Genomic DNA, 144179 nt, shown 5'->3' with positions numbered 1-144179 from the left:
GGAATTACATTCAGATCTAAGCACATAGAATAAAGTTTCCTTACATGTTTTTATTTATTTTCTTGCAACGTAGCACATTACAACCAATCACAGGTATGTCTGTTGAGATTATGAACGCAATGTTCAGATTAGAGGTTAATTTCACAGCTTCTGATACAGATTATGGTTTATAAAGATATAAAACATGTATATCTTTCATACAAAAATGCATCGATTTTCAACAGGTGAGGCACTTTTTATGATGGATGGATGCACTTTATTGGACTTCTTTTGGACTTTTTACACCCATTCACTGCTATTAAAAGCTCGGAAGAGCCAGGACATTTTTTTTATATAACTCAGATCGTATTCGTCTAAAAGAGAGGATAAATTGAGGGTGAGTAAATCACGGGGTTATTTTCATTTTTGGGTGAACTATCCCTTTAATGGAAACATTTATTTCCGGCGATGTTATCTATGTTACTGAATGTCGTGTTGACATGTGGACAGGAAGTAGTACTCACTCTGTTCCTGTGGCAGGTGTGTGACACACTGACTGGCCTGTCTGGAGTTCACAGATGCATTTCCACTGAAGACACAGTACATGAGCAGATCATAGATTACTAAAACATTAGCAAGCTTTATTTTTTTCAGCATAAATGGCTCTTTCTTTTCCAGATTGACTCTGATTTGAACGACAAAGGTCTTTTGTTTCTGGACCATGTGAGAGTCAGTGTTGTAATTTGACGTTACGAGACTCACTTTTCAGAGAAGCGTGTGTCCATGTGTCTGTACTGCGTCAGGCCTGTGAAATAAATAAAAAATGCTGATTCAGAATATAAAATAAGCACATATAGGCCAGCAGTGATTCTGAGAGACTGTGGTTGAGTTTGAACTCTTACGAGTAGATTGTGTCTCACCTGCAGGCTGAGATCCAGGCTGTTTTTGTACATAAATATTTGTGCTTAAATCAGAATTAGTGTGTTTAGATGCCTTGCATCAGATCTGGTAATGTCAAGTGACCAAACGCAACAGGACAATTTGTCACGTGCAAATGCAAATTATAGTTATTTTGTGTTGGTTTTGTCCCTTTTTATGTACTTGGACAACTTGCACTTTCGGTTTAAGATCTTTTTTTGTTCGAAAAATACATTTTATGTTATTGAAGCATGTTTTTTTATTCTTTTTATTAAATTTTCTTTCATTTCAATTTTCTTTTTTTTTTCTTTTTTGTAAACCATCCAGAAATCGAAATGTTTATTTAAATATTAAATATTATATATTATTTAAATAATCTATAAACTTTTTTTTTTAATTAAATTATAATTTTTCGTCTATCTGAAGTACACTAGTGTTCAAAGGTTTGGGGTCAGTAATATTTGTCATGGTTTTTTTTTAAAAGTCTCTTTTACTCATCAAAGCTGGACTTATTTGATAATAAAACACAGCAAAAATGATAAAATATTATTATCATTTAAAACAGCTGTTTTCTATGTGAATCACTGTTAAAATATAATTTATTTCTGTGATGCTGTGCTGAATTTTCAGCATCTTCACTCCAGTCTTCAGTGTCACATGATCTTCAGAAATCATTAAAATATACTGATTTACTGCTCAAGAAACATTTCAGAATATTTTCAATGTTGAAAACAGTCGTGCTGCTTCATATTTCTGTGGAAACTGTGATACAATACATTTTTCAAGATTCACAGATGAATAGAAAGTTCAAAAGAACAGCATTTATACATGGTGAACGGAACATTTCAGTCGGAACATTGTTTAAACGTTGTTACTAATTTTAGAATGTTCAGAGAATGTAACATCGCCTAACTTTTCCAATGGAATGTTCCCTTAACACTCATATAACACACACACAAATGTTTTTTTTTTTTTTTATCAGAATGTTCTCTGAACATAACGTTTTCATGACGTTAGAATTAAAAAAAAAAAAAATGTAATCATCCCAATCCCAAATGTTTGATCGTGACACACCTGAGGGTCTGTAGGGCGGCTGATGTCCGGCTCTGGAGCTGCAGTGATGGAGGGGAATCATGTGAGGCGGCGGGGGGCACGGCGGCCGCAGGTAAGTCTCAGGGTACGAGGGGTGGTGGTACATGCTCGCTGATGGAGAAAACGAGCGCAGGGATCTAGGATACTCCAGACTCTCCAGACTCGGACTACAGCTGCCTGGAAGAGAGTGCGGCCTGCTGGACAAAAACGAGCCGTCCTCTGAAAGCACGTGGTACATGGCAGACGGGAGGAAGGAGGGCAGGCTGTGGGGTGAACCCGCCCTGACGGGACCGTCCCAGCTGGGGAAGGGTGTCTGATGGGTGTAGAACGCAGACAGAGAGGGCTGAGTGTAGCTCACGGTGTGATGCTGCTCCATCCGTGGAAGATGTTGGATGGTTGTGGAACAGTTGTGAAGGTCTGACTCAAACTCTTCACTCCTGGTTTCGTCATTCTCCTCGGGACAGTTTAGAGACGTGTACTGATCGCTGCCGTGGGCCATGTGGGTTGGATATCTAAACAAAAGAAGAAAAGCAGCACACTCGTTTCTTCAGATTGGTACAGAGACCCTACAGGGACATTGATGTCATATCGGGATCTTCTAAAAAACTTGGAAATCATACAGTGTGGGAGAAATACTACATCTGAGTGATTCACAGGGGAACATTATCCCAGCTAACACACAAAGTCCTGAACAAACAAACTCATCAGTCATCTTTAATGGAACGCCTGTCTAATGTTTTTTAAACGTTGTTACGTTGTTACAGAATACTAAAGTTTGCAAAACAGCATTACAGTGCTTACAGCATATTTTATTCACTAGAAAGTTTTGTTAGAGAACACACACATGCAATACTTTTAAGAGAGAATGCCAAAATGTAGAGTTCACCTGCAAAACTTTACACTCTTCTGAGAAACTAAGCGTTCGATTGATAAACTTAAGTGTTAGAGATTATATGAGATGGGAGGGAAGAATAATGCTTTTGTGAGCCAATGCAAACTTTCTCGGGTCTTTGCATGAGAATGCAAAGCTTTTCTTGGTAACTCGACAGTATTGCGAGTAAATGCAGCGTTTTTTTGTGATAACTCAATACTTTAGCCAGAGAAACTCAACCAAACATGCTCCACTTTCACTCGCAACAACAGTTCGGTGAGCACAATAACACACCCTATCATAGCAGCTCATATGACTCGTGCATTATATTAAAAATACATCTGTGGCCGGTTGCATAAACTCTTTTTTTTTTTTTTATCAGTTGCAAAAATAATCTAATCTGAATTGAAAAGTAAGACTGGTTAACACCTTGGATAACTGCTATGTTTATTCATCTGACCCCTAAAATAGTTTTGGGTGGAGAATTTTGTCCTAGTTGCAACATGACACTCACCTTCAATGCTTTTGTTGTAAATGACCTAAATGTGAACAAAATAACATTTCCTTTCCTTTTAGCTCCTTCAGTCTATAGACTACACCTGACATGTTTGTAGGCTATAACAGAGCATGTCTACAGTTGTCGTTACCTATAATGCTGCTCATAGTGCAATTATTTTATTGTTCAGTCTGAGAGCATGTTTGTACATGCCTTGTTTTCATCTTCACCGGCTGACAGAAACCAAGAAGACTTCTGAAATCTGTCAGTGACCAGATGACGGCGTAAGAAAGAGGTCAGCGCTGTTTTCTGCCGGGGAACATCCACCCATGCAGCGTCCTTAAATAGGACACAGTGCATTATGACTCTTTATCTCAGCGTGTCGAATTTATGCAGCCTGTGCAAAACTGCAGACCACAACTGAGACATCATGCCATGCAAGCAGTTACATAAAACACTTTACCTTTATGCATTTAAATACAGATATTGTGTTTGAGCATTTAAGAAATGTAATGAAGCAATGGCTCATCAGTTTTCAATGCAAATATAAGCCAACAAGTCAAGTGAAAAGAAAAGAGCAGTTAAACACTTGGCATCTGGTTAAGATGAAAGATACGCTTTATATCTGATAACCTGATTAAAACGTTTCCTGACTTGCTTGAGAAAGAAACCAAGCATATACATATATAATAATAATAATAATAATAATATATATATATATATATATATATATATATATATATATAGGATTGAATTAATGTATTCAGGAATTAAATATACATTTGCAATGACAAAATATTTAAGCAATTTTTATAATCAAAATTAAGTTAAAAAGTGGACATTCAGGTAAATTGAGACACTTTTTACCATTGACACGACTAAGAAAAATATCATTATTTAACCTGAATTTATCTAATCTAATGCATTTATATATTTCATAAATATTCATATATATATATATATATATATATATATATATATATATATATATATATATATATATATATATATATATATGTATATATATATATATATATATATATATATATATATATATATATAATTCAAAAAATATATATTTTTTTTTAAAGTATAAGAAGTGCAAAATTTAAATACTTCAAACACACACATTTAAACCTGTTTACATATTTGAACTAATTTAAAAATAAAATAAAATCCTATTTCCCGCTGACTGAAGACAGAGCCTCACCTGATCTCTGAGTCAGTCACTTCAGGAAGTCAAAAGGACATCTCGATTCTTCTTTTCTCACTTTCTCACAGCGATTTCTATAGTTTAGACTGCTATAAGGCGTACTTCAGTAATAGTTTAATGCGTGTCCGTTCGGTGTCCAGCGTCATGTTGTCCAGTGCGTCTCGGTTCGTGTGTCGCAGGAGGAACCTGATGATTATATGATGAGAGGAGGAGGAGTAACACTCAACACACGAACACAGGGTGAACTGGTTCAGGGCTAAAAAACATCACATGCCAGATAACAACAGTGTTTTGCTTTCGATGCCATTAAGCTCTAAACGTCCAGTTTCTAATTGTTTTAAAACTCGAACGTTCGCATTTTTGTGTACATAGTAAGGGAATGTTACTTTTGAATGTTCTCTGAACGTTCTAAAACAAATAGCATAGTAACATTTCAAACTAAACTAAATGTACATCTGCGAGACGTATTTAAGAGCATTTGCTCATCTGCAATACGTCTGTAGCCTACATCCAGATGTCAAAGAGATGTTCAGAAGATGTCTGTGATTAAAAATGCATGTAAAACTGACATCTTACAGACGTTTGTACTACACAGCAGATCTTTAATAGACATCTTGCAGACGTTTTCATTCTGAATAAAGACCAGACAAATTTGAACGAAATCTTGTAAAGTTACTGCAATAACATTTATTCATAACTTTTGAACCTTGCCAGAACGTAAGTGGTTTCATTCTTTTTGGTTGACTTATAAATTATTTTTTAATTTCCCTGATAGCACACATTAATAATAATAATTCCTTACATTTATTATAGCGTTTTTCTAAGCAAAACGCTTTTAGTGCTTAGAAAAGCGCAACATAAATAGCTTATATATATATCTCTTTGAGTTGAGTTGAGTTGATCAGACAGGCGCTTCCGTCGTGCGCATGCGCAGTGTCACTTTCATGTTTTGAGCCGCACAATGTGCGGAGATCTCTGCCGTTTCCTTCCAAAAATGAACTGACGATCAACCCACAAGAAACGGTTTCCATGTAGCGAGTTTAGAGAGACATGCCAGGTACGTTAGTTCTCGAAAGAGCATTTCCTCGAGCTTATCACTAGTTGTGTTCTGACTCAGCTTGTTGTGGCTGGGCTTTGCGTGCGCTGTCAATGAAAATAGTTTGCGCATGCAGTAAAACTCAACGGAATACATTCTTACAGTCATGCATGCAACTAAGCAAACATTAAATCAGCTGCATCATTAACAATATCCATATCGATCATTGTTTATTGAGTTGCATGGATTTTATTCATTGTAATGCCTTCATTTTTGCTTACTGATGTGAAACGAAAGTTAGACGTAGTCAGTCTAGATTGGGATGGTAGATTTGGTTTACCAGTTGATATAAGTGTGTGCAATGCACAAGCAACTAGAAAGAGATGAGAAAATATGATTTCAAATAATTAAATGCTGTACTGATTGAAATACCATACTATAATTATGTCATGGTAGGGTTTCTATGCATGCATGGAAAAACCAAGGTACTTTTTTAGTGATGTAGAGATATGCAAATTTAATATTCAAATAGTGAAAAATAGCTAATCAGTATTAAAACAAAACCGACACGTTTTCACTGGCAGATTTCCACACTTTTAAAATCGCAAACAAGTAAAATAAAAATAAGAAAAAATACACTTGTATACTTGTATTATAATAGCAGTTTGAGTCGCAGGAAAATTTATATTGCTTTAACAATGTTTTCAGATATCTAAATGCAGTGTGCAAATGTTTTGCAGTGTTATTTTGGGCTGTAAATAAATGCATATAAAGCTTTTATATTTTAACATTTTATATTTTTAAACAAAGTGATCATTCAGTTTTTGTAAGAGACTTATAAAAGTTGATCTGTGAAAGATGCAACACATATTAATACTTTAATTTGCATTGCAGGACTTAAAGTGATGGACTGAAAGAGTTTCCTTGCAGAAGGATGCTCTGTTGATTACAATATCGTTCGATTAACATCCATTCAGGATTTCTGTTTTTGGATTAACGAGGATTGGAGAAATGTAGCATTGCATCACTTGCTCAGCAGTGAATGGGTGCCGTCAGAATGAGAGTCAAAACAGCTGATAAAAACATCACAATAATCCATAAATCATCCACATCACTCCAGTCCAACAGTTAATGTCTTGAGAAGACAAAAACTGAAACATATCCAGCATTAAGAGTCTATAATCCATAATAACACTTTCTCCAGTGAAAAAGTGTTCTGGTCTGAATCAGGAGAGAAATCTGCACAGATCAAGCAGCGTTTAAACAGCTCTATACAAATCTGTGACTGGATCTTAAGCACTTTTTCAATGGATTTCAGACTCTTAATGTTGGACGTGTTTTATCTTTTGTCTTCTCCAGATGTTCACTGATGGGCTGGAGTGATGTGGATTATTGTGATGTTTTTATCCGACTCTCATTCTGACGGCACCCATTCACTGCTGGGCATCCGTTGATGAGACACTGATGCAATGCTACATTTCTCCAAACCTGATGAAGAAACAAACTCATCCTGATCTTGGATGACCTGGGGGTGAGTAATTTTGAAATGTTCATGTGTGGGGGAGCTATTCCTTTAAATAGAAGCTGAGGAGAGATTGTGTAAAAAACTGCCCATTCTTTCTGTTTCTTAAGTCATTTTGTTCATTCATGATTCAGATCTCATGGCGCAAACTCTAAAGATTTTTAGGCCTTTTCTATAAGTGTGCGACTAGTTCCAGGTTTGTTGAATATCATCACCACAGATCTTTTAGTTATCACTGAAATGCTTTATGTTGTCGCAGTGGAAACAGTTGTTATCATTTCAGGAAGAGACACTCTTGGTTTTTACCAAAGCTTGCGTTTTAAGTGGAAACGGATTTATAATTTCACAGAACTGCATTTTCGGTTGACATTAAATTGGTTTGAGAAGTCACTCAATATCAATCTAATTTTCTTCTCATCAGTTTTACTGTGATTTACCTTCGGCTTTATTTAAGTTCTAGATCAGTTTGACTACAGTGTTTTTCATCGATCTGTCAGATAATTGTCAATTTTCTACAAGGTTAATTTAGAGTTATTTAAATGCAATTCTATAGTAGTATAAAAATAATACTAAATACAAGTATTATTAATAATAGATTAACCGAAATATTTATTATTATTTTGAGCAAGTTTTATATTTTCATTTTAGTTTTTGGAATTTTGTTATCTGCCTTTGTTATTTTTTATTATATTTTTTTATATATATATTTCAGTTTAGCTTTCATTTTTATTTCGGTTTTCATCTAATATTTGTTTTATTTTACTGCAGCTTTATTTCAATTACTGAAAATGCGTTTGCATTTTTTTTTAATTAGGCTATTGTTTATATATTATTATTATTTAAAAAAATTATTTAGCTTTCATTTCAGTTTCAGTTTTAATTTTAGTTCCTCAAATTAAACTATTTTCAGCTTTAAGTTTCAGTATTTGTTTTACTTTATTGCAGCTATATTTCAATTACTGAAAATTATTTTTTATCAGTTTTCTGAGATTTTGAAGGCGATTCATGAAGCTTAATATTGCAATGTCTTTCATTTTTAACACATGGACCTGTCTGTCTCATCATAGAGCATTTGAGGGAGATTTTTGTAGCTTAAATCATATTTAAATCTGTAAATGAATCTTTATCCATTCAAGAACAGATTCAGATTTTACTGGCCCAACACAGTAAGAACCAACTGCTTTAATCAAACTATTTTAATAGATTATGCTTAAAACAACAATTGGATCTTAAAACTAACAAAGAAAAGAAAAATGTTTTTAAGAAAAAATATTAAGAAGACTGTCATCGCAACTGTAAAATAACAATTACATGATTTGGGAAAAATTTTAATTGCAATAAAAAAATAGGTTAATAATAAAATAAATATGTTTATAGGGCTGCACAATTTGGATATGTCTATAAAGTAATAATAATAATTATTATTTTATTTACTAAATTAGTGTATAAAAAATTATAAAAAAATAAAGATAGAAACTTCTATACTTCACTGTGAAATAAAAAATAAAAAATAAAGTAATAAAATTATGCTGTTAGAAGTGTAAAGTTACAATACACGAAGCTTACAAATGATTTGTGTTGCTTGTTTTGATGAAATCAATTTTGTTTCATTTAAAAAATTAAAGACATAAATGTATGAACAGAAATAGAATAAGTTATGGCTGCACAGTTATATTGCACAAAATAAAATGTTGAGATTAAAATAATTACAATTAAAGCAATACAATTGTTGATTATATTTTGTATTTTTAAAAACACATTTTAAATTAATTAAATAATCAACTAAAGTAAAATCGATGGATCTTTTAAGTGAAGTGAAGAATTTGTGCTCTGCATTTAACCCATCCGGAGTGCACACACACAGAGCAGTGATAACACACACACACACACACTGTGAACACACACCCGGAGCTGTGCCATTAGGCCACGACTTCCCCATGTATACAATATATACAACATTCACATCGGTGGAGATTTTTCATACAATAACTGCGTCTTGAGGATAGTGCCATTGAATTATTTGATAATAAAATTATATCATTTTTTGTAATATACAGCTTTCAATTGATGATAATTTGCGCAAACTGTAAGAACCAACAGTTATGCATTATCATATTTATGTTAATACGTTATCCAATTCCTGAATTTTCATAATGATATTAAATATTTAATAATATTATAGTGCCAAATTACATATTAGACGACTCACTTTATAGACGACTACATGTACTACTCGTTGTTGACGAATCTCTACAAATGCGAAGCACCTCTCAATACATACCTTTTGAAATTCTATTTATCTTTCAGTAACAAAGTTGCAGGTTCCAAAAATTGCACCATAGCCTAAACCTAAAGTTCAGGTGATGCGGATTGTGTTGGTTAGGTGTCAGCAGGGCTGTTCTCACTATACGTTCATTGAACCGCCCATTCCACCCCCAGACAAGGAAGGTTAGCATGTAGCAATCTTCCTAATGGTTTCATAGAGCGCTGCTGCTCTTCACCACGACGGTGACTGTGAAGAAACACAAACACTGCCTTTCAGCTCAAATATTGTGATTTTCTGATTCAACACCTTTCTGTGCCACATAATATGTGACCATTTTCAACAAACTGACCCCATTTTTCTGGATATTTGACGATAAACACAGTTTAGTGGATAATACCCACAATCCTTTGCAGCTTGGATTTGCGTACACAGTCGGACATGAAGAAAAAATGCTTTCAGTGCCGTTTTGAGTTGTAAATGTAACTGTATATCATTTGTAATGCAAGTTATCGATATTAAAATTGAAATATCCTACTTTAAACATATTTTTATTAATGATGTAGATTTTTTTAAGGTGGCGCTGTTGGGATATATCATTACAAATGAACACTTTGTGAGTTAATATTGTAAAGTGGTTCGATCACTGACATGATGTTAAACTCACGCAGCACGCGCTCAGTCCACAGGTGAGACTCTTTACAGGCATAATTAATCAATTGTGCTTAAATCTAAAGAAAGTATGTTTATTTGCTTTATATTTGGGACCAGAGAAGCTGTTTGCTTTTGCCTTATTTCCACTCTTAATGTTTATGAACCAATATTTGACCAGGGTTATTTTACTATCTTTGATAGTTTATTTATTTATTAATATTTTCAATTGATTTAAATGCTAATATGATCTTATTTTATACATTTCTACATATATTATAAAAAAATAAAAAGCGAAAATAAAACATAAAAATACGAAAATGACAAAAGCACATAACAAAACGACTATAATGTATATATGTCGTTTTTTTCTTCATTTTATTTTGAATTATTTAAGTACATCAAGTTAAATTAAAATAAAAAATGTTTCATTGGCAGTTAGTTGAAACGAACAAAAATAAATGAAAATAAATGAAAAAAAAAAAAAAATAAATACATTAAAAAGTATTTTTAGTTTTTAGTATGTTATTTGGTTTCAGGCAACAGAAATGTATTTTATGCTTTTGGTTTCAGTTTTAATTTACTATAAAAACCGTGACTCGCCAAATTAGTTTTCATGTAAAAATGCTATTTTTTATTTTTTATTTATTTAATTGTTTTTTGCAGAGACGGAGAACACGGTTTAAACCTTAGCAAGACTGTTCCTCACATCTGTCATCTGTGAGGAGATCCGAGCGCTCAGGTGAGAGGCTTTTGTTCTGGTCTGCTTCAGCGCAATGAGTTTGTGTTAGTGTGGTCTGTGGAGCCCTCTGCTGGTCATCTGAGTGAACTGCTGCTGCAGCGCTTCTTTACTTCAATATACATCTATATATATATATATATATTGTTACATTGCCACCCACATTTTGCAAAACATTTAATTTATTTAGAATGCATTTAGAAATTTTGAAAACATTTTTAATTTTAACTTTTAAAATTGAATGTGATTTTAATTTAATTCTTATAATTATATTTTTTAAATTCATATTTTTTATATTTTCTTTATATTTATAATTTACTGTGCACAAACCGCAACTTTACGGTTTTAATATCGTATACTTTTATACTTTATATAATTTTTTTTCTACAGTGTCATCCACATATATGTTTTTATGTAATTTATTAAGTCTTTTTTTTCAGTTGTTTTGATGTTAATAAAGAAAATAACTGTAACCTTTTAAATTAGTGAATTTAGTGAATATTTAAGTAGCTAGTTATAAAAATCAAATAATTCATTAATTAATCCTATTTTCTTTGGTAGTGCACCAAACCATATAATAGTTTTAATATTTTATATAACGTATCAATTAAAAGAAATTGCAACAGCGCCATCTACAGTTTACAAAAAAAGTTAGAATTAAGAATTGAAAATGTAATGGTAACTTAATTTTAACTTTTTCTATTATGATAATATAACATTAATCAATTAATTAATTTATTTCTATTTTCTTACTGTTTACTTTTACTAGTTTTATACTCTATTTTTTACTTTATTCCTTTATTTAGTTAAAGCTCTTATTAAACTTTCTTCAAGATGTTGGTGCATTGTGGGATTCCTTTCACTGCAAAAGATAATCTACTATTGCAAAGTTTGGAATAATTCTGATTTTTTTTAATATTTCTGAAATAAGTCTCCCTTCCTTGCTTAGCAAAGCTGCATTTATTTGATCAAAAAAACAATAAAAATTGTGAAATATTATTACAATAAAGAAAATGTGTTTTCTGTGTGAATCTGTGTTAAAGTGTAATGTATTTCTGTGATGCTCCGCTGTATTTTCAGCATCATTCTTCCAGTCTTCAGTGTCACATGATCTTCAGAAATCAGAATAATATGATGATTTACTGCTCAAGAAACACTTCTGATTATCATCAATGTTGAAAACAGTCGTGCTGATGAATATTTTTGTGTAAACTGATACATTTTATTTTTCAGGATTCACAGATCAGTTCAAAAGAACAGCATTTATCTAAAATACAAATCTTTTGTGACATTATAAATGTCTTTACTGTCACTTGTGATCAATGTTATGCATACTTGATGAATAAAAGTATTCATTTCTTTCAAAATAGAAACATTTCTTACTGATGTGGTCGTGTATGTGCGATGTTGCCTTTTCTAACCTAAACATACGGTCTTTTAGAGGGCAGTAGAATGTTTTAGTGTTATTTTAGTATTATTAATATACTATAAAAGCTTTGTGATTATTTTAAATGGATTTTTCTTGCTTTTATTTTAGTATTTTCAGTATTTCTGGTGAAGCCAACACGGAAGAGACTAAAGCTGCAATTCATCGACTGGCCGCTAGAGGCTGGTTCCAAAAGAGACTCGATCTCATAGACTCCCCATGTTAAAATGCCCAACTTTACAGCACAATTTTTTTTTTTTACAGCCTGGTACAAAAAGGGGTTTTAGTCAGTTTACTCTCACCTTCATGACAGCTGTGAGGTGTGGGAATTTTTTACAAGTCATCCGTTTAAATGATATTAAGACTTAAAGTTCTGCATAATTAAGGGCGTGGTCACTTGAGTGACAGGTGGATCGCTGTTGCACTAGGTGGGCGTGGTTTGTTCGACTAGCTCCCGCAATTCAGGGTCTGCATCCTCCTTAGGATCCTTCCTACCCGGTTGAAGGAGGATGGGTCCTCCGACGACCGCAAAAACCGGAAGTCGGTGTTTGTGAATTTGGACAGCCTACCCTTCTTTCAGTTCCCTCCCTTAACCGTTGCTCATATCCTGTCGCCTAGCAACCGTGACAGCCGCCAAGCAAGACGCCTGTGAAGAGTTCATCGTTCTCTCCCCGGAGCTTTATAAACACTTCTGTCTGCTCTTTCGTCCTTAGAAGCGTTAAAACAGCTTCAATCACTAACAAATAAGCTGTGTGTAAGGGGATATTCACACAGGCAGTAAGGAAGAAGCTAGTTTACAAAAGTAAACGTTTTTTTTTTTTTTTTTTTTTTTTTTACATATACACGTACACATGTAAAAAAATGCTTAACGCTAAAACAAAATGCCTAACTAGAAAACCACTGAAAATATATATTTTTGAAAAGCCAGTTTTTAAAAAACATCGAAAATAATACTCCTCCCCCACTCCGCTACCACTCGCTTCGTCCTGCCGAGAAGAATTATGGGATAGGTAGGACGCGAAAGGATCCACCACACCCATCCTTCGAATTCGGGGAAAAGGAGGACGCATTTGTGGGCCGCATTTGAAGGATCCTACGAATTTGGACAGCCTTCGTCGCGGCGCTGTGACGTAACATCCTTCAAATGCGTCCTCCGAAGGATGTAGACCCTGAATTTGGACACAGGTGATGCACTGCAAAGATGGCGGCGGCCGGCTCCGCCCACTTTAGGCTTCATACACGCTCTTCAGAAAGGTGACGTCACGGACACTATGTTCAGGGCTTTACACAGTCTATGGTTGAGACAGATCTCTGTAGCGCCTCTGCACCGATCATCTCTTCCTCTTTATTAGTTATAGCATGAAATAAATATAAGTGAACATCCGGGGCCGTTTCAAAAAGGAGGTTCTGCCAACTCTGAGTTGAAACTTGACCTATGAGTTGACTTACCCTGAGATGGGAAACTCTGAGCAGGGCTGCGCAATTAATCAAATGTGATTGTCATATGCGTCTCGTCAGTAGCCAGTTCTGTAATCAGTACTAAACATCCATCAGGTGCCTTCAGATGGAGCAGCATTACTGAGCTGTAGTTCACTGACAAGCTACACACAATCATGTTCATAATTGCAGATATAATCGCGCAATAATGAAATTGTTCAGCGATTATGAAAGCTGTTTGTGTAGCAAATGCTGATCCATCTAAAAGCATGTGAAAATACCAAATTTAATAGTGTTTTTACTCCAAACTTGATTCATTATGTCCGTCGAATGTTTGACATAAATCCTTCTGTGAGATGATGTGGCTTCTTACACAAAATAAGGCACACAATATATTTCATAGTATTGTAAGCTGCGATAAATTGTCATAGTTGTGTGTTTATTAGTCACGTTTAATCACTGAAAGCAGTTAAATCTTCTGTTTACTCAGCAAGGCATTCTCTAGGGATTTCCTGTGTTTCTTCTGCAAGGCATATTTGGAGTGTCAGCTCGAGAGCGCCCTCTGGCTTTCAGATGGAGAATTACTGCTGGTTACAGAACCGTGCTTCACTGAAAGACACGCATGACAATCGCAACTTCTGCCTAATCGCGATTTATCACATTTGCGAATTAATTTCGATTAATCGTGCTGCATCCCTAACTCTTGAATTGGTTCAATCAACTCTGAGTAGGTTGTCTCTGTGTTTAGCGTGCGCACCATCTAAGAAAAGCCATGATCAATGGAGCTCCGACACTGGGATTCAACATGCGTCTGCATACTTCCAAATCCAAATCAATTTGTCATTTTAATTCTCATTCACTGTTTTACTATCAGAGGTGAAAGCTGCAGAGCGGTAAGTTGTTGAACTAATATTCATTTTTGCATGGTATCCCACAGGCAAAAACTAAACAAACCAACATTTTCTTATTTTGCAAATGACCTACCAATGGAGTTAGCATTAATATAGCTTATTATTTTTCTTACCCCACTGGAAGATAATTTTACTTGTTTAAAGAAGAATGCACTTATTCCAAAATACCTTTTTGCAGCGTAAATGAATGAAGTAGCCTACTTAAGAATCGCTTGCCTTGAAAAGGAGGAGGAGACCAAAAGAAACTCTGGGTTTAACCCTTTAACTGCCTGCTCAACCAAATGGTTGATTTGTCACTTTATGGTAAACGTAGAAAAGCTAAGCTAATGTTTTCAGATAATCCTTTCTGGTGTCAGAATGTACTATTTGCTGAGAAATATAACTTTCTGATCATTCATTATAGTTCATATTTTCTGATTTCCATAGTATGTGTATGAATTCCGGTACTTTTGCCATAAAGTGACATATCAACCATTTGGTAGAGGCCGATATTTTAAAAATTATGGGACGTGTTGAAGAAAAATACAATGAGTGTGGTAACTAATGACATAAGGAGATAAGAAATGCAAACAAAAAAATTTTCAAATGCTTTTTTCTTGGTGGGGCAGTTAAAGGGTTAACAAAGAAAACCTGCTTCAGACTAGGTCAGGATCACAGAGTAAATTACCATGCACTGAGTATAAGTTAGGCTTTATACCGCTCTTTCAGAACTTAGCTTGACTTAGGCTAGCCCATTTTCTCTTGTTTAAAAAAAACTGAAAACCCAGAGTTCCCTATCATAGGTCACTTCGATGCTGCGGTGACGTCACCACGTATGGGAACACCTCTGGTGTGACGAATGTCTGAAGCCCTATACCATCCCGCCAATCCTATTGGCCAAATGGCGCATAGCACCACCCTGCGCATGCGCGAGCATGATATACCTGGGTGCAGCGCGCCATTTCGCTCAGATTTCATTCCTTCAGGAATAGCGAATCATCTGTGCCCTATCGTCTCGCGTTCTCCAGCGATCTCTTCGAGCAGTGTTAACTCCTCTTCGCGGACGCGATGAGCTTTCGAAAATGTAAGGAGCCATGTACCAGGTACATCACGGCGGGGGACACTCATGACAGGTGCGTAGTATGTCTTGGTTTACATCACGCACAGGCGGCGCTTAGCGGCCTTTCTTCCTGTCCCCATTGTGATGGCCTGCGGCTCAGAGTGCTGCGCTCCAGGGTGGAAGTTTTCTCTAATGTCGCCCTCGAGTCTAACCCCCGTCAGGTCACCTCTGCGACTGCCGAGGCACCGCACGAGGCGAGGGCCTGGGGTGACACGTGCGACATGGATTTTGTGGACAGCGCAGCGCTGGAATATTCTCCACATCGCTCGCTCTCCCCTACCCTGCTGCAGAATAAAACTTATACTGAGCCCGTCGTCTTCTCTAATGAGGATTTACTTCCCACACCGGAGGCATGCACCGCCATCTCCTTCGGTTGTGGACGCTATGACGACGATGTTTTATCCACCGCGGCCTCGGGGTCTGAGGACTTCGCGACCGACACTAGCCCTCTTCCTCCTAGCGGACAGGAGAGGCGTGTTTCCCCCTCCTACAGTGAGCTGTTGGATGTGGTTTCTCGTGCGGTGGGTAAATTGGGGCTAGACTGGGAGGTTGACAAGGCCGAGGCCCAACCTTCTTCCAAGCTGGACGACCGTTTTTTAACCAGTCGGACACCTACACAGCCCCGGAGGCCTTTGCCTTTTTTCCCGGACCTCCACCAGGAGGTTTCGAGGTCCTGGAAACAGCCATTTTCGGCGCGGATTACTAACGCCGCGGCCGCGGATTTCGCCACCGTTTCTGATATGGCGAACCATGGCTATACTATGATGCCCCCGGTGGAAGAGACTCTCGCCGAACACCTTGCGCCTAGTTCGGCCGCGGCTTGGAAGTCTCGCCCCCTTCTTCCTTCGAAGGCGTGTCGAGTCACGTCTAGTTTGGTGGGTAAATCCTACATGGCGGCTGGTCAGGCGGCTGCGTCGCTCCACTCTATGGCGGTCCTTCAGGCCTACCAGGCGGAGTTATTGAAGGAATTGGATGAAGGTGAGGGCATCACACCGGAGGCAGTTAAAGAACTGCGTAGAGCTACGGATTTGGCGCTACGCGCTACCAAACATACCGCTCGTGCAGTGGGCCGTACTATGGCCGGTTTGATTTCGGTTGAGCGCCACCTCTGGCTTAATCTCACCGATATTAAGGAGAAGGATAAATCTTTCCTTATGGATGCCCCTGTCTCCAGGGATGGATTGTTCGGTGAGGCTGTCACGTCAGTAGTGGAGAAGTTCAGGGCAGCGAAACAGCAATCAGCCGCTTTCCGCCAGCTGATTCCCCGCAGACCCAGGGAGGTCGAACGCCGGCAAGCGCCCGCGCGTTCTCGCTCAACCTCCTCTCACCGCCAGCGAGCAGCCTCTCGAGAGGAACCTACACCCATGGCGCCTCCTCGTAAGGACTGGGGCCCTAGGGTTTTTCCTCCGGCGCACCAGCGTCAACGTAAGCGTTTGAACCTGACCTCGACGGCTAAAGCCTCTCGTTCTCGGGTGCCGAATAGCAGCTCCTGATCTTTCTGCTGCTTGCCAGGGACTGTGCCCTCCGCTAGAGAGCGCTGTCGGACCGCTTTCGCGCATCCCACACTCTCATTGCAGTCCCCATGCTCAAACATTGATTGTCTCGCCGCTAACAGCGCCTCGAGCAACATTGGATCGAGCTGTAATGACAGACGCTCCCTCAGACACTCTGCGCAATCCTGCTTTCGGAGTTCGAGGGACGACTCAAGGACCCTACACAAACGGCCCGTTTATGACGGCTCACACAGCCGCCGCTTTTTCGCTAGCGGCAGAGCCCGATGTTCCATCTGTTGGCCTAATTCCTGCCGTGGACACGCTTCAGGATTATACTCAACGGAACGCAACGACTCCGGCGCATGCGCTTCCCCGGTGCACGAACACCACGGGTTTTTCGTGTCCGGTCGTTTTAACGCGTATGACGGCGTTGCTGGGAGCGGAAGCTTTGAAACCGTTAATATTGTTTCGGGCCGCGTGGGAACGCTTGCCCGGCATTCCTCAATGGGTGTTACGCACGGTTTGTCACGGATACACCATTCAGTTTCGGAAAGGCCCGCCTCCTTTCCGCGGAATTCTTCCCACTACGGTGAAGTCTACGGAAATGGCGGTGCTGCGACAAGAAATGTCAGCTCTGCTGAGCAAAGGGGCTATAGAAGAAGTACACCCCTCTCAGATGGAGACAGGTTTTTACAGCCGTTATTTCGTGGTACCGAAAAAAGACGGCGGGTTACGACCCATTCTGGATTTACGCCGTCTGAATCTTGCACTCAGACCGAGCAAATTCAAGATGTTGACGGTGAAAAATATTCTGTCTCAGATCCGACCAAGCGATTGGTTTATTACGATCGATCTGAAGGATGCGTATTTCCATATTCAGATCGTCAAGAGACACAGGAAGTTCCTCAGATTCGCTTTAGAGGGCAAAGCGTATCAGTACCGCGTTCTTCCCTTTGGCTTGGCTTTAGCGCCCCGTACGTTCTCAAAGTGCATGGACGCAGCTCTGGCCCCGTTGCGGCTCCAGGGCGTTCGTGTGTTGAACTATTTGGACGATTGGCTGGTGATAGCGCAATCGCGGACTCAAGCACACTCTCACCGAGATCTTGTGCTGAATCATTTAAACAGCCTGGGCTTACGAACAAATTTCAAGAAGAGTGTTTTAACTCCCTCTCAACGGATAACTTTTCTTGGAATAGATCTGGACTCTCGCGCGATGACAGCGAAGCTTTCTCTCCCGCGCGCTCAGTCGATTGCGTCATGCGTGCGGCACTTCAAAGCGGGTCGCACGGTGACGGTGAGATTGTGCCTCAGGCTCTTGGGTCTAATGGCAGCAGCATCCCCCGTGATTCGTCTGGGATTGCTTCAAATGCGCCCTTTTCAGTGGTGGACGAAAAGGCGGAATATTTCACCCCGTTGTCTCCCGCATCGCACGATTTCGGTGACACGGCGGTGTGTGATGTCGCTGAAAATTTGGATGTCAACCGAATTTCTCCTGTCAGGAGTTCGATTGGGAATTTATGCTTTCCGAGAGACTGTCACGACGGACGCGTCTTTGACTGGTTGGGGAGCTGTGTGTCGAGGGCGACCAGCCCACGGAGTGTGGACAGCGGCTCAGCGCGGCTGGCATATAAACAGACTGGAATTACTGGCAGTTTTTCTGGCTCTCCAGTATTTCTCGGATCTGCTGATCGGCCGTCATGTGCTACTCAGATCAGACAACACAGCGGTTGTGTCTTATCTGAACCATCAAGGAGGATTGCGCTCTCGCCCCCTGTGCAGGCTGGCGAGGCGTGTTCTTCTGTGGTCTCGGGACAAGTTTCTCTCGATCCGGGCCATTCATGTCCCCGGACGATTGAATTTCGGAGCGGATCTGCTATCCAGACAGGCTCTGGAACAGGGAGAATGGCGATTACACCCCCAGACGGTGGATCTTTTATGGCGGATATTCGGCAAAGCGAAAGTGGATTTATTCGCATCGAGCATGACTACGCATTGCCCGCTATGGTTCTCCCTACGCTCCCCATCGCCCCTGGGCGTGGATGCGTTAGCTCACAGCTGGCCCAAGACCAGTCTGTATGCTTTTCCTCCGATTCGTTTGATCCCAGCGGTATTATGCAGATTACGCCGGGACAGAGTGGAACAGCTGCTGCTGGTGGCTCCGCGATGGCACACGCAGCCGTGGTTTGCGGATCTGATCAGTCTGCTAGCGGGCTCTCCGTGGGAGATTCCCATCAGACAGGATTTATTATCACAAGCACAGGGGCTGATTTGGCACCCGAGGCCAGATCTGTGGAAACTGTGGGCGTGGCCACTGAGCGGAGTGCGTTAGTATGTCCCGGTCTTTCTGCTGAAACTACTGAGACTATATTGAGTTCTAGAGCAGCTTCTACGAGACGCTTATATGCTTTCAAGTGGAGACTGTTTACAGCCTGGTGTGGTAATCATAATGTGGATCCAGTTTACTGCCCAGTGGCTTCAGTGCTGGAGTTCCTCCAGGAGCGTTTCTCGGATGGCGTTACACCAGCCACTTTAAAGGTTTACGTGGCAGCCATTTCAGCTTACCACGAATGCATAGGCGGTGCCTCTGTGGGGCGTCATCCATTAGTTTCTCGTTTCATACAGGGTGCGCGACGGCTGAGGCCTTTCCGCCCTGTGCGAGTTCCTTCATGGGATTTATCCATTGTGTTGTTAGGTTTATCAGGGCATCCGTTTGAGCCCTTGGAGACCGTATCGGATAAAATCCTGACATTGAAGACACTTCTTCTCATGGCTTTATCCTCCCTCAAGAGAGTTGGGGATTTACAGGCTCTTTCTGTTTCACCCTCATGCATGGAATTTGCACCAGGCTCTGTGAAGGTGCTGCTGCGGCCCAGGCCTAACTATGTTCCTAAGGTCGCATCTAACCCTTTTCGCTTTCAGCAAGTGGTTCTGGAAGCTTTTTCGCCTGCCGAGGCCGGGTCAGGAGATCTAAGTCTTTGCCCTGTGAGAGCTTTAAAGACTTATGTGGATCGCACAGCTCCTTGGCGTGGTTCTGACCAGCTGTTTGTCTGCTTTGGACATAAAAGTAAGGGCCATGCAGTTACAAAACAGCGCATGTCCCATTGGCTGGTGGAGGCGATTTCTTTGGCCTATGAGGCGCGCGGACTCGCTTCACCCTTAGGGGTTAAGGCTCATTCCACTCGAGCTGTAGCTTCTTCTCAAGCTTTTCTCAGTGGCTCTTCTATGGATGATATCTGTGCTGCGGCAGGATGGTCCTCACCGAGCACTTTTATCAAATCCTACAGTCTGGATGTGAGGATGGCCCCTGGCTCCCGGGTTCTCTCCGCTTGAGCAGTTGCTTCCTCGGATCTCAGTTATCAGGTACGTCAGGCGTTTTGGTATATCGTTCCCATACGTGGTGACGTCACCGCAGCATCGAAGTGACCTATGATAGGGAACATCTCGGTTACGTATGTAACCTTGGTTCCCTGAATAGGGAACGAGATGCTGCGGTTCTGGCCGTTCCATACCTTGATAACTCTTCATCTTCAGTCATGAAATCTGAGCGAAATGGCGCGCTGCACCCAGGTATATCATGCTCGCGCATGCGCAGGGTGGTGCTATGCGCCATTTGGCCAATAGGATTGGCGGGATGGTATAGGGCTTCAGACATTCGTCACACCAGAGGTGTTCCCATACGTGGTGACGTCACCGCAGCATCTCGTTCCCTATTCAGGGAACCAAGGTTACATACGTAACCGAGATGTTTCTCTCATTTCAGTCCAAGTCCACTGATAAAAACAGCAGATTCGGCGTTATGATTGGTCAGATCGCCTGTCAATCAAACTCCCTGCGAATATTCGATTCCTTTACTTAATATTGCAAAGTCTGTTTTGTGCACTGTGCAGATAATATAACGTAAAGAGGCTCGATCGTGTCTAAAAGTCTCAGAAATAAAAGTAGATTGGTCAAAGCGTCCATTCGTCCTCTGAGATCGTCGTGAAATGACAGAACGCTGTCTGAATCATGAATGACACGATGATAATTATTGATGTCTGGAGAGGTACATGTGTCCTGACACACCATCACTGTCCTGCAGTCAGAAGATCATCCTCGATGGAGGACGCAGTGAAGCTGAACACAGCCTGATGATCTGTGATTGTATTAGACAGAGTCCTTAACACGGAGGAATTGATATACTGTAGACTTCAGTCAGTGTGATTAATCAGCGACGAGCGGCGGAATATCACGAGGAGGATTTATTAATGGAGCCAGACGATTCCTGTTTCACTGCTCAGTGACACTCATTTATTCTCTCTTTTAACTACCAACAACAGCCAGTACTAAATTACACACGATCTCACGAGAAAACAAGATCGCGATTTCGTATGAGTTCGTAAGTTGTGAAAAATCGTACGGAAACTTACTACGCACAAAGGCCCCGCCCCTAATTTCAAAACGTAAAATAGTAATGAACTGACATGAGATTGTGTTGATTTACCAGTGCGCGAAATTATTCAGGCTAGGTAGAGAAATGCATCAGAGATACTGCTCTATTATATTAAATATCAGATCACGATGATCCGAAACAAGTTTACAGATGACGTCATCAAAACCGCTTGTTTTTCAGCCACGCCCTTCATCCAATCTTAAGTTCCTCCTTCATTTTCTCAGAAATACATAAGGTTATCGAAGTAAATGGGTGTTTGTTTGAAGTTACTAAACACACACACACGCACACCTGTGACTGTGGATTTGTTGGAAATGATTTTGTCTCATCCCCCAGTTTGTAAACAAAACATATATTTATCTATGAAGCTGAAATATGAAGTCTGTATTTGGTTAAAATGCTTGGGCAGCTTGTCTAGTTAAATGAATTCCGTTTTATAACTTTGCAAATATAGGAAGGCTACATTAAAATGTTCTCCAAATGTTCAAAACTTCATATATAGGCTATAAAAACGTTATTTTTTCTATTTGTGAAAATGTTGGGAATGTTTAGGTTTATAATTTTTAAAAACATTACAGCAATAACATTATAAACATTGAAACAAATAACATTTGATAAACGTCCAACTAAAAAGTTCTGGGTGAAAAATAAATAAATAAATAACGTCTATGCAACGTTAATGTTAATCTTAAAGTTATGAGCAAGTATTCATCCAGTAACATTAACAGAAAGTTCTTTCAAATGTGTCCGTTTTTTAATAATGTTATCAAAACGACAGCACAGGATTGAACTTTGTTCTGAAAAGTTTTGGTTGGAACGTGTTTTAAATGTTACCTTTTTTTAAATGTTAGCTACTCCTTTAAGAGCATTCAGAGAAAATTCAAAAGTAACATTCGCATGATATTTGCAAAAAAAAAAAAAAAAAAAAAGGAATATTGCCTAAACGTTCTAATAACCGACAAAAACGTTTTTTTTTTAGCCTATATAAAAAAAAAAAAAAAAAAAAATTAAAGCTCAGATAGAAAAATAACGTTTTCAGCTGCGATGACGAAAGATTAGGTCCTAAATGATTGCTTTAATGCTCATTTGAGATTTCATCTTTTCAGGCTGCGTCCTAAACCCGTTTGATGTTCCCGGTTCTCCTGTAATTGTTTACTCGGAGTCTCGCGCAGGTGAGTTATAAACCCGAGCGGCGCGCGCTCATTAGTGTCCGCGCTTATTCCTCGTCAACATTCACCCAGCCGGAGAAAATTAATTCTATTAACGGGCTCAATTCCCTCCGCCAGACCTCACTGTTTAAACATCTTTTTAGTGTATGATTAGAGCATATTTCCCAAAGCTGGCCGGGAGTGGCGGCTGGGTCGGGGAGGTCGCGCGAATGAAAGAGGACGACTTCATTGTGCGATGACTGGACCATAAATCATCCGCCGTTTTCTATAAATCACGGCAGATGGCAGGGAGCGAGCGCGGGCTCGTGGGAGTCCTCCGGCCCCGGTGCACGCAGGGAAGCGCGGACTGCGGCAGCCGTGCGGGTCACCGAGAGCGCGCGCGCGCGGAAGGAACGCGCTGATGAGATGCAGACCTGGAGGTCCGAGAGACCCACCTCTCCACACTGGCCTGCGTTTAACACGTCTAATCGGCCTGATTAATATGTATGCGCGCTTCAGCCCACGTGAGGCCTGTCACACTGACACTCGGTGTCTCGTGTTCCGGGATCCCGGGAGGTGAAGTGGCCCTTCTGTCATCCATTCTGATTATGAAGATGTAATTGAGCAGACTATGATAATGAATGCAGTGCTGGAGAAAGACGGACTCCAATCAGCGCGATGTCATCATCTCAACTCGAGCAGACTTTCTCAGCACAGTAATAACGTCATTATTATACTGCGGTCTGACACATTATGCATTTTTTCAAAATTGCATTGGTACAACTATTGATATTTAGGCTACATTTGCATTTTGCAATCACTGACGTTTTTTAAAAGTTGTGTAAATGTTATGCCAAAACATTCTTAAAGTAGGCGTTTGTTTATAGAACTTTCTCACCACTTTATTAATATTTGATATGTACTTTCTCATAAAGCATCATAGGATTCAAAAGAGCTCAGATATAGTGTGCACGTGGTGCTCTTACATTTGCATGTATGCATTTTGCAGATGCTTTTATACAAAGTGACTTGCATTCCCTGGGAATTGAACCCATGACCTTGAGTCACTGTTTGATCTTAAGGAATACAAAGATATATAAAAAAACCCGAATCTAAACTAAACCAGTATTAAATTGCAGTAGATCTACAGTTAGTCTGTTTGTCCCTCGTAGATTTAAGAAGTAGGCCCAGGCCTGAAAGTTTAAAATAAGGAATGTCTGACAGGGTCAGGAGTCAGCGGTGTCAGAGGTCAAAGGTCATGCTTTGAAGAATCTAGTTTGAAACAAAACTGGCTTTATTTGGAATAGCATGCATTAAAGAAATAGCAGGAGCAGTATGCCGTTTTGTGCTAAGTTATAACAAGTGGACATAAATGCAGGATTATTTAGTCAGTTAAGTCAGTTTTATCATAAAAAGTGAATTTTGATGCAATGAATTTAGCAACGCCACAAGTACAAATAGTTAAAGACTTGGGCATTTGTTCTGTCAGGATCATATTTGGTAAAAATTGATAGCATGAATGCACTTTAAGTCGCTTTGGATAAAAGCGTCTGCTAAATGCATAAGTTTAATTTTATTTAATTTATAACGTGGTACAAATTTAATATGCTTATACAATAGAGACTATTAAACACTCATGTGCATGTTATTCTAAAAAGACTTTAAAAAAATCTGATAAATACATGAATTATATATGTATATTTTTTTTTCTGTTTTATGTCGAAACATCTAAAATGGAATCAGTTTAATAAAATGAGACCCTGAAACTTTTGCTTTTGTGATTTGTCACTGGAGAATGTATCTGATTTCTAATGCATTGATTGGATTTGTCCTTTCCTAAACAAGACTCTTGTATCGTCTGCTCTTTGAAGCGTAACTCTTTGACCTTGATTTCCCAGTGATCTCACTAAATAAAGCGTCTCTTTCTCACACATGCAGACACCTTTATGGTTCTGCTGTTTACTGCGCGTCTGGATTATTTAAATCTCCACTGAAGTACACCTGAGGCCTGCGTTCATATCTGTTTATTTACTGACACTGTCAGCTTATGAACATGCATTCAAAACTGATACTAAATCTCAGTTATTAATAGAATAATTTATACATGATGCATTTTTACCTGTGCATTTTTGTTTAACATTGCCGTGTATGCATTTAACAGATGCTCTTATCCAAAGTGGCTTCCCTGGCAAAACAAATGCAGAGGGAAAGACTTGACAAATGCAAAAAGGGTGAGTTTCAGTCATCAGTTCAATGCATCTGAGGTATTTACTTATGCATCTATGTTTCAGTGTGTATTTGCACAGACAATCAAACAGCGCATTTGGTTTTGTCCTCCACAAGGGGGCGTGTTATTCTGATAATTCACATGCTTTTATGCGTTTATGACTCAGACTTGTTGCATTCTTGCATTATTCCTCATGTAAATAGGTTTACCATAGTAAACTGGGCCACTGCAGCATATTACAGACTCACCTGGGGACTTTTTTATCATCCTAAAAATCTGCATTTATGTCAAGTTCATTTGACTGATTTATGATATAATTCAACATGATAAATTGCATAAATTGCAAAGTTTTATCAATTCAAACTCAACTTTAGTTCATGGGAATGCAAAATAATAATATAAATGAAGTGAAATAACATATATTTGCTATTGTATTTCAAAATATATTTGCATCAATATATTTTCTATCAATATATTTTTTGGCATTTTTTTTATGTTTTTGAAAATGCATTTAAAAAATATAAATATATTTTTAAAAGAGCATATATTAAATACATATAAGTACATTGGCATTTGAAGAAAACTTTATTTGGTGTCTATAACATGTGATCATATAACACATATGAATAAATTAAAGCGAGGTACACAATTTTACAGTGTTTTTTTAAGTACATTGTTACAAAAGTCATTGTAAAATCTAGTTTTGATTTCTATTCTATCCACATTTGCATTAGCATACATGTAGAATATTGTAAGAATGAACACGTGTTTACCAACAACATATATATATATTATATGTTTTGCAGTGTGGATTGTTTAAGTGCATATTGTTTTTGCATAACTTAATCCACAGGTCGTGAAAACATAATTTAGAGAACTGTTGGTATTAATGCATAAACAGCGAGAATATAATGTGTGTGTAATGTAGAAGATGGGATCTAGCTTGAGACGCGTGAGATTGTTGGTGAAGGATGGCTTCCTCTGAGCCGCTGGATTTATGATGGTGTCCGGGCTCCAGGCCCTCGGCCCCTCTGATCTGCTTTAGCTCTGGTGACCTCTGACCCCGGGCTCTCTGGGGACACGTGCTCCGCCCTGATTGGCCGAGAGTGAGTTTTGGAGCGTTTGCCATCAGTCGCTCTCTCTCTCTCTCTCTCTGTTTAACCACGACTGGGCTTCAGCCAGAGCTCACATCTGGTTGAAATTGCCACCTCTGCTAATTACACACCATTTCTTTTGTTTGTTATTGTTTGTTTTGTGATCCATAAACAGGGTTTAATGGTCAGAGCCTGTATGGTATCACCGGGGGGCTGCTTCTGCTCCCTTTCATGTCTCACAGTAAATGATCTGTGTTTTGGGTTATGAAAAGACAGAAATAAACAATGTTCAGATTAGCATGCATTAACTCCTTCAGTGCAGACGCAGAACACATTTCATATCAGCTTTGAGGACATTTAGTCACTTTAATCCACGAGTGTACGTTTAGTTTGGTTTGTCACTACTGATATCTCTAGAGATTTAAAAAAAAAATCTTATTATGAATATAATATTACAGTATTATGTTTCTGTCATGTTTTAATTGTAAAAATGAATGTATTTAATTTAAAAATAACTGTTGTTTTAGTGTCATTGAGATTATTATATTTTTAATTAATATTTTGAATAAGATTTTATTTATACATTTTAATTAAATTAAAAAAAAATATTTTGGGTATTTTTATCTCTCTCTCTCTCTCTCTCTCTCTCTCTCTCTTTATTTATATATATAATATACACACACGTTTATATACATTTTTATTTCAGTTTTTGTTATTTTAGTTTCTAATTTAGTATTTTTTTTTTTTTATTTAACATTTTATTTGTTTCTTCAATTAATATAAAAAAAAGTTTTCAGTTTTTTACTTTTTATTTTTATTTTCAGTTTAAGGTAACTATAATTAACCGGCTTATGAATTAAATAAATCAATATATATTTTTTTTAAAAAATAAATAAATAAATATAGTATTTAATATGCGTTTAAATTGAAATAAAAAAAAATCAAAATCAAATATACATATTAGATTTGAAATATATCGTCCTGCTCTTTATATAAATACACATTAAATCAAATATTTATTTTTTTGTTTTTATTTATTATGAGTTTTTCACCATTATACAAATACATTTGATTTAATACACAACAGCATTCACACATATATAATCTCACATGAAAACAAACATTTATTTTTGGTTTTTATTGTTATATTTTTTACAACATTAATATATTAAGATATTATTAACATTAATATCATGAATTTCTGTAAAGCTGCTTTGAAACAATAAGTATTGTAAAATTAGATTTTTTTTAAGCATATTTAAAAAAAAATATTGATTAGTGTCAGTAAATATTTCTACTGAGCTTTGCGACTGCTAAATATGACAATAGTGCGTGAAGATAATCCGATATAATAAACATTAACATCATATTTACCGCACATTTGATTCTTTTAATGCGCTATAAACCTGTCCGATTCCTCTCAGATAAAGAGTGGCTCTGTTTCAGTGTCTTTAAGAAGGTTTCTCTCGTTCTCAAGTCAAACAGAAGAGCAGAAGTGTAAAAGCAGCGCTCTCACATGCATCAATTCCTCTGGTAGATCACACTTTAAAGAGGAGCAGCCCCATTAGCCTCTTCTTCTCTCTTCAGTTCTCCTCTCGTTCCTCGGTCTTGTCCAGCTGGGCTTCTCCTTCCCCGGCGAGACCCTTCAAACACTCGCTTAAAAGAGGACAACCGAGGCAAGTGTTTCAGCGTGAGTCCTCGGCTGAATATTAAACTCCGTTCTGCTCGTGAGACTGGATCTGTGTAGAACTGCATCTGAACTCCACACCTGTAGATGTGATCGTGTTCGAACACTACTAGTGTACAGTTTTAAGTTCTTGAGTGATTTCGATCAAGTAAAGGTCAGAGTGAGGTCAGGAATATCTCCAGATGAACTCTTCCTGGACTGAAGCAGCTCAGCTTTACTTGATTCTCCATCAATCATGTTTTAGAGTCTCAAATCTGATCTTTTGAGAAGAGCGTTTGTTTCCAGAAGCTTTACGTTCACTGTTCCTCAGCGGAGGAAAGATCTTTATATTCAAACGTTCTCAAAAAGTCCTTTTGATGTCGTCTGCGCTTGATTAAAGTTGAGAGGAAACGTTCTTTTGGGGAAAAATGTAACGTTCTTAGAATATAAAAGAAAAGGCTTTCAAATAACATTGTGTTTTGGGTGAGCATAAAATTAGTAGAATGTTGTGAGGAATGTTTTTGTAACCTTTAAATAACGTTATAATCACAGCATTCAAACAGCATTTTTATAACCTAAATTTGTTACCTGGGAAATTATATTTATATAGTTTTATGTAAGTATCTCTGTTTCTGTCATAAAGATCTCACTGATTTAGAATGTCATCATATCAAACAGTAGTGTAGCCAGAATAGAGACTCTGGGTGTGCATATGAAAATCTGGGTGTGCCACATTTATTGTCAGATTACTGTGCAAAATTATGGGATAGTATTTTTGTCACACTGCTTCAGTCCAACCATACTCCTAGTGGTAATTTGCAGGTCGTGTCAAAATGTACTTAATTGTTAAATTTAATAATTTTCTTCCAAATACGATAATTTTGAACTTTATTCATTTTGTTTATTTTTCATGACAATTTATTCACTTTAAATAAATTATAATATATAATTTTAGGATTAAAATGAATTGTAGTTGCTCAATATAGATCATGTTTTTGTGATGTCTGGGAAGCCAGAATGCGCATGCATCAACAGAAACATTTATTAGCTGAACCCTGTTTTTTTTACGTGCCATTTATAGCAAGCCATATTAATAGATGATATTACAGATGCTTTGTCAGATTTAAGTTGAAGCGCGTGCCGAACCGTGTGTGGTGAACCGAACGGTTTGGTTTTTTATTTCAGAGAACCGTGCCATCCCTATTACCTCAATAATCAATCAATTACAGGCCTAAAACAATCATGCCCGAGCAGACGGATATTAGTACATCTCATCACACCGGCACCCGCGTCTAAATCAGTTGTATGGTCTGGTTTTCAGTCTAAAACAGTTGTGTCAAGTATAAATGTCTCGTCTTGTTTCGGGAGGTGCGCGCGCAGTCAGCGGAGGCTCGCACCTTTTTTTTCTCAGATTTTGAAAAATCTTCGCGATCGACTTAAAATGCTTCCAAGATCGACTTGTCGACCGCGATCGATGGGTTGTTGACTCCAGATATAGCGACCGACTTTTTTTGAGCAAGCATTGATTATGCGTGACACAGTCTCAATTTGTGGGAGGCATGTATTGGGCTCAAACGCTGTGCGCGCACGCGCTACGCGGGACGGGTGGTCACCCTACCTGGCACACCCGTGTAGAGTGTGTCCACCTTTGTGTGTGGGTCCATGTACATGCTGAATCGATTGGTAAAAAAAAAAAATTCATTTATCACCAATTAACTGTTTGACAAACACTTCCTGCTTCGATGTCCAGATCTGAATTTTAAAAAATCTCAAACATGCTCCGAAGTGCCGATCTGAATCAACCGAGTCGCGAACAGGCTCCGAAGTGCCGATCTGAATCAACCGAGTCGCGAACATGCTCCGAAGCGCCGATCTGAATCAACCGAGTCGCGAACAGGCTCCGAAGCGCCGATCTGAATCAACCGAGTCGCGAACAGGCTCCGAAGTGCCGATCTGAATCAACCGAGTCGCGAACAGGCTCCGAAGCGCCGATCTGAATCAACCGAGTCGCGAACAGGCTCCGAAGTGCCGATCTGAATCAACCGAGTCGCGAACATGCTCCGAAGCGCCGATCTGAATCAACCGAGTCGCGAACAGGCTCCGAAGCGCCGATCTGAATCAACCGAGTCGCGAACAGGCTCCGAAGTGCCGATCTGAATCAACCGAGTCGCGAACAGGCTCCGAAGTGCCGATCTGAATCAACCGAGTCGCGAACAGGCTCCGAAGTGCCGATCTGAATCAACCGAGTCGCGAACAGGCTCCGAAGCGCCGATCTGAATCAACCGAGTCGCGAACAGGCTCCGAAGCGCCGATCTGTATCAACCGAGTCGCGAAAATATATATATATATATTCTAAGTAAACAACAATAGCCCAAGTTTAGTAAACATTTTTATTGAGACTATAAAAAATAATTCTGCATCTATTTTTAGGTGTGCCAGCTGCCAACTGTGGGTGGCACAGGCACACCCGTGGCTAAGCCACTGATATCAAAATATCAAAACTGTGAGAAAATGTTATTATCTGAATAAAATGTATTAGCTTTATTAAAGAAAAGCCTGTTAGATCAAAAACACATATGCAAACTTTTACAAAATATATTATATTTAAATATAATTATTGTTTAATATGCCAGGCTTTACAGGGTTAAATTGTGTTATGAAACTATTTAAAATCTATAATGTGATTTCCAAGCACAAATAAGAAGCAGGGCTTGATTTTATTCATAAATGAATTGATTCGGTGTTGAAAGTGTGTGTATTTGAATGTATTATTAGCTCAGGAAGATGAATTGGGATTGTAAATCAAGTGATGTTGATTTCACGCTGACTGTAAGATCACACAATGATTCTGAACAGGTTTGTTTGTGCTGTTCTGTGTTTTCTCTTTCATCGCGCTCTGAGGAGTGACCGATGCTTGGGTTATCTGTGTGGGATCCTGTGAGGAGGGAAATGAGGAAGAGGAAGGTGTTAGGGAACAAGGTCAGCAGCTTTCTCTCTTATCCTCGTGCTGTCAGGAAGCCCCCGAAACACTGACATTAATGCAAATTATAGTTTGATAATTTAATAACTCGGCCGGCCCCTGATCCGTCCGTTTTATTGTAATTATCATCAGCCCGGGGGTTGCGTTCCATCATGGGAAAATAAACATCATCTATCATCCTCGCTGATGATTAGCCTGTGACAGGCCGGGGAAGCTGGTTTGCATAAATCAGGCCTGATGCCGTCTGCACGAGTCCGGCTCTATTTTTCACAGGCCCAGATTAGATGGCGTCCGCTGGACTTGAAATAAGGTCATTGCCTTGGAAATAATCAGAGCTGGATCAGCAGTGTGTTAGCGTCATACATCCAACTCGTCACTTAATGGAGTCTAAAGCACAGACTGCAGGCTGGATGTGTTTCAATGCTGCAGGATGATAGTGAATATCTGTTTAAAGCTTTGGAAAACAACCTTCTGTTTTTTGACGGAAGATAATTTAAAGGAACAGTTCACCCTAAAGTTAAGAGTAGCTGAAAATGAGTTTGTTTCTTCATCAGATTTGGAGAAATGTAGCATTGCATTACTTGCTTTGCAGTGAATGGGTGCCGTCAGAACGAGAGTCTGATAAAAACATCACAATAATCCACAGCACTCCAGTTCATCAGTGAACATCTGGAGAAGACAAAAACTGTGTGTTTGGATTATTGTGATGTTTTTATCAGCTGTTTGAAATCTCATTCTGACGGCACCCATTCACTGCAGAGCATCCGTCGCTGAGCTTAGTTTTGGATTGTAATTGAAATTTACGAACTTCGATAAAATGCAAAATTAAAATAAGTTTGAATGAACCCTTCAGAATAAAAAGAGGAATAAAACTGCTAAGTTTGGTGTTTTAAAGTGCCGCCGAAGTGCGGGAGAAAACTTTTAAAGATTTTGATTAACATCTACAGACGTAAATAGATAAAGTGCAATAAAATAAACACTTAAATGCATATTTTTTATATTTTTATTTCCAATAATGGGAATGAATATACAGTATGTTACCGAAGCAAGATAGGCCAAAATAATAGAAACTGATTAGTGCATGAAAATAAATATATAAATAAAAGCCACTCTTGCTAACTTTGAGGAAACCATTATAATATATTATACACGTGTTGGTTTTAGTCTAAATTGTTGCATTATTTGTCTCAAAGCGAAGTGTTTTTGGTGCAGTCAAACATTCACTGAATGACAGAGACATCATGCGTCTTCAGTGTCTGAACTCTTCACGAGGGAAGATCTCTGAACCTGAAGCTTTCTCTCTGTTTCCACAACACAAGACGCTCACACGTCGCTCTCTGTGAAGATGAACGCTGCATTATTTATGTGCAAACCACCGTTACGCGTCTGACCCGTGTGGCTTTGAGATGAAAGCGCAGTGGCCGCTGTGTTTTGGGTTTGGAGGGGTGAGCTTGGGCTCTGTTTGTCTTGAAACGGGTGTTTTTTCCTTTAGTTTAACTCAAGCTCTTTTAGTGCAAAACTCTTTTATTTCTTTGTATTGTTTCTAATAGGACAGCTCTCGCAGGAGGTTGCGTCTTTTAGGGTATATTAACACTTTTAGAGTGACATAGTGCCTAATTTTAAATAAATATTATGAAGTGTGTACACTGTGCACAGCATGTGAATGCATTATTTAACAGAAGACACTTTATAACGTATCCCACAATGCAATGCATTTGACTTTGTGTTTTTCATGTTAAACCAGCGTGTTCGTTTCTGTTGCTGTAATAATGTAAATAAGTAATATAAATTATTAAAAAATATGTTTACTCAACTTTTTAATTATTAAAATATTATTTTAAAATTAATATTGTTCATTTAAATATTATTATTATTATTATTATTATTATTATTATTATTTATTATTCACTTATATTAATACTTAATCTAAAATTAAACAGAATTTAGAAAATTTTCATTGGCAACTACCTGAAATAAAATAAGTAAATCTTTAATGTTTTATTTTATTTCTGTTAATGTTTATTTTATTTTCAGTATTTTTTTTATGATTTACTTTTTATTTATTATTATAAATATTTTTCTTTAAATAGGCAGCAGTTATTTTAATATTTTGAATTTGTTTTTTTTATATATTTTTTCCTATTTTCATTAAATTTAAAATAAAATTAAGCAGTTTTGTTGTGCTTATGTAATTTTTTTTATATGTAATTGTTTTTAATTAATTCTATTTCATTACATTTTATTTTATTCCAGTTTTAGTTATTTTAGTACATCAAGTTAAAATAAACAAAAATGTGAAATTTTCCTTGGCAATTAGCTGAAAAAAATGTAATGTATTTATATTTTATTTTATATATATATATATAATTTATTTATTTTTTTTTTCATGGTTTTAAGTTTAGTTTAAGTTAATGATCATGACGCTTAGGCAATATAAGTTTGTTATTTGTAATTGTATTATTAATATTTTTTTATCCGCACATATAGTGTTTGACAGTAGTGTGGTGGTCTTTATCGGCTCATCTGCGCTGCTCATGATGTCCAGCTCAAGCTCTAGACTTGATCTCTGACCTCCTTGCGTCTTTTCTTTGCGTTGACGCTGACCTACATGCCAAGGGGATGCTGGGAATGTTTTCCCACCTATAATGTGTGTGTTCAGCACCTCGGGTGCTAAAAGCCACCAGCGTTTCGTGAAGTGGAAATCTGCTCCAAATTTATCTGGAGGACACGCTCTGTTCCCTCTATCACAGACAGATAGAGAGAGAGATGAAGAGATGGATAGATGATAGATGAGAGTCTGTCCATTTAACATAAAGAAATAGTCCAGAAGGAAATGACAAAAAACAACAATAACAAACACACACATTAGAACAAACACTCACACACACACACACACACAAACACACACAAACACACACACACACACACACACACACACACACACACACACACACACACAAACATTATATTTAAAGGAATTTGTGTGAGTGAGTGTGTGCGTGCGTGTATGTATGTGTGTGTGTGTGAGTGTTTGTGTGTGTTTGTGTCTGTGTGTCTGTGTGCGCGCGTGAGTGAGTCTGTCTGTGTGAGTGTGTGTTTGTGTGTGTGTGTGTGTGTGAGTGTGTTTGTGTTTGTAAGTGAGTGTGTAAGAGTTTGTGTGTGTGTGTGAGTGTGTCTGTGTTTGTGTGTGTGTGTGTGTGTGTGTTTGTAAGTGAGTGTGTAAGAGTTTGTGTGTGTGTGTATTTAAACCACAGAGTTAGTTAGTTTTGTTCTGCAGTGTTGAAATAGTAAAAGAAGGCAGAAATGAAGAAGAGCCTCGGACAGTGAACATCTCCACTTGTTTGATGATGACTTCATGAAGTGATGAGGACGATCTGTTACTGATGTCCAGCAGCACGACCAAAACACCGTCTCTTCAGATCAAAATGGATAGTGCGTATCACAAGGGCTCTTTATCACAATTGTCCCTAAAAGTCCCCAAAACAGATGGTATGTTATTTCAAAAACAGATGCTATTTTGCATAGAAACATGGCATGAATATTTATGTGTAATTATTTCATGACACTGACAGACCTGGAGTCCAGAAATCGTCTCGCGGGCCGCGGCAGAAATCTCAGACAGAATAAGAAATATAGTTTTAGGGACACAAAAACTGTCCCACTTACAGATGATGAGAACAAACTCATTTTTCCTTTCTAGCTCTGTTTAAAGTCTAATTGACTTTATCAGAATAAATATACACATTAGAAATGATCCTTAATTATTTCTGTTTTCCGTCATCCTCTTCATTTGGGTCTTTACTATTGTAGTTTTTATAATGGTGTGATTTGGTTTTATTTTTATATTATAATATTATATTTTAGTTAAAGTTTGAGTCATTTTTATTGTGTATTTGTCATTTTTATTAATTAAAAAAACGATTTAGGTTTTATTATTTTTATTTTAGTTAATTTATATATATATATATATATATATATATATATATATATATATATATATATATATATATTAATGACTTAAAACATAAAAATAATACAAACTATATAGATTTTTTAAATTATTAAAAATGACAAATACACAACAAAAATGACTAAAACTTTAACAAAAATTACAATGAAAACTGAAAATATAAAAGTGTTTTTTTTTTACAATAGTATCTAAATTATAATATACATATATTAATTTAACTAAATTTTTTTTAGTTTTGTTAACTGTAGTAACCCTGTTTCTTAGCGATATTTTCAGTTTGAATTAAATATATTTATAATATATTTAATAAATAAAACTAATTATATACTGAGTGCTTTACAAGAGGTAAAATTTTAAAAGCAATCATTTTGTAGAGGTTAGCATCTAAAACATGTTCTAAGAACGTTTAGCAAACATTCTCTTTAAGTTATAAATATAATTTGTTTTTGTCTTTTAAAGACATTATGCAATTTTTCTTTTGAAAGTTCTCTAAACTATCTGAAACTAGTTGGTATTAATATTTAAAAAAAGTTAGAAAAAAGCCCAGCTACCAGGCAACTTTCTCCTAATGTTTTTTAAAACGTTGCAACAAAACGTTCTTTTGTAAAGTAATATTTATGGAACGTTCTTATTATTATTTGATATACGTTCTCATAACGTTGAGAGAAAACGTTCTTAGAACATGACGTTATTTGAACTATTTGAACGAATGTTCTTAATGTTCACATAACGTTTTATTTCGAGTGGAAAGAATGTTAGTACAACGTTGGAAGAAACGTTATGGTAACCTTTAAATAACGTTATAATCGTGACGCGAAAATTTCAACATTTCAACAATTTCGAAACATTCCGCAACAATGTTCCCACAACCTTTTTAGAACCTAAATTTGTTACCGGGGGTATTTTAAATAAAACAGTCCTTGACTGATACATTGTTGCGTTAATGTTTCGAGAACGTTGTCAGAACGTTTCCTGTCTTTTAGCTGATGTTTTGAGCTGCGAGTGTGTTCGTGATCATGTTCATGTTCATGCAGGTCTACACTCATCTAAAGGACTTTCTCTCCACCTCCAGTGTGATTTATCTGCGTCCCGCAGCACTCAAACGAAGCCCTTCTCGTCTTTCTTCCGGCTCCAGAGCAGATCTGTGTGGCGCTGCATGAGGGCTGTCAGCGCCGCGGGGTTGAGACGGGGTTACAGCGTCCAGATGGAGCTTGTTTGTGGTAAATCTAAACCAGCGTATAACACTTAAGTTAGCATTCCTGTTAAAGCTGTACCATATGCAGAGAGATGAGTGTGAGTTTGCAAGGACTAATACATACAATCACATTCATGATGCTCCGGAAGTCTCTAGTTATTAGTTCAACACAATACTCGTGAACTGTGCACACTGCACACTACAGTATGTTATCAGTTTCAAATTAGATTTAATTTTTATATTTATAAAAATAATATAATATATTTTCATTCATAATATATTGAAATTTGTTTATAATTGTATTTATATTTATTTTTGTTTTCACTTTAATTTTAGTAAAAATTTATTGGCTTTTTATTAGTTATAATGTGTCTAATATGTTGATATGTTTCATAGATGTGTAGTTTATACATATATATATCTATATTAGCTTTAAGTATTTTAGTACTTCATGTTAAGCGCAACAAAAAATTAACATTGACAACTAGTTGAGATAAAATAAGTTTAAAATTATTTCAAGTTTAAAGTTTTAAGTATATATGTTATAAATCGCAATGTATTTTTTTTTTTTTTGCAATTCTGAGTTTCTCACAATTCTGAATTTTTATATTATTTGATTTCGAGATTTGAACTGAAAATGGCAAGAAATCAAATCACTTAAATATATATTTTTCATAAATATTTTTGTATTTATACTGAGAACTGTGCAATGCATTCTTTATTCTTTATGGATTTACTTTTTTCAACATTTAAAAAAATATTTATTACATTTTTATATTGTATATTTTTGTTAATTATATTTCTAAATATTTTATATATATATATATATATAGTTTTTTTTACCTATTTGAAAAATATTTATTGGCTTGTCAGTGAACATTTTTACTGAGGTTTGTGCAATGCATTCTGGGATTTTTGTTGAAGGATACATGATACACGGATACACCTTAGAAAGAAAGTCTTGATACTTAAGTTTTTATGTCAGGCTTATAATGCCTTAACATGCTGTCTATGTAGTGAGCTCATGAGTGTTTGTAGCAGAACATAATGAAAGCACACTCAGCTTCTGTAGTTCTCTTTCACTGTAGTTCTCAGTGTGTTGGTGTTCGTCTCTGAAGTGGGTTAGACGATCCGCCGCAGGGTCCGTCCCCCCCGTCGCTGACCTCTGGGCACTACAGAATTATGCAGTTAGAAATATTAATATTCACCAGACCCGCCCTCCTGACCCCCGGCATCAGCCGCGCGCTCTGATTGGCTGGCTGCTGTCGTATTATAATGAGGAGGGCAGAAGTCAGTGGGACAGAGCCATGAGATATTAATAAGTCTTAAAATCGGCCCCTGAGGGCCACCGCTTCGCTCATAGCACCTTTAAATTTGCAGGATCTCTGTCATTCTGCTGAGCCTTTGCCACCGACTCTCTTTTGCCTCTGGCTCATGTTTCAGAGAAACTCAACAGAGAACCAGAAATCACTAATCAGCTCTTTAATATCTCTGTTGCGTCTCATACACTGAAAACTCATTTAAATCTGTAATTGCTAGTAAATCTTACTAATATTTAGAGAGAGAGAGAGAGAGAGAGAGAGAGAGAGAGAGAGAGAGAGAAAAGAACACATTGCATTTTTTGTAAGTAAATACACTGAAATATTCCTTTTTAAAAAACTTTGAAAAATGTTTTATTGCAACATAGAAATGAAGAGAACACACAACGTGAAACACTAAAATATCTATATTTTTCATTTTCAATTATATGTATTTAAAAACAATTATACATATATATATATATATATATATATATATATATATATATAGATATATAGATAGATAGATAGATTTATTTACTTTAATAAATGTTTTTTTTATATATTTAAAGTATATATTTACATATATTTATTCACCTGTCAGTGGGATTTTTGGTGAAGGATAAGTGTGATGCCAAACTTAAAATAATAATAATTATATAAATATATATATACATATATATATATATATATATAATTTATTTATCATTATAATTTTTTTAACAATATATTTTAGGAATATGAATGGACTTGTCAGTGAATATTTTTTTTACTGAGCTTTGTGCAATGCATTCTGGGATGTTGGGTGAAGGATACATGTGATGCTTGACTTTTCAAATTAATATTTTGTAAATTGCACATATTTTGTTTATAATATTTGATATAAATGATATCTTTAATATCTCAGTTATGTCTTCTACACTGAAAAGTACTCTTAACTTAAAAAAAAAATCTGCATAAAAGTAAAAATGAAGAGAACACACAACATTAATCACACATCCAGAACAAATATATATTTTTCATTTTTATTTACATATTTTTAAATGTTTATTCATTTGTGAATTTTTTTTTTTTAAATTTGTCAGTGAATATTTAAGCTGCTCCATATTCAGTTTATATCTCTGTACTTTAACCGTACTCTTACTCCATTTTTATTTTATATGTGCGGACCTTTAGTAGAAATATTTGTGATTTAACTGCAGTGTCACGAGTTGAACTCCTCTTGTGATATTAAAGCCCTGTTTAAAGTGTTTCGTCAGTGTCAGGACAGGGTTAGACATGATTCTGTGAGACGTCTTGTTTTGGCCGCCCCTCTGTCCTGGTGTTTCTCTGTCTGCTGTCTGACGTGTCTTTACTGGTCTTGTCAGGGTTTGAGTTTCATGTTTCTGTTCATGACAGGAAGGAAGATGTCTGAAGACAAACACAACTATCACAACACCTGAAAAATCATCACCTGCTTAAACCTAAAAACTTGCCTTCAGTTGTTAAGTGTAATCAAACTGGCTCTACATTTAATCTTAAATTATATTAAATGGGCTTTATAAAATGAGTTGAATCTGTTGCAGGTATAACTTAAAAATGTTGAAAATGCTTAAATTTATTTGGTGCATAATGAAAAAAAAAACATGTTGCCATATTATTCTTTTAAACAGTGAAAAGATGCAAATATTAAGGAGAAAATGTAAATTTTAAAATTAAGAGCCAAAATAAATTTAAATAAATAAGATATTTTGCATTGTGATTAATGCAAAACAAATAAATAAATATTCTCATTACTTTTTTCCAATGCCCAAAAATGTAAATAAAAGAAACATAATTAATGGTTAATTTAGAGCTATGAGGATATTATTCTTAGTGATTAATTCAAAACTAAATAAATAAACAAATAAATAAAATTAGCACATCCCTCAACAATTGTCATTACTCTATTGCAAATAAATAAATATATATATATATATATATATATATATATATATATTTTTTTTTTTTTATTTATTATTTTTTTTTTTATTTTTTTTTTATAATACACATTTTTTCCAGCCTATTCAGGTAATCTGCACTGTGATTATCGAAAAAAAAAAAAAACAAATAAATTAATAAATACGCAAATACTTCCACAATTAAGGTAAACTCTCTTTAGTTTCTAATTGCTTTGTTAGAACAGCTATGAATGTGGCTCGTCCAATTAGATTTTGTGCATATCTAATACATTAAAGGATCCGGAATATCATAATAGTTTTATGTGCTACATGCAGAAAGTGTTTTCATCTACACAAGAAGTGAGCGTTAAGGGTTTTTTCCTTTCCTAATAATGTGCAAGTTTGCAAGTTTCAAGGCTGAAGTTTACAGAAGTTGCTCCATGGAAGAGAGGGGGCGGGGTCAGCAGAGCTCATTAGCATTTAAAGCAACATGGACTAAAAAACAGCTTAGTTAAAACAGCTGATTTTGACAGGGTAAAAAGGGTGTTTTTTACACTACCATTGAGAAATTTTAACCAAAGTATGTAGTAGACTTTTCATTGAGAGTTTAAAGAATCATATCAGCTTGTGGAAAATGGCCATCTGGTAAAACAAGTTAAGGAGACATCAGTTTTGTGAAGGTGTGATAGTGTCATCATGCCACCGGCGCGGACCGAACACCCAGAATCTGTCAGGAGTGAGTGTGTCCGACACCTCGGAGGAGGATCTGTCACGCAGCCCCCCGTTTCAGAGATTAAAGAGTCCACGAGGCTCACCGTCTCAATTCAGATCATCAACCTGAGTCTGATGAGGAACCTCTGAGGCTTTCAGCTGCTTTAAAGGCGTCTTTCCCTTTCATCAACAGTCTTTCAGTCAACACGTCACGGTTAATGCGGATCAGACGCCGTGGTTCTCCGGGGCTTTGCCCGCAGGCGGCTCTCTGAGACCGAGAGAGAGATCTGAGAGCTGCCCTTCTTTCTTCCTCACTCTCTCACTCTCTCACTCACTCACTCACTTACTCAGTGTTAAAGAAGCTAGAGAGTGCTTGAGGAGTCTCTCTCTCTCTCTCTCGTTATTAATTAGCTCACACTGAGACTGCATTTGCAAGCGTTGCATTTAAACACATCGCTCTGTGGATTATAAGGAAACATTATCTAGATGAACATGAGCATCTTGCTTCAGTGAGTGGAACCGTTTCAGTTTTTCTTGCTGGTTGAACACTTCCAGCTCGTATTTCAATCCAAAATTTAAATAAATAGATAAGCAAACAAGCAGTTTTTAACCCTTTAATGCCTAATAACTTTTTTTTTCAATCTATTCTAGTTAGGAGTTACATATCTGTGCACCGTACCCAATGATTTAGACGTGCACAAAATAAGCTTTTGATAACACTATTTGAGCAAATGGAACAACATTTATGACACAGCTGTCGTCAGATTTCTTTGGTGATTTCAAATATGAAATTTAATCGTAAGCTTAGTGACCAGTTTTGGAGAACTTGATGTTGCCCCATTCAAAGATGGCCGCCGAGTCACATGACTTGTCTTGAAATAACATTGACTCAAAACCATTATCTTGTTTTTGACAGATGTGGCTTTCAGAGGCTTTTGTATTGGAAGTCTTAGAACGTCAAATACCAACATCAATAGAGAGGACATTTGGAAAACATTACATTCTATGTCCCAAACCTCATTTTATTAATAAAAAATAGGCAACTTTTATTTAAAACAATTAGATCCAGTATCATATGCGAGCACAAATACACACGCACAAATGTATTCATGCACACTTCACTCGTACTTTACACGCCTACACATTTATATGACCTAATAAATAAATATAGACTGTAAGCATTGACATAAATTATACAATCTGAAGACTTATAATTTTGTGTAAATTATATCACAATTTTTAAGTCAAACATACAGATACGTTTTATATTTGCCCATCAGGCATAATATACCCTTTGGTGCATGACGTCAGATATATTTCCAGATTTCTGACATCTTATTTATTTTTGTACCTATATAAAATTATTTAACACTTATGAGATAAATGGTGCATCTTCTCTTTCCTACGCCTTATTGAATAGATGATACGATATCTCAAAACAAAAATAAATACAAGACTAATTCAATGTAATCATCTACAGCACTTTAGGAGTTCACCAGTTCATGGTTGGGAGAAGGTACACGGTTAAAAATGGCTTAATATATATTTTTGAAATAATTCAGAATATGTAGAGAAAAAAGAGTTTAATCTCTAGGGTTTTGTAGCCTAACGACATCAGTGGTAACCTGGACATGTCGTCAGATGAAAGGGGAATCTGATCTGTCTTTGATGTTTTCTGAGTTTCCGGAGACTGCAGAAGCTTCAAGTCTCTCGTCATCTCGCCTGATTTCCCCGGTCAGTGTTTGTGTGCGAGTGTGACCCAAACGGCTCGGTTTCCAAGGGTCTGGAAGAAGAGATGAACCTGTGTTTGATTACTAATCCAGGAAGGGATAAAGCTACGGCTGGAAAATAACTATAATTAAAGGGATAGTTCACCTAAAAAAATGAAAATTACCCCATGATTCACTCACCCTCAAGCCATCCTCAGTGTGTATGACTTTCTTCTTTCAGACGAATACAATCGGAGTTATATAAAAAAATATCCGGGCTCTTCCAAGTTTTATAATGGCTATTTTTTTCATTAGTCCAAAATAAGTCCAATAAAGTGCATCCATCCATCATAAAAAGTGCCTCAAATGGGTCCAGAGTTGAATAAAGGACTCCTGTAATGAATAAATACGTTGTTGGAAGAAAAATACGGCCTGTTGTAAGGGGAGAGAGCAAAACAAAAGACCGGTCACAAATTAGATGTATTTGTAAAGAAGAATGTCAGAGGGTTTCGAAAGAAGCCAAGAGAAGAGACTGGTTTTCCTTTGCTAAAGTTAGGAAACTTTGCTTCCTTTGCTCCTGTAAACAAACATTGGTTCTTGCGAGACTAGCATAGTCGTAAAGTTTAAAACCCATACCAGGCCTTAAAGTTTGAAGTATCTTGCACAAAATATTTAACATTTTCCCTTTATTTACCCCTCGGAGTCATGAGGGGCACTTTTTATGATGGATGGATGCACTTTATCGCACTACTGAAAAATAACACCCATTCACTGCTATCAAAAAGCTTGGAAGAGCCAGGACATTTTTAAATATAACTCTGATTGGATTCATCTGAAAGAAGAGAGTCATATACACCCTAGGATGGCTAGAGGGTGAGTTAATTCTGAAAAAAAATCATTTTTGGGTGAACTATCCCTTTAAATTTGCCACCTGTATTATAAACGTCTACCCCAACCCTAAACTTAATCTTACAACAATGCAGATACAGTACTTAATTGTTGTTCAGCATGACACAAATGACACAGTATTGATGTGTGCATGCACAGGACAATCTGCTCTAGCATTGACTAGCAGCGGCCCTTGCGCATATATGTGTGTGTGTGTGTGTGTGTGTGTGAGAGTCTCGCCCTGCAGTGTGTTAATTAGCATCTCTTCCTGCCATGGCTGCCCGCATCTTTAATTGATTGATCGGCCGGTGTGTGTGTGTAGTTCTCCGGTCTGCTCTCGCTGCTCACCCAATCTGTCACGCTGCTACTCATGTGGACAGCAGCACTACATTACAGCATCGTTAGCTCAGCGATCTCCTGAGCCCCGCTCTCAACACACACCATTACCAAATCCCACAAGCCCTCGCTCTGCTTCTCCTATTATATCTGTCTGCCTCGTTGGACTCTGAGGGAAACCTAATGGATGCTTGTTTCCTGTCCCATATAAAGTTTGAGATGACACTGGTATGGGATACTATCAAGAGAGACGGACAATGTTTACATTCACGTCACCTAATCATAAACATTAACCAGGTTAGATGCATTTTGAATTTAACAAGACTTGTTAGGGATCTTTACAATGGCACATTTTCCAGGTCCAAACAGTCAGCACAAGTGAGAAAAAAGTTATTATTATGTTTGAATTATGGATATTTATCTTATAAAAACGCATGGATTAGCTACAGGGGGCCTTTATTCACCCCTGAGCCAAGTGAGGGATGTTTTATTACAGATGCGCGCACTTTATTTCACGTTTTCTGAACTGTTGATAACAAACACCTGTTTTAACTCCCAGAAGAAGGCATGTAGCCGAAACGCGTTGGAGTTTTTTTAGAAGGTTAATGTGACCGAGCCATAATAATAAAGGCTTTTTTACTTTTGTAATTGAGAGTGGAAATCCTTTTTCATTTTTGATTTTTGGCATCTAGTTTCCCATCCAAAGAGCATCTCTATTTTAACCAATTTTGGAGTCCAGGAAGCGCTCGTTTACCATTCCTTTTTTTCACCTGCTTACCCCCATTGAAAGGCTTGGAAGAGCAAGTACAATTTTTAATATAACTATGATTGGATTATTCTGAAAGAGGAAATAACATACACCTAGGATGCTTCGAGACTAATTAGAAGATGGACACATTTCCATTCTTGGGTGAAATAACTCATTAAGGGTTTTTAAATGTAAGGATACAAAAATGATGTGACGTAACACAACACTTAAAGACAATCCTTCTTTGGGAATAACGTCAGAAACACATAACCAAAAGTTCATCTATACAGAAAAATGCTTTCAATTGCTTAAAAATCTATTATTCTTGCCCCATAGACCTTTACTGCAAAAGTGTTTTGAAGTCCAAAGCAGTCAATAGCATGTCAGAAAATTTTGTAAAAAAATAAAAAACCATGCAAAATTAAATTTTTTATTAAAATTAGTCTCATTTTTCTAAACAAATTGCTCTAGATAGCATGCACACTTTAACTGTCTTATATCATTTAAGGCAAATGCAGATCTCTCAGAAGGTCACTGGGGTCGCGTCTTTACAATGCCTTTCAACCCTCTGTATGCGCTCTGGCAATTTCCCTTTTGTCCGCTCTCAGACTTCAACGCTTTTTCCCCCCATTTTTTCTTTTTCTTTCTCATCCTCTGGCTATTCCTCCTAAGGCTATTTTCCCGGCTCTTTCATTTCTCAGAGAGAATACGAAATTTCAGCTATCAGAAACAGGAGATCAAACGAGGCCTCGGCTGAATTCACTGTCAGAATAAAACCATTTGTTCCTGAGGCTTTTCCTCCGAAGACCTCGTCCCAGGACCGTTTCCTTCTTCAAGTGTGTGTTTTATGTGGTTTAGGCAGTCGCTCCTCTGAGGTCAGTCTGCCACTGTTCATTTGAGAAAACATGGTGGTTTACTCCAGAACCTACTCAGTATGCATACGACGTACATTCAGTGTTCTTAAAGCAGCCCACTCTCAAACAAAAACTAAAAAAACTATTTCTAAAGTCACATGACTGTTGCCCAACTTGTTTTTGCCCAACTTGGCCGACATGTAAGAGAAATGCATTACCAGCACATGATAAGAGCAGATTGCATTTACGTTCTACATCCATCAATACTCAAACACTGTCATCCACAAGAACTAGGAAGGTCCAAAAACTCAATTCCTGTAGCTCATGCATGGTGCTAACAAAGGCAATGATTCCCAGGGAAAGTACACCGAATGCAATGCATCTAAACTTAAGGCATTAAACTCTTCACAAATGCCCTGCATCTAGAATGAAGAAGCAAACAACACTGTAGTAGAAAAACAACAATATTGTATTTCATAAAAAAATGTACAAAAGATATCTACATGATCCAGCCTTGTTAAATGAATCTGTGTACAACAGGACAGTTTCTGTATATTGAGTTCAACAGTTCAATATAATCAGTTTGTGTTGAGTTCGGTTCAGACTTGAGGGATGCAATCTCTTTAAAGCGTGGTTATGTTCCTGTGAGTCCATTCAGGTCGTCAGTAAATCAAAACAAAAATTTGTGATTTCTGAATCTGAACCACACTTTCATAATGTTTCATAATATTTGATCTGCATGTTCACTTGGGACCTCTCTCCTGTCTAGTAAAAACAAGGATAGGAAGCATAATATTACATTTAATTTACAGAATATACAAAACCTCTCGATAAGACACAGTCCCGTTCTGCTAGAGTAATGTAATTCCTGCATATGCTCGTGCACAGCGAGGCACTTGTTCCTGTGTTCAATGTCGTCAATTCAGAAGTCGTATAAAAATACAGGACTGTCGCTTATCAAATTCTCTGTCTTTTCATATGTGCTGTACATACACTGGTCTAAGGCAAAGTATGGCTTCTTGAACAAAACAAAAGGACAAAAACTAATACTATACATAACAATACACTTTTAAAAAGCATGTAAAATGTTTACGCAATATTACGTCCTTGTTCAAAGTCATACACTTTAAAAACCTTCTCTTTAAATCGTGTGCTTGCTGTTTTTCCTATGACATCATATTGAGGAACTTGTTCTCCTCTGCGAGGGCAGTCAGCATGGAGCCCATGTCTCCGATGGCCATGTTGCCGATTGCTGAAGGGACCGGAGGCAACGTCACTGAGTTCCTGGGCGTGGTGAGACGAGAGGAATTCTGGGATAGGCTGCGGAGGAGGGTGGGGCTTAAAGTTCCGGAAATGAGGCTGGAGTGGTCGCCATCATCCAGCATAGCATCAAAGTCGATCTGTTGATGCTCTTCTCCGTTTGAATCCACTGTGCTGGAGACCTGATTTGTTTCAGGGGAGCCTATTGCGACCATAGCTGCACACTCTGCATCCGCCATTCCCAGACTGCTGGAATGGAACATGTGAATCTGCCCAGTGTAGAACATGTTGTTGGTATTTGTGCTGTTTACACCCACGTCAGCTGATTTTTTGGAACTGGCCTCGGAGGTGTCATACGTAGGGCTAAAGTTGGATTGTGGGTAACCAAGTTGCTGCGCTGCAGTTGTTGTTGGCGCTGAGAGCTGCCCACTGTAGGGTTTAGGTTCTGTGGGCGGCCTTGGCTGTAGCAGTCCGTGGTTTCCGTTCAGCATTGGATTCTGGGCCGGAATGCCATAGCCTTGTTGGTTGATGCTCATCTGGGAATAATTTCCCTGATTATTTGGAAAAGTGGCATTGCTTTGACTAGCTCGTACCCTGTTATTCTGGATGCTGCCAGGCTGTGCCGTCAGCGTTTTACCAGACGGACTCAACAAACCTACACTGATGTCATTCAAAGCAGAGCCCTGATGGTAACCATACAGAAAGTTCACCTGCTCTGTGTTAGCTGGGCGTAGTGGTTGCTTCTGGTTGATCCTCTGGGAATTAAACTCGTTATTCCGTTGCACGTGATTCTGCTGGGCAGCGTTAGCGAGGTTGTGACTCATCAGCCCAACTTGTTGGTTGGAGCTGACGCTCAGAAAAAGGCTGAGGTTTTGTTTTTGTTGGAGTGCGGTGAGGTTTCCCCGCCCTGATCCCTGCTTGGTTTGGCTGTGAGATGAATCGACTGTCCCTGAACTGACCTCATTCCACTGCACCGGCATCTGCCTCTTAGTGTCACTGGGGGAACCTGGAAACGTCTGCTGGGAACTCGGAGCTGCAGTTTGACGTGTTACGGCATTCAAGTTGCCCTCCACCAAGGCTAGGCGTCTCTGGTAATGGGACTCCTGCGGGGAGCCAAAGCTGTGGATGCTCTGTCCAGGGTGGTGGCGGTACGCTGTCGCAGCATGTTGGACAGAATCTTTATTTTGAGATGTAAGGTACTGAGTGACATCATCAGGCAACATCACTGCATCATCAAGACCATTGTCTATTTCACTCGCCACGGTTTCTAGCGCCACATTTTCAGAAATGCTTGGAGGTCGGGGTGGATACATGTGGTGGTTTACATTACCCTCAGACAGAGTATTGATTTGCGAAAAGTGTCGACTGGATGCAAGAGGGTGTAACGACTGATAGGACGAGCTGTTGTAACGTTGCTGGAGGGAATGCTGCTCTGCGCCTACTCTTCTAACTGGGTCGCTCGCTCTTCGAGTGATGTTTCCTGTCACCTCATGGGGCAAGATGCTACGGTTAGCATAGCCGGTGTCACTACACCTTCTGGGAACTGAAGGGGGATGCATAGGGAGAGTGGCCGTTTCATGGGAATCCCCTAACAGGGCCATCCGAGTCCTTAGACTCATGCAGTCCATATTAGGAAGAGGGGTGGGTGGAGCGCCTCCTGTTGCAGCAGCATACTTGGCTTTGAGTCTGTAGTGTTGGGCAGGAGTCAGACTGAGTAGACTGGGGAGTCCTCCACATTGGCTGGCCTCGCTGGACCTTCTAGACAAATCGGTGGAAATGGGGTCGTAGGAGCCAGTAGAGCTGATGTTGTTAAGACGGCCACCAGGTTGCGAGGTCTGGCTGGACCGACGACTGGAATAGCATGGCGAGATTCCCGATGAACGACGGCTGAGGAGGTAAGCCGAGCTCGTGGTGCTGGCGAGGCTGTCACGGCGCTCCACCAGCTGACTCAGAACTGTCGTCTCCCCGGGACAAAGGTCACCCAGGTGTGGGCTGGAGATGGAAAGCCCTGGATCAATCAGACCGCCAGAACCTTCCAATAAAGAACCTGCAACAGAGAGCAGCTGAATTTGGAGAAATAAGAACTGGATTTGGGGAATGCATCAGCGGTGGACATGTCATCAAGTCACGGTTTCATTTCCGTTTGTTTACTCACCGGTATTGATGGGTGGCAGCTTGGTGCAGGGGGCAGGAGGAGTTGGGTTTACCCAGGAGCACGAGTCCCTCACCAGCTTCAGCTTTTCCTGCTTCAGGTGCATGAGTCTGTAAGCAGGGCTAGCGTTCTTCCTAAGATGAAGGCCTAACATTCCTGTGGAGACGGTTGAATCCACAAGGGGCACGTCATCCAGAGCGCTCAGATCTCCCATGCTGCCCCCGCTGAGTCCCGTCAGCTCTACTCCACCGTCATGGTGGGAGGCACTGCCAAGTGGTGACGGCTCGCTGCTACATGATGACTGACCACCAGGGCTGGACTGATACATCTGAGGGTGACAGATGGAAAGTGTGATTACCCAAGAAGCTCAACGGAGAGAATGACCCGAAAGGAACAGAACGCAGACACAGCAACATGCAATGCACCCACGACCCATACAATTACTTTCCCAAGTGTAAATTGCAAATAATGAGCATACTGAGTCGAGGTTTGGGAAAACACCCTTCTTCAAGACACATCCCACGTCTTTTTTATCCCCCTCAAGATTTTTCAAAGCTAGGTTAAGTGCATGACAAATCGTTATTTCCTATGGCAACCTCTTTGTGCATTATGCATGCGGCCTGGCATTAAATACACAAAGGGGAAAGCTCTCGACATAAATAAGGTAGGCACGTCTTTGTATTCACGTCATTTGACAGCGGATCTCTTGAATGAAGAAAATGTATTCTGTCCCCACGTGAACAGGGGAGCCGTTCTTGATCACAGCTTGATCACTGACACTATTTGTTCAGGACACAAAAACAGTCCCACTGATATAATATTAATCCACTAATGGCTTTTATCCTTGAGTGGCGGGCGGGAGCGTTAGATCTTTGGATGGTGGGAGGATAGGGCTGGATTGTTGGGGTGGAAGCCCATGGGAAATTAGAAGCCCTCAGTGCACCAACAGATCTCAGGCAATTACACAATGAAGGGGTCCAATTTTTTTTGACACAGTGATGAATTCAACAGCCAAATGTCTTAGAATGGAGGAGGTGTACTATCATTCCTAAATTTGATTACAACAGCTCTGTGAGTGAGGTTTTTATGATATAACCCAATGGAAAAAAAAGAAAAGATAGAGAATCATGTACGAAACATTTACCATGCATTCTGTAAATGGGCAGCTGACATATACACAATCATCAAAACTAAAAAATGTAGGTAGAAATCCAATTCAAATATACTGGCAAATTGGGGACTATTTAAAAAAAATTGACTGGTCATGAATTACCCTCGAAAAACCAATTAGCATCTTTTTGTCTCGTGTCTACACAGTTTTTAAACTTGATAGTTTGAAAAAAGGGAAGATACATTTGCAACTTATGTGCAATTACTTTTGAAAGTTTACACAAATATATTTTGATGTTGGTCAAAATCCTGTCATTTGCCAACTGCCCAAACAACATTGGAAACCGACTGATATTAAGACATTACAACAGGATCCGTGCTCACCTCAATAGCGTCTGTCCTTACGGAAAGTGTATGGTAGAGAAACAGGAAAGAGATAACAGGAAGCACATGTAGAGAGAGCGGTTAAAGATAGATATCTGCGGCATGCTTTGTTAGTATGTCTGGATTAGCATAACCTCTAATAGACTAAAATATTTTAATGCATATTTAATCAGCAATGAATAATATATTTGAGAGTACAGATTACAGGCATGCAAAAAAACAACTCTTGTTATTCAAATTACATACATTTTGTTACGCGTCCATAAAGATCAAACACAATCGTCAGTAGAGTTGGTTTTAGGCCTTGTTCACACTAGATCTTACCATAGAGTTCTCCGTTTTTATGGACTTGACCTGTAGATAGTCCTCGACTCCTCTAGTCGTGCTGTTGGCTTCGAGTTTCTCCTCCGCCGTCCGGCCTAAAAGTTTGGCTCCCGCTTCGTTCTCTCCATTTTCCTTGGGCGGATGAGGTCGGGATGGCAGGTCGCCGCGTTGTTTCTTGGTGACGTGAGCTTCGGGGCCGTGGACGGTTTTGACGTGTTTCCGGAGCGAGCTAGGATCGGTGTAGCGCTTCGTGCAGCCCGGGATCTTACACACGTAGGGTTTCTGCGGAGATAAATATAACTCGGTTTCACACAGTCAAATGTACGACTTTGAATTAGAGTTTTATCTCTTCCTGTTAAGTCAGATTATCTTCAAATGGATCGGTAGATGAATACACAATTAGAGGAATAAATTACAGCGCGTGCGCTGACATACTGATTGTGTGAATGCTAAGCGTTCGTGATGCATGGCTGTTTACTAATAAAGTTGAGACGAAATGATCTTTCTCCCTCCTTAAGCTCGTGATGGATCAACCAACAACAGAAATGGCGCCAGGTTTCATTTTCTATGCGCGGTCTGCAGGTGGTCTGTTTCTCCGTTGGGGACGTACTTGATTCTCACTAATGTTTTGTGGGTTGCCGTACTCATTAGCTTCGCAGCTCATTATTCACTTGCACACGTTGCCGGTTAATGGGACAGCGTTGGGCGTCCAGGAGCAATCACTACACACGATGAGGGAATGTGTAAACAAATCTAAATTAAGCCTAAATTTGTTAGCATATGCTGAAAATGGCACATTTACATAGCATTAGGCAGTTAGCAGATCCTTAATGCCACAGTGAAGTAGATTATCTGATCCGTCCTCTGAAGAACGACTAGTGGGGCGACATACGCCCGAAACTCCCTCCTGGATGACGTTAACCGATCTAATGGAGTCGACCTACGTCTTCGCTCTAAGTTTATAGGAATAGTTCACCAGAAATTAATATTTTGTCATAAGCTGTTCACCCTCATTGATTGATAGCTCTTTTTTTGAAGTTTTTTTGAGGTTACGCTCATGGTCACCATCCACTTTCATTGCACGTAAAAGAGCGTTTACTTTCACTATTAAAAAATAAGTTATAATATATATAGGACTATTACAAACCATTTTAATAGGACTATTAAAATGGTTTGCATTTAAATATTATTTTAATGATTTACCTACCTAATTATAATTAGCACAATAAAATAAATACATACATGAATAAATAAATAACATACTAAAATAAATCCCATTCTCATTACTGTAATACAAAACTATTAAAATATGATTTATTAATTTGCTTTATTAAATATTTATACATCATGATAGCATTTGTTGTACTGCTGTTTTATTTATTTCAATTAATTATTTAAATAAGAACAACGTATTACAGAATTCTGATTGGTTGTTCCACAGTAAACTATGAAAAATCTGAAGTAAAAAACTAAATGTAAATTATTTTCTATATTTATATTACTTTTTACTTCACAAAATTTAATATTTACTCATCATGGTAGCATTTGTTGTATTATTGCTTTATTTATTTTTTTATTTAACAATTTATGCTTAAATAAAAAAATGTACTACAGTATATTGATTAGCTGTTATACAGTAAATTGAAAAAATCTGAAGAATAAAACAACAATGCACAAGTATTAAAATAATATTTTCTATATTTCTATGACTTACTACATTACTAAACTAAATATTTACACATCATGGAAGCATTTGTTTACTGCTGTTTTACTAATTTTCAATTAAAGAGGTATGCTTACTTAAAAAAATAATTACAGTATAATATGATTTGGTAAATTATATACAAAAAATATCAATGCAAAATTAAAATATTATTTTCTTTATTGACATTATTTATTCTTTTACTATTTATTATTTGGTTTGAAATGACCCGAATGTGTTCATCTTTGAGTCATGTTTGTATGACAGTAATGTAAGTAGATGAATTGTGTGGATGTTCGTGTAAACAGAGATGTTAACGGATGGAGGTGTGTGTGTTTACCTCGTTGGAGTGTGTGCGGTTCTGGTGTTTGGCTCGGTCCGAGGCGTTGGAGAAGGCCTTGTTGCAGCCCTCGTGCTCACACACATAGGGTTTCTCTCCGGTGTGTGAGCGCAGGTGTGTTTTCAGATTCTCCAGACGAGAATACGCCTTAGAGCAGCCCTCGAACTGAAACACACACACACACACACACACACATAAGGCTCACTCCAGGGGTGTGTGTGAATAGACTACAACTGTGACAGTTCAATTAATCTCCAGTGTTATTCATTTTTGTGCACAAACACAGTTGCTTATTCAATGCTGAACATCACATTTACATGAATGCATTTGACAGATGCTTTTATCCAAAGTGACTTGCATTGCATTCAAGGTATTTTTCTTGCATTGCATTCAAGTTCATGCATTGCATTCTCTGGAAAACAAACCCATGACCTTAGAGTTGCTAGCTTCATGATGTATTGTTTGGAATTCACTCTGAATTATGCTTGATATAGGACACTTTAACACGTTTAATGTATATGTGAGGATATGTGTTTAGTGTGGGTTCATGTAGCCATAGTTTGAGGACTTTTTTTTTTTTACGCTTTTTAAAGTATAAAACAAAATTTTCCTTAGCTGTAGTTTTTGGACATTTTTAAATTATTAGAATTATTATTATTAATTTCTAAAGTATAGTTTGTGAACATCTGCATTATTATTTTGTATTTAAAATAGATAAAAATGCAAGTTTTCATTAATTTTCTTTTTTTTTTGCTGTAGTTTGAAGATATTGCATTGTAATTAATATTTATTTATTTTTAGCTGTATATTTGGGACTTTCTTTTTATTTAATTGTATTTTTGCACACATAAAAAAATTAAAAAGAAAAAGAAAAAAGAAGTTTCCACCTCTTCAGTTTGTGGACATTATCATCATAATTATCTTTATGACTTGTTTACATTTTTTAAAGAATAAAAATGCTAATTTTCTTAGCTGTATATATGTATATATATATATATATATATATAGAATAAATATAAGCTGAATTATATTATGAATAATGAATAATATTTTGCATACATTTTTAACAACAAATAGTTTTATTATCTTTAGTTTGGGAACTTTATTATTATTGTTATTATTATTATTATTATTATTTGTTAGCATTTTTTTTTTCTTTTTAAATTAGTTTTTTTTTAAGTATAAAAATGCTAGTTTTCTTATCCATAGTTGTGGGCCTTTTTCCGCTTCAAAAATACATATTTTTAAAATACTTTTTTTACATCTAAAATTGCAAGTTGTCTAAGCTGTAAATTTGGGTCATTTGCATTATATATATATTTTTTTTATTATTATTTTGCATACATTTTTAAAGTACAAAAATATTCTGATGTATCTGTAGTTGATGGACAAATGCATTTTACATTTTTGAAAAAAAAATTTAAAGGTAAGAAGAATGCAATGTTGTTTGGGACATTTACTTTTTTGAAATGTAATTTTGAATGTTTTCTTTAATGGTTAGGTCTCTGATGCAGACGGCTAGTTTTCTGCAGGTGTGTGTGTGTGTGTGACGGACTCACAGTGCACTTGTGTGGTTTCTCTCCAGTGTGTCTGCGCATATGAACCACCAGCATGTACTGCGCTTTAAAGGGCTTCTGCTCGCGCGAACACTCGTCCCAGCGGCACACGAACTCCTTCTTCTCTCCGTGGATGTGTTCGTTATTGATGTGCTGCGAACACACAAACACAACAGCTCACTTTCACTCTGTCTCAGACGTCTTTTCTCCCTTTGTAATGTCAGGATTGTGTTTAAAGTCTAATTGGCCGAGCCGTTTTCACGAGTCGTGCTAAAAAACTGCACAATTGGCGTCATTTGGATGCAAGACTTGAGAAAATAAAGCAATTTGAGCTTCTTAGGAGTCCATTTGCCCATTGGCCAGTTGAAGAAACAATGCTATCCATCACGAGCGTCTGGTTTCTGAAAGACGGGATTAAGAAAATGTGATGGTGTGTGATCGTGTTTTATAAAGTGTCTCTGGTGACGGATGAGAAACCTCAGATCTAGGAGAGACGCAAGTTTGCAATTTCCAACAAACACAAACAGATTTTAAGGGATTTCTGGAAATGTGCACAAAGCGGCTTCAGAAAGAATCTGTTCGCTTGAGAAAGTCTGGATGTGATTTATCAGATCAAGTCTCTGTATCTGTGCATCTCAAAGGCTGCACGGTATATATATATATATATATATATATATATATATATATATATATATATATATCAAATAAATATCTTTATATTTATTTACATATCTATTTTTTAAAGAATAATTTTTACTTTTTGTACAATAATCATTTTATTATTATTATTTACATTTTTTATTTTTTATTCTGTACTGTGTTCAGTAGTTTTTGAATCAGAGTCACTAAAAATAAATAGTTCTAAAAAAAAATATTTTTTATTATATTTATAATATTATTTTGTATACTGTATAAATTATATTTTTTATATATAATATTAATTATAATATTAGAATTATCCAAATAATAACTTATATAACTTTAATAATATTTTAATTACTTTTTTTTTCTCTCTCTCTGTATGTATATATATTCTAATAATAATAATTAAATTTAATATAATAATTAATATTATGTGTGTGTACACACTACATATATAAACACACTAATGTTGTTGCATTAGATTAAATTTTTACATCTATGTGTTTCAAATGCTGCAGGATATTTTATAAATATGCAATAATATTATATATTATATTATGTAATATATATTATTTTATACATATCATATATTTTTTATATATTATGAGTTATATTATTATTTTATGTACTATAATAGCTATATATTATACAATAATATTATAATATGGTTTATATATATATATATATATATATATATATATATTTAAATATTATGCTATACTATTCAACTATTATGCTATAAATTGTATTAAATTATATGTTTAACAAACATAACAATTATTTATATGCTTGCTAATGAAGTTTTAATTTGTCGAGAGGAGTTTGTCTGGAGTGTGTTCACGACTGACTGCTCTCTCTGAGGGTCTGATGTGCTTTCCTGAGACAGGCTTGATCTATCCCAGCATGCACTTGTTCCTGTGGTGCTTCTGTTGCATTCCAGCCGATCAGTGAAGCAGAAAGAGAGACGGAGAGAAAGAGGCGTCCGTTCCACTGAAACATTCACTCTTTCTGTCTGTTCAGTCACTAGATCACACACTCGTCATCGTCTGTTTACACAACTGATACACACTGATAACGGCTGTTACAAATGTGTGTGTGTGTGTGTGTGTGTTATCAGTGATCCTGAGCAGTGCAGTGTTATATGACATGATGGAAAGTTGTGGCCATGATGATGCTCTTTGTGGAGGGTGTGTGTGTGTGTGTGTGTGTGTGGATTGTTTCCAGTTCCTGAATGATTCTGAATATTGAACATACAGAAAAAAAATATATATCAAAAATATATTATTATATATAAACTTCAGATTTGTTATTATAAGTCATATTATATATTATAGAAACTATATATAATTCTTAAAAATCCCAATTCTGGCTTTACATCATTTACTAACATAGAAATTTTGGTTGGATATGAAAATCCAGCATTAACTTTTAGTATTTAAAAAAAAAAAAAAATGTATTTTAATTATTATATATAAAATTTGGATTTTTATCAGTATTTAAAAAAATCTAAATATTATATAATAATTATATATATATATATATATATATATATATATATATATATATATATATATATATATATATATATATAATTTTATAAATTATGTGTAATATAAAACACACACATACAATAATTTCTTAATGAAAATCAGGCTGAAATTAACCTCAAGTAATTATTATAATTATGGTAATATAATATTAATATAATATTAATACTATATATATATATATAACATTGTAAATTGTTTTAGTGTTGACTGACTGTCGAACTGATTGTTTTTAATGAACATACAGTAATTTAACTCTTTATTTCCCATATTTTCCCAGATTTATTTTCTTCTAAAGCTGCTCAGTTCCACATGGACAATTCAGATCATCTGTTGAGACAGATTTACGCTGTGCCCTTTGGGTCACAGGTCAAGAGGTCAGAGGTCAGTGACACCTTGTGCCACTCAGCTGCCACGGCCAAAACTGACTCGGTAAACTTAGGTAAAAAGACAGGACCACATGGTACACAAAAACAATGAGAATTTTCTCATAATGCCAAGCTCTAATCTGATTGGTCGGTTCCTCATTATAAATGCAGGAGAGGCGGGCTCTTCTTGTCTAAGTGGGCGGTCCTTAGACTGAATAAGTTGGAAAAAATGTTGATGTGTTTAGAGCCATAAATCTTGATTCTGAAGGTATTCAGTGCTGACTTGACTCTGTTCCAACTGAGCACAGCTCTGAAACGTTCACCTGTGTCTGCTGTGTGTCACAATATCCCATAACCTCTCACACACACACACACACACACACACACACACACACTTACATGCACCAGCTGTTCCTGCGTGTCGTACTCTTTGCTGCAGCCCTCCCAGTGGCAGTTGGTCTCGTACACCACCTCAGCCTCCTGTTTGCAGTCGTCCAAGTCTTCCTTCAGGTCCACTGCGCCGCCCGGATGGTCCTGAGGGGGAACCGCAGAGTTACAGCGTAAACGCTCTTTAGCGGACCGCTTTGTTAGCAAGAGGAAATGGGTCTCACGTGGTATTAATTGCGTAAATTATTTGTAACTGGACTATTACACAAGAGCTCTTCCAATGACAAATTTCCACCTATTGTTAATGAATTTGGAGTATTCTAAATAAGTTAGTTAATTTGCATAAAACACTCGCTAACCATCTACGTATAAAGACTATCCTATCAGCCTTTCTTTTCTTACTCTTTAAATATATTCAACATTCAGTGTCTATGAATAAAATGTAATCTTAACTAATTTACAATAAAACAGAGTATGTGATAATTATTATTTTTTTGTATGTGTGGTTTCAGTTTTCCTATGTTTTTGTACATTTATAATAATTTTTAGTAGAAAATTATTAGTGAATCGTATGTTTGTGAAAACAGACTTCACGACCCAGTGTTTGGGAAGTACAGCAGACGAGAATGTTTTGATTCGTCAATGCCTGTGTGATATTTTTTTGAACAGTTTACATAATATTTAAAGCCAAATTTATGCAAATCAAGTCCCAAATAAGAAGCCAATGCATCTAGTATTATATATTGGCAAACCACCCACAGACTAAATCGCTGGCACTGGACATTAATATAACATCATACAGAAGTTCAACACCAACAATGGATAGATGTTAAACTTTGGATGAAAAGTGTTGGTTTGTTGGTTTGAAGTTTCCGCCAACATTGGATAGATTTTGAATTTTGGTTGTAAAATCGTTCTGATGTTAAAACCCAGAGCTGACATGACGTCGACCTACAATATCGGAAAGACATTGAATTTTGGTTAGCAACGAAAATCGTTTTAATGTCAAAACCCTTGACTTGACTCAATCTCAACTCCCAAAATATCAGAGACGTTGAATTTTTGTTGGAAAAGAAAATAAGATTGACGTTAAAAATAAACACTGGTTTGATGTCAACCACCAACATTGGCTTTATGTTAACATTGAACACAAGTTACATTTTGGGTGGAAATGAAAATCAGATGGACGTCAAAATTTTGTATTGGTTTGACGTCAAAACCTAGTGTTGGCCAAACCCTGGCTTTAAACCCTAACCCAACTTCCACCATTAAACAGATGTAGAATTTTGTTTGTAAAAAATCGAATTGATGTTAAAACCCAGAGCTGAACACTGTTGTGAAATGAAAATTAAAGTTACAGATTGGTTGGAATTGGAGATCGGCACCTCCAACAGCAGACAGACGTCACATTTAAGATTGAAAGGTTGGTTTGTTGGATTGAAGTTTCCTCCAACATTGGATAAATGTTGAATTTTGTTTGGAAAAAAAATCGTTTTGATGTCAAAACTCACAGCTGACTTGACGTCAGTTTTAAACATAGGACAGACAATTTTGGATGGAAATAAAAACCTCCAACTTTGGGTTGACATCAAAACCCAGTGTTGGCCAAACCCTAACCCAACTTCCAACATTAAACATATTTTGAATTTTGGTTGTAAAAATCAGATTGGTGTCAAAACCAAAAGCTGAACGTTGAACAATGTTGTGAAATGAAAATTAAAGTTACATTTTAATACAGTTCTAGGGAAGTCATGGCCTAGTGGTTAGAGAGTTTGACTCCTACCCCTAATGTTGTGGGTTCGAGTCTCGGGCCGGCAATATCATGATTTAGGTGCCTTGAGCAAGGCACCAAACCCCAACTGCTCCCCGTGCGCCACACCATAAATGGCTGCCCACTGCTCTAAGTGTGTGTTCATGGTGTGTGTGTGTGCACTTTGGATGGATTAAATGCAGAGCACGAATTCTGAGTATGTTTGTCACGTCACTTTCACTTTAATTGGAAATGAAAATCGGGTTGACATCAAAATGTAGTATTGGTTGGATGTTACCTCAAACAGCAGACAGATGTTAAATTTAAGATTGAAAGGTTGGTTTGTTGGATTGAAGTTTCCTCCAACATTGGACATATGTTGAATTTTGTTTGGAAACAAAAATCAGTTTGATGTCAAAACCCACAACTGGCTTGACGTCAAGACAGATAATTTTGGTTGGAAATAAAAACCTCCAACTTTGGGTTGATGCCAAAACCTAGTGTTGAATTGACATCAATCTCCAACACTTGCTTTACGTTAATTTCTAACATTGAACACGTTCAATTTTGGTTGGAAATTAAAATCAGTTTGATGTCAAAATCCAATGTTGACGTCGACCTCCAAAATGGGACAGATGTAATATTTTGGTTGGAAGTGAAAATTAGGTTGACATCCTAACCCTTACTCAACTTCCAACATTGAGCAGATGTTGAATTTTGATTGTTGGTTGGACGTCAAAATGTAGTATTTGTTTCATGATAAGTCAAAAAATGGACTGACGTTTAATTTTGGATGGAATGTGTTGGTTTGAAGTTTCCAACAACACTGAACACAAGTAAAATTTTGGTTTGGAAATGAAAATCGTGTTGATGTCAAAATGCAGCATTGGTTTAACATTACATCCAACAGTGGACAGACGTTGAATTCTGATTAGAAATTAAAATAGTTTTGACGTCGAAAGGCAACATTGGCTTGCCGCCAAGCTCCGACAGTGGACAGATGTAAAATTTTGTTTGCCATTGAAAATCGTGAACCCAACGTTGACTTGACGTCAAAAAATGTTGAATTTTGCTTACAAAATACCATGACTTAACCCAACAATATATCAATGTCAGCTGTCGTCACTCTTAAAGTGAAACTATTTTCAACCTATTTTCAATCAATGTCCTTAGATGTTAGCTGCCAATGGACAGACAATCGGCGTGGGAAACGTGCCGTTGTGCTCTATATCAGCACTCCCTGAACACTATTATATTATTTACTTAGCCAGAATCGTAGTAGGAAGACGAAACATTAATTGTGCGCTTGTAGGGACACGTGCGTGGTGTTAAGAGTGATCGGACCGCTGCACTGCTGTGGGTACAGTGCAACACACACACACGGTATGCTGACTACAGCATGTTTATCTCTGCCCCGTGAGCTATCTTCATCAATTCTGTTGGCCCCCAGACGACGCCATCCGCCTTATTCCCCATGCATCAAGCACAAACCAGCCTCACCGGCAAGAGCAGCCACAGATTTGTCAAAAGATGAGCCGCGCGAGAGAAGGAGAAAGAGAGGGGGGAAAAAACTCTCAGGTGACAATAACGGCCAGCCAATATTTCATTAAAATGAAGTGCTCTGGCACAGTTTACACGGCCGCGAGAGAAACGCGGTGAGCGAGGGAGTCAGCACGTGTAAAGCTCTTATCAGCTGGAGTTTTTCTTGCGCTGTGCGTGTGAAGAAGGGGGTCAGGGGACGCCGGCGGCTCCCGGGGGCCTCCTGGCCCGTCATTGATCAGTACAGAGTGTTTCAAAGAGTTGTTTTCTGGAATAACAGGACACTTGGGCCATTCGCCGCCTGTTGTTTATTTAAGCTTATCTAGTGAGCTGCCTACTAAGACAGCATTTTAAGGGATCATGGATGATTTCAAGCCAGATTCATCGTCAAGTGTATCTCACAGAGAAAGCATTCCCAGAATGCACTGCTACAACCTCAGAAAAAAAGTATAATATGTAGTCAGTAGATGCTGATTGCCAATAAAAAAAATGCAAATAATAGTTCAATAAATCAAATTAAAATGTAAATTAACATTAATAACAATATTTAAATATACAATACACAAACATTAATGGCTTTATATTTTTATATTAATATAAAAAATATTAAATTATTTTAAAATACACTGCACACACAAACATCCATGTTTCAATATTTTCGCATTAATATAAAATACATTTAATTATTTTAACTTTACATATTAATCTAATAAAGTATATTTAATTTGAATATTCACTGTATAATTATAAATATTATTATATTAATATACTAATTCAATACATTACACTTTAATATTAACATTACAGTGAAATAAACTATTTAATCTGCAGTGAATATTAATATAAAATTAATTAATATTTATAATAAAATTGTTAAATCTAATTAAAACTGATTTTATTATAATTTATGTGAAAATTATTTTTAAATACTACATCAGTGCGCACACAAACATAAATATAGACATAATTTATAATTACATTAACTTATTTATTAATATAATATATATGATAATCCATTCTAATTTATATTAATAATATTTGTGTGTGGATCTTGAGTCTCCTTTTTTTTTGGTTTATTGACTTCTATGATATGATGGAGAAGTCAGCTCACTAGGTTTTGAACTAGTTTCTTACCGGAGAGCAAGGCGACACAGGTCGCGGCCCTTCCGACTCGGTCTTGACCTTTGACCTCTTGTTGTTCTGTGGGTTTACCGTGCTGCTGACTGCAGAGTCGCCATTTGTGTTCTAAAGAAGGAGGGAAGGAGAGAAAAAAAGCATAATAATTTATGGTAAAATAATAATTACTATAAATAATAACTGTATAATACCTTTCATAGCTAAATTACTTTTTATTTACAAAAGGTGCTTGTACTACTAATCAATTATTATTATTAGCACTATAAATATAATATTATAATAACGTATAATAACTATTTATTGTAAAATATTTTATTAGAAAAATTATAACTATAAATATATAATATTGAAATATACAAAAATAAATGTTATAAATAATATGCATTATATAATATTGATCTATTAGTCTTATTATTTGCATAGCACCTTTTATACACAAACAAATTATTAATGCATGCTAAAAAATTATATTACTATTAATATTTTAAGTATTGTCATTATTATTATTATTTATTTGTATATCACCTTTCATACATAATAAATATTATAATATTATAATAAAACAAATATGTACTTATTTATTGCTACTACTTCAACTAATATTATTTGCACAGCACCTTTTATTAAATAAAATTAATGCATTTAGCAGAAGCTTTTATCCAAAGCGACTTATTCATGCTAACATTTTTTACCTAACATGTGTTCCCTGGGAATCGAACCCACAACCTTGCGCCGCTATCGCAAATGCTCTACCACTTGAACCATGCAAATCGTATTATTATCATTATTTATTTATTTAGCACAGCACATTTTATGCATAAAATAATAAGGCATTCTGAGAAACTAAAAGGCGGCTGATTGTTGTGTGAATGTGGCGGTGGTTAGTTGTGTGTGGTACCCTGGTCTCGGGGTCGCTGGAGGCGGGCGTCTGCAGCGAGGAGAGGCTCAGCGGGGGTCTGCTGGAGAACATGGGAGACGGCTGGAGGATCGGAGGCGTGTGTCCGAACGCACTGAGCCCTCTCTGATGGGACAACAGCTGCTGATACGCCACCGGATTAATGGAGTGTGGGAACGGGAACGACGGACTGCAACACAACAGCAGAGATGGAAACGTGCTGCACGTGACGAAACAAACACATGATGGACACTAGCATTCAAAGCCAGTCGGTACCTGATGCCTCCGACGGACAGGTGTCCATAAGAGCTGCTGGCGGCCGAGCTGGAGCGAGAGTTGTTGATGTAGGCCACCAGAGAGTTGGGCGAGGTGCGGATCATGGTCTGCAGGTCGATGCTGGCGTCTGAGAGCGGAGAGATGGACAGAGCTCGCTTCCGACTCAAGCGCGGCGTCACACGAGGACTGGGAAACCGTGACACTGTCGGGACATCAAATCAAAATCGATTTTACTTGCTTAATACAGCTTTATCAAGCAATTCATCATTGACAGTTGCCAGGGATTAATAATCAAAATCTAGTCAATATCAATTAATCAATAAAAAAACGATCAAAATATTACCTTGAATAAAAAGTTATAATATTATTAAAATTGTACAATACAATTATTATACAAATTAAAATGCCCCTACAGTTTTGTACTACTGGGTTAATATTGTATATCTAATCAGTATAGCCTAATATTATTTAAAAATAAAAACATTGAAACATATTCATTTAAAATATTAGTTTAAAAATAAAATAATATTTGCAAATAAAAAAGGGTACTGAATTATAAAAAAAATATATATATATATTTGGGAATATTGTGTGTAAAAAGATTTACTTCCTTAATAAATCCTAATTGTACAATTCATCAATGCAAATTATACTGGATATAAAAAAAATCCAGAAAATATCAACCTATCAATAAAAAAAAAATATATAGTATTACTTAATATAAAACACAATTTTATGATATTATAATATATATAATAAAATGTTTATAAAGATAATATAATATATAATAATATTTAATAATTTGACAATAAAAGTGCCCAACACATACTCAAGCTTTGGTGATAATGTGTGTAAAAAATATATACATAATATATAAAAAAAAAAAATATATATATGTATATATATGTATATATATGTATTAAGTAATATATATATATATATATATATATTACTTAATACATATTTATTCTGCAATTCATTGTTGCAAATTTTTCCAAATATGTTTATCCCAAATCTATCAGGATTTTAAACTTAATCAATAATTCTGCTCCATTGATAATGTATTCAATCTGCCAAACGCTAACATGAACACCAGTTTAGCATCCGATCAGGTGATCAATACTTCTGTTGGATTCTCTTTTTCTCACTCAGGAGAATCTCAGCGTGTCATTTCCAGTTTCACCCAACGCTAAGCTATTTTAGGAACCGTGTGTGTGTGTGTGTGTGTGTGTGTGTGTGGAGCACGACTGCATGATCGATGTTCTCACACACCCTCTGTGACTCACGGCTCCGCAGGAAAGAGCCGGACCTCATCAATAAGAGCTCAAGACTGATTCCTGGCCACGGAAAACAAAATCTACTGTACACAGATAGTGAAGATGTCATAACAAACGTTGTGAAAAAAAAAGCATCAATCTTTGGATGAAATCTTTTTCCTCATGTATCATTGCATTTTCTTGTGTCTGTACAATATCTATACAATAAAATATATTAATGTTTAAATAATATTTTACAACATTTGAAATATAAAATATATTTTAAATAAAAGATTGTTTAAATATTTTAAATAAAATATTTGTAAATATATTTAAAAAGAATACAAATATTATATATGTTTTTAAATAAAATAGTATTTTTCCATGAACAACTTACAACTAAAAATGTTTATAAATAAAATGTTTTACATTAAAAAAGTCTCTTTAGTTGGATATTGTGCATAAAAAATAAAGTCAAGATGAATTAATTTGAAACTGAGTTTAAAGTGACTCGCTGTGTTCGAGGCTGAATGGGATTGGTGAAAAAATAAACCGGTTAGATGTGTCTTAATCGTCTCCATCTCGAACTCAGCATGACCTTATTTTGATTTGATTTGGGACAATTAATCCTTCCCAATAAATTACTGTAATTACCCAGATAACAATCAAACTATTGCAGACTTGACTTTGTTTAATGAGGGTAATTTAAAGAACCGATTCGGGCACAAAAAGGAATGTGTGTGAATAATAAGTGCGTGTTTGCTTGTCTACGAATCACGATTGTCTTGGTAACATCAACTGGGATTCGAAACGCTTCTGAAAGATACAGTTTTCATCAAATGTCGGCACGGTTTAACCAGACGTCTGATTATTCAGGTAGCCAGCTTGAAAGCTTGTGTACAGGATGTTTCAGATTCATCTGTTTGCTATTTCAGTGGAGAATTACTGAGACAACTGCAGTGAACTCAACAGGTGCAAAGCATTACACTCGGGGAGTGTGTGTGCGTGTGTGTGTGTGTGATTTGAGGTCATACACAGAGACTCTGGCAACCGGACATCCATAATGATTTCATCACGTGCTGTGCCAACACAAGCAGGATTACACAAATCATTTCTTTGTGTGTGCGTGGACTGGTTCCCCACAGACCGCAGCGCTAATAAATAATCCCTCAGCTTTGTTGCCGTGAGGGTCATTACTCTTAGCATGAGCTAATGGTTTGCTGTCATGTTCAGGCAATGGTCGGAGCTCCTAACACATCTTTAGCGCTAAGAGCCGCCTCAGGACCCAAATCCAGAGAGAACGGATGCTAAAAATACAAAAGACCAAGAAAAGCAAACAGAAAACTCACAACGTCAATGTCTTATTGGAGTCTTTTGGAGCTACTGATCTGTGACTGAATGGGAATTTGTCTTAATGGCCGAACGTATCGAGAGCGCTCGGCGATGGCAGTGACATTTGTCTCCGTTACACCTTTACCTCAGCGGAAATGAATTTATTAACATGATCTCGCCACCCCATAGAGGACAGATCTGCTTTCAGATACATACTACACACATTTGAGAATGTAGGAACCCAAAGAATTTCGTTTCGATGCCATGCACCTGACGTTCACATTTAGCTACATTCATGTGAACAAATGCGAGTTTTTGGAGGTGACATTGTCCAAACTTCACTAAATTTGGCACACATGCAAACTATGACAATGTGAGACCGCACACCAAATTTGAGGAATTTCCACCAATAGATGGCGCTATAACTGAAAAAAATACAAAATAGTAACTGGGATCTTTATAATTGTCAATTGTGGTAATGCCCTTCATTTTCTTTGGACCAAATGGTTGCTGCTAGCTGCAATGTTTTTGATGCTTACAGTAACTTTGGTTGATTTAGTATTTATACAGTTAATGCACCTTTGGGTGTTTTGAGTTAATCATGACTAAATGGCATACAACCATGGAAAATGGGTGCTTTTAAATTTAGAAGTAGCTTGTACAAACTTCTAACTAGCCATGCTTAACTTAAATTTCTCCTTTTTCTCTTTCCCAGAAGATAGAACTGCTTTCAGATACATATTGCACACATCTGAGTTTGTTGTAAGCCATATAATTGAGTTTCAATTCCACGCACCAAGCGTTTGCATGTAGCTAAATTCTTATGAACAAATTCAAGTTTTAGGAAGAGATTATGTCCAAATTTCTCAAAATTTGGCACACATGCACACCAGGACAATCTGAGATTGCACACCAAATTTGAGCAATTTCCACCAATGGGTGGCGCTATAACTGAAAAAAAAATAGAATCCTCAATACTGTAGCTGTAATCAAGTTTAACCCAAAATATAGCACAAAAACAACTGCATCCGTAACATCCACAGCACTTCAAGCTGAATTTTGCCAACTGTGCTATTGTTCTTCACTTTCCTAATCTGTGGATCTAATGATTACTAATAATTGCAATATTTTTTTGATGGTTACACCAACTCTGGCTGCTCCATTGTTTATACAGTTAGTGTACCTTTGGGTAGTTTGGGATTATCGTGACTAAATGTCATATAACCATGGAAAATGAGCTGTTTTAAACTCCAAAGTTACCTTCACAACCTTCTAAATGGCTTTGCTTGACTTTCATATTTCTCATTCTGTTTCTGTCTGTCTTAGTTTCTGACTCACACTGTTTCCCAACACACTCAACCATCAGCATTCAAACACATGTGTGTAAAAGCTGTCGGGAAGCATCAGCGGCTCCGGACAGGACGCAGATCAAAGCCAGACGCAGTTAGCTCAACTAAATGAGCTATTCATTCATGTTGCTTCAGCAAAGCCCGAGATCTGCGCGCACACACGCCTGGACGTCACGCTGAAGAGCGAGAGCAGGCCGAGAGTGTTTGTTTTTCAGCTCTGATTGTTTGAATGAGACGAATGTTTGTTCTATAGAGAGCAGAAGACATACTCTGTATCACCATGTGTTTGTTTGAAATAACACCTCTGTCTCTCTGTGGAATATTACTCACGGCAGCTCGTCATGGTATTTTTACTCTGACTGATTCGTAGAACAGCAAAGAACGGTGATAAACACAGAAGAGACCATTAAATAAACACAACATAATCCACCTGGTAATACTGTGATGCTTCAGTAACTCTGATTCAGATGCGGAGGAATTCCAAAAGCAATAAATCAATGATTGTGATAGCTTGACATGTTCTTTTGAATACCTCTGACTTACCAGGCGTGAAGTGATGAGTAATCTGTCCGTTCACACTGAACATGACACGGCATAATTACAGCCAGTCAGGACAGATTTGATGATTAATGTTTAATAAGGAGCCAGATTTTGGACCATTGAGATGTCGCAGGGTGGAGCTATCCAGGGAAATGTGCATAAATAGAAATCAAGCAATCAACTAAATGCCCCGTCACTTATTACTTGATTGGTTAAGGCAAAATACTCCATTTATTTTGATGAAATTTTATTCCCAGTTTCATCATCTTGAACTCTACGCCTTGTTTTACTAAACGTACAGTTGTGAATAATGAGGAGCTAATCTGTTTGTCCTAACCAGGGTTTTTATAGTTAACTAAAACCATAAAAAATATCACTTGAAACTAACTAAAATCCAAAAACAATATTTCAGCTAGTTGTCAAAGCAATATTTTTTATTCTCCTTTAGTTTAACTTAATGGAACTAAAATAACAAAAACCTAAACTGAAATAAAAACTATAGACATATATTGTTCATAGTAAAATAAAAAATCATAAACATGTCGAAAAACACAATAAAAATTATCCAGAATATTAATAATGAAATAAAATTAATAAAAACTATATAGATATATTTAAAAAAATGACAAGACATAACAAAATTATTATAACTAACTCAAATTAAAATGAAAACAGAAAATAAAAAAATTTAAACTAATCCAGAATATTATTATAAACTGTAAATGTACTATTACTAGAAGTAATTATATTCAAGCTTAAGAAATAAAAACTAATACTGAAATATAATGAATAAAAACTAAATAGATATATTTAAAAAACTTATAAAATTACAAAAACACAAAAAACCGTTATAACTTTAACAAAAACTAAAATGAAAATAGAAAATATAAAAATAAAAACAAATTCTAAATATGAATAAAAATGCTAACAGTGCTAGTACTATTTTTACTTTTATTTAAGCTTACAAATAAAATAACTAAAACTAATATTGATATAAAAATGAATAAAGAATATGAACTAAAAAAACACAAAATCTAATAAAAAACACAAAAATTTAACTAAAGTTAAAATGAAAACAGAAAATATACAAATAAACCTAATTCAAAATATGAATAAAAAACGCTACCAGAACTAGTACTAATTTTTATTTAAGCTTAAAAATAAAATAACTAAAACTAAAATTGATATAAAAATGAATAAAACTATTAAAATTTTTTAAAAAATCTCAACAAAATTACTAAAACTTAACCTAAATTAAGATGAAAACTGAAAATTTCAAAACGAATTCTGAATATTACAAATATCTCAATGATATTAAAACGACACTGGTCCTAACAACAAACTTCCTCTTTTAAGGTGATTCAGGAACCACTAAATGACTTCAAGAGGAGAAATCACACATGTGGAGCGTCCCGGTCAACATTTCTTTATTTTACTGTCAGCTGGTGTAAGAATCTGAGACAAATCTGTGTTTAAAAAGCCCCCTGAACCAGACAGTAACACAACAAACATCATGCATTTCAGCAGTTGTGCAGACAAACTCCTGTGTGTGTGTCTCTGGGACTCACCGTCCACCGGAGTGAAGTATTCGGGCAGGTGAGCGGCTCCGGCCCCCTGCATCAGCAGCTCTCCGTACGGGGTCCGGTGGCCCGTCATCAGGTGATAATAGTCTGCAGGGGTCGCACCGGGGGGCGGAGGGGGCAAACCGAACAAACCTCGCTCCTTCAGGTGCTCGTGAGCCACTGAGAGAGAGAAGAGAGAGTCAACGAGACATATTCACCACAACACGACTAAATCTTCAGGATAATCATAAACTATGAGCTCATTAACATAGGACCCGCCCACATTTGCATTTAGAAACTGAAGAAAACAGTGTATGTAGAGCAGTATTATTTTAATATTATTTATAAACCATTATAATATTATATTCTATTATATAGCATTTTTTTAAGTTTAAATTTTATTATGTGTTTTTGTTATTTTTATTTTTGTTTACCTTTTTAAAATAATTAATATTAATATTAGTTAATTAATACTAATTAATATTAGCTTTAATTTTTAAGTTTTAGTAATTTTAGTACTATTTTTAGCATTTCATATTTTTTGTAGTTAGTATTTTAGTATTTTCTTATATATTTATTTAGTTATTTTAGTCTAAAACTGAATAACCTAAGTTAATGTACTAAAATAACTCAAACTAAAATAAAAATAAAAATAATAGAAATATTTTTTTAAAACGAAATTAAAAGTAAAAAAAAATTCTTAAACTTACTAAAACATAAATAGAAAATATATAAATAAAAATGAATTTAAAATATTTATAAAAAATATATAATAATAAAAAACTAATTAATAAAAAAATAAAATTTCCAGCACCTCTTAGTAAGTTTGTTGCGTGCTTTTATTTAAGTTTTAGTTGTAATTTTTTGTACAAAAAAAATATACAAATAAAAATAGCAACGTTGTACTACCCAAAAAAACAAAACAAAAAAAAAACATTTAATTACCAAAAACAATTTTTAACAGTTTTAGTTGAGAACACTGATGCAGGGTCAGCGAATCAGAGCAGACATCATTTGCATATAATAACATAGTCTTAAAGGTGCAGTAAAAAAATATCCTTCTATATATATATATAGTGGAAAATGATCATTAAAAAGTAAATTATGACTGTTTTTGGAACAAGAAACAATAACTAGCATTATAAGTGAAGTTTTACAGACGAGTGGTCAAGGGACCTCCAGTAAAAACATGTTGACATCTGCATCTACTAAACATCTTATAAAAGTGTCAGCAGCAATTTAAGTTTAATGCTGAAGAACAGATTACAAGCATTACGACAGAAATACGTTCCATGTAAGCATGCAATGCACTGTTAGTGTGCAATATAACGCCTTATGAGCATTACCCAGAATGCACTGGGCACAAAACCATCTCTTATTAAAAAGACATGTATCCGTCTCTCCTTCAGAAATAACTCTGCGTGCCAAAGAACACAACCAAAGAGTGTCTCGGATTCTCTTCCAAAGCCTTTCATTTCTATGCATTCGGTCTTAAGAAACAAATACGCTTTTAGCGCAGGAGCCAGTGCTGAATCGGGTCTGAATCGGGTCTGAAAGCGGGTCAGATGCGTCTGGAAAGTGTTCAAGGTCTACCCACAGGAACTCAAATAGCCCCATTTCTCTTTCTGGTGGCTGTTTTACGTCTTTATCGCTGTCGGGATCTCCTGCGCGCTGCTTATTTGAGTTTAAAGGTGCAAACACATTACGGCTGACAGACTGTGAAGCGTGATTTATACGCGACTCCGTCCGCTCGCCAGACGCCTGTAATTGTGTTTCAGCTCTGAGGAGAGGCCTGGGATGGATTTCGGGAATTCTGCGCAGTATTTGTTTCCAGAGCGTCCCTCGAAGGGCAGATCGCAGGACGGGGGAGTTTCACATGTTTGACAGTTCACGGCGATGTGGCCGAACCCGAATATACACACGTCACACATACTCCAAACTAAACAATCATTAAAAGTGAAGTCTTGAGATGTGCAAACCCTCGGCTGTCTGTTTCTGACCAACTGCAGGAGACACTACCAGTTTGTTTTCAGAAGATTTCATGTCTTTTATGCTCTCAAAGGTTGCATTTATTTTACAGAAATCCTGTAAAATTGTGAAAAAATATTATAATTTAAAACAGCAGTTTTCTGTGTGAATCTGTGTTAAACTATAATTTATTTCCGTGATGCTCCACTGTATTTTCAGCATCATTCCTCCAGTCTTCAGTGTCACATGATCTTCAGAAATCATGAAAATATCCTGATTATTAGAAACATTTCTGATTATTATCAATGTTGAACACAGTTGTGCTGCACAATATTTTTGTATGCATTTAGTTTTTTTTATTATTTTGTGATGAATAAAAAATGTATAACTTTAATAGTAAAGTTAGTAATAATTAGCAAATAAATAAATACAAATTTGAAAAAAATATATAAAAAGGTTAAATCCACTGCAGACACTTATTAACAATAAATAATAATATTAATAAAGTTAGAAGTTAGAAATAATTGCAAATTAATAAATAATAGTACGTTTACTGTAGTTGTTTAAATATATAATAACTAAAACATTGCAACAAAAATGAATGTTACACGTTTTAGAGATATTTTAGTACTTATGTTTTATTTTATATTAATTGAAACACTTAAACACTCTTTTTCAGAGGATCAGATTTATTTTTCTCCTAAAATGTTAATTTGCAATCACAATTTTTAATCAGAAAAATTGCACTTACATAAACATATATATTCAAAATAAAATTGTAATTATTCTTATTTTTTTTTATAATTTATTAATATGTATTAATTGTTATTATTACTAAAATAAATATACATTTTCTTAAAAAAAAAAAACGAAACAAATATTACTAGTAAAGTATAATTTAGTAATATTTCTCCTGAAAAAGCTGTGATTTTTAAAGACAGAGGCTGAGGTCTGGAGTGTGACTGACCGTCGGCTGGACTCAGTCCTCGTGCGGCTGAGATCATGGAGAGCGTTGGGCTGCTGTGAGCCGAGCGAAGGTAATGCTCCACGTGTGGAGAGATGTAGGTGTGCGGCGGGAGGAAGCTGGACTCGCTCGCTCCCGGAGACAGACGGATCAGAGAGATGTCGGAGATCAGCGGACTGCTTCCCAAACCTGCAGCGCTGGACACAAACACAACACTGACACCATCACAAACCCTGCTTCTGCTTGTGTTTATATATACATATACAGTATATGCACTATTCAGGAAAAACCCTTCTAATAACAATTGTGATTACGATGCTAAACATTGTATCAATTCATATTTTAGAGCCAGATTGATATATAATCATAAACTTTTGGCCAAATCGTGCAGCCTTGTAAAAAAAAAAAAAAAAAAAAAAGTGTAAATTACATTTTAAATTGTAATAATTAATTTTATCTGAAAAAAATGCAATTAGATTTTAATTTGCAACTAATAAAAAGTAAATTATTAATTTTATAATTTATAATTATAAATGTATTATATATATATATATATATATATATATATATATATATATATATATACAAAATTATTTATAAATTGCAATGTAAATCAATTTTACACATTTTAGAAATGTTTTAATTCTTATTTTAATAAAAAAATGTGCATTTCCTTCAGATTTTTCTTCTAAAAAGTTGAATTGTAATCACAATCTTTGTCAGAAAAATGCAATTAGATTTCAATCGCATTTATAAATTGTGTTAGAAAAAAAAAACAATTAAACAATAATAATATAATTATTGTTACTGCTAAATAAAAATTTAAAAAATTCTAAATAAAAGCAAAATTAAATATAACTAAATATTATTACATATATATATTTCACTGTAACATCAAATTAAAACATTAAAAAAATTGTTTATACTGATATGACAACTGTACAATTATAATACAAATATATATGGTTCATTTTTAAAAGTTAAACCTCACAAAGCCTTTAAAGCTTTGGGAAAGATGGTTGTTGCATGTTACGTCCCAAAAGCACCCTGAAAGCTGCAATGCATATCTTAATGTAATTACATCTTATAAACGGAGCAGCTGTAGTGAGCGAGATATTATCTGGAGGAACATGAAGCTGTGAGATGATGATGTGCTGGACTGGGTTCACTCAGCAGATCTGAAACATCTCTCACACAGAGCGGCTCGGTTCGGAGAGTGTGTCATAACTAATATTCCTGAGCTCTGATGGGAAAAGGCCGAACTCTCGAACACAATCCAGAGCAGCCTTTCTTTCCATCCCTCCTTCAGGGAAACCTCTGCGCTGGAGCTGAGGATCATTTTTCTTGTTTTATTCGTCGGATGCATTTCGTTTTAAGCTCTTGATGATTTCGAATGATTCCCAGACGGGACAATAAAGCCGTGGGATATTCGTTCGGCTGAAGAGTCTCCCTCAGTTTCAAGCTCTTGACACACAATCTACAGGATGTTGATGACATTTAAAACCATTAAAATTTTTTAAAAAAAATAAATAATAATAATAATAATATATATATATATATTTAATAATTTTTTTAATCATTATAAAATAATTTAATATATAATAAAACATATTATATAATAAAAAGTGTATTTTACCTTATATTATAGCTTTCAACAAAAAACAAATATAAGCATTTTTTTACAATAATAAAAAATTAAATATATAACTGAATATATCATAAAAAGTTTATTTAATAAAAACTTTACACAAAAACAAACAAATATAAAGCATGCCTTGTTTTTCGCTCTTAACAATATTATTTTAGTAATAAATTGATAAAAATAAAATACTTAATAAATAAAAATGAAAATAAATGTTACACATTTTAGAAATATTTTAAACCAATTTGTATTGTATTTAAATCGAAACTTAAAAAAAATGTAATTCAGACAAAAAATGTTATTTTTTTGATGATCAAATTTTGTCCTAAAATTCACATTTTAGAAATAGTATAATAACTATTATTTTATTTAAATTTAACACTTGAAAAAATCATTTGAAAATTAACAAAAATATATTAAAAAATAATAATAATAATTTACTTGAAAGATTTTTTCCCCCTCTAAAATTCACATTATATTAAATATTTTAACAGTTACTTTTTTTATTTAAATTAAAACTGAAAAAAAAAAAATTTACATTCGGACAAGATTAGATATTTTAAGAAGATCAGATTTTTTCTTAAAATTTCTTCGAAGAAATAAATAAACACAAATGAATCAATAGATGTCACCTGACCAAATCTGTTCCCAGTTTAATCTCACCGGTGTCTTTCCAGTGCATTTAATTCCATCGGTCCATTGCCAATATCTGTTTAGCAAGTTATTGAAGTTTTTCCACTCACTTTAATGACAAGAACATCAAAACAACTACAGTGTGGTTCAACTACAGTGATGTCATCAGATTCAAAAACTTCTCGTTCTTCTCAAATAAACCTCACAAACTGAAAACAGTGAGCATGTATGTATATCAGACATATGCATATTAATAACGGCCCGTCTCACATGCACACTGCACATAAAACATCTCAGTTTCAAACAAAAGACACACAGCCCGGGCGGTGCTTAAATAAGTAATGCAATATTCAGATTTAACACGCTTAGCCTGTGGAGTGATTCTCATTTTCATAGCAAGAACAACAAAGAGCGTTCTGCACCAGGGGATTATGGGACCGCGCAAGCTGCCCCTTTCACACCTCCACCCTCCTACAGAGAGCAGGGGCTTAAGGCTCCCAGAATGCAGTGGGGTAACGGCGCTGATGGACAGTCGGAGCCAGGATCCTGAGGCTCCAAACACTCCTCTCAGAGAGAGATGTTCACTGTATAACCGTCATTCATGTACACACTGGGACAGGAACAAACAGAAATTACATTAAAAATATATATATATATTATTGTGTTATAATTTTTTACATTAAATAATTTATATAATGAAAAATTTCAACCATGTTTTGTTTAAAAAAAAATTGTTTTAATACATTTAAAATGTTATATTTATTAAGTAAAGTTTCTTATTTAATAAAAGCTTTATTTCTAGCTTTATATACAGACACACATGCTAAATGTTATTTTTATGATTATAAACTATATTATTATCGTAATTTAACTTTTATATTTTCTTATTTTTTTAGAACAATCATTATATAAATATAAATATTAATAATTAAAAATGTAAAAAAAAATTATATTACTTTAATTAATACATTTTAAATTTTCTCATTACATTTTTTTAATATCTAATTCATTTTCTTTTTCTTAATAAAACTATTTTTGAAATCATTATATGTTATGATATGAAATATATATAGTTTCTACACATATTAAATTATAAAATATTTTAAAAAGAGAATAAATATAATTTCATGTTCTGTTTTGAAATATTGTTTAAATATTACAATTATTTAAATGTCATTTTAAGATTTTTTATATTACTTTTAATACATTTAAACTGTTCTACTGTAATACATTATATTTTTATTATCTTAATAATAGTTTAATTTAATAATTATATATATATATATATATATATATATACACACCCACACACATTTTTATTTTTCTATTTTAAATAGTTTACATTTTAACATGTGTAAAATAATTAAAAATGGAGAATAAAAATAATAATCAAAACACTTCTGTTCTGAAATATTGCTTTAATGCTTTAATTGTTAAAATATTGTTTTAATTTATTTTGTTTTTTAAACGAATCAATTAAAAAAATTATATATATATATATATATATATATATATATATATATATATATATATATATATATATATATATATTTTATAAATTGCTATAAGAAACTGTTACAAATTTTAGAATTATATTTTATTTTAATTAAAGTGATCAGAATTTGGGTAACACTACAAAATGAGCACTGAATCAGCTAAAGAGAGTGTTTCTGGACACAGGACTGCACTGCCACCCTAATATTTTGGATTGACACATTCACTTTTTTGTGCATGGATTTGATTAGCACCTTTGGATAAAGACGTTAGCAAATACCTGTTATCTTCCCGTCATAACGGAGAGAAAGCACAATCACAGCACATAAATACACACTCATTTCCTCTATTAATCTGCCACAGTATTGTCCCGGGTAATAAAAGCATCAGATGAGTGCAGCGTTTCTATTGTTCAGCAGCGAGACAGTGTTTGACTCCCGTCACGAGGCTGTTGTTTCTGTGGAGGAGCAGATGGGCAGAGCACCTGTTTCCAGGTCGTGCCAGGCTGTCAGGTGCCCACGTGTTGGCATTATCTGAGCTCTTTTGGTGATAGAGACACGCGCGTTCGCTTTAACACCCATTCACACACACCACAGGAGTCCAGAGCATCTCAAACAGAGGCACTCTACAGCAATCCTGAGGAAAAGAGCACAGAGATCTCAGAGGTTCAAGACACCGAAGATACTGTACGATGATCTGAGCTGCTAGACGTGCGTCTGAAAGCATTTTACTCTTACTGCATGAATGAATATTGATTCATTTCGTTCTGTTTTTCTGCTCAACATATGCTGCTACAAATAAAGTACATAAAAGCAATAAAACATTTAAGTAATATGTAATATTTTTCATTTATACATTTATACATAGCAAATGCAATACATAATTAAAAGAAATTGTAAATTTCATTATATATTATATATGTGTGTGTGTGTGTGTAAAGTTAAAAATGATTTTTTTAAATATATGTATACATGCAAAAATATGCATTCAGTGTGAAATACATGATATTAAAATGTGTCAAAATAATAAGAAAAATATGCATAAACTATTTAAATAACTTAATGAATGATTCTTAAAGTTATAGATAAATAAATAAATACATGCCATTTAGAGATGAGAAAATCTGTATAAATAATAATTTACGTAGAAAACGGAAAAATGTGTAAATAGAAAATGTCTACATTTCAGTATAAGCGTGAGAACAGATAAACATTTATTCATAACAATTAACAGCTGAATGACTTAAATATTATTTCATAAAAAATAACCATATTTCCTATATATATATATATATATATATATATATATATATATAGGAAATATGGTTATTTTTTATGAAATTATATATATATATATATATATATATATATATATATATATATATATATATATATATATATATATATATATATATATATATATATATATATATTGATTATGTCTGTTACGTTCATGGACTTTCTGTTCCCTTATTTGGTCATCTTCCCTTTCTTGTTTTGTTAATTGATTGATCCCCACCTGTCTCCAGTTCCCTGATTACCTCCTGTGTGTTTAAATACCCTGTCTGTTCAGTTCTTCCTCGTCTGTGATTAAGTTAAGGTTATGATGTTAATGTTTTGTATATTGTCTGTTAGCTCCTTCGATGTTCAGTAAACTCCTCATTTGATCAAGATCCTCCTTGAGCGCTTTATTTCTAGGCTAGCAAACACCAAACTGTAACAAAGTATATGTTCACAGTATGTGTAAGCATCTGAAATCTACTGTACACTGATGTACTAGTGGCAGTATCTCTGTGTGTGTGTGTGTGTGTGTGCGGTGATGAATAGTTCTATGACAGGAACTCGTCTCTACCTGGGGGCTGATACTCTGATTTAGATAAATCACATTTCTGCCAGAGAGCCATATCACACACACACACACACACACACACACACACACAGTCTCCAAACTCTCACAGAGCAAACAACACTTCCATACTTCCTCGCAAACAATCACAAGCACAAGACAGCGACCTCCACACCGACACTGCTCTAGATGACTGATGACGCATGATTTCAGTCTCACACCTGAACCAGTTCAACCAACATTTGTGATGAGAAAATCACAAATCAGACATAATCACAGCTGTGCTGAAGAATACCTTGTTTATTTGCAACTACATGTCTTAAAACTTTGAATCTTGTTTAAAGGATCAGTCTCTCTCTCTCTCTATATATAGATATATATATTTTTTTAAATAACATGCATTATATTTACCACATTATTAATATATAAATCATAGTCCAACTTTGTCTACAAGCTTTCAGTCGATCACCACAGAACTTAGCTTAAACGTGTTCCTCAGTTTGTAAAAAACTGAATAAACTCAGCATTTAAAAGCATGTTGGCGGAGCTGCACACTTCCCAGCTGGACTTCCACTGTAAGTGCATTACTGTTAACATGTTTCTTGTTTTTACAAACTCAAGAACTACTGGAAAAAACCACAAATGCAAAGAATTCCCTTGAACCAAAGACACTCTTTGTCCCGCGTGCAGCATCGGAGCAGAGGAAGTGTCCTGTCGTCTCGCCGGAAGCTTTCTGAGACGCTCTTGGACGAGAAGCGACGCTGACAAGTGGGAGGTTTGTTGGGAAGAGTCTTGGGAGAATTCCCACGGCGCTCCAGATGAATCGCACCGTCCGTTGTCACTTCGGCCAATTCTGGAAAAAAAAGCTATCTTTTCTCCTGCTCACTTTGTCAAACGAAGGAAGAAAAAAAATGAAGAACGAAAACAAGATATCCATTGGGAAGCTTCCTACGGCTGCTCTGCTGACAGCTCTGACAAAATAACCAGCGCCCTCATTATTTTATATGCAAACAATGATAAAACGAACTGTATGGAGATGTCATGTTAGACTATCAGCTCGGAGACCCTTGACATGCCTCCCTGCGACTGTAACAAAGTGTCCCGGCTTGCCACGGGCGACACCGCGCTTAATTTGCTGCACAATGTCCCTGTAATTAGATGAATTTGGCTCAGGCAGAGGAAAAGACAGCCAGATCAAGGTCTTGATGAATTAGGGGTCCACTGTCAAGATCAAATCACATTAATCAAGGCGAGCGAGTGTTGAGACAGCTAGTCTCCCCCCAACAAGGCTCTATGTGTGATGAATAGGCTAGCTGCTAGCGGGCCGACCGAATGTATCACCATCAAAATCTGTGAATTTAAATGTAACAACGCTACTTCCAGAATTCTATTGATTTATTCTGCTCTTTTAAGATAAACCATCCTTCGAGCCTCCAGACCCCGTTTCAAAAAAGACAAGGAGGAGGAAAAACTCTGTGGTGTTGTATTTAAGGAAAAACAAACAAAGTGCAACTTCAGAAACTAGCGCGGCCCACTTTATGTTCTGTTTCTACAATACCGCCGCTGCTGTTGATCTGCTGGAGAATTCATGCGGGACGCGTGAAGCTCTGAAGGTCTGAAGGTTAACCTACATTACTGCCACGGCTCTACACACCTGAACTAGACGATGCTGGGAGAACCGAAGACCGTCGTTGTTTGGGGAGACACGACTAAACCCTCAGGAAAGCATATTGATGTTAGATGCTGACGTCGCCTTATTCTCAAATCTCTCCTCTATGGAGTTTCAGAACAGATCTCAACGAGGTACTCAGCTTTTTTCCATCAAAGTCTGCTATCAAAAGTCAGAGATCTCAGTATGAACTCAATTATTTCTCATCAAATTCTCCAATGCTCTCAACTTTTTCTACCAAAGTCTTGTTATTAGTCAGAAATCTCAAACCTGATGCTGAAATGAAACAGAACTAAAAAAAACGCCATAAAACGTTATGAACTCACTATGAAGGATTTCTCATCATGTTCTCATCAAGATCAAATGATCTGAGCTGTTTTGAATGTGATTTATATCAAGAGTTGTTTTATTAAGGAAGTTAAGGAGAAACATATGGGACACAAATGAAACAAATATGAAAACCCAATGAAGTATTCTAATTCTCACATTGCTCTCACGTTTCAAGATGCCAAATCAAGAGTCAGACATCTTAGTATAAACTCAATAATTTCTCATCAAATTCTCGAATTAGCACATCGTTCTGTACCGATAATTCAGAGATCTTAATTTCAGTTCAATCGTTTCTCATCAAATTCTCAAATCAACACATTGTTTTGTACCGATAATTCAGAGATCTCAATTCCAGCTCAATTGTTTCTCATCAAATTCTCAAATTAACACATCGTTTTGTACCGATAATTTAGAGACCTCAATTTCAGCTAAATCGTTTCTCATCAAATTATAAAATCAACACAGCATTTTGTACCAATAATTCAGAGATCTCAATTTCAGCTCAATCGTTTCTCATCAAATTTTCAAATTAGCACATCGTTTGGTACGGATAATTCAGAGATCTCAATTTCAGCTCAATCGTTTCTCATCAAATTCTCAAATTAACACTTCGTTTTGTACCGATAATTTAGAGATCTCAATTTCAGCTCAATCGTTTCTCATCAAATTCTCAAATTAACACATCGTTTTGTACCGATAATTTAGAGACCTCAATTTCAGCTAAATCGTTTCTCATCAAATTCTCAAATTAACACTTCGTTTTGTACCGATAATTTAGAGACCTCAATTTCAGCTCAATCGTTTCTCATCAAATTCTCAAATTAACACATCGTTTTGTACCGATAATTTAGAGACCTCAATTTCAGCTAAATCGTTTCTCATCAAATTATAAAATCAACACAGCGTTTTGTACCAATAATTCAGAGATCTCAATTTCAGCTCAATCGTTTCTCATCAAATTTTCAAATTAGCACATCGTTTTGTACGGATAATTCAGAGATCTCAATTTCAGCTCAATTGTTTCTCATCAAATTCTCAAATTAACACTTCGTTTTGTACCGATAATTCAGAGATCTCAATTTCAGCTCAATCGTTTCTCATCAAATTCTCAAATTAACACATCGTTTTGTACCGATAATTTAGAGATCTCAATTTCAGCTCAATCGTTTCTCATCAAATTCTCAAATTAACACTTCGTTTTGTACCGATAATTCAGATATCTCAATTTCAGCTCAATTGTTTCTCATCAAATTATCAAATCAAAACATTGTTTTGTACCGATAATTCAGAGATCTCAATTTCAGCTCCATCTGAGAGAATTTGAGTAGAAATATAAGAGACCAAATTGATACCTAAATTAAACAAAGCCAAAAAGAAATTAAGCTTTCAGAATCTCACATTTCTCCTGTTATCTCAAATGTGTCTCATCTTTTTCATCAAAGATCTCAGCAATGTGCTCAGCTTTTTTAAAAAACAACAAAGTCTCAATACGAACAGAATAATTTCTCATGAAGATCAAATAATATAATGGACTACTGTCCACATACTAATTTTGTAGATTCATGCACAATTTATGTAAACGGTTGTCTCAGTAAGGAATTTAAAGAGAAACATCTAAGTCCAAAATGATACTTAAATCTGAAAACTTAAAAAAAATCCTGAGATATCAAAGAGCAATCTGTGAGCAATAAAATGACATAATCATAGCATACTGCTTTCTTTTAAGAAAACTTTCTCAAGTAATTTAGGAGCCAAGTAAGTTGTTCTGGAAAAGGTATCAGCTCAATGATTTAAAGGTAAATTGTTAAATAAAAGAGACGAAGATGAGAGAAGAAAAGTTTATATTCTCCTCTCCAGATGTTTGATCTAGTGAACCGCACTAATCTCCTTCCTGGGTTTGAGATTAACCCGGCCTTCAGTTTTGTGTCTGGCATGAAAACAAGGCCAGGGTTTATAAATTTATTTTAAACGGTTAAACCACGAACAGAATGACGTGGCTCAGTTTTATGTTTTGAATCTGAATGTCCATTGCATTCATCTGCTTTTTATGAAGCATCAAAGGCATGCGCCGGTCGTTTTGGGGTCCACCCGATTACTCTGCATTTGAATGTTGCATGTCTGCATGCATTCTAACCGCGGGGATAAACAAAGCAGACGGTTTATTTGCGAGCGCAGAGATTATTTATATTCACAAACGCTGAGAACAAGAGATGGATAGGGCTGGAGGCTCACCCGTGCAGAGCGTGGAGCGCATGGGGCTCGTAGTGGTATCTCCCCTCGTGATGACGCACGTCGATGGGGATCGGAGAATGGAAAGTCGGGAAGATGTGATGAGGGCCTGCAAGAGAGAGAGAGAGAGAGAGTTGAGAAAAAGCCAAGACTTTCAAAAAATAAATTTCAAAGGCAACAGCGCTACAATAAAGTAACATGAATTTCAGAGCGCGCTGAGCAGTATCGTGTAAAATATTGGCACTATCACACAAGAGTGGAGGAATAAATAAATAATCAAAGTATCCTAAGAAATCCTACATCCCCAACATAAAAGATATCCAACTGGGCTTTTGACAAAGACCTGCAGCTAGACGCTCTTTGAACTCATACAGATGATGGACGTTGTGAAGGAAAAAACCATCCGGGACGTAAACTAGGGCTGACAGCGCAGGGAGAGAATATTCCTCGGCCAGGCATCGTTGCCTCATGCTGGGCCGTGCCAATCGGAGCATCTCCCAAACCAACCACGTCCCTGACACATTACTGGCTCCGAAACGAGTCCGAAACGAAGGTGCCAGGGCGACGTGAAATCAGAGGAGGTCAGGCCTTTGAAATCAAACCTTTCTCTAATGAGAGACTAAAAGCTGTTGCCTCAGTGTTTTACAGTCTGTCGTATATGTTGGCTGGGGTTTCTTTTCATCATAACTCCTTTGGCTGGATCGTTTTACTTGAGCCTGAAGAGAATCAGAATCAGCACTTTCCTGCAATAAAACCTCTGTTGGCTTGGGACGTCCCGTTTAAGGCCAACAGGGCTTCATTAGCGGTTATGATAACGGGAAACCACAGCTGACGGTTTTTTCGCCATGGTGAAGTCTTAACTAGCTTTCCCTTCTAATTAGTCTTTCGCTCCTGGAGCTCCTCCTAATCTTTTAATGTCCTGTGAAAATAAACGGATAAATATCCAACTGGTCAAAATCAAAGCATATTTTAAGAGTGTTCCGGTTCTCTAGGTTTTCGCATTTTCTATTTTTATTTAAATAAAATTATTTTTTTCAGATTCCACAACTTAAGTACTAGTAATCATAATCAGATCACAGTAACTTCTAATGGATTACATCATTACATATAATTCACACAATGGCCATTAATCATCCATAATTGATTGGATTTCTCTACTTTCTTGCAAACCATGCTTCTAAATTTGGGTGAAAAAAACACCTCTCAAGCAATTAGACCATGTAAGAAACCAATAATTATGCAACATACTTAACACAGGTATGATTTAATGTATCTAATGATGCTGATATAAAAAATGGACCTGGATTACATTACTAAATACAGTTTTCATCAGGTAATCTGTAATCAGTAACGACTACAATTTGACTTCTATGTGCAAACCAGCACTAACTTCGAGCACTATTCTAGTAAAGCTTGACTAGGCAGGAATGAGAGGAGGGTAAGTGAATCAGCTGATCTCTGGACTGTATTAACATTCTTTAGGGCGGCAGCAGTGGGGGGGTGAGGGGTGACCCGGGGAGGTCAGGGGTCACAGGTCATTATCCACACCTGGGGTTCTCCGCAGCTCCTCCAGAGGATTCATACACTCAACAGAAGCAGTGTGAGTCAGCAGTCTCTCACACTCTCTGCTTCTCTGTCAATTTGTTCATACCCTTCAAAAATGGCAGACAAGACCGTCCCAAAGGACAGGAAGTGACCCGCTTCTGTCTCTCTTTTTCACCTCACATTTACATAATGTAAAACTTTAAGGGAAAGTGCATAGAAAAAAAAAACAAATTGAGGTAATTTATTCACCTTGATGTCATTCCAAACCTTCAACAGAACACAACGGAGTAGTTTTGCAGAATCTCATTGGGAACGATTTTTCAAAACTAAATCCTCATTTAAAAAATTCCAATTTTATTTTGTTTTTCATCCGTTTTTGGCACTTAAGTGGGTAGTTTACCCAAAAATGTAATTTAGCTTACCCTTATTGCCCCAAACCTGTATGAATCTCTCTCTTCTGTTGAACATAAAATATATTTTGAGGAATGTTTGTAATAAAAGATAGTTGATGGTAGCCATTGACATCCATAGTAGGGAAAAGAATACTATGGATGTCAATGGCTACCAGCAACTTCCTTCAAAATATCTTCTTTTGGGTTTGGAACAATACAAGGGTGAGTAAATGATGACAAAGGTTTTTTTTTTTTTTTTTTTTTTGTTTTTACCAGCGTGAGCATTCTGCTAAACGTCTCATTTTGTGTTCTACCAAAGAAAAAATGACATGAAGGTGATTACGTGACAGTTTTATTAATTTTTTCGTCAGGTGATCTACCACTGAACATTGCCCTGAGGATTAGTCTGCTTGATTAAACTAACCCCATTTTGTTCTCTTTATCTTAAAATTTTCCTGCAAAATCTTACCAAAGGAGACACTGAAACTCTGAGAAGTGCTTGTACTTAAATTCAGTCGTCAAACGTGACAATAAGCGATCTTTACTTTTACAGTCTGCATTTTTGGCATGTTTTTAGCGCAATCAAATAAGCTGCGTGACTAGCCGGACTTAAGTGCTCTCTTTATACTATTTGTCATGGAAAATCCCTCTGGTTGCCTTTAATTAATAAAAAACACCATAAAATACACCTGACATGCACTATAGTAATGCCACACAGCTGTTGAAATCACACCAGCAGTCTAAAACACGCAACTGGAGCACGAGGCTCCACCCTGACCTTTAGATAGTAGAGAAACGGAGAAACTCAAGAGATGGCCTGTAAACGGTGCAAGGAGGTTGCATTCAGCGCCCGGCCGCAGTTAATGCGCCATTACTAATGCAGCAAGTGAATCAGTGCAGGGGCCGATGGGAAGAGAGGTCGAGGACAAAAGAAGGAGTGAAGTGGGTCAGCAGAACATGACAGAGCCTCTGCAGGAATTCTCCCGAGCTGAAGTCACGGAGCAATGCATGAATCCTAATCACGCGGGTCCGGTTAAGAACGATTTTGTGCTTTAATCACAACTTCGGCGGAGGAGGAGATGCAAAAATAAAACAGAGGAACAAGACAAAAACTAGGGCAATTGGAAGCATGAAAAATACACAACTTAAACCCAAACGTTTGTGCCTCCGTAAACACTCCCGACCGAAATAAGACGGTGGCAAACGCGAACCCACCCCGGTCTCTGTCATTAAAACGACACGTTACCCCGCAGCCTCATTCATCTGTGCCCGCCCTCAATTATCCACATTACCACTGTTATTTCCAGCCGTCGCATTTTTCATGTCAGCACAAACACCCACCCCATCGGCGACCTGTTCTCCCCCCCGTAGAGGCTCGGGGGCCGCTGACGTCCGGGGCCCCCATCACCGGAGGAGCGGGCAGGATTATTCGATCATGCAGACAGCTCCATTGTTCCTCCACAACGGGAAGAACAAAAGAGGATCGCTCTGGAGAGTTCAAGAGGCACGTTTACCAGCTTCTCCGAGCCCTATCCCCCAGGGCTGCGGCGCGGCTGCAGAGTTTCGGTGAAGCCCCTCGCATCTATTAGTCTTTAGGTGATAACATTTGTTTTCACATCTGGGGGAACGGCGCAGAGGTGTGCCGCACTTTTTCAGTGTCGTGCCGCGTGCCGCTCCAGAGCGGATGACTTTTTCATGCACTTGTTAACCTGGCCACTTCTCACTGGGATCTTTATGGAGCTTCTAAAAACCAATAAAAAACTGGGGTTCCTCAAAGAAGCCTTTAAGTGAATAGTTTTTAAAAGATACATTATTTGTCTCAGCGTGAAGGTGAATTTCTCTCTTCTGCTGTTTTGTTGAACACTGGAAAATAGAGATGGTAGCCACTGACTTCCATAATAGGAAAAAAAAAAATACTATGGAAGTCAATGGCTACCAACATCTGTGTGGCTTCCAACATTCTTCAGTATATCTTCTTTTGTGTTTAACAGAAGACGGAAACTAATGGAGGTTTGAAATAGCTTGAGGGTGAGTAAATGACAACTATTTTTATTTCTAGGTGAACTGTAGTTTTTTTTTTCTTTTTAGTTTTTCCACTTTTGTGGGATGGGAATGTTTCATGGATATTAAAGGTTCTTGATGCAACTATAAAGCCCAACAAAGAACCTTCTTTCTTAAGAGTGCAGAAGAACCATTTTTGGTTTTCCAGTAAGCAGTTCTCAAAAGAACCATTATTTTTATTATTGTGAAGATGAATTTCTCTCTTCTGTTGTTTTGTAGAACATTGGAAAAGAGAGATAGCTGATGGTAGCCACTGACTTCCATAGTAGGAAAAAGAAAATAATATGGAAGTCAATGACTATCGTCAACTGGTTGGTTACTAACATTCTTCAAAATATCTTCTTTTGAGTTTAACAGATGGAAACTCGGCTTTGCACAACATTAACTATCCTTTTTCTCTGTAAAGAGCCCTTTGTGGAAAAGTTTCATGGATGGTGAAACCATAAATTCCAGTAAAGAACCTTAAGAGTGTAGAACAACTGTTTTTTTTTTTTTGGCTTCCCAAAGAACCTTCCAATAAACAGTTCTTAGAAGAACCATGAAGAACATTTTAGCTCTCGATCAGATAAACATGGTCCCCCTTAACCTTAAACGGCTTTGAATATTCGGGCCAAGCAAGCACAACCCCTCTCATCTTTGTCGGACCCTAATCCCAGGATCTAAAGGAGTAAATGGTTTCATTTTACAGGAAGTACTCGGCAACAATAATGGCTCTTTGAGTGGCCGGGGTCTTTGCAGCGCAATTAAAAAAGCTTTGGGCATTACTCACAGAATCAGGAGGGGAAATTAGACAGGAAATTCTTGAAGAAAAAGCTGGCCTCAGGCCTAACTAAACATCGCTATGCCAACCACTATACACTAGCAGACCCAGTGCATTCTGGGATGTGACCTGCTAACACTGGGTATCTAAAATACAGGGTTGTGAAAAAGAATTCAGAATTTAAGAATTAGGTTCCTTTTTAATTCATGAGTTAATTCATCCATCCATCCCTCATTATATTTATCCATCCATCCATCCATCGTTCTCTCTATCATTCCATCCATCCATCGTTCTCTCTATCATTCCATCCATCCATCGTTTTTATTTATACATCCATCCATCTGTCTTCTATTCATTCATTCATCCATCCATCCATCCATCCATCCATCCATTATTATATTTATTAATTCATCCATCCATCCATCCATCCATTATTATATTTATTAATTCATCCATCCATCCATCTATCCATCCATTATTATATTTATTAATTCATTCATCCATCCATCCATCTATCCATCCATTATTATATTTATTAATTCATCCATCTATCCATCCATTATTATATTTATTAATTCATTCATCCATCCATCCATCTATTATTATATTTATTAATTCATCCATCCATCCATTATTATATTTATTGTTCCATACATCCATCCGTATACATCCCTCCATCATTCTATCTCATTTCACCCATATATCATCCATCCATCCATCCATTCTTCTATCACCCATCATTCTATCTGTCATTCCATCCATCCATCCATCCATCCATCGTTCTATTTATATGTTATTCTATGCATCTATTGTTCTATCATTCTATCCATCATCCATCCATCCATCATTCTGTCATTTTATTTATCCAATGTTTCATCCATCCATCCATCCATCCATCCATCATTCCATCTGTCATTCTTTCCATCTATCCATCCATCATTCTATCTATCTGTCATTTTATCCATCCATCCATCCATCGTTCTCTCTGTCATTCCATCCATCCATTGTTCTATCTGTCATTTTATCCATCCAGAGTTTCGTCCTTCCATCGTTCTATCTATCATTCTATCCATCCATCCATCACTCTATCTATCTGTCATTTTATCCATCCAACGTTTCATCCATCCATCCATCGTTCTATCTGTCTGTCATTTTATTCATCCATTCATCCATCCCTCCATCGTTCTATCTGTCTGTCATTTTATTCATCCATTCATCCATCCCTCCATCGTTCTATCTGTCATTCTATCCATCGATCCATCCATCGTTATATCTATCTGTCATTTTATTCATCTATCCCTCCATCATTCTATCTGTCGTTCTATCCATCTATCCATCCTTCATTCTGTAATTTTATCCATCCAACGTTTCATCCATCTATCCATCCCTCCATCGTTCTATCTGTCATTTTATCCATCTATCCATCCATCGTTCTATCTGTCTTTCATTTTATTCATCCATTCATCCATCCATCCATCGTTCTATCTGTCATTCTATCCATCTATCCATCCACGTTATATCTATTTGTCATTTTATTCATCCATTCATCCATCCCTCCATCATTCTATCTGTCATTTTATCCATCTATCCATCCTTTGTTCTGTCATTTTATCCATCCAACGTTTCATCCATCTATCCATCCCTCCATTGTTCTATCTGTCATTCCATCCATCCATCCTCCCTCATCCCTATCCCTACATATTCTTAGACTATCACTTCATGTTAATTCTTAACTTCTAGTAAGCCCAGTTTGCTGGAGGTAAAGCAGAAGGACAAACAGAGCGCTAGGTGTGTGTTGTTAGCATGCTGTTTGTGTAATCTAGCTACTTAAGACCACAAGAGTCTGTAAGAGTGATTACAGGCCGTGGTGATCGGCCCGCCACCTCCAGCCCCTGATTTATCACCTCTGCTCGTAATAGTGCTGCTTAACACACAGGTTTGTCCAGATTAAGTAATTACCCTAAAGCTGAAGTTTATTATCTTTAAGACCAGTGCTGTGATAAAAAGAGCCCTGTCGGAGAGACGGAGCCAGCAGAAGCGCTGATGCTGAATGAATAAGGGTGATAATTAAGATGCGATGCATTAAAGTGGCGTTTCTGCGGGCGCCGTCAGCGTGCGTGGTTCCCTACATTCATATTAGCCCGGCGAAACCCCTCCAAGGGGGCGAGGGGGATAACAGCTGGCCCAGAGCTGCAGCTGAAGGCACGAATTACTCCTCCAGCGCATCTGTAAATTAAACAAGGACGCGGCTCATTTAGAAGAAGAGCACAGTCGCACCTGAAACCATCCATTGTGTTCTGCGGGGTCACCGGTAACTAGACTCTCAAACAGTGCTTTACTTCACCTGAACTCAATGTGAAACTCCATTCCTTTCCTCCATACCTTTTATTTGCCTCATTTAATAAAAATTTTTTGTTTTATTTAATGCCGACTTTAAAGCAGGATGTTTGGTGTCATAAAACATGTAATATTATTTATAATATAAAATTAATTAAAGAACAACAACAACAAAAAAATTATCTTATTATCAAAGAATGGATTTCCTTGACAATTATTCTAGAAAAATACAATAAAAAATAAAATAATAATTTGACCAAAAGATGTGTCATTATATATGAATATCATATTAAAATACTACTACTAATAATAATATAGTTCTACTACTACTACCACTAATAAAGTTATTATTATTATAAAACATGAAACAAAATATTACTATCCATATACTACTATTTGTATTCAAAATATAATATTAGTATTGCAATATTTTGTAATATCATATAAAATTAATAACAATATTTTATTATTATTATTTATAGTGCAACTTTAAAATTACGATTTTTCTTATTATATATATATATATATATATATATATATATATATATATATATATATATATATATATATATATATATAATTTCTTTTTAAGTGTCTGAAACATGCAGCACATATATTTCATTTAATCACAGTCATATCGGAATTTCAATTTGATTTTGATTAATATGCAGCCCTAATATGCTTATTGTCAACCAGTAATTATAGTTTACGAAAAATAAAGCCATAAAAATTGGTCATAAATAAATTCAACTGAAATAAGATAAAATGTAAAAAAAAACATTTTAGTAAACTGCCGAGGCCACATTTCTTATTTCGTATTACTTAAACCTAAACAAAAATGTAAATAGAATAGAAACTATTGTATTATCTCATTTATTGTAAATTAACACTGTATAAATCATAATTTTGTCATAAAAGTCATCATGAAACAGCATTAAAAGCAGCTTTTAAGTTTTCCTTCATGTTTTAGCAGGATGTTTGGTGTGGTGTAAGAGCGAGAGGTCAAGCCGAGCATCAGCGTCCGTGTCCTTGTGTCTCTGATCGATGGCTTCACAAGCGCAGAATAACCTCCGTCACGTCCTGCTTCACACTCTCTGACACTCGCCTCAGGCTCTTGAGGATAAAACTAAAATAGAGCCTCTGCGAAGCCCTCAGAAGAGACCGAGCGGGACGCTATCTGCTATCACAGGAACAACGGACTGTGTGACTGAAAGACTTAAAAAAATGATTAAAATTGGGTTTGCTATTTACAAAATAAATAAAAAAGTTTGTAGCATTGCACATTTTGGGCAAATATTTTTTGTAATTATATATCAATACATCTAAAAATTAATAACAATAATGATAATAAACAAAGTAAAAACAAATATTACTATATATAATTACATATTAGGTGAATATAAATATTATACATTTATAAACAATATTGTTGTTATATTTCATCACTGAAATACAAATCAAATCGAAGATAATTGTGGGCGGAGCTACACACTAACGTAACATCGCTGAAATACAAATCAAATCGAAGATAATTGTGGGCGGAGCTACACACTAACGTAACATCGCTGAAATACAAATCATATCGAAGATAATTGTGGGTGGAGCTACACACTAACGTAACCTCACTGAAATACAAATCAAATCGAAGATAATTGTGGGCGGAGCTACACACTAACGTAACCTCACTGAAATACAAATCAAATCGAAAGATAATTGTGGGCGGAGCTACACACTAACGTAACCTCACTGAAATGCAAATCAAATTGAAGATAATTGTGGGCGGAGCTACACACTAACGTAACCTCACTGAAATGCAAATCAAATCGAAGATAATTGTGGGCGGAGCTACACACTAACGTAACATCACTGAAATGCAAATCATATCGAAGATAATTGTGGGTGGAGCTACACACTAACGTGACCTCACTGAAATGCAAATCAAATCGAAGATAATTGTGGGCGGAGCTACACACTAACGTAACATCACTAAAATGCAAATCATATCGAAGATAATTGTGGGCGGAGCTACACACTAACGTAACATCACTGAAATACAAATCAAATCGAAGATAATTGTGGGCGGAGCTACACACTAACGTAACATCACTGAAATGCAAATCATATCGAAGATAATTGTGGGCGGAGCTACACACTAACGTAACATCACTGAAATACAAATCAAATCGAAGATAATTGTGGGCGGAGCTACACACTAACGTAACATCACTGAAATGCAAATCAAATCGAAGATAATTGTGGGTGGAGCTACACACTAACGTAACATCACTGAAATGCAAATCATATCGAAGATAATTGTGGGCGGAGCTACACACTAACGTAACATCACTGAAATACAAATCAAATCGAAGATAATTGTGGGCGGAGCTACACACTAACGTAACATCACTGAAATACAAATCAAATCGAAGATAATTGTGGGCGGAGCTACACACTAACGTAACATCACAGAAATACAAATCAAATCGAAGATAATTGTGGGCGGAGCTACACACTAACGTAACATCACTGAAATACAAATCAAATCGAAGATAATTGTGGGCGGAGCTACACACTAACGTAACATCACTGAAATACAAATCAAATCGAAGATAATTGTGGGCGGAGCTACACACTAACGTAACATCACTGAAATACAAATCAAATCGAAGATCATTGTGGGCGGAGCTACACACTAACGTAACATCACTGAAATACAAATCAAATCGAAGATAATTGTGGGCGGAGTTACACACTAACGTAACATCCCAGAAATACAAATCAAATCGAAGATCATTGTGGGCGGAGCTACACACTATTGTAATATAAAAACATTACAGAAATCAAATCAAAGCCACAGAAATTCTTTACAGATGCTAATATTAGAGGGAAAAACTCATTTCTTCTCGATCCGAGTGTTTATATTATGGAAAACGGTTACATCTTTTAACTGTAAGCAGACAAATGTGCTTTTTCCACAAGATGAATTCATTTCAAAACATCAGTCCTGCAGAGTTCAGACAGATTTGACTCCATCTCGGGCTTTATTTGATATAAAGTGACGTACAGCACATCTTCTCCGTCCCGTCTGGTCTCACAGCAGAAGGGTTTTCTCTCAGAATGAGAAACATCTGTCGGTGCAGTCAGTCTCGCTCTTAGCAGGGGATCGTGGGTAATCAGCACACATTGCAGGAGGGCCGCAAGTTTACAGTGGAGTTTTTCAAAAGATTGTCCTGTTTCTCAGAAAGCCAGGCTTGATTTTCCAGCTTTCTTTTACGTTTGCATCATATTTCTGAAGCTGAGAGCTGTAAAATTAATGTCTGCATGATGCAAATCGAGGTCAGAGGTGAAATACCGTCTCAGGAAACTGTAATGTTGATCTAAGTCTTTCTGTATTGCTCATAAAGATCTCAAACATCTGCTAACATGCTTGAGATGCACCAGTAAGCAGCATTTTATCTGGATAAATAACAAACATATCAAATAAAGAAAACTGAGAACTGACAATCATATTCTCTTCATTTGTAAGGCTCAAAATGTGGCCCAAAATGTTACAATTATACATCAATATGACTTTAAAAAAATGTAATAACATTTTTAAATTATGATTTTTATTATTAAAAAATAAAAATAATACTATTGTAATATACTATACTATAATATAATATAATATAATATAATATAATATAATATAATATAATATAATATAATATAATATAATATAATACTCATCTGTAGTAAATAAATAAATATAAATTGTGAAATTGCCTGGTCAAATAAAAATTTTAATGGAGCATAATTATTATTTAATAATAATAATAATAATATATGTGAATAATAATGTCTGATTGTGATTCTTATTATTACTAAATAAAAAAAAATACTTGTAAAATACACGTATTACAATATAATATAATATAATATAATATAATACTCATCTGTAGTAAATAAATAAATATAAATTGTGAAATTGCCTGGTCAAATTACATTTTTAATGAAGCATAATTATTATTTAATAATAATAATAATAATAATAATAATAATAATAATAATAATAATGTCTGATTGTGATTCTTATTATTACTAAATAAAATAAAAAATACTTGTAAAATATACGTATTACAATGTTTTTTATATAATATAATATAATATAATATAATATAATATAATATAATATAATATAATATAATAATTATATTTTTACAACTTTAAAATGACAAAACCAAAATTCTTGTCAATTCGAGCCATGTCACATTGGCAATTTTATCTAAAATTATTTGTGCAAGTATTGTCCGAATAAACTCAAATACTGGCAAAATCTGTTTCCTGGTCAGTTTGTTTTTAACGACGCTGACAACTGAGAGTCTTTTTCTCCTAATCGTGTTACACTCATGCTAAAAAAGAGAAAACGAGAGCACAAAAAGTCTAATTTCCAGAGCTAAATCAATTAAACGCACACTGAAGTGCAGTCTGGTTTGATCTTCAGGTGCACAGGTCAAAATGTTTCATAAGATAATTAGATTAAGAGATCTCCCCGGAGAGAAACAAAGACAGAGAAATAAAAGGTATTAAAGATTTCGGATGACTCTCTGGCAGTCTGTCTGGAGCATCGCGAGGCGTTAACTGAAGCTGTTTAATTGAGTAATTAACTCTGCAGACGGTTGGCATTGCTTAAGGCAGAACGCGTCGATTGATGAGAGACGAGGCTGTTGACCCTGTTCCGTCGTGGCCTGGTTCGGGACGCGCTGTAATTAGCTTCCACGCTCCGGTGTGTCGAGCTGAAGCACACAGCGATGTTATTAGCCTCAGAGTGTTAAAACTAAACTAACAAGACTTTAGCTGCGAAACTACTGAAGAGCGTTTGTTTCCAGAAGCTTTACTTTCACTGTTCCTCAGCGGAGGAATGACCTTCCTCGTTTAATATTCTAACTGTATCAGACGTTATGATGCATGATGCATCAAATATGATACTTAACAAAAAACACATATGCATTTTCTTTTTGTCTAAAGGTTTAATAAACTGTTCTATTTTTAAAGGATTTTTCTGGCTGTTATTGCATATGTCAGGCTTTGCAGGGTTAAACATGCAATAAAATGCAAAGTTGTGATCTGTGTGTAAGAACAACTGCGCTTCATAAAACCATCAGAGAATAATCAAAGACAAAAGCAAGTTTTCCTTCTCGGTTTCGTGTAATTCTAGCCTCTCGCTGGGTCCTGTGATTATGGGGGTTTGGGGGCGTTACGAAGCGTCTGATTATGAAACGAGAGCACAACAACAGGGTCTAGAGGTGACCCCCCACATCTCATCCCGACTGGAGCGACTCGGGACGGACGGCGTATGGCGAGAGTGGGGCTTCATTGGGTTTCCCTCTACAGCAGGCGGAGGGTTTGTAATGGATCCACACTAATAACAGAGGTTCATCACAAACACTGTAATCACATTCGGTGAGATGGAGGAGCCGAGACGACAAACCTGTGGACAGCTTTCAGAAGATTTCTCGTGAATATGAACATGACGCACGACTGCAAACCTGTAGACGTTCTATATTTGAAGTGTTATTGATTCGGGAACCATTCATTATTCATGACTCTTTGAATCACGCCAGGCAGAAGCGGAAGAGAAAAAAAAGTTCCTCAAATGTACTTTCTTTTCTTGTAGACTAAACCCTGTAATGAGAGAACGTCAGAAGGGACGGGTGTAGAAAGAGCACCAAAAGAGAGAGAGTAAGAGAATAACACGACAGAATGAGAGAACAAACTGAAATACAGAACATGAGAGGCAGAGAGGACAGAACGGATAGATAGACTGAACAACAGAATGGACGGAGTGAAAGAACGGATAGATAGAACAACAGAATGGATGGAGTGAAAGAACGGATAGAGAGAAAGAACAACAGAATGGACGGAGATAAAAGAACGGATAGATAGACTGAACAACAGAATGGACGGAGTGAAAGAACGGATAGATAGACTGAACAACAGAATGGACGGAGTGAAAGAACGGATAGAGAGAACAACAGAATGGACGGAGTGAAAGAACGGATAGAGAGAAAGAACAACAGAATGGACGGAGTGAAAGAACGGATAGACAGAACAACAGAATGGACGGAGTGAAAGAACGGATAGATAGACAGAACAACAGAATGGACGGAGTGAAAGAACGGATAGATAGACAGAACAACAGAATGGACGGATAGAAAGAACGGATAGATAGAACAACAGAATGGACGGAGTGAAAGAACGGATAGATAGACTGAACAACAGAATGGACGGAGTGAAAGAACGGATAGATAGACAGAACAACAGAATGGATGGATAGAAAGAACGGATAGAGAGAAAGAATAACAGAATGGACGGAGTGAAAGAACGGATAGATAGACTGAACAACAGAATGGATGGAGTGAAAGAACGGATAGATAGACTGAACAACAGAATGGACGGAGTGAAAGAACGGATAGATAGAACAACAGAATGGACGGAGTGAAAGAACGGATAGATAGACAGAATAACAGAATGGACGGAGTGAAAGAACGGATAGATAGAAAGAATAACAGAATGGACGGAGTGAAAGAATGGATAGATAGACAGAACAACAGAATGGATGGATAGAAAGAACGGATAGAGAGAAAGAATAACAGAATGGACGGAGTGAAAGAACGGATAGATAGACAGAACAACAGAATGGACGGATAGAAAGAACGGATAGATAGAACAACAGAATGGACGGAGTGAAAGAACGGATAGATAGAACAACAGAATGGACGGAGTGAAAGAACGGATAGATAGAAAGAATAACAGAATGGACGGAGTGAAAGAATGGATAGATAGACAGAACAACAGAATGGATGGATAGAAAGAACGGATAGAGAGAAAGAATAACAGAATGGACGGAGTGAAAGAACGGATAGATAGACAGAACAACAGAATGGACGGAGTGAAAGAACGGATAGATAGAACAACAGAATGGACGGAGTGAAAGAACGGATAGATAGACAGAACAACAGAATGGACGGAGTGAAAGAACGGATAGATAGAACAACAGAATGGACGGAGTGAAAGAACGGATAGATAGACAGAACAACAGAATGGACGGATAGAAAGAACGGATAGATAGAACAACAGAATGGACGGAGTGAAAGAACGGATAGATAGACAGAACAACAGAATGGACGGAGTGAAAGAACGGATAGATAGACAGAACAACAGAATGGATGGAGTGAAATAACGGATAGATAGACTGAACAACAGAATGGATGGAGTGAAAGAACGGATAGATAGACAGATAGACAGAATGAACAGATCCAGACAGATGGAGAGACAGACGAGTGTCTCAGGTGCTGCTCGTCGGTGTCTCTCACTGTAGTCTCTCTCTCTCTCTCTCTCTCTCTCTCAACAGAGACCCCCAGCATCCTTCGAGAGTGACATCATCACACTGATTCCTCCATGGGCTCGTGCCACGGGACGTCCTGCACTTCACTGGAGAGCAGCCACTCGAAGAACCGGCCCCAATGAGCACAAAGAACTTCATTCAAGAGCAGATCTTATGTCAGGCCCAGCGGAGCTCGGGAGGTTTTCAACACAACCCTGGAACTGATGATCTGCATAACGGATCAACACCACACTGACCCAACGTCTGGTTCTATCACTCCGCTGTCCGGATCTATCTATCTTCACGTCTGGTCCACAAACCCTTAAAGTCTCTGAACTCTGTGGTAACACTAACCAAAGCGCTGGGTTAACTAATAGATGGTCATTAGCATCTCAGTGTTTACGAGGGAAAAACCCCACTATGAGTTTCATGTTGAATCAGAAGCACTGGAAGGAAGCTGCTGCCTCTGGTTAATAGTCTCTCTACGGTTGGGTCAGATCAAGAAAAAGTTAAATATGGAGAACCACTCTTAAACACCAGATTTCTGAGGAGTATATGGGTGCATGTCAATGCAAAACAATCATGATTTCAGCACAGATGCACTGCAAAAAAAAATATATATGTTTTTTAAATTACGATGCATTACGAGTTTGCATTAAAATGCATTAAAAGTTTATTTTCTGACCCCACTGGAAGATGTTTTTGCTTATTTTATGCAAAAAACTTAATTTAGATATTTAAAGAAAACAATCTTGTGTTTTGCCTAATTTGGTGTCCCTGGTCAAAAATGACCTGCTGGTTTAAAATCGCTTGTATATCTCTTTTAATGTGACACCATCATCAAATCTCGGATTCAATCTCATTTTCTTTCAATCGGGGTTTTATATTTCTTTTTGGAAGCGTTTGATCGGAGTTCATCCAGCAGTTTTTGAGTCAAAACACTATTTGTGGATCATTTTGCCAATATTTACTTTAAAACTGAGGTGCAAACAGAAACACAATCAGTGCTAATAAAAAAATTTTTGATCACAAACGAGGATGTTTTGGGAAGCTGTTATACACTTTGTAAGCAAAATCAGTGAGTTTTACTCCAATGCAATGACTTTAAATATGAACTCAGTGGTAAGTTAATGTCTTTTTTATAGATTATAGTATATATACAGTTTATATATAATCAAAAACAATTACTTGAAATCGTTTGGAAGTGCATCATCAATGCACCTTCCTCTAAAGCAACAGAAATGTTTATGCAATCATAATGTCACTGCATCATTTCTGATTCATAATTTAATTTCTTCACTTTCGTTTTGAGCTGCTTACTCAAAGCTCGTGAACAAACTAGCATAGAAATAGTTTGAATGCTCAGTTCAAGAAGACCCCAGAGATCCCAGAAGACACACGATTCAATAGTCATCATACAGAAATAAATGAATGTTCGAGGTCATATTGTGATCTTTGAATGCAGACTCGGGATCTTGGCAAACCTGAGATGTTGTTGAGATCACTTCTGAAACTCTAGAGACACGTGTGAGATTATTAGGCTCTTTTTTTCCCTGTTTCTCTCAAAGCTGACTAGTGAGAAACACATGAGAGATTAAATTTAATAGCACACCCTATCCTAAATAAATACATTAAAAATGCATGTGCACACACACGCACACAGTATATAAATATAATTTATGTTCGTTTTTATAATACAGTATAATATAATGTAATAAAACAAAAATATAGACTTTTTGAAATTATATATAATTTGTAATATTTATAAAAAAAAATTATCCTTAAAAAAAGATCCTTATTTTAAAAAGTTTTATTTATAATTAATTTTTATATTATTTTATATTTTATATTTTATATTTTATATTACATTATATTATATTATATTATATTATATTAATGCTTTTAAAATAAAAAAAATGTAATTATATATTCTAAAAGATTTCTACATTATCTAAAAACATAAAAAAGTTCATTTTAAATATTAATCTATTTTAAAAAATCTAAAACTTAATATAAAACATTAAAAATAGGTTATTATAATATAATATAATATATTATATAATAACCCTGTTTTTAGAATTAGTTTTTATTTTTGTATTTTTCATTGTAGTTTTAATTTTAATTTTAGTATAGTTTTAGTAATTTTGTTGTGTGTGTGTGTGTTAACTAATATTTATTCAGTTTTAATTTTGATTATTTTATTGTTTTATTTTTTTATCTTTAAGTAAAATGAGAAATGTTGCTTTGGCAGCTAAATTATATATAATATATATATATATATATATATATATATATATATATATATATATATATATATATATATATATATATATATATTTTTTTTTTTTTTTTTAAAGCATTGCAAAATTAAAAACTGTTATTTTAAACTGTAATTATATTTTACATTTTTCCCTATAATATTGATAAAATTACTTAAAATGCTGGGCACAGGAGAACAAAACATTTAAAAAATCATACTGACCCCAAATTTACAAATGCAAGTGTAAAAAAAGATCCACCTGAAAATCACCTGGTGGTTGTTCTCTATATAACACAGACAGGCGTTTGGTTTAAAAGTGTTCCACAGAAACGGCCTCTAAACAGCAACACAGCTGAATTCCCACAGAGCGGCTTCAGTTGGGAATACAGCAGATGAAGGATTAGAGGTTTGAGCCTTTAGGGATGGAAGCGTGTGCTCCGTAAAAACCCCGTCGAATCCCAGAGGTCACAGCGTCTCGGAGGAGAGCGTGTGTTTACTGTTGGGAACACAGAGAGATGAACAGATCCGTGCTGCTGAAATCCCCCCGAGCGCTCCTATTTCTCTCCAACACTTGTAAACGGGCAGGAATGGGGCGTGTTGTTTTCGGGCAACTCTCGTCTGGGTGAGATTTATGTCTCGGCTTTGATGCCCGAATCAAACATTCCAGTGCAACAAATAATATCTGATACACTTAATTGCAGTGTTTCATTGAGCACAGCTGGTTTTCGCTCACGTCTTGGCTGCATCGCGTTATTATAACACAGCCAAACCCTGTGAGCTCATAATAACATCACGCCATCGCTAAACAACATGTGCTAGTGTGTGAAAACTCAATCCCTCTGGCTTTGTAATTATTTCAGTGGATAAAAACGTGGCACGGTCTCTTTTCAGAAAGGAGTGATATATAATGCATAAAGCCCTTGTGGTTTAAGAGCAGTGTTTGATATGAGACTTGACTTTTTCCTCTTTGCCTTTCCTGTGATTTCTAGCCTGTTCGGAGTCGCTTTTAATGACTCAACCGCGGCGCGAGAAACAACTTCTTTCTTTTCTCACTAAAGAGAAAAAAAAAAGAAGCCCTGAAGTTGATTTTTTTATCCGGCAATCAGAGCGCTTTATAAATAGACTGAGAATTGTACCTAATCTTTCTCTCTTTCTGGGCCCCAAATGAAATCTCAGATTAAAGCCATCAAGCTAAATGTTTACAAAATGTATGTAACCTGCAGAGCCATTACTGCCGCGCAAAACTGCTTCCATGTGGGCAAAAATGGAAATAATTGGCGTCTTTTATACAGCGGCGGCGCTCTCATTACATACACATGTGCTGTACACGAGACGAGGACAAAACTGAGCTTTTATTCTGGATTGACTCTTTAATGTACATTTCCAAAATACATGGTGATAGAGGTAGATATTAAAAGTACCATGTCTTTGTATGTAGGAATATAGAAAAATGTGCACAGCAACGTCAAGAACAGAAGTTAGATGACTGTAATGTGAGAAGAAAAGTTTAAGTTTGTCTAAAAGGTTGACAGATGGATAGAACAAATACATGACAGAACAAACAAATGATAGATCGAAATATAGATTGAACAATAGAACAAACTACATAAAGAAAGAGCAAATGATAGAATAAACAAACAAAGGAACAAACAAATAATGGAAAGATCAAACGATAGAGAGAACAAATGATAGAAAGAAGAAACGATAGACAGACGAAACGATAGAGAACAAACGATAGAAAGAAGAAACGATAGACAGACGAAATGATAGAGAACAAACGATAGAAAGAAGAAACGATAGACAGACGAAATGATAGAGAACAAACGATAGAGAGAAAAAAATTATTGAAAGACCAAATGATAGACAAAACAAATGATAGAAAGAAAAAAACGATAGACAGAACACAACAATAGACCGAACAAACGATAGACAGAACAAACGATAGAAAGATCAAACGATAGACAGAACAAACGATAGACAGAAAAAAGATAAAAAGAACAAGTGACAGACAGAACAAACGATAGAAAGATCAAACGATAGACAGAACAAACGATAGAAAGATCAAACGATAGACAGAACAAACGATAGAAAGATCAAACGATAGACAGAACAAACCATAGAAAGAAGAAACGATAGACAGAACAAATGATAGAAAGATCAAACGATAGACAGAACAAACGATAGAAAGAAGAAACGATAGACAGAACAAACGATAGACAGATCAAACGATAGACAGAACAAACGATAGAAAGATCAAACGATAGAAAGAAGAAACGATAGACAGAACAAACGATAGACAGATCAAACGATAGACAGAACAAACGATAGAAAGAAGAAACGATAGACAGATCAAACGATAGACAGAACAAACGATAGAAAGATCAAACGATAGAAAGAAGAAACGATAGACAGAACAAACGATAGACAGATCAAACGATAGACAGAACAAACGATAGAAAGAAGAAACGATAGACAGAACAAACGATAGACAGATCAAACGATAGAAAGATCAAACGATAGACAGAAAAAACGATAGACAGAGCAAACGATAGAAAGATCAAACGATAGACAGAACAAACGATAGACAGAAAAAAGATAAAAAGAACAAGTGACAGACAGAACAAACGATAGAAAGATCAAACGATAGACAGAACAAACGATAGAAAGATCAAACGATAGACAGAACAAACGATAGAAAGATCAAACGATAGACAGAACAAACCATAGAAAGAAGAAACGATAGACAGATCAAACGATAGACAGAACAAACGATAGAAAGATCAAACGATAGAAAGAAGAAACGATAGACAGAACAAACGATAGACAGATCAAACGATAGACAGAACAAACGATAGACAGAAAAAAGATAAAAAGAACAAGTGACAGACAGAACAAACGATAGAAAGATCAAACGATAGACAGAACAAACGATAGAAAGATCAAACGATAGACAGAACAAACGATAGAAAGATCAAACGATAGACAGAACAAACCATAGAAAGAAGAAACGATAGACAGAACAAATGATAGAAAGATCAAACGATAGACAGAACAAACGATAGAAAGAAGAAACGATAGACAGAACAAACGATAGACAGATCAAACGATAGACAGAACAAACGATAGAAAGATCAAACGATAGAAAGAAGAAACGATAGACAGAACAAACGATAGACAGATCAAACGATAGACAGAACAAACGATAGAAAGAAGAAACGATAGACAGATCAAACGATAGACAGAACAAACGATAGAAAGATCAAACGATAGAAAGAAGAAACGATAGACAGAACAAACGATAGACAGATCAAACGATAGACAGAACAAACGATAGAAAGAAGAAACGATAGACAGAACAAACGATAGAAAGAAGAAACGATAGACAGAACAAACGATAGACAGATCAAACGATAGAAAGATCAAACGATAGACAGAAAAAACGATAGACAGAGCAAACGATAGAAAGATCAAACGATAGACAGAACAAACGATAGACAGAAAAAAGATAAAAAGAACAAGTGACAGACAGAACAAACGATAGAAAGATCAAACGATAGACAGAACAAACGATAGAAAGATCAAACGATAGACAGAACAAACGATAGAAAGATCAAACGATAGAAAGAAGAAACGATAGACAGAACAAACGATAGACAGATCAAACGATAGACAGAACAAACGATAGACAGAACAAACGATAGACAGATCAAATGATAGACAGAACAAACGATAGAAAGAAGAAACGATAGACAGAACAAACGATAGACAGATCAAACGATAGAAAGATCAAACGATAGACAGAAAAAACGATAGTAGGATCAAACGATAGACCGAACAAACGATAGACAGAGCAAACGATAGAAAGATCAAACGATAGACAGAACAAACGATAGACAGAAAAAAGATAAAAAGAACAAGTGACAGACAGAACAAACGATAGAAAGATCAAACGATAGACAGAACAAACGATAGACAGAACAAACCATAGAAAGAAGAAACGATAGACAGAACAAACGATAGAAAGATCAAACGATAGACAGAACAAACGATAGAAAGAAGAAACGATAGACAGAACAAACGATAGACAGATCAAACGATAGAAAGAAGAAACGATAGACAGAACAAACGATAGACAGATCAAACGATAGAAAGATCAAACGATAGACAGAAAAAACGATAGTAGGATCAAACGATAGACCGAACAAACGATAGAGAGAATAAACGATAGAAAGAAGAAATGACAGACAGAAGAAACGATAGACAGAACAAACGATAAACAGAAAAAACCCTAGAAAGATCAAACGACAGACAGAACAAACGATAGACAAAATAAACGATAGAAAGAACAAACGATAGAAAGACCAAACGATAGACAGAACAAATGATAGAAAGAAAAAATTATAGACAGAATAAACGATAGAACAAACGATAGAAAGACCAAACGATAGACAGAACAAATGATAGAAAGAAAAAATGATAGACAGAATAAACGATAGACCAAACGATAGAAAGAACAAACAAAATACTGAATAAACGATAAAAAAAAGAAATTATAGAAAGAAGAAACGCTAGAAAGAAGAAACGATAGACAGAACAAACGATAGAAAGAACAAATGAAAGAAACAAATTATAAACAGAACAAACGATAGACAGAACAAACGATAGAACAAACGATAGAAAGAACAAATGATAGACAGAATAAACGATAGACAGAACAAACGATAGAAAGATCAAACGATAGACAGAACAAATGATAGACAGAATAAATGATAGAAAGAACAAACAAAATACAGAATAAACGATAGAAAGAAGAAATGATAGAAAGAACAAACGATAGAAAGAAGAAATGATAGAAAGAACAAACGATAGAAAGAAGAAATGATAGAAAGAACAAACGCTAGAAAGATGAAACGATAGACAGAACAAACGATAGATCAAACGACAGAATGAACAAAAGAAAGCAAATTATAAACAGAACAAATGATAGAACAAATGATAGACAGAATAAACGATAGAAAGAAGAAATGATAGAAAGAACAAACGATAGAAAGAAGAAATGATAGAAAGAACAAACGATAGAAAGAAGAAATGATAGAAAGAAGAAACGCTAGAAAGAAGAAATGATAGACAGAACAAACGATAGAGCAAACGACAGAATGAACAATCAACAGAACGAGCCGCTCTGAGTTTCTGCAGTTTCTCTTTGACCTGCTGCATCACTGCATATACACACAGTGAGAGAGGGAGAGAGAGAGAGAGAGAGAGAGAGAGAGAGAGAGAGAGGGATAGATCCGCAGCCCCTGGCCTCACACTACACAACTCACAGATCAAATGCCTGCTGTATGCAGACGATCTGGTTCTGCTGTCTCCCACTCAACAAGGTCTACAGCAGAACCTGGACCTGCTAGAACAATACTGCCAGACCTGGGCCCTGACAGTCAACCTGAAGAAAACCAAAATCATGATCTTCCAGAAAAGATCCAGATCCCAGGGAACACAACACACATTTACACTAGGCACTAACCCGATAACACACACATCACACTACAACTACCTGGGTCTGAAAATCACATCCACAGGAAACTTTAATCATGCTGTGAATGAACTGAGAGATAAAGCACGCAGGGCCTTCTATGCCATAAAACGGCAATGTCCTATAGAAATCCCTATTAGAATTTGGCTGAAAATATTAGAATCAGTAGTTGAGCCCATTGCACTCTATGGCAGTGAGGTGTGGGGTCCACTGACCAATCCAAATCAAGATTTCACCAAATGGGAAAAACATCCAATTGAGACCCTGCATGCAGAACTGTGTAAAAATATATTACACGTGCACCGGCACACAACAAATAACGCATGCAGGGCAGAATTAGGCAAATATCCTCTAATCGTAAAGATACAAAAAAGGGCAATTAAATTCTGGAAACATCTGAAACTCAGTGACCCCCAATCATATCATTATAAAGCCCTTCAATACCAAGAGATGAGCAAAGAAAGCAGTCCCCTCCCTCAGCTGATCCAGAGCTTCAGTACTGATGCTTCACTAACATCTACTGATGCTCTGAATCACATCAGAATCAATCAGATTACTGCACAAATCAAACACAATTACATCACTCACTGGCAAACCCAAACAGAACAACAGAGTAAAATGCGATGCTATTTGGCTCTAAAGAGAGAGTACAGTATGGCAGAGTATCTGTACACAGTGTCAGATCAGAAACTGAGAAGCACACTGACCAGATACAGACTCAGCGGACACAAGCTGAAGATAGAGACGGGCAGACACAGAAAAACATGGCTGCCAGCGGAGCAGAGACTGTGTTCACACTGTGATCTGAATCAGATGGAAACAGAACTGCACTTCTTAACAGAATGCCCCAAATACACGGACATACGGACAGGGTTCTATGATCAAATACAGCAGATCCATCAGACATTTAAAACTCTTCCGAACCAGGAGAAACTGCCGTATCTGTTAGGAGAACACAAGAACTGCTGTGTATTTGCTGCTCAGTATGTGTCTGCCTGTCATGATGTTAGAGAAAACACTCAACCTGCCCTGACCTGATGTTTCCAGCACATGTAGATTATGTTATGCCATATTACTGTGTTGTATTACTTAGATGTATATTTTGCCTCTGTAAATCTAATACCATATTCTATTTTATTTTATTTCTAACTTATACATTCACATACACTAATTCACTTTGCACTACATGGTTAATACTTTTTATATATTTAAGTTGGCTTGAGAGAGCCAACTTACTGATATTGTATTTAAACTTCTTATTATTATTATTCTTCTGAGACTAAACTGTTGACTGCTACTCCTCCTAGAGCTTTAACTCTACAAACTCCAAACTCAGCCCAGCTCTTCAGACTGATCTGAAGTTAGTTGCTATATCTTTTTAGACTGATCGGACTTATACTTTTCATAAAACTGAAGATTAAAAATCATAAAAATCCCATAGACTTGCATTGAAAAGCCTCTGCTCATCTGAACATTCCGTGAACTCCAACTGTCAAAAATTCAAATCTAAACACACTGAAGCCCATTAGACTCAATCAGACTAACCTATGTACTATTACTAACCCATTCAAACTCATTCAAACTCATCTATCTATCTATATTCAAACTCTATCTATCTATCTATCTATCTATCTATCTATCTATCTATCTATCTATCTATCTATCTATCAAACTCATCTATCTATATTAAAACTTATCTATCTATCTATCTATAATCAAACTCATCTATCTATAATCAAACTCATCTATCTATCTATCTATCTATATTCAAACTCATCTATCTATCTATATTAAAACTATATCTATCTATCTATCTATCTATCTATCTATCTATCTATCTATCTATCTATCAAACTTATCTATCTATATTAAAACTAATCTATCTATCTATCTATCTATCTATCTATCTATCTATCTATCTATCTATCATCAAACTCATCTATCTATCTATCTATCTATCTATCTATCTATCTATCTATCTATCTATCTATCTATATTCAAACTCATCTATCTATCTATCCATCTATATTCAAACTCATCTATCTATCTATCTATATTCAAACTCATCTATCTATCTATCTATCTATCTATCTATTCAAACTTATCTATCTATCTATCTATCTATCTATCTATCTATCTATCTATCTATCTATCTATCTATCTATCTATCTATCCTAACAACATGCTAGTCATGCTAAAAATCATGCTAGCAACATGCTAGTCGCATGCTAATCATGCTAAAATCATGCTAGCAACATGCTAATCATGCTAAAATCATGCTAGCAACATGCTAATCATGCTAAAATCATGTTAGTCGCATGCTAATCATGCTAAAATCATGCTAAAATCATGCTAGCAACATGCTAATCATGCTAAAATCATGCTAACAACATGCTAGTCGCCTGCTAATCATGCTAAAATCATGCTAGCAACATGCTAATCATGCTAAAATCATGCTAGCAACATGCTAGTCGCATGCTAATCATGCTAAAATCATGCTAGCAACATGCTAATCATGCTAAAATCATGCTAGCAACATGCTAATCATGCTAAAATCATGCTAGCAATATGCTAGTCGCATGCTAATCATGCTAAAATCATGCTAGCAACGTGCTAGTCATGCTAAAAATCATGCTAGCAACATGCTAGTCGCATGCTAATCATGCTAAAATCATGCTAGCAACATGCTAATCATGCTAAAATCATGCTAGCAACATGCTAGTCGCATGCTAATCATGCTAAAATCATGCTAGCAACATGCTAATCATGCTAAAATCATGCTAGCAACATGCTAATCATGCTAAAATCATGCTAGCAACATGCTAATCATGCTAAAATCATGCTAGCAACATGCTAGTCACATGCTAATCATGCTAAAATCATGCTAGCAACATGCTAGTCACATGCTAATCATGCTAAAATCATGCTAGCAACATGCTAATCATGCTAAAATCATGCTAGCAACATGCTAGTCGCATGCTAATCATGCTAAAATCATGCTAGCAACATGCTAATCATGCTAAAATCATGCTAGCAACATGCTAGTCGCATGCTAATCATGCTAAAATAATGCTAGCAACATGCTAATCATGCTAAAATCATGCTAGCAACATGCTAATCATGCTAAAATCTTGCTAGCAACATGCTAGTCGCATGCTAATCATGCTAAAATCATGCTAGCAACATGCTAATCATGCTAAAATCATGCTAGCAACATGCTAGTCACATGCTAATCATGCTAAAATCATGCTAGCAACATGCTAGTCGCATGCTAATCATGCTAAAATCATGCTAGCAACATGCTAATCATGCTAAAATCATGCTAGCAACATGCTAGTCGCATGCTAATCATGCTAAAATCATGCTAGCAACATGCTAATCATGCTAAAATCATGCTAGCAACATGCTAATCATGCTAAAATCATGCTAGCAACATGCTAGTCGCATGCTAATCATGCTAAAATCATGCTAGCAACATGCTAGTCATGCTAAAAATCATGCTAGCAACATGCTAGTCGCATGCTAATCATGCTAAAATCATGCTAGCAACATGCTAATCATGCTAAAATCATGCTAGCAACATGCTAATCATGCTAAAATCATGCTAGCAACATGCTAGTCGCATGCTAATCATGCTAAAATCATGCTAGCAACATGCTAATCATGCTAAAATCATGCTAGCAAAATGCTAGTCTCCTGCTAATCATGCTAAAATCATGCTAGCAACATGCTAATCATGCTAAAATCATGCTAGCAACATGCTAGTCGCATGCTAATCATGCTAAAATCATGCTAGCAACATGCTAATCATGCTAAAATCATGCTAGCAACATGCTAATCATGCTAAAATCATGCTAGCAACATGCTAGTCGCATGCTAATCATGCTAAAATCATGCTAGCAACATGCTAATCATGCTAGAATTATGCTAGTCGCATGCTAATCATGCTAAAATCATGTTAGCAAAATGCTAGTCGCATGCTAATCATGCTAAAATCATGCTAGCATCATGCTATATTAAACCTAATCTATCTATCTAAATCTATCTTTCTATCTATCTATATTAAAACTAATCTTTCTATCTATTTTATGGTTGTATCTATCTATCTTCTGACTGTATCTATCTATCCATCTATCTATCTATCTATATTAAAACTAATCTATCTATCTATCTATATTAAAACTAATCTATCTCTCTATCCATCTATATTAAAACTAATCTATCTATCTATCTATCTATCTATCTATCTATCTATCTATCTATCTTCAAACACTATCTTCAAACTCTATCTATCTACCTATCTATCTTCAAACTTTATCTATCTATCTATCTATATTCAAACTCTATCTATCTATCTATCTTCAAACTCTATCTATCTATCTATCTCAGACTGAAAACCGTCAAACTTAAAACTTTTTAAACTTCTTAAACTTTTCAAACTTTTCAAACTTTTTCAGACTTTCTGGTCAGGCTTTCTCAAGCCAACTTAAAGTTTGTCTTGACGAACTTTTTTATCTAGTTTATTATTACTATTATTCTTTTTCTTTCTGTAAATACATATGTGCACTATTTGTAAGCAGCCCAGCTGCCACTGCTTTGGCAATACAAATGTACAGTTTTTGTCATGCCAATAAAGCTCACCTAAATTGAAATTGAAAAAATTGATAGAGAGAGAGAGAGAGAGAGAGAGAGAGAGAGAGAGAGAGCCTCTGTAGGCCTGCAAAGCCGTCCTGTGAGAGACTCATTTAGAAGGAACGAGAGAAGGAGTGCAGAATGGAAACTCCTCCTCAGGAAGATTAGTGGAGGTGCTTCTACAGTCAGAGCCGGACACAGAGCCGCTTCGGACACATTTTTCTCTGCCAGCCGCTCTGACCCCTGAGGCGAGGAGTTACCCTGAGGCCAGTCAATTATTCACTGTCAGCGCCGCCACTTCGTCCAGGTGATAAAGCAAACCGGCCTTATCTGTAACCGGCCTCTCTTAAAAAACTATTTACACGCTCCGGCCCGCAACCATCCATCCCGCCCCTCGTCCTCTCACAAAATGCACTGGGTTTGAATAATGCAACGTGAAACGCGAGGTGGGATGCGTGAGGAGCAGATAAGGCGTGTTTTTAAATGCTTATTAATCAAAAAGTGTCATTTTAACAACACAGAACCTCTTTCCAGAGACGTCACGTATTGGCGTTTCACTTAAACGCGCTCAATAACACGAACAAGCCCGTCATAAATCAATTTATGTTGTGTTTGCATGCTGCCTAACATGCGTTTAAGCATATGCATTTGCGCTTGACCCCGTATTGTCTGTGTGGCGTCTGTAAAGATGTTAAGCATCCTGCCCACCGCTTCCCTCAGGACTGACCCGACTCAGCAGAAAACACGGTTGCAGCGGCGCTTAGCGCGGCCATCAATCACGCCGCAACACGGCTAACTCACTTTCACCATGATGTATGTGGAGAGTCACCGATTCCAGTTAATCAAGTCATTACCCGCAGGCTCGTGAGCAACCTCAGCTGCTCCGCCGTGCAACCTCACGCCGACATAGAAATGCATAGATTTTTTTTTTGGTTTTATATATAGCGTAATATTTTGCACCAAAGTTTGCAATCTCACTTCTGCAGAAAGAATAATTGCACTATTGAATACATGAATAATACTGGACAAATCTGCAATTCAGATAAATACAAAACACTACAAAAGCTGCTCCTTATTGCCATTTATCAAGATGCATGTGTGTATGCTGCATTTGAATGCATTAACAAAAGGCAACTTTCCGGGGAATCAGGGGCTGAACTAAACTGGCAATGGACAGTGATTTATGAACATTTGGTTATAAAAAAAAATCCAAGCCATAAAACTGTATATGCATGGTTTCATAAAAAAAAAAAAAAAAAAAAAAGTATATATATATATATATATATATATATATATATATATATATATATATATATAATAAATAATAATAATAATAATAATAATAATAATAATATTTTTAGTATTATTTCATAAAATTATAAAAACAAATCAATCAATTAATATCACTATAATATTACTGAACAAAAAATTATTTAATATGTATTTTATATATTTTGTATTTTTTTTTTTTTTTTTAAAACTGTATGTGCATTATTTCATTAAAACATTATGGAAAAACCAAATTGCTACTTTTCTAACTAACTAACTAACTAAATTATTATTTTAATAAAATATAATATAATATAATATAATAATTATTTTAATTATTTATTTTTAAATTATACAAACAAATCAATAAATAAACATCACTATAATACTTCTGAATTGTAAAATATTTAATAATAAAAATATGAATAATTTATTATTATAATAACTTATTTTTATATACATTTTGTATTATATGTAATTTATATTAGATGTTTATATAAATATTATTATTATTATATTTTGTAATATTTTGGCTGAAAGCCGCAGAGAAGCTTCTCTTCTGAAATGCTTCTCTTCTGTTAACAACAAATTTATAAACTCCTTCTCATTGCAAGAAGTTCGGCGCATATAATATTTTCAAATGCATGTAATGAGTGACTGAAACTTTTTATACACTTATATAATTGCAATGCAATGCTGACCAACTTTCACTCACATCTGGTTCTTGAGTTTTAATTTTAAGCCCTGAGGAGAATGCATGAACTGATATATCCTGAATGCAATGTGATAAAAGCAAATGCATCAATGCAAACACAACGTGCAAAATGCATTCCAGCGTCACCGTTTGCCCGAACGCATTTATAACCCTCACCCATCGAGAACTCGCAGCGTCCAGTAAAACGCACCACAGAGACACCTGCTCGCATTTTAATTGAATACATGCATTGTTTTCCCTTTTAAATCAGGTGACTCTTGCTCGGGTTCATAATTCGTGCACGCATTTCCATAGAGGTCTGTGAGAGCGGGCCCCAGGCCCCTAACATAAAACAAATGACCGGCTCTCATGATAAATGGTTCTATTAGCAATCCAGATTGTTAAACTCAGATATAACGGAGCCGAGGGGAGCGGAGGCCCATTTATTTTCCCCTCCTCACACAAATAGCTTGTTTTTTATGTGTAAATAACATATTAAAAGTCTGCATTAGCCGTGTTGTCTGATAGAGAGGAAAGCGTCGGGGATAAATAACGGTGGACAGGGGTGTAAACTTTAATAGCGGCGTCTTCGCGGTGGGCATGACTTAGGTGACAAGGGCTCTGTTGTAAACTCCACACTGACCGTAAAGCGGCCGAATGCGAGCGTATATTAAAAGAGGCGACTCCAGGCTCGAGGGAATCTGATCTTGGGTTCAAGGACCTCGTCTCTCGGGCCCCGCGCTCCATATTCACTTCTCAGACTCTGCGGGACGGGATAATAAAGCGGATTAAAGCGATAAGTAATTGCTCTGTCGCCAGCTGAGGCTCTTCCGCCCTCGCGCTTTTATTTAGAGATCGGATGCTACTCGACCAGTCCTGCTGAATAGACCAGTACAGACCGGGTTTATGCTGGTTTTAGCCAGTCGTCAGTGTTTCTGGTTCTGCTGGTTGAGGATTCATTGCTGGTTAAACTAGTTACAGGAATTGTTCACCCGAAAAATCACCCTAAAGTCGTTGCATACATTTCTGACTATATTTTTCTAAGTTGAATGTTAGAAAGCAAACAACACTGTATAGACAACAATAGAAATATCGTTTAAAATATCTTCTTTTATGTTTTACAGAAGATAAATAAGTCATATAGGGCTTTTATATTTTCTTCTGTCAAAGTAATTTTGGTTAAGGATTACTGTGTCTTTTTATAAGTTTTTGTTGTTTTAAAATATCTTTATATAGTTTTAAGTTTATTTTAGATATTACAATTTAGGTCATTTTATCATGCTTTTTTCATTTTAAAAGTTTTTTTAATGTCTACATAATTTACATTTTTTTTTAGTAAAAATTTTAAATAAATTTTTAGTAAATTTATTTTAACTAATTTTAATCCTTCAAACTTTAACTTATTTCATTTATTTGCCAAGGTAACATTTAATTTTCCCCCAATTTTAATCTGTTTTTATCTAATGCTTTTATTTTATTTATTTTTTAGATATTTATATTTCATTACATGTCATTTTATAGTTTATTTTATTTCAAATACACAAAATACTTTTTAAATTAACTTTAAATTATTATTATTATTATTATTTTTTTTTACAAATTTATAACAACAACACCGATTAATGCTCAAATTTAATCTTAGAAGAAACATGTAGATTTACGGAGGTCTCTCCCATCTCATTTGTTTCTCACACGTGCTTCCTCTAGAGTTTGGGGTTTTATTTTACACAATATAGAAAACATATTTTCATTGAAACATGACGTCAGTCCCATCGAATGTGTTATCATTCACAAATACAGAGGAGCTTCTAACAACACAGTTCTGCTCGGCTCATTAAAAGAGGTTTTAATTATCTTATGCTCAGATTTGAATCAGTCTTTGGTTTTGTGTTTGCTGTGGTTTCTCAGCTCACACCAAAACCAAAGACGGTTCACACTGCAGTCACAAACGTCCCGATTTCACGCCATTCTTTGATGCACAATTAATGACCGTTTGAAATAATGGCAGGCCACCAAACACTTTCATTAATCAGAAAGCAGAATCATCATTTCAAAGGTGCTTTCCAGCAGCATCTCGACCGGGCCGCAGTCCTCCGCTTTCACTAATTCATAACAGTTATACTCTGGAGGTAAGAACAAGCTCCTTCAGCCTCATTACAGACAGCTTTTATCACTGGTCTACAGACATGTTTTAAACATGCTCGCTCTCTTCTGCTCAAGATACTGAAAGTTTGCATCCACAACAGATCTGAGTCTCAAAAGTGCGTAATGGAAACCTTTCAGTACCACGGTATTTATCAGAGTACCATGTTTTAGTTGTGTCTCTTATTCGGCAAAGACATCAATAGAGAAAATGTATTTAAAGACACTATGGCATAGCTTGAGCAGACTTTTGTTTATTGGGTTGAATTGCTTCCTTTTGAAACAGGAAGTTGAGGCCAATGTCCATTAATACTTTAAATAGTTTTTTATTCGTACATAAATATATTCAGTTTAAATAAAATAAAATATAATAGAAAAAAAAATATATATATATATATATAAAATAAATTAAATATATATATATAATATATATAAAATTATATATATGTATAGGATTAAATAAAAAAACATATATAACAACATGAAATATGAAAATCTGATAAAAATTAAATGTTTGGTAATTTTAGTAATTTTTATAGTTTTTTTTATACTTTATATAATTTTTTAATGAATATAATCTTTTTAATTAATATATATATATATATAAAAAAAAATATATATATATATATATATATATATATATATATTTATTTTTTTTATTTTTTTATTTTTATTATTTATTTATTTTGGTTATTTTTTAACGTGGATCAAAAATTCTACCGTATAAGCTACTGAATGCAAACACAATTTTGGCACAGCGGCCCAAAAAGCAAACAAACAAACAAACAAACAAAAAAGTAAAAAACTGTTAATAAATAAATGTTTTCAGAGTTAATGTTGCAAAAATGAATTTGACGAACCTGATTCTCCTCACTGGACGTGCCTTTAGAGAGAAATGCATCTAACCAATTACATAACGAAAGAGTTTTTGCTTTCATTGTCAATTATTTCATTTTAAAATAGCAATTTAAAGCACTATATAGATATATTAATCCATGTCGGCGAAGCACCCAAATGATGTATGCTCTTACCTTTATGATTAAATGTTTAAATTAATACTGTGAAATGCATGAAGTGTTTTACGTCTGAGTATTTTAAGAAGAATACAACTGATCAAACATACATAAAACTCAATAAAACTCTGTCTGATACCATCAATGCTAGTCCTTAGGATCTCAAATTCACTTTCACTTCAGTCTCGGCTCTAATTTCCCGCAGCAGTTAAAAACGAGTCATATTAATCATGTACGAGTCAAAATCACACTATAAATAAGGTCGTGTTCCTCTCCTTTCTTCAGCAAATCATGGATTTCTCTTTCCTTAACAATGGCAGGCCACCAGATTCCTTCTCGAATCAGCAGAGGTATTTCCATTTCAAAGGTGGACCTCGGCGCGTGTCGTCCTCCGCTGCCATTTTAACTAATTCATAACACTTTTACTCTTGAGGAACGAACAAGGTCTTTGGGCCTCATTATTCAGCGCTTCTATCGCTCTCCTAAAGACATGTTTTAAACATGCTCGCGCTCTTCCTGATTAATCTCAGAGCAAACAGAGCGCTAAAAGCCATCGGCCGTCATTACGTGTCGACTGTACTTGTGTGAGACGCATGTAATAATAAACGTGAATTTAGGATTCACATCAGGCCCGATGGAGGCTCACCTCTGACTCTCGGGGGCTTATCAGGGACTGCAAGCGCCATATTTTATCTTTAAAAATGCATATTTCATGTGCATATTCTTTTCTTAGGCTTGCTGGAGACTTTGAGCTCTCTGCTGGTGTGATAAATAACCAGAGAAAGACTCAAAACATCATCGGCGTATGTGCAACTCTTAAATCTCGTGTGCTCTGAATGCGGAGAAGCTGGGCATGTGAGATGCAAGAGCCAATGATGTCGGACGCACCAAATTTGAATTTCGTGCACGCATGCATGTGATCTGAGAGCTAAATGTAGAGATATCCTGTTGGGAGAGAGTAGGAAGTGAAATCGAGTTCGTACCTCTGGCCAGGGATGATGGGGAAGGTTTTTTGGGCAGCTCGCTGAAGCCGTTTCCATCCAAAGCAGACGACTTACAGTCTTTCTTCTCTGTGGGAACGCTGGCCTCCATTCTGATGTCTTCTGTGAGAGAGAGACTGAGATGTCATCTAAAATATCCATCTAGATTTATTAATAAGGAAAGTAAAGAAATCAAATAAAGAAAGAAAAATTACGTAAAATTAAACCTGTTAACTGTCACCCGTCCAACCTGTGGGACGCCTACATTTACTTCATTATATTACAATTAAATCTAATCTAATTTTGACAAACTATATATCGTTGGAAAGGTCTAAGACTCCCAAATATATATTTTACCAGTGTTTTTTTGCTAAAAACTATGTAGGAAAAGTAATAGATTAATTTATGACAAGAGTGCACCCTCAAAAATCTAAATTATAACTGGAGTTTTGTCCTTTGTTTAAAAAAGAAGACTTATTTGTTGCCTTTTTCTCTATCACATTTTAGAAATCATCAGAAGTTATATATCAACTGAAAACTTAAAATCTCAAAATTCATCCTTTAAAACCCATTTTAAAATCAGACATTGCATTTCCATGTAAATGGTGCATCAATATCATGTTACAAAATATTTTCATTCATGAATTATGAAATTTTAAGTTTAGATCGTGCACTATAAAGTCAATGTTCAAAAATTTGAGTGACAGTTAAGGGGTTAAAATAAAATTAAATAAATATAAAAAATATATATAAAGTTTAAATGTAGAAAAAATAAAAATAAAAAAATAAAATTTACAATAAACATTTTATAAAATATAAAATAAAATACATCTAAAAATAAATTGAATTATTTATATATATATATATATATATATATATATATATATATATATAAAAATACATCAAATAAAAAAAATGAAATTAAATATTAAATATAAAAAATAAATAAAATGAAGAAAATATGAAAAATTCTGTACAATTAAAAATAAATAAAATTAACATCAATAAAAACTATATAAGATATATAAAAATACACAAAACATTTAATGAAATTAACTACATACAAAATAAAATAAAAAATATAAAAATAATAAAATTATATAAATAAATCATATAAAATATAAAATTATATAAAATATAACAAATACATGAAACTATATAATAATAAACATTTTATAAAATATGGACATTTAAAAAATCTAACAAAAGACAATATGAAATATATAACATACATATATAACATAAGCATAAAAAATGTAAAAATAATAACAGACATGTGGTTGCTCTGTGGGTGTTCTGATTGGTTGCTAACTATGAATACTCTTTATAACTCTGCAAGATGACACACATCGAACTCTAACAATCAGTGTTGATTTAAACTAACCTCTAACACCGAGTACGATCAAAACTAACAGTGCTTTCTGAAAACCTGATTATGAAAGCGGGACTCAGTCTGCTGCATCACGGCGCGTTATTGAAATGGCTCGAGTGAGCAGACGCAGATTTGTTTAGTCACTCAAGCGTCTCGTTCTCTGGGTTTTTAAGGCAAGGTAAGCCGATTAAAGGAGGAACACACGCGTGAGCCTTCATCTGTTTCCCATTTCCTTCGCCAACAGCGATGCTCCGTGGGCATCGTCTATCACCGACACAAGCCGAATGCAATTCTATACTTCGTGAACGGTTCATCAGTGCATGCATTGATTGCATGACTTAAAAACTTCTTGGCGCTGACGTCATCATTCGCTCATATTTTGTAAGACTACAAACTTGACAGTTCTCCAAATCAGGGCGTAACGCAGCCGTCAGGATGATGAAAATGCTCCATCAATCCTGTGAGCCTTTTCTCTGACCCTAGATTCACCTTCAGTCATCCAGCACTGATATCACAGAGAATCTGCTCGTGTTGGCAGTCAGTTTTTAAGTCTTACATCACTTCATGACTTTATTTAAAATCAGTGTAATGCGTTGTAAAACACTAGCGGACACTAGTCTGGAATAATTCGAAGGAGCAGCAAATCAGAATAAGATTTCTGAACGATCATGTGACACTGAAAACTGAAGTTATGATGCAATCAATTACGTTTTACAATGTATTCACATAGAAAACACTTATTTCAAATCGTTATTTTAAGATTTTTTTGCATTTATTGATCAAATAATGCAGCCTTATTTATTAAATTATTTATTTATTTTAAATTGCAATTATTCCTAACTTTTGAATGACAGAGAATATATTATAATATATTTATATTAGATGGAAATGTAACAAAAGTTTACTTGGTTAATTTAAATTTTATACTTATGAATAATTTAAGTGTTCAATTAACTTAATATTTCAATATTTCAAATTTGTTTCATTTAAAATCTCATTTCGTGTTTAATTTAAAAAAAAACATTTAATTATTAATAATTTAAATAATTATATAAAATAATAATTATCATTTGTACAACTATTTTATAATTTAAATAAAAATGTAAATTGATATTTGAAGAATTAAATTAAATAAATAATTATTTTTGTTTTATATTAATGGATAATTCAATAATTCAATTAAATCTGATTTATTCATTAACCCTAATTTTGATAAACCTGCAATTTAAATTCAATTAAAAACATAAAAATAATGAAAACGTATTTAATGACTGTATTAAACAGTTACAAAATAATTACGTATATTACATAATTATTAAAACAAATTAGGTTTAGTAGTTGTACCCAATTATTATTAAATCGAATAAGTAAATTTAATTAAATATAATTATATTTTATATCTTTTTTATAATTCAATTACATTTACTTCTTAAAACTATATATATATATATATATATATATATATATATATATATATATATATATATATATAAATACAAATTAAAGTTACTTTTGCAACAGCAAATGATCAGTATCAAATCAGTAAGACATTAATTTAAAACTGCTTTACATTATGAAACAATTTAAAATTAAACACTCAAACCAGTCAAAATAATGTTGTAATATAATCAGACAGAATGAGTATCATGAATTCAGGACAATAGCTGACTGAACTTTACTTCACAAGTGCCAAACAAACCATCATTTAACTCAGTCCGAGTGTGCACTCAACAGACAGCTCCAGATGTGATCTATCTAGTGTACTCTACAGCTCTCTGCGTTTTGACTAAAATCAGTGGAAGACAAAGGTGAAGATCATTAGTGATCTCGGATCTCGTGACCGCCGCGGGACCCATATGACGGGATAATACAGGTGTCAAAGACCAAACAGACAGATGGTCACGAAAGCTAACGCTAACAACAGGCCTCCAGTCACACGACTCATGTCATCTACAAAACTAAAGCTTACGACCAAACATACTACACTTCAAACCTCTTTAAAAGGACATTATGATAAAATAGCATCAAATAACTTCAGAAACTTATAGCACACAAGAACTTATTTCATGACATTTGTAACTTTTTTTATGCTTTGTTGCAGCTTAAGAGTATAAATAATATCCAGCCATTTTCATCATGTGGAAAAACACAGCTCTGACATTTATTGTAAATGCAATATATATATATATATATATATATATATATATATATATATATATATATATATTTACCAATTATAACTACTTTAAATAAAGAATTTTAATGAATAAAGTTATCTGAGTATTTATTAAAAATATTAAATGATATAATTATATATATTTAACAATATATTTTATACATTTAACTTTATTTAATAATTAATATATAATATTGACTTTTATTTATTTATTGAGAAGAATAATTAAAATAAAGTCACAGAATAATTACTACAAAAAATATATTAATTACCAATATTTAATTATTGATATATATTTAATATGATTTTTATATATTTAATTTTATTGTGAATAAGAATAAATAATCACAGAATAATAACTACAAATAATATTTATTTTCTAAGATTTAAATTATTATTATTTTATATGAAATATATTTATTAGTATTAGTATTATATATTGATGCTTGAACATATTTTGATTATAATATTTTTTGAATATAAAATAAATAACTTTATAAATAAAGAAAAACAACAACAAGCAAACAAACAAAAAAATAATTATACAGAGAATTTTACAGAATTACAAAATATTTTAACATTTTTATGTTCTGACCCCATGTTGCTTACTTTAGGACAATATTTTATGATATTTTAACAATTTTGTGCTTGTTTTTCAGAGCTTGACAGTATAAATCACAATCCACTTTCATTGAAAGACAAACATGTCCTAAGAAATTCATTTTAAATGCTAAAAATCTCCTTTGGTATTTTATGAAAAATAAAGTAAACTGGTCAGAAAGACACAGGCTGATAAAAGAGGTACTAAAATATTATATTAATGTACTATGGGAGAAAAATATGATCCAACTACTTCAACTGAAATTGTTTAATTTAAATATCTCAATTTATTTAATATATATATTTAAAATGTAATAAATAAATACTGCCCAGACATGTTCAACTATATATAGGAAATTTAAATTGTTTCTATACTATACCAAGTAATTTGCTGTTGTTCCATAAATCATATTAAATATTACTAAAAATATTTTAAATATTACATGATTTAACTTACTTAGAATGTTATTTATAATTCATATTAAATAAGTATTAATTCATATGAATTATACAATAATATGCATAATTAAATATTTAGAAAACAAAACACTAAATAAATCTTTAAAAAACTTTAACAAATAAATAAATGCATACTAAGATATACGAAGTATCGTCCAGCCCTTTCACGTCCAGCTCTACACAATCACTAGTTTTCAAAGAAAATAAAACCTTTAAGAAATGGTAATTAGCTATTGTGACAAGTCACGCCATTGAACAATCGTCATTTGCATTTCGAACGAGCTTCTGATGCCCAGCAGGATCTCCGAGAGCAGATAATCCTGATCTCCACTGATGAGCTATCAGTGTCTTTAGATACACAAACATCCATTCAGTGGCCATCAGAGCCACAATACAGGCTTCAGCCGAAGATAATGGACAGCTCAACCCAACACTCGAGACCCCCTCGAGAGCTCACTGTGCTCAGATCAACCTCGTGTTTGTTTAAGTGGCAGCAAAGCCTGCGAGTGTTTACATACCCTAAACCTCTCTCAATCCATTATTTGACCACTTCTGCTCTTCTAAAAGAAGTCAAAGCATTGAGTATGTTTCAGATGATGCAATTCTCCAAGATGAAGTTCTCATTCACAGGTGGGCAGCTGTTCACTAAAGCCCCCTAGTGAGGGCACATGTGTCGCAATGTGTGAAAACAGCCCGTAAATCCAGAGGAAACCCAGCTGTTTGCTATCAAACCCATTCCTGTCCTCCAGCCTCACATGTTCTCAGGGTGAAACTGTGCTCAGATTGCGTCTGAATGAACGTAATCATGAGACGATTGGTTACGGCAGTGTTTAAAACGCCAAAGAATGTCCGTGTGTCGATTTTGTGTTCGTAACAGGAAAATCCTGCATCCCTACAATAATTCAACACTGTATTCTTGGGCAAAAATATTTAAAACACACCGGGCTATAATAAAGTACATCAAATAGAAATACAGAGTGTGAAAACTGTTGCTAATAGCTGCTATTAAATTACGTAACAATACAACGGTAAAAACCTGATTAAGTTCCTTTATGCTTTTTTTTTTTTTTTACATTAAACTCAACTTGTAGAAATGCTTTAATTTAATATATATCTGTCACGACTAAGGAGAAGGTTCCGGAGGAGGAGGGACACCAAAGCCGATATATCGGCCGATATTTGTCATTTTTCAAATATCTGTATCGGCCGATACTTTTTTCTGCTTTGCCGAAGTGTTTGAGGTATTTGACGACGTGCTAGACTTTATTTTGATGTCACTGACAGCAGCAGCGCCTGAGCAAAAAGCACTCAAATCCTCCTTCTTGTTTACTTTTTTCATTTACAGTTCTTTCTAAATACGGATATAAGTCTATCTGATAGAATGGTTATACAAAAGAATCAATGTATACAAAAAGTATTATAACGATTACTTTTATATTTTTAGAAATAGAAATGCCAAAATTATAATGCTTTCTTGTTTGCCGCCAGCATTTACCAAATACACGTTCATACCATTTAAACAATTCATTGAAAGGCTGATGAACATTTAATTTCACAAACCTTGCAAACTTAGTCTAATCTAGCTGAGAGGTCTGGTGAAGTGTGCATTTTTATCTAACATGATTTTGTGTTCTCTGTGTGATTTGAATACTTACATGAACTTTACATTTGTGATTTAAAATTATGCTGCACTTTATGCATTTGCCCAAAGTCATGTTCATGTATTTTCACTGTGTGCTGTATGTAAAATGAGGGTTACCCTGGCTTTATTTAAAAATATGATTGGGACATGGGAACAGGACCCTTCTCTGGGCCGGACATGGGAACAGGACCCTTCTCTTGACGTCATTTGCAGCTTCGGCTCCAGCAGTGATATGTTGCTCTGTCGCTCCATGCCATCAGTGGTGGGCTAAGGCATGTGCTTCGTGCAGCGGGGAGATGGTGGGATGGGCACTGGGTCAGGAGTGGAACTGGCAAGATTCTCCTGGGAACAGGTGGGGAACAGAGATCCATTTCTCGCCAGTGTCCACTCCACAAAGGAAACAAAATTCGACCAAAGACTATCTTCGGACGACTGCGCTCTGCACGAGATGTTTAAACTGGCTTCGTAGAATGCACAGAGCACGTCATCTGTTCATGTCATCTATTCATGTGTGTATATTTGTAAAATATTATTAATAATAATAATAATAATAATATTGCAACATTAGTACAAACTTGATTTGCAATCGCAGTGCAATGCATGTAAGAGCTTAAGGAAAGATTTTAAGTTTGTTGCATGGCATGAAAGTACTTGAAGCACAAAAACTTTTTATTCATCTTGCACAAGATGAAAAAAACATTCATCCCCACATAATTAGTGGAGATGAATCTTTTAAAAAAAACAACACAGTCGAACACATCAAACACGTTCAGTGTGCAACTTCAGTCTGAGAAACTACAAGAGAGAAAATATATATATATATATATATATTCCTAGAAGTGAATCCATCAGGACGGGTGGGGTTTGAAGGAGGGAGACGTCCAGAGAAATGAATGTTTCCATGCTGCAGGTGCGGGGAGTTTCAGGAGAGCCGTTTGGCTCCTCACATTGATTTACTCGCTGAACCCCTGCTGAATAATTACAGCACAGCCGTCCCACAAACAAATGACTCTGACAGACCCTGAAAGGTCACAGAGCCAAATCCCAGATCTCTCGCTAGCATTCAACCGCCGCAATCCTTCAAGCGTTGGGCTAAAGTGTGTTTCCTCAGCTTCATGGATCTTACAAGCGAACAAACACCGAAAAAATTAACTCCGCACTTTATCACAGACACGGAAAAATCTCAAACTAGATTCCTAGAAAAAAAACATCTTTCATCGCTCAGGAGACTTTAAGGAGTTCACATTCATCAGGAACCAACCGTGTCTCAAATGTTCTACAGGAAACCAACAACAGGTTTCTTAGCAAATCTGACCACTGTTCTAGACATTTAGAAATCTCTGCTAAAACCTGATCCCAACATTTTTTGGGGAAGTACTGCTTTATTAATGCAAAAACAAACAAATATAACAGCATTTATAACTACAATTAAATGTATATATAAGATACACAATATTTAATTAATTATTTGTAATTATTAAAAAACATATTTAATTTAAATGTTTCTTTTTTACGTATGTATACTATATATTTGATTATACATTTAAAAATAAACATTTTATGTATATATATATATATATATATATATATATATATATATACATACACACACACACATATATATATATATATATATATATATATATATATTCTTTAAAAAAAAAATCCACAGTCACTCCTGACCCAACGTTTGAGAAAAATTATTCTGGAGGTTTCAATAGGAAAAAGAGAGAAGTTGAATTTTAAATTAATCACAAGACACATCAGAGCCGCCGGTTCGGTGTCATTTCGACATACTATTGCATTCCTGGCTGATTTACCGAGCTCGAGTCCATCAGGATAATATAGTGAATGGTCTAGTGAATTCCAGGGAATATTACTCATAAGAAAGTGAGTTCAGTCATGGCCAGTGGAGATATCGCCTGAGCTACAAACAAGATGTTAGCAGACAGTAGTGAGTCACGTGAATCCAGACGGGACCGAGGTTTCATATGGAAGGCTGACGGGGCCAAAAGCCTTTAAACTTAACACGTAAAATTTAACGGTTAACAGGCACTATTTGTGCAGTTTTAACGTGACCACACACACAGTAGCCAATGAAATTGCTTTATTTGAGACTATATTTGCATGTGTGACTTGATGATACATTGGTATACATGTATGCAAATATAAAACATCATATTTGTCATGAAGAATAAAGAATCGGTATGTTGTGTGTCTTTCTCAGGTAAAAAAAAAGAACGTTTTAGTTTAAACTTTAACATTAATGCTTTCCCTGCAAGCATTTTTTAACGTTTTCACAAAAGTTGTATGGATATCTAAGCATGCAATGTCAAAAGAAAGAACAGAGTCTCTGCCTTTAAACAAGAAAACCAGTTTTATACTAGCTTCATGCAATCATTTTTTTTTTTTTTTATCAATGGCTGAACGTGGGTAAGTTTCATGAAAAAAAGGCTGTGAAATTCACGTTTTTGTAAAATATAACATCTGGATCAGATTCAGAATGATGATCAAAACACAGATCAAGCTTGCACAGTCCTAAACCACTTCCTGGATCGCCATTTCATTTGGTAATGTTAGTATGTTAGCATAATAGCGCCTACCGTAAACCAGTTATAACACAGAAAGCTGGAAAATTCTGTCAGCGGCGGGGAGAGAGTTAATAAACTCTAGCACAATAGATATCAGTAAAGTAATTACAAGAAAGGTTTAGAATGCGGGTAGATCTTGAGACGAACTTAGTGTCAAATTTCATGCATTCCATTTAAAAGCTTTTGACCCTGTTGGCCTTCCATAGTCTCAGAGTTAATGGTGTTTCAGTAGTTTTGCGTGATAGTGGAGCCCCGTGGTCCCCGCTGCTAAGTGCAATATCCTGTGGACAATCTCCATCGGTGCGTCCAATGCCGAACAGATGTTGCGATTGCAGCCCCCGCTGAAGTTCAGGGCAGGAGGATTCCTCCCGTCTCCCCAAATCAGCCGTTAAAGCCATTACATCTCACATGTGTCACCGCCACACAACCCACGGCTCCAGACGCCTGCGGCGGGATGAGCCTCAGTGACGGACATCACAGGGGTTTTTAACAGCACGCTTTGATCCACTGGCCAAATGGTGTTTTTAAGAGACACTTGTGCTTTGACACCAGGACTGTAATATAAACTTCCTCTCTGTTGTTATTGAGCAGCGAGGGGTTTCAACCACTTACACGGGTGGTTATGTCAGCTTTTAGCGTTGAGACGGTGGTGTCTTTTTGTAAAGAAAGCTGACAGGAGTTTAAACACAACCTGAAAGCCCCATTTAAATATTAATAATGAATCTAATAATATATTCTAAAATTAAATTGCAATATATTAACAATTCACAAAGAGATTCTAGCTGTTTTTAAGCACATATTATGAAAAATATGATCAAAAATACATTTTCAAAATAGTTATAAATAAATAATATATTCTAAAATTCAATAATTTTCTAAAATTATTTTAATTATATTTTTTTTTATTATTGATAAAATTATAATTTTTTATTATATATTATAAATCATACACGAATTGTTAATATTATAAAATGTATATATATATATATATATATATATATATATATATAAAACATATGTATATATGTACATGTATACAATACATATGTACATATAACCATTCATGTGCATATATTATAAAATAATGTAAAAATAATATTGATAAAATATATATAAAGAATATATAAACATTAATTATATATTTAGATATATTATATAATTACAATTAAAAAATGTATATTTAATAAATATATATTTTGCACATATATTATAAAATAAATTATGTAAAAATTTTAAATTATGTAATATATTATAAAATTAAATTTGAATATTAATAAAGTATATATTAAATTAGAAATTATACAATTAAAATTATAATTGTATATGTTTTTATAAATTGACACAATTTGTGAATATATATAAAAAATATATATATACTGTATATACAGTATTTCCTCAAAACAATTACTGGAAAATGAACTGAAAGGAGAGCAAATGCTGAAGATCACAAAACAATAAAATAAAAAAATCTCACGAATGTCTCAAACTGTGCTAAGATTTTCCAGAAGCAAAGTCTGCAATGAAAAGATTTCAGCAACAACTCAAACATTTCTCATCAAATGGTCTTGTATGCGAACTACTGACCTATTTGGGTCCATTTTTAGAGAAACGTCTGACAGAAAGTTGATATTTAAATACAACTTCTAAAAAGTCTTTATGTGGGTAAAATGTTCATATGGATACAGCCGTGATTCAGAAGAGGAACCAGCAAACTCAAGCAGGTCTTGCAAAGGCCTAAAGATGAGCAAATGTGCCCCGATGAAAGACAAATGAACCACAGAGTACTGTCTGTTTTACAATAACTGAGTCTCAATAATGTAAACATCTGCACAGCGTGTCCGGACCGGCGCTAGGCCACGAGCCAAACCCTTGAGTAACGCCGGGGATTTTCTGCTATCAGGCATCAGCGATGATGATCTGTGCACATAAACCCACGGCTCTCTGCTGTCAGAAGTTCTTTAGGTATCAAAGGAGTATCATCCGGTTACCGCATCCCTTCAGGAATTCATTAAATCCCGAATCAAAGCCAGTCGAGAGCTTGATGGAGGCACGAATACAGGATCCTCGGAGCCGAGTCGCTGAACTAGCAAACTCAAATATAGTTCTTCAGTACAGCGGGAGGTTTTCAGGGTACTTTAGTCTGAAGAACAAACGCTGAACATCTAGCGTTTACTAATTTAGGCTACACTTTTATATCCCTCCACAATAATTATGGCAATTACTAACAATAACACCAACAAAAAAGTAGCACAATAAATACTTTATATAAATACGTAATTTACAAATAAAATATTTTTTTGAACACACATATAATGCAACTTAGTATTAATTTAGTAACTTATTATTTATTTATATGCATACACACTTTTTGAGGGTTTAAATGAAATAATTTTGTAAAAAATAATATATATTTATACATTTATAATAAAAATAAATATACATTTATTATTAATTATTAAACTATTTTTTTTATAAATATTTATTAATTTATTTTTGACACCAAAAGATGTGTCCAATCAAACGTAATATTTAATCTGAAACATGGAATAAAGTCAATTCAGACCCATGTTGATGACGGACATTATCCTGAAAAACTATGCATAAAACCACAAAAGGTCAAAGAAAATACGACCCAGATGGCATTTAATACAGGTTATGGGTTTAATACAAATAATGATGTTGCTTGAGAGTTTTGCAGCTAATTATGAGACAGCAGTGATCAGATCATGAAAACACATCGATGCCAGTGATTGGTTATGCTGAGCGGAACCTTGCGATCTGATTGGTTGAAACTGGGATATATTTGCATGGATTGCAACTGAAGGAATGGACAAAATCACATTTTTCAAAGTGAACTAGTTTTAGTTTGCACTAATGGTGCAATGCATTCGACGAGAGGCAATTATGCAGATTAAAACAAGAAGAAAGATTTCATATCATCAGCAAATAACGTTTAGTTGACGGTCAAGCAGGTTCAGCAATAGGAAGATAATAAAACTCCAGCAGTATCTTTTGTCCGGTATAAAACAGCTCATGTTTTCAGGGGCCAGCGGCTCTATTCACGCTCCACAATAGAAGGACTTCACAGGAGCTCGACTTCCCCGGGATTTCTTGACCTAATGACAGTCTTCTGACCTTATATACTCCTGTGAGAAAGACTATTGTGCTCTGGAGTCTTAGCAAGACAAACAAAAGAGGAGAAAAAAAGAGTTAAAGAGTCTTAAAACGATCCTGCTAACAGCACTTCAGAAGAGGACTTTAACGCTCATCAAACTCCAATCACTTTGAACCGACTGTCCTTCATGAGCTCCACAAACAAACACTTTAAAGATGGAATATAAAGCATGAAACATTTTAGCACAAAGATGCCGTTTCTAATGCTTCGTTACTTTAAATCATTGTGGTGGGTCGTCTTGAAATTGCTCTATGAACAGCCTAGCTGGATCTATAAGCACAGCTCGTTTTAGTTGCATGGAATAAAACAAGTTTTAAGTGCGCTTTATTTGGCCGAGTCGCGGTGTTAATTGGTGGTGATGTGTGGAGTCTCTCTCTCGCTCTTGTCTTAACTTCTCAATCGTCTCGGCGGGAGTTTTACTCCGTTTCCATTCAGGCCTCCGGTTTTTCATCTCCTCTGCTTTCGCATTCGCTTCATTAAATTCTTCTGCAGTGAGAAAGGGCTTGACGGAGACTGAGAGAGCGGGATGTGTGAAAAAGGCTCCGAGGGAGATGAAAGAGGCCCCTGCGGCCCCGGGGCCCCGGTGACCATCAGCTCGGCCGGACCTGAATAATCCTGAATGGGCCTGTCGTTCTTTCACATCCTTTATTCTGACTGCTAGAACTCTTCATCGCACACAATGGCAAATGCACTAACACTGTTTTCTCATGCTAATGCATGTGAACTCACTCCCAGCAAATGCTTTTTGCTATTTCTTCCAGGATTTAAGTGGGCCAATTATAGCTTTTTGCTTTTTTTGGAGCCTGTTATGGCTCTTCGTTTTTTCTATATCTCAGTGAATTTTCTTTTTTTAACGGCTGAGAGAGAGAGAGATCACAGAAATCGATTGTATTTCAGGAGGAAAAGCACACAGTAAACGGAGAAAGACAAAGAAAGTCTGAAGAGCAAACACCAGGTCTCTGAACTTCTGTTTGCATCCATTAGCCTCTATTACACTGTTTACTTAACGTAGTGTCAATAATACAATAAAAAGAGCATTTCTACAACAGATTTTTTATTTTTTTTAAGTCTATGTTGCTTGTAAACCAAATAAATACAATTTTGGTGCAATGCACATATTTCTCCCATCAAATTTAAACTTTAAAACTTTAGAAGGAAGTTATTTTGCACATGCACTGGATTCTGAAATATGAAATGCACGGGTTTTAACGCATGCAGACTCTTTCTAACACGCCTGGATGAGTAGATGTGTTTAGGACTGGTGCCTGGCACCTTCTGATCACATCTTCCCCCATGTGGATCAAATTGCAGCAGAATGTTTGGGATTCCAGTGCCAGGAGTCAAACAAGAGTCGAAAAGCAACTCTATTGGATCATATTTGTAATGCAACTTCACCCCCGAAGTTTTGTGTACCAGAAAAAAATATATAAAAATATTATAATGACCCGAACTGATTTTCTTAACAATGACGAAAAAAATTATAATAGTTTCAAGATTTCGTCAAACACGCACGTGCATTTGTAATGTGTTCCTATGGATCACTCACCAGCTCTGAAAAGTGACTCAAAGCTCCAAACTCGCGCGATCAAACTCTTTCTTCACTGCAAACTTTGTGGCTCCGGAAAACAGAAGCGCGTCCCGCGAACATCCATCAAACCCCGAGCGAGATCTGCGCGACAGACGGCGGCTCCGAGGCGGAAAGTTTCTTCTAGGAGCTGCTTCTAACTTTTACGGTCCATCACTGAGAGAGAACGAAAGAAGTTTTCATCTGCGCGCCGCGCGCACGGAACCGGATCGGAGAAGTTTGGGAAACAAAAACAACAGAAGAGTTTGTGAGCGCGACTGTGTGCTGTGAGACCCCCGGTGATCTGTTTTCAATGCTCTCTCTCTCTCTCTCTCTCTCTCTCTGTCTCTCTCTCTCTGATGGGTCGGGCTTCACACTGAATGCTCGCGCTGACAAAAGTTACAAGATTTCCTACAGGTCATCTTAAAAAAAAAAAAAAGCATGAAAAGTTTTACTATAAACTTTATAAACACGTTTTTAAATGTTTTAAAGTTGTGTTTAATTTCATTATAATTAATTTTTATTAAACTATTATTATTTATGTTCATATTTTGTATAAACGCGCTGAAAAGCAGGAGAACAGACCGTCGGTATCGACGCATTTCGTCCCAGATCTCACTCGCTTAAATCAGCCTCATTCATCACTTTTAGCTGAGTGTGGGTCTGTATTTCGAATAGGAAATGGAAATGGGGTCAAAACGAATTCGTGTGAAGTTTAAATACGCTTAATTAAGACGTGAGCTGTTCTAAAACAGATTATGATTAAATCACCATTATTTAATACTCTAACATGCATAGGCTATTCACATGCTGATGCACATTTCAAGATCTGCATGTTTTCATGCAAAAATAAAACCAGATTTTTTTTATTATCTATAGCTAAAAATAAAGGTGTCTTTTAATTGATGCTTAAAATATTTTTGATGCTTAACAAAAAGAAGGGAAAAAATAGCTTAACCTCAGCAGCATGATTATAAATATAAGCACATGTTATGCATGAATGCATGTTCAATTATATAATATTAGATGCTTTTAAATAAGAACCGGTGTTTAGATGGCAGTATTTTAAAGATTCATTTTTAAAATATGCACTGATCTGCTGAAATGCCATGTTTTGGTGCTAAGGTCAGAAATCACTTTCAGAAAAAAAGCTAGAAATCTGTCTCAGGAGTGGGATGCTTTCAGAAAGTACTGATATATGCACTTTATACTCAATGTATATAGCTTCAGGTATTATTTAGGGGTAAATAAAGTACTTTACAGCAGAACTTCCTTAAAGTGAAAGATATTTCCCTGTTTGAAACACTAGTGAAACACTAGACATAATGCATTTCAGAAAATCCTGTTAGAATTATTTATGCACTATAAGAGAGACTGGGGCTAGTCGTCACACAAGAAAATGTCCAATCACAAATGAATAAATCAAATTATTATTTTCTATAGTTTATTGTTTCAAACGCCTAATTCAAATCTGCCTTAGATTAGAATCATGTTTATATATATATATAATTCAGTGCATTAAACTGAAATTCCAATGCAATCATATTTAAGTTATATAGATCTGAACTGAAATGTTGAACTGTGTTCTCTTTTTAGATGAACACAAGCTTGAAATATAATTATTTCACAAGCTAAAACTATAATTATAAATAACTGGCAGTTCATTTCAGCTAAAAAGCATGTCAAATATTATTTAATGGCAGATTTCAAACGTGAGGTGGAAACGTTCAATAGGCTTTTGTAGTCAAGGCTTTAATGTGTGTTTTTATACAGACATTCTATTTTAAATGAAAAAATATATATTTAATGGAGTAAAAATAGTGTGACAACTAGCCCCGGTCTCCTCTATAGCTCTTTTTTCTTCCGTGAGCATGACATAATTTGTTCATAATTTGAGTCAACAGTTTCCTTCCCAATAAAGAGAACTAATAGCCTCAAAACAAGGACCAATTGTTTTTCTAATGACGTATTTTATGAGTTTTAAATCAACTTGATATTGCTCACCTTGTGATTTCATACTGAACTTTGCCTTCTCATCTTCTCAAAATACACCTGACACCACAGAAAATCCCTCAACATCCTTTGAGAGAAGCTTCTGATGAGCGTGACGTCAGAATCAGATTCCAGAGGAACGTCAGCTGCACGCGCTGAACTCTTCTGACTGACGTGCATAGAGTTATATTACAGCGCCACCTAGTGTTTACAAGGACCTGGTGCTTGATTGTAGCAAGAGAGATGCAGAAAAATGTAATAATAGATAATAACAATAATAATAAAAGCGAAAATTCTATTATTTTATAAAATAAATAATACATTTTAATTAATATAGTAATATTTAAACCTATTAAAAAATGTTTAAATTAAATGTTTATTTTTTTATTATTATTTATTTCCAGTTAGCAGCTTTAGTGCTTCAACTTAAACTTATTTCAGTAATTTATTAGCTTTATTTCAAAGAGAGAGAAAAAAAGATTTTTAATAGATTTAGTTTTAGTTTAGTTAAATGTTTTTTTTTAATCATTTATAATAACCCTGTTAACTAAGAGCAATATTTCAATAGCATTTATTTATCTAGTTAATATTAATTTCAACATTTATAAATACATTTTTAAAATCAAAAGTAGTATCTGTTAACATAACTTATTATTATTATTTTATTAACGTAAATTAACAAAGATCAATAAAGTACAACAAAAAAAACTAAAACTGAAATAAATTATATATTTTTGCAATATTTTTTTAAAAAGTATTTTACCTTAAAAAACTATAAAATAAAAAAAACAGTAATATTGTCATATATTATTACAACAAATCATCATATTTTCATGATTTCTGGAGGATCACGTGATACTGAAGAATGGAGTAATGATGCGGAAAATCACAGCAATAAAATGCATTTTACACCATATTAACACAGAAAATAGTTATTTTAAACTCGAATAATATTTCACAGTTTTTACTGTATTTTTAATCCAATAAATGCAGTCAAAAATCTTAATTATTGCAAACTTTTGACAAATAATTAAACAAATTGCACACATGGGTATATTATGTGTTATCTGTCAAACACGTGCCTGATGTCTTTCTCTGTATATAAACCTAAAATGTTCCATCTTTTCCGGAGTATATCACAGTAACTTTATCTTGGGCCCACATGCTGGATGACATTTGACCTTTAATATCCGCAGTTCTCCCGAGTGGCTTCCCGTTCCAGCGGTGTATTAAATCAGATATGCTGCGCTCATAATGAACGCCTCGTCCCAGCGCTGACCCCGTGACCTCTGGGCTTCATATCTAATTGATTTAGATTCGGCCGTAGTGATTGGGCTGTAATGGATGATGACGTGTGGGTTGGTTCGGGTGGGTTCACACTGACCTCACAGCGCAGGCATGAGATGAAACGCGTCGGGATGGATGTGCAGATCACTGCTTTAATCCATGCAAAAGCACTTCATTAGTGTGGAAGCGTTGAGATGAAATCTTGATTTCCAGGAACACAGCGTGGGATAGGAACAGAAAACTAGCAATGCATCAAGAAATAAAATACTCTACATCATCAGTGATGATGTGAACAAAGCATCAGTGTTAGCTAACATGCAGTGTTATTTTAGCATTATTTATTAATATTTTGAATTAGCTTTTATTTATTTTTATTTAACTCACATTTTTTGGGAGTTTAATGTTATGTTTTTATTTATTTATTATTATTATTTTGTAAGTTTTGTCATTTTGTTCTTGATAAATATTTAGGTTTCTTTTTTTTAGTTTTTATTTGTTTACAGTTACTTCAACATCAACTTATTTCTGTTATCTGCAAAGGGAACATTTATAATTTGTATTTATTAATATTTATAATATGTATTTAATCTTTCTTTTATTTTTTTTATTTTTTATTATAAATGTTTTGATAGATGTGGGTTTAGTTTAGTTAAATAAATAAATAAATACATAAATAAATAAATATTTATAAATATACAATAATTATTTCCACAGGAACAAACAATATTTCTCTAGCATTTATTATTATAGTTATTGTTAATTTCAGCATTTATGCTAGCATTAGTTAACATTAATACAAGTGAACAACTGCACTTTTACTTTAATTCATTTTTTATTTTATAAATAAATTATTATAACTATTATAACTAGTATCTATATTTTTATTATTAGCACACAAAGATCAATTTAGTAAAAATAAATTGGTAGTAGTTTTGGTATGTGTTTTTTATGCCCTTTTTCTTAGTGTTTTGCCCTTTTTAAATATTATATTATGTTTCATTTATATTTATTTTATTTTTATTAATTTCCAGTTTGCAGTTTTAGTGCTTCAACTTAAACTTATTTCAGTTATTGGCAAGAGGAAACATTTATAATTTTTATTTAGTTTAAATTCTTCATGTAGTATTTTAATTTTATTTTAATTCAGCTTCATTTAAATGTAAAAATTTTTTTTAATACTTTAAGTTTTGTAAAAATTTGGCTTTATAATTTGGATATGGATATTTTATTTGCAAACACCATACTTTTTTAGCTTATTTCAGTTAAGCTAAATCTCATGATACTAGCGAGCTGAGCCAGTAGTAGTGCTAAAAGTGTCGTGTAAACATGACTGAAGAGAAAAGAGGAACCGATGAACCGATTCAATTGAGCGAGTCATTTACGCTGGAACCGATCCGATTGATTCAAACGCGTGACTTCGATCATTCAGTTGAAGCGATTCACAGATCAAATGAGTCACTCATTTTCGACTTTCGCTCCCTCCCAGACATACATTTCTCTGTCCATGATGACAATGGCATTTCCTTTGTCAGCAGATTTTATAAAGCACATATTGATGGGGAAACGGAGCTTTTCGAAACCGCGAATCTGTTACATCCACTGCATCATGGAAATAATTATAAAAATAAAAATGATATACAGGATTTTTTGCGAAGGGCTCCAATGGGATCGGGAATTAGATCGGAGCATGTTAGCAAAAATAAAAATAAAATAATAATTGAAAAAAATAAAATTAAAATATCATACTGAAATTTTAACTACAATGAAAATGAAAACAGAAAATCTAATTAAATTCTTTTTTTAAATAAAAATAGTAAGAAATACTGTAATAGTGGGCTATATTAATGATTCAATCCATTTTTCCTTTCTCTTTGGAGTGTAAGAAGCTCTCAGTGCATAAAGAAATTATGCACATTTTGTTGTTGTTGTTGAAGAAATTATAAAGCCTGTGTCATCTATAGCAATAAAGGTGTCCAAAAATGAAAGATTAAGTGAATATGAATTAAATGTTTGGTCAGTAGCCTAAACAAGGATTTTATCATCCTAACAGCAGCAATCACATGTCATTTGTAATAACATGTAAATAAATTGTTTATTTTGTATATGCCTACATTATGTATTTTAACAGTGTTATTATTAACCAATCATTATTGCCTCATTATTTTTTTATATGCATTTTAAGTCATTTTAAAGGCTATTGATGGCTTAGGTCTGTTTTTATAGCAATAACAACAACAACAAAATATTACAGTGTGTTAATACTTTGTAAATTATTATTTGAAGTAACAAAACCATGGTTAATTTGCAGTTATGGCTACAAGAAAGATGATTGGTAATTTTCATAAAGGAACCTGAGAAAAAAAAAATATTTCACAGGAATGTGCCTGAAAGTGATAAACGGGCCTTGTTTTTACCTAAATGATTTATACTTTATTTTAATATATATTAAAAATGTATAAGGTGTGCATTGTAGCTGACACCTACATGAACAATTACAGTTGTTTTTATGACTAGAAGTCGTTCTCCTCGAACACTACTGACGTTAGAAAAGTGTATACCAATATCGCATGTAACTTTAGAGACGGTCCCTAAATTGAGACTCTTCCAACGTCCAATGTTTTTTTTTTTTAACTTTTAGTTTTCTTTTCTCTTCGCTGGATTGCTGATGTACTCTACCCGGGCATAGATCTTCATCCATCAATCATGAACATTCAGCCGCAAACACGAGGTGCGAGCGCGGATGGGAGAATGGAGGACGTTTTTTTTTTTTTTTTTTCAACTGGGATGGTAGGGAGCGATGGTACTGGACACCTTTAATATTGCAGACACTAGTCCATATCGAGATTTGATTAAATGCTACTTTTGATTTATTCATTAAAAAAATGGCCGAATTCCGTGAAGTTCGATCAGCAAGTTCCATTTCCGCGATTCAATCCCTGTCGCTTTTCAAACACAAACTGGGTGAACTTATGAATGAAAGTGTGAAAGTTCTGACACAAAACAAAGTTGTTACGTATCCTTACGATTTTTAAAAGTGGTTAACTATGTTTGACAGGTGCAATATTTAACTTTTATTTTTTAAATTACATTTATATCCGAATATATGTCAGAGTTCGGAGCGGGTTCGCGAATCATTTGAGTCTATCCGGGAGTTCGGAGTGGGATCGTGACTCATTTGCGTCAGTTCGGGAGTTCAAAGCGGGTTCGCGAATCATTTGAGTCAGTTTGGGGATCGGGAATCATTTGAATCAGTTCGGGAGTTCGTTGCGGGATTGCGAATCATTTGAGTCAGTTCGGGAGTTCAAAGCGGGTTGGCGAATCATTTGAGTCAGTTTGGGGATCGCGAATCATTTGAGTCAGTTCGGGAGTTCGGAGCGGGATTGCGAATAATTTGAGTCAGTTTGGAGATCGCGAATCATTTGAATCAGTTTGGGAGTTCGTAGCGGGATTGCGAATCATTTGAGTCAGTTTGGGGATCGCAAATCATTTGAGTCAGTTTGGGAGTTCGGTGCGGGTTCGCGAATCATTTGAGTCAGTTTGGGGATCGCAAATCATTTGAATCAGTTCGGGAGTTTGTAGCGGGTTCGCGAATCATTTGAGTCAGTTCGGGAGTTCGTAGCGGGATCACGAATCACGAAAGATTCGCGCTAGTAAATTTTCAAATTGCCCATAACCTTTAATTCGTTGTTGCCAATTGGGGATCCGCCCCTGCATACGACAAACCATTTGCGTGAAATACAACGAAATTTTCATTTATGAAAAAGCAACTATTTTGTATATTATTAAAACTTCCTCAACATCACTCTGAAAAACATGTCAATGCATCTGCAGATGGTTAAAACTTGTAGTAAAGATTTTCCTAAAATCATAGTTTTGATTTGATTTCGTTGCCACATGTATTTTATACATTTTCATCTCTTGAGTTTTACATTAGAAATGCATTAGAATTAGAAAGTACTGTGATCATATACCAGAAACACTCATGAGAACTTAAACCCTGAAACCATGACTGAAGCTGAACGCAGCAGAGTCAGTCACATTGTTCTCAGTAAAGAAGTAGTTTCCAGGTCGTTTCTTGTCTGTGGAGATCTTGTGATGTTTATTTCGGTGTTTGTCCTCCTGTATTTGTCGTCTCAGACAGCTCTGAGGCTCCCAGCGCTGCTGTGAAAGCGGCTGAAGAAGACATTAAGGACACGCTGTGTGACGTCTGGGACAGAAGTAAAGTCCTCCAGCGTCTGGAGGAAAGTGCCTTCATCAGTTCAGCTGCCACTGCAGGCTCTGCGTATCCCAGAATGCCGTCTGTCTCCGGCAGGAAGTGCTGTTGACCCCAAACACTGACCAGACAAAGACTTTCACTAATAACTTCACAAACTGAAACTTGTGTCTTTACAAACATCAAAACATAATGCATAAGAAAGTGATGTATTAGTGGATTTACTGTGTGAAGTCAGTTCTTGAATTATCGTTACTCGAAACAAAGTAAACGTTAAATAAAAAATAAAAAAAGCAACATGTGTAAAAAGAACACATAAAAGTCACAATACAATAAAATGAAAAGGAATAAAAAATGAAATATAATTCTATATATTGACTAAAATTGGTTAAAAAAAGTTACTAGAAGCAAAATAGACATTAACTAAAAGGAAAAGTAAACTTTTTATATTTTAGCTAACTAAAACTAATAAATACAATCTATATAGACTCATATCTCATATATATATAATTGTACATTAAAATGCACTTAGTCTCCCTTTTAATATAAATTCCTATGTAAGATTGATAATATAAATAAAAAAATATCATTATCATTATATTATTTTTTGTACATTTTTTGTACATTTTATATTTTTGTATATATATATATATATGATAATTTTATATTGAATGTGCTTACTGCACCTCTTAAAGCTTTAGTTTATAAATTATAGACATATAAATATTATTATATTTATATGTTTATATATTTAAAAATATTTTTAATGCACCAACTCCATCTTGAATTGTAATTTCAGTGTACGTTTAATCAATTATATACATAAAAATAGTATTATTATTATTACTACTAATGCAATTATTCCTAATGATATCTCTTAATTTTATAATTATGTTAATGAATATTATTTTGGTCACTTTTCTTTAAAACACACCTACTTCACCTTGGAATTTTAATTTCAGTGTAAGTTTTTATAATTTTTTTTATTGTATAAACTAATTCTTACACTGACATGAGAATTTAAAGGTGTAGTAGGTGTTTTATATATAAATATATAAGAATAATGTTATTCTTTTTATTTTTTTATTTTTTTTTTTGTTGTTGTTGATAAAGCACATTGAACTTCACCTCTGGAACAATTTTCATTTTCAGCTGTTTTTTTATTTTATTTATTTTTTATTATTATTATAAAATTTATCCAAATGAAGTGAGTTTTTGCTTAAAACAAGTACAAATATCTTCCAATGAGGTCAGAAAAAAATACTTTTTAATACAAAGGAGAAAAACATTTTTTTCAGAAAAACATTTAATATCTCATTTAATTTTGCTTCTCAAGTAAATGCATCCTGATTTTACAACATTTGTACTACAACACAAGACAACAATAAGAACAAAACTTTTTGTAGTTTGAGGAGAATGCAGTTTCTTCATGATCATCAGCAGCTGGACGGCTCGGACGGGACGGGACGGGGCCCACGGGTGATTGAGGGATTAAAGATCCCTGATAAAGACACGCCGGGCTCTCGGGCGGCTCTGGGTGGAAGCAGCACAGTCGAAACTGCTGCTAGATCTTCTGTCCAGCTCATTGTTGGGGCTCACAGGCCGAGAGGGAGTTTAACCCCCGTGACTGCACTCAAGAGCAGCATTGTTCTTCTCACAAATCCCCACAAACCTTCCTCTGAGACGAACAGAGAGTACAGCTTCAGCAGCACAACCCAGTTGAGCCGTGTTTGCATGTGGGGAAAAGTATGTACTTACAATACAAGGCCTCCCATTGTGATTTCTGCATCGTGTTCCTGTGCTTCAGGTGTGCAGGTCGCGTCTGTCCTGTAGAGGGCGACACAACTGCGTTTATTTGTGAGCAGCAGGCGATGAAGAAGATCTCAAGTGCGCAGCTGTAAATAATCTACCTGCAATTAGTTATAATAACCTCAATTTTGTCAATATTGTGCATTATATACTGTAAAGGAAAGGGTTGGACGTTATTTCAACATTAGCGCAATGTAAAACTTTTTAAAAAAAAAAAAAAAGGTCTAAAAGTGAGTTGTGTTATTCAGTATATTTACTAGCGTTATTTTATTATTATTATTATTGTTAACATTTATGAAGATTTTGAATCAGTTTAAATTTTTATATATCCTGTTTTAATTTGTACTATTTTAGAAATATTTTGTGCCTTTTTTTAATGTCTCTCTCCCACTCTCTCTCTATATATATTTTATAAATTTTTATTTCAGTTTTACTTCTGTATATATATATATATATATATATAAGTGGACATTTTTTATGATTTTAGTTCCAGTAAAAAAAAAAATGTTTAAAGAATAAAATTAATAAAAAAAAGAGTAAAAGTCCAAATGACCCCAATCTGACAACTGTAAAATATTATAAAATATTAAAAAAATGTATTTGAAAAATATAAAAATAAGTAAAAAAATAAAAATAATCCACAACTACCACTATGAAAACTCATGTTGTTATATAAAAAAATTGTATGAAAATGTAAATAAAAATAATAATCATGACAATAATACAGATATCCCCAAACAGCTAAGAAAAAACTTGCAATTTTATGTTAAAAAAGTAGATAGACAGAAACATGTGCTTTATACGTTCACTATTACACCTCCACAAAGAAACTCTGTGAATCTGAAAAGCTGTTTCTCTTCACTAATGTTTCAACAGTAAGAGTAACAGCAGTCTATTAGTAACCCGCTTCAAACACTGGTGGTTTGTTCCTCGACTGACCTCTGAAATATCACCTCTGCATTTCTGTCACACATTTGTCAGCTCGTTCTGACCCAAAAACAGCCTCTGAAGGCCTTCTGTCCATTTTACTGGCTGTGTGGAACCAATCAGGGGCGTAAAACTGGCTTGTTTGTAATTGGCACTTCACACAGTTCAAACACAGGGGATGTGATGTGAGACACTGACAGGACGAGACCGGAAAACCAGCACACACACATAATGATTAATATACAGATTCAGTCATTAATAAATTCAAATAAGATGAAACATGCGCTGTGTACTCTCTACCTATTAAATATTAAGTGAATAAAATAATAGTATGCAGCACAGAGTTTCAAACTGATATTGTCACATGAGCTCAACAGAGAGGACACTGAATGAACATTAGGTGGCGCTAGAGACGCAGATGAACTTCAATGTCCAAAGATGGCAAGAAATATTTGCTGTGCATGCTATTAAAGGTAAAAAAAATGATTATGATAAACTTAAAAAAAAAATCCAAAAGGTTTATGAGCCCGTGTGGATTTAAATGTAACTGAGTACGAGAATTACAGAAAGAAAAATGGAGACATAAACCTCTGAGGTCATGAGAGCTGAAAGAGTAAATGTGTTCTTGTTCTGCATTTGGTGTTTTTTACCAACTTCTCCACACACACACACACAGAGAGAGAGAGAGAGAGACCAGCTTCATTCACCTGAGCCATGAATGCAAAGAGCTGATCAAACCAGCTTATTATAATACATGAATTGCTTTTTTGAATTGAGTATGTCATGTAAGATGTCATATAAGTTTAACTATTCAATTTCAGTTATTTTGTCCTTAAAGTCTGGTTAAGTTACACACACACACACACACACACACACACACACACACACACACACATACACACACACACACACACACACACACACACACACACACATACACACACACACACACACACACACACACGTTTCTTTTTGTGAAAAGTGTGTTCTTTAGAAGCACAGCAGCTGTGGTCAAAGAGTTCTCGTGTGTTCAGAGCAGGATCACGAATCACTTGAGTCAGTTCGGGGATCGCGAATCATTTGAATCAGAGTCGGCAGTTCGGAGCGCGATCGCGAATCATTTGAGTCAGTTCGGGATTTCGGAGTGGGTTCGCGAATCATTTGAGTTAGTTTGGGGATCGCGAATCATTTGAATCAGTTCGGGAGTTCGGAGCGGGTTCGCGAATCATTTGAGTCAGTTCGGGAGTTCGTAGCTGGTTCGCGAATCATTTGAGTCAGTTCGGGAGTTCGTAGCTGGTTCGCGAATCATTTGAGTCAGTTAGGCAGTTCGGAGCGGGATCGCGAATCATTTGAGTCAGTTCGGGATTTCGGAGCGGGTTCGCGAATCATTTGAGTCAGTTTGGGGATCGCAAATCATTTGAACAAGTTCGGATATGGAGCGGGATCGCGAATCACTTGAGTCAGTTAGGCAGTTCGGAGCGGGATCGCGAATCATGTCAATCAGTTCGGGAGTTCAAAGCGGGTTTGCGAATCATTTGAGTCAGTTTGGGAGTTTGGAGCGTGAATCATTTGAATCAGTTCGGGAGTTCAAAGCGGGTTTGCGAATCATTTGAGTCAGTTTGGGAGTTTGGAGCGTGAATCATTTGAATCAGTTCGGTAGTACGGAGTGGGTTCGCGAATCATTTGAGTGAATTTGGAGTTTGCAAATCATTTGAGTCAGTTTGGGGATCGTGAATCATTTGAATCAGTTCAGGAGTTTGTAGCGGGGTCGCAAATCATTGGAGTCAGTTTGGGAGTTCAAAGCGGGTTCGCGAACCCTATGGTTCTATGTAGAACCCCAATGAACCCTTTTTTCTAAGAGTGTTATAAGTCACCCTCTCCTTGTAATACCTGTGTAATACCCATGTCATTATACAGAGTTGTGTCCTGATATGAAACAAAAACAAGAGCACAAACACACACACACACACACACACACACAAATAGCATTTATTGTGTTCCTCCGGAGTGCATGCTGTTCAAGACCCCTAGCACTATACAAATTGGCGAGTGACCTCTTGCTCTGTTGTATTTACCCATGACAGGTGTATGAATCACAGCCGTCCCAGCGTGAGCATCACAGACCCGCTCTCACACACCGAGAGCGAGACACACAACTAAACATGATCCTGTCCATCAACACTGCAAATCAAAACAACATGACACAAACAACAACAACATACGTTAAAAAACAACCTAGATGTAAAAAAATGAATGAAAAGACAGACATTAATACTAAAATGTTAACTTAAATCAAAATAAAAACAGAAACAATATATAAATGATGATATATATAATTAGAATGAATTAAAAGAATGCAAACTACCTTCCAAAATCAATTAATGAAAGGTTCTGAAGATCTAAACTTTGTTACATTAAAGTCGTTATTATTAGTATTTGATCTTAGTATTTGTCACAGTATTATGAGAAAATGCTCTTGATACAACATTTCAACATTCTTTAAAGATTTGCTTAATTTATTATTATTATTTTATATCTTTTTTAATACATTATATATATTATTTAGTTTTAATGTATCCAATTATGTAAAAAAAAAAACATCTTTTCAAATTTTGAAAAAAATTTTCCCTTAAAAATTGCCACAATATTTCAGATCCAAATCATATTTTAAAACTGAAACTAATTCTTATTAGTAGAAAAAAAGATTTCACAGTCTTCACAGGAGAAACAAGTTTGTAAAAGATTTGTCATTAGAAGCAATTTTTTCTTTATCATTAATAAATAGTTCTGTGTATAGTTGTATTAAATATATATAAAAAATAATGTAAATTATGGAACGATTACAAATCTGTGCCTAATTATCTGGTGTATATCCACTGACCAACACAGACCGTTACAAAGAAACGTCTTTGAATTTCGAAAGTTGTTACATTTCACATTGACATTCTACTCTCACACTGTAAAAAAGAATTTGTTGAGTCAACTAAAAATATTTTGTTACCCCGCTGCCTAAAAATTTTTTGTTATCTTGACAAAAAAAATCTTGTTGAAACAACTTCAAACTAGAGTGGAGTTAGTCCAGGTAACAAATTTCTTTAAGTTGACTTGACTATTATTTTCTAGTCCAGTCAACTAAATCATGTTGTGTCAACAGGGATTTTTTTTTACTTCGATCAATAATCATAAACAAATGTTACTCCACTGCCTTAAATGTTTAAATAAAGATGACAAAACACTTTTTTTAATGTAATTTATTTAATGATAGAGACAACACTTTCATTCACATTTAAATTGAACAAGCAATTTGCTGTCAACACATCAACTGATAATTGATAAACAAAACAAAAAATGCAAAATACAAACACACGTCTAAAGATCTGAACTGACACTTGAAAGTGTGATGTATAATAAATAACATTGGCATGGGATTGAGAAACAAATAGTTGCATTTCAATTCATCAGATCAAAACCACAGGGATTGTTTTTAATTTCATAATGCAATATGAAAATCAGAAGGTTGAACTCTGCATATTAACCCTGCACAAGTTCACATGCACTCCCCCCACCATAATGCAAGTCATGGTCAAAATGAGAAACCAAGATATATGTAATATAATATCACAATTAGTTACAAAAAATGAGTATACTGTACTTCTGTATAATAAGATATTAATGGAATGAATGCACATGGAAGCACAAAGATCTAAATCAGATTCTAAATTTCATAGCACAACATGACCAGACAGAAGTGTTAACATCAGAAGGATCTTGAAAGTTTCCAAACTCGTCCCCCATCATAATGCTACATACTGAAAATGTGTACATACTGTTTAAGAAAATGAGAGGTGAAAAATTTGTTTACATGAGAACATGCATATTCCAAGTCATGACATGTAAACTTTAATGTACATTCTATATAGTGAAAGGCACAAAAGAACCTTTCCTTATAAAAAAAAAAAAAAAAAAAAACACTACTTTTTAACAAAGAGTGCGGTGGAGCCGATGGACACATCATGAAAAGTGAAAGTGACATGACATTCTTCATTTAACCCATCCAAAGTGCACACACACAGCAGTGAACACACACCGTGAACACACACCCAGAGCAGTGGTCAGCCATTTATGCTGCAGTACCCGGGGAGAAGTTGTGCCTTGCTCAAGGACACCTTATTTGTGGTGTTGAGGGTGGAGAGAGCGCTGGACATTCACTCCCCCACACCTACAGTTCCTGCCGCGGTAGCGAGCACGTGGTGGGAGCAGCTGGTCTTCACAAGTTTTTGCAGAGCCTCGATGGTGTATTTAATGCGCTGGAGGTAGTGGATGTTCACTGCATACAGACCCATTAGGAGTCCATATGCCTTGGGGACATGGGAGATGTCAGTGATGACAGGATGTCCAAATGAGACCAATGTTGGTTATTCCTTGGGAAGCACATCACATTGCTGTTCCTCAGTTACAATCAGAATGCCCTCTTCAATTTCTTTCTCAACATCCTTAATGTCACTGGATGTCTGGGAAAAGAAAAAAAATATTACATTACTTAATAAATTTATAAACGAACACACATATGTACATACACTATTAAAGTTGTGTGTTTTGTTAAAAGCACAGCTACCAATTAATGCAAAGTGTAATTCACCTTCAAGTGGAAGATATTTAGAAAAATGTAACCAAAAATGAAAGTCAAAATGAAATGGTGCTCCTCAACGGTTTCGTTTAGAAACATTCAAAATAACATCCTGTATTAAACTGTTAAAAGCCTGTACTAAATTATTTGTTCTGCTGAACACAAAGAGTTTAAATTCCCATGGGAAGATAAGTGTAAAATACACCCCCAGAACCAACTATTCTAAAAATGGGGGGAAATTATTTTCTTCACTGGTATTCTACATGATTTCTGAATGACATAAAATGTGACAAACCAATACAACTCAGGTTTTTTTTCTTAATCTGATTCTAAGTGTCTAATCTGTCACACCATTTATACAATGATCATAAAATATATTGGTGTAAATAGGTATTCCTTTTAAATAATAGTCTGTTGCACTGCATGTTCAGAGTAAAGCATGACTCCTAAGGGCCGTTTCATAGTCAACGCGGGAAACGCGAGCAAGAAACGCTAGCGTGATATTCAGATTACAATGGCAACTGAAGAGGAGTGTATTCTGTTGCTGATGAACTATCGTATAAATGTGGATGAATATGTATAAGTTCGTATAATTTTTCCTCTTGGCCCGCCATTGTATTCAATTCATTGTATACCTTCTTCTTTTGTAAACACAATATACTTGAATTAATGTACAATACTTGCAATGTCGCCCCCACCGACAACGCATAGTATTGCGTGAATCGGCACGTCGCGTATCAAAAACTAGGACCACACATTTGGCTACGCACCGACGCATAATGGCGGCCGAAGCATAACGATGCGTAGCCTCGGGGACACGTATGCCTACAGATGCGTTGACTATGAAATGGCCCTAAAGGGTTGGTTAACCCATGTATGTTTTATTCACCCTCATGGCATCGTAGGTGTGTATGACTTTCTTCTTTCAGACAAATCCAGTCGGATTATATAAAAAAATATTTATGGCAATAGGTGGGTGTTTTTTTCAACAGTCCAAAAGTAGTCAAATAATGTGCATCAATTCATAATAAAAAGTACCTCACATGGCTCTGAGAGGTGAATAATGTCCTCCTGTAGCGAATCCATGTGTTTTTGTAATAAATAAAAATACATATTTAAAATGTTATTCAAAACCTATTTAAACCCTTTTCTCTCACTTTCGTAAGAGCCATTCCGGGTGGATGAAAATAGGACATAGGGGTCATGCATGCACCGGTGATTAGTGACGAACACGGAAGAGCGGAGGAGACAACAATACGGCAATCACAAAGTAGAATCACAAAATTAGGATTGCACGTATGATAGTCAGTGGAAGAGAAAAAAAAGTGTTTACAACTTTTTAAATATGGATATTTTTCTTACAAAAAGTGCATCGATTTGCGACAGGAAGCGTTTATTCACCCCCCAGAGCCATGTGAGACACGTTTTATTGATGGATGGGTGCATTTTATTTGACTATTTTTGGACTGCTGAGAAAAAAAACACACCTGTCTGCTGCCATTAAATAACTTGGAAGAGCCAGGACAATTTTAAATTCAACTCAGATCAGATTCGTCTGAAAGAAGAAAATCACATAGGGTGCCTTGAGAATGAGTAAAACAGGGCCTAATTAAATTTTTTTGGTGAAACAATCCTTTAAGCAAAGTTGCTAATGGCCAATATGCTAGAACTGAAAATTTTTCAGGATTCAAAACAGTATTCAGCAAAATAATAAAGAATGGCTATGTCCATAAACAGGGTTTCTGGTGGTTTTATGAAGATAAATTCAACACTTTATAAAGACATTTTAAATACAAATTATAGAAAATTCACGGAATAAGACTGGGGAAAATAATGTCAAATTATGTTCTCTAAATTTTGAAGCTGTTTTCCAATGCAAATATCTACATTTTCATAAAGGGTTCACCCAAAAAAGAAAAAGAAAGAAAATTGTCATTTACTAAACCTCAAGTTGTTTTAAACCTGAATTAGTTTATTTCTGTTAGTCCCAGTCCCAGATCGTCTAACACAGTACACAGATCGTCTAACAACGAGTTACAACCCCAGATCACCCAGATTTCTTCTTCTTCTTTTACCTGGATCACATCACTGCAGACTGATGGTGCTCAGTTTGGTCATCCACAATCGTAATCCCAGCAGTCATGTCCTTGATGAATTCCTGCGCAGAGCCTGTGTGCTTTAATAAAAACAAAGGGATGCATTAAACAGGGCCTTACAATTGTAAAGCATATAGACTCCAATAAATGTGCATTTATAAATAA

General features: G+C 35.5%; 2 protein-coding genes, 1 long non-coding RNA gene and 1 other non-coding gene across 5 annotated transcripts in view; all 4 read right to left on the bottom strand.

Annotated features, from left to right (window-relative positions):
- Positions 1 to 9541, bottom strand: part of LOC113055402 (uncharacterized) — an 11886-nt gene extending 2345 nt beyond the window's left edge. The window contains exons 1-5 of the mRNA XM_026221695.1: positions 9409 to 9541; positions 4567 to 4755; positions 1972 to 2501; positions 742 to 784; positions 504 to 568 (exon numbers count right to left, since the gene is read on the bottom strand). Coding sequence (XP_026077480.1) covers positions 504 to 568; positions 742 to 784; positions 1972 to 2488 — 625 coding nt within the window. The 5' untranslated portion in view covers positions 2489 to 2501; positions 4567 to 4755; positions 9409 to 9541. The remainder of the gene's footprint in view (positions 1 to 503; positions 569 to 741; positions 785 to 1971; positions 2502 to 4566; positions 4756 to 9408) is intronic.
- On the bottom strand, positions 9448 to 9577 carry LOC113055737 (U4atac minor spliceosomal RNA). Its single transcript, XR_003277576.1, has one exon. It is a non-coding gene; the product is annotated as a U4atac minor spliceosomal RNA (small nuclear RNA).
- Positions 9578 to 44766: 35189 nt separating this feature from the next.
- On the bottom strand, positions 44767 to 127389 carry gli2b (GLI family zinc finger 2b). Of its 2 annotated transcripts, none has more exons than XM_026221693.1 (14): positions 127046 to 127389; positions 113488 to 113607; positions 80504 to 80609; positions 70662 to 70855; positions 67733 to 67906; positions 61688 to 61889; positions 61415 to 61601; positions 60514 to 60624; positions 56103 to 56237; positions 53150 to 53299; positions 51591 to 51755; positions 49549 to 49830; positions 47734 to 48058; positions 44767 to 47625 (listed from the first exon to the last, which is right to left on the bottom strand). In XM_026221693.1, exons 2-14 carry the CDS (start codon positions 113594 to 113596, stop codon positions 45485 to 45487), a joined length of 4281 nt encoding a protein of 1426 aa, XP_026077478.1. In that variant the 5' UTR covers positions 113597 to 113607; positions 127046 to 127389; the 3' UTR covers positions 44767 to 45484. The 2 variants fall into 2 exon arrangements, with proteins under 2 accessions (XP_026077478.1, XP_026077479.1); XM_026221694.1 differs by having other exon boundaries at positions 113488 to 113604.
- Positions 127390 to 141753: 14364 nt separating this feature from the next.
- Positions 141754 to 144179, bottom strand: part of LOC113055706 (uncharacterized) — a 2477-nt gene continuing 51 nt past the window's right edge. The window contains exons 2-3 of the long non-coding RNA XR_003277564.1: positions 143994 to 144094; positions 141754 to 141802 (exon numbers count right to left, since the gene is read on the bottom strand). This is a non-coding gene — a long non-coding RNA (uncharacterized LOC113055706). The remainder of the gene's footprint in view (positions 141803 to 143993; positions 144095 to 144179) is intronic.

Source organism: Carassius auratus, chromosome 36 (assembly GCF_003368295.1).
Source record: "Carassius auratus strain Wakin chromosome 36, ASM336829v1, whole genome shotgun sequence".
Lineage (NCBI taxonomy): Eukaryota > Metazoa > Chordata > Actinopteri > Cypriniformes > Cyprinidae > Carassius > Carassius auratus.
This window is presented reverse-complemented; position numbering and strand designations above follow the sequence as displayed.

What these genes read in the sequence shown, in the direction of transcription:
- gli2b (XM_026221693.1), bottom strand. Translation starts at nt 113,596, where the DNA reads ATGGAGGCCAGCGTTCCCACAGAGAAGAAAGACTGTAAGTCGTCTGCT. An exon ending in GCGCTCCACGCTCTGCACGG is followed by an intron (nt 70,856 to 80,503) that starts GTGAGCCTCCAG and finishes GTTTGTGTCCAG; the next exon opens with CGCTGCAGGTTTGGGAAGCA. An exon ending in TAAAAACGGAGAACTCTATG is followed by an intron (nt 48,059 to 49,548) that starts GTAAGATCTAGT and finishes TGTCACCCTCAG; the next exon opens with ATGTATCAGTCCAGCCCTGG.